Raw genomic sequence first — 144,179 nt, forward strand, 5'->3', positions numbered from 1 at the left:
GGCTCCTGAGTCCACCACCACTACAATTATATAACAGAAATTGTTTTTAGCGGAGGAAAACACAACTGGTGTGGTGTTGTCATAGAGACCCATATGTGCTGTAAATCAGTCTGGTCCTGCTTGACCTGATTGGGAAGCTAGAAAGCAGGCTTTGGAAATAACCTGTAACCTGTAATATTGGTGTTGATAACCTCATTTTAAAGTGTGGATTACAATCAGGCAGATACCAAGAGGAGAGACATTTTCAAGACCATTTAGAAACTCCCCACAGCTCCTTTAATGTATTGTGTTTCAACCACAGTTTTTCATTTCTGGTAACAAGAAATAATCAGACTTTACATTGAAGTAACAATCAAACCAGAACAAGTTAAATCTTTGCTTTCAAAGACAAACGTCACTGTGGATGCTCCATTTTTTAAAAGTACTTCTACGCAGACTCTCACATCAGCTAAAGTGGGCCCCCTGAGATAGAGACGAAGATCTAACGCTGTGTGTTTGTGGAAAAACAAACATCTCCACGCATGGCAGGGTGTTTAAAAATGCTCAGCAGATCCCAGCAAGCTTCGCGTCTTCTGTCCACATTGCTGACGGCAAGAACACGAGTAAATCTTCCTCTGTCTCAGTGTCTTTCCTGTTCAGCATGATGGATGCATCCACCATCATCGCATGTCACAACAGAGGCAAATCACAACAGCAGGGGGGACGTTTATGAATGCTGAAAATGTTGAACGACTCCAAATACAGTGGAAGTTATTGCTTTTACCACTATCAGGATTCAAGCTGAAACATGGAGGATTATTTCTGACATGAAGAGGATCTCTGAAAAAGTCTAATAATCACCATCACAATGAGCTTTGCTCTCAAACCTCACAGGGGGTCTCTCCCTGTCAGTCCGTCTTCATTATGCTGCCTGTGACATACGATTACCAAATCTCTCAGGTCTTCATTAAAGTTTTTATTCATAACTTTCCTGATAGGAGGAGGAAGAAAAGGGAAGGAGAACAAAGATGGAGGAAATGGACTCCAGAGTGACAAAGGTGGAGGAAATGCGAAGATGGTGGAGATGAGACTTATATGAAATGAGAGTGGATTTGCACTTCAGACGCAGGTCTGTCCTTCTTACGGCTACAGTTGTTAACATACAGAATGAGAGTATAGTCAGAGGTGAGGGTGTTTAAGTGTTAGAAACCATATATGAGGTAAAAAAGGAGCTATAATGCACTGAAGTGTGAAGCCTACATATGCACCAGACCAACAGCGTATAATTAAAGCAGCAGCCGAGCTGATGAGAGATGGAGGAAGGGTTTTCATGCATTAAGGTGTCGATACAGTACATACACAAAAGAAATACTATTTTTGCCTCAAAAGGGTCAAAACCCCTTTCTCCCTCAGATTTTTCCAGGAACAAGCGGAACAGCCTGTTCTGGGGTCTTACTCTTTTCACCGTGATCAGTGGGACAAGGATCACAGAAACAACACAGCATTGTTAACCTTGTGCAATTTTAATGTACACGGCCTCAATATTTGATAAGCCAAGAGGCTTCACAGATATTGTGTCGTTAGCTGACAGATGTTGGCTCTACAAGTCTGAGGGAAACTGTGCAGCGACAAAGAGAAAGTCTTAATTCTGTTATGTGCTGTGTCTTCTCACTGAGAGAAAACAGGAGCACAGGAGAAAGAGGTAATGAGAAGTGATAAAACAATTTTCTCCATTTTTATTGACTTTCCTTCCTCATGACGACCATGTTCATTAAACATGAACAAAACAGGCATATTTGGTTTAACCAGGGGCAAAATAAGAAACATTAGCACAAATGAAGTTTAATATTCACTTTCCTTTTAATTGGTGCACTGTTTCTGCTGTGTTCAACAGGTTGTACTAACTTTGTCAACAGTTTTGTGCTTCACGTGTGAGGAAAACAAAAACTTGTTTTATTATCATTTTATTCAGGTAAACAGCTTCATGCCGGGATAAAAGTGATAGTTTTTGTTTTATTTCTGAGGACAGGCTACCTACTGCAGCAGATGGGGGTCATTGACGAGAAATAGCTAGTTAGGTGTTTAGATTTTTGGGACCCTTCCGTGTGGGTGCCAGACTGAACAGATCCGCTCTCAAAAGGTGGAGCTACAACACTGAAGACCATTGATTGGTCAAAGGAATCTTCACTTACCCCGACAGCGGCTACTTTTCTCCTGGCAGCACACAGACTTCTCTAAAACAAAGCTTCATTGCACTTTGTATCAAAGAGCTACATGCCAATCACAGAGAGGATGAAATGCTGCATGTCTTCCTTCTATGCTCTTTGTTTGCTGAGTCACATTTTTCTTCTTCGTTGGATTTATTACCAGGGTAAAATGTGTCGTGCTGCTACAGAGTCACATTATTGTTTAACAGCTGCAGCTTTCGGCCTCCGGCTTACACACCGCCTACCATGAGAGGGCACAGCTTGCAGAGGAAACACAAACGGGATCAGGCTTAACTGTACCAAACCATGCCAAACCGTACTGAACCAAACTGGACCGCTTGGCGGCTTTAAGAAATAGATCGTCACTGGTTGCAGAATCTCATCCAGGTATCTCTTTAGCCCTGTATCCACCAAGCGGTTCAGTTCAGTTCACCTTGGTACTGAATACATTTTGTTTTCGTTGACTTATCCAAAAACACGACCCCAAATTATCGCCCCGAACAGTCCCACTTTTGGGTAGCCTTCTCTTGGGGTGCCAGACAAACTGATCTGACCCCAGAAGGTGAAACTAGAAACACTACAGACCATTGATTGGTTGAAAAAATCTTCACTCACTGCGCGACAGCAGCTGCTGTTTCTCTCCTCGTGGCACACAGTTGTCACTGAATCAAAGCTTGACTGCACTTTTTAGCAAAGAGCCACATGGAAATCACAAAGAAGACGAATTGTTGAATTGCTCCATTGTTGCTCTTTGTTTACAGTGTCGCATTTTTCTTCTTTGTTCTGTTTTGTTTTTCTACACATGCTCTGACAGATTAAACTATAAATGTGCAAAAACATTGCACGTTTTTTTTCATCCTACACCCTGTGTTATTAGATTTGCCTTTTTAATTGTTTTGATTTTTTCTGTTTAAACACATCGTACATCTTAGTAATCTCTGTACTGTTGTTTTTTTAGATCTTAGATTCAATAGAAACATCAGATTAAACTGTTTGGCATCTGCTGCTCATCCCACAATGCATATTCCTTACGAATGTTTTACTTTTTGAAGGTGAAAGAAACAGGGTTTCCTATAGTAACAGATTTAAAGCCAAGAAGCATTGTTTCAACAAAGAAACAATCTACTAAACACACACTGCCTTTCTTTATGCAAAGTTTATTTAAATTTGTATTGACCTTCTTAATTCTCTTAAAGGAGGGGAATAAAATTACAATTCATCAAACCTGCTGGTGATATTCCCCAGTTTCTCCTTAGTTTGCTTTTTTTAACATCCTGTTGGATAACAAAAAATTCAGAATAGTCCTGAACATAGAGAGAAAAAACACTCACTGGCTTGGAGCAACCACACAGTACACACAGGGTCCAGCTCTGTGGCATCAGGTGGAGTTCACGCTGTGAACTTTGACCTCTGCTCCTTCTGGTAACTCTCACTCTCCCACATCCTCGCCTACAAGGAGCCGAGATACTGCGGTGAAGGCTGCTGCCCTCACTGAAGCTCTCTAACCCTTGGGCAGAAAATGCTGCATCCTATTGTGTTGCTGAGGATTCGACTTAAGACCTTTCTTTGTCAACGTACGTCCATGAGATTTGAGGGTAGAGCTCTCACATCAAAAATACTTTCAGAACACAATGCAGCAGAAGTAAAACCAAAATGTTTTATTCAATCTAAACACCAAAGCCTGTCCATCTATGGATGAGCATCCATCAGTTAATACTTAATGATGGAGCCATTTGATTCTGAATGAGTCACCAGTAATGTGCCCCTCCATCGATCACTGATCTGTTGTGCCAATAGAGCTGTGTTTGTTGTCCTCAATTGATATTGACTGAATCATTATCCCAGCAGAAGCAACAGGGCCGTTAAAGCTTCTTATCACACTATCAGATGACTTTTAAATGTTGTGCACACACCACACATCATACAGCTCGATGTGCTGCTTGGAGGAGACTTTAGGCTGACCCATGTGTTCCCTGTAGATTATTGACACCAACGCTCTATGACAACAGTTCAGGAGCACGTTGGGATTAATCAACTGGGAGGAAAGAGACAGAAACAGAAGAACAATTTCTTACACATACTTAAATCCCCTGTTTAAAGGATTACATTACAGACTGAAACGGTTTTATTCAGATCTGGTTTTATTTTAGCTCCAGTTTGAATGTCAAGCAGGCAAACATAACACTTGAACAGGAAACTGACTTCTCTGATTGAGTCCTGTGTGTGTGTGTGTGTGTGTGTGTGTGTGTGTGTGTGTGTGTGTGTGTGTGTGTGTGTGTGTGTGTGTGTGTGTGTGTGTCTCTCTCTCTCTCTCTCACACACACACACACATGCACACACATCGATGTCACAGCCTTAAGAAGCCATTTCTAATTCAGCACAAGAAGCAAACAGCAAAATTAAAACAATGTGGAAGTGCCAAGAAAACAAAAACCTGCAGAGTTTGTTTCCACTAATGATCACCTGAGGCGCTTTCCTTGAGGGATTTAGACCCTCATGTCAACACCCCAAACTTTAAAGTAAAGAAAACAAAGTTTGGACTGATGCACGCTGAACGAACTGTTCTGGTCTAAAATTTTTTGGGAAGAAAACACTCAAACCACCTCATGTCACACTATCTCACGTTCACACCACACACACACACACACAAAGGGAATATAAGTATTGAACAAGTCAACTTTTTTCTCATCACATTTATTTCCAAAGCTGCAACTCAAACTAAATTTCTACCAGACATTGATATTAACTCAAATAATCCACACATGAAAAGATATCACAACGTTCAGGTCCATAAATAATAATTATGTGGAATTAAGTACGATAACACAGGAAAAAAGTATTGAACCTGAAGGAGCTCCTTCAAGATTTCTGACCAGGAAGTCAGAAAGATAGTCAGAAGAGTACTCAACAAGCCAAGGACCACCCCGAAAGTGCTCCAGAAAGACTTGGAGGCAGCAGGTACAATTGTTACAGAGAAAACAATAGGCAATGCACTCCTCGGCCATGGCCTCAATGGACGCTCAGCCTGCAAGACTTCATTCCTCAAGAAAAGGCATGTTGAAGCTGGTTTAAAGTTTGCTAAACAGCATCTTGACAAGCCTGTAGAATAATGGGAGAATGTTGTCTGGTCAGATGAGACCAAAATTGAACTTTTCGGCTGTCATACTACGGACCATGTTTGGAGGAGAAATGGCACATCACCCAAAAAACACTATACTAACAATGAAGTTTGGAGGTGGAAGCATCATGGCATGGGGTTGTTTCTCATCTCATGGTATTGGCAAACTTCATATAATTGAAAGAGCAATGAATGGAGCCATGTATGGGGAAATTCTTGATATGAATCTGCTGCCATCCACCAGGATGATGAAGATGAGACGTGGCTGGACCTTCCAGCAGGACAACGATCCAAAGCACACGGCAAAGTTGACTCTCAAATGGTTTCAAAAAAAGAAAATTGATCTGTTAGAATGGCGTAGTCAATCACCTGACTTAAATCCAATTGAACATTAGTGGAAAGAACTAAGTATTCGATGAGTCTCAGTTAGCATGTTCAATACTTTTTTCCTGTGCTATCGTACTTAATTCCACATAACCGTTATTTATGGACCTGAATGTTGTGATTTCTTTTCATGTGTGGATTTTTTGACTTAATAACAATGTCTGGTAGAAATTTTGTTTGAACTGCATCTTTGGAAATAAATGTAATGAGAAAAAAGTTGGCGTGTTCAATATTTATTTTCCCCACTGTATATAATGGCAGAAGCTACGACAGCAGGTGAGCACCAGAACTAAACTCCATTCATACACATTCACACACTTCACCAGGAACACTTTAGGATTCAATCGCCCAAGGACACGTCCACACGTGGACTGTGAGCTGGGATTGAACCCACTTCCTGATCCAGAGACGTCAGACCACCACCGAGCCACAGCTGTCCCTTTAGATTGTAAATTCATGCAAAATTATTGAGGTTGTAGTTTTGAGTGACAGGTGGGACTGCTTACTGTCAGCTACACGTCAGCTCCGCTCTGACTCACTGAAAACAAACTCTGTGAGGGGTTTCTGCCCGTATACGGCTCACTGCTGATTCCACCGCACTCACAGTATCCAAGAAGTAGATACAAAGGTAATGACGCCTTTTACCTGATGTTATCTCTTAAACTATCCCTAACTAAAGATTACTTGTATTATAAAAAGAAATATGGAAGTGAGGATCATATTTTGAGTGAATTGGGTGAAGTATTGAGCATTTTAAGGTCTTAAGTGAGTGATATTTAATAAAGACCTGAAAACATCATTTTCAGGACGTAGAACAAAAATTAACTCTTTATTTTCAAGAGTATTTAAACTAAGTGTCAACACAAACTCATAGCCTGAATGCTGGACACTGAGAGCTGAGTAACAACAAAAGAAACCACAGCTATTCTCAAAATAAAGTGAGTAAGGTAACAAGAATGACAGTATCTAAGTGCTTGAGAGATCGATGAGATGGAACACAAATGAAACTGAACATCTGTGGAGTGACCTGGAAATGGCTGTGTACCTACGCTCCTTATCCAACCTGGTGGAGTTTAAGGCCATGTCCACACGTAGACAGGTAACTAGGCCTCGCACATATATCAATACGTTTATGCCTGCCTTTCACACAAAACCACAGTTTTACGCCACTGCAAACAATGTTTTCTGAAAACTCCAGACAAAGTGAAGATTTTGGAACACTCCAGTTTCCTGGTTTCATGTATACGCCAGGTTTCACGTCAGGAAAACGCTGCCAAATATGGGTGTGACACTCTTCAAGCCACACTTATCTGCAGATGTAGACAAAAGTATTTTTAAAAAAAGACTGAGGAGGGATATTCATTTTTAAAAATACCCAGCTACGTGTGTACAAAGCCTAAGAGGTGCTGCCAAGCGGCAACATCCAGTTAGTAAAAATGAAGCCTATTTGGGAGTGCTAAAAGTTGGTGTTTGTCAAGAATCTGCTTGAGGCTGGCTGAGAAAGACCGAAAGTCACGAACACACCCAGCAATAAAAACAGACTTTTACAGCATTAAAAACATATTTACAGCCTGGTTCAGAAAACAGCTTGGGTCTTAAACACTGATTTCAATGTTGTCACACACTGTACGGTGAGTGAATTTTTTCTATCTCTGCGGATAAGAAGTTTTTAGGATCATAGTGAATGTGGCAGGGTCCGTGGACTGGCTTCATTTCACGGTTTCAGGAACACACAGGTGACATCGCGGAGGCTACGTCCATGTTCTATACAGTCTATGGGTGCAGCAAAGAGGAATGAGCCAAACTGTCCAAAGGCAGGTGTGCCAAGCCTGATTGAAGCTGCCAAAGGTGCAACAACAAAGTATGGAGCAAAGACTGAGAGCACGTATGTGCATGTGATGTCTAAGCTTTTTTTTTTTTCAACTTTAATTAATTTGCAAAAATAAAAAAAAACAAAAATCTTTTTCACATTTTAATGATGGGGTGTTTTGTGTTAAATTTTGAGGAAAAAAATAATCTATTCCTTTTGGAATGAGGCTGAAACATAAAGTGTTGAAAGCGTGAAGCGCTGTGAAGACTTTTGTGGTTTGAGGTTGATTCTGCTGCCAGCCTCAAGTGGACACTTTAAGTACTGCAACACTTTTTGCATTCGCTTCTTATTTCAAGGCCAGAAGTTGAAAGAATTAACAACAGAATGAAGAGTGGTGATATGGACAAGAGTGGTAACATTCTAACATTGCTGAAGACATTATTTTTATTCATTCACCTTCCAATTAACCAACCAACCAATTATTTGTTTTCTTTTTATCAGTGATTGTATTTTCAGCTTCATTCTACAGTAAAACACAAACAAAGTCTGAAAACTTTTGAGTTTAATTTCTTCGGTCAACTTGAGCTCATTGGAAATGACTAAAAAGGATGGCTTTGTCTGAACTGTTAGCTTCCATTTAAGGGCCTCTCAGCTCTCTGATGACTGGTGTCTGTGCGCTCGTTAATTGAGACGTCAGTGACTAAGACGCTAGCTGATCTCTGTCTCTGAAGCCAGTCAGAGCTTTAAGGATAAAAAACCAGCCTCTGCACTGAAACATGAAACAAACTTTGATGCACATCACCGCTGGGTCTTCTGCTGCCGTCAGAGAGGAAGAAATCCTCGTGTTCAAACAGAAAACTCAATGAGAGGGTGAGTGATGAATGGAGATAGAGGGAAAAAAACAAGAAAACAGAGAAAAATGAGGCTGTTGTGGGAGGAGACAATGAAAGTGTGTGAACTCAGCCCATGTAATGAATGCGCGCTAACCTTTCACACTGTTGCAACATGGGAAATCTCCTCCTGGCTGCTCCCATTTCTGACTAAGTTATGAGACACAGGAAGAGGAGAGGAGTAGAAAAGCTGAATGAATAAATAATTAGATTATCATAGTGACAGCAGCTTACCTATTTACGCTTGAGCGGCCAGTGGGAGGTTTATGTAACGAACAGGATGACAAATTGGCCTGTTGAAGAATAAAAACATAAAAACACAAGAGAAAAAGGACTGAGCTTTTATTCAAACAAGACTGAATCAATAGATGAACATCTGGGCTTTATATAAGAGGAGAGCGGTATCTTCAGAGCTTTGATTGAACAGAGGTTTGGTTTCTTTTTCAGAGTTTTTCCACCTTTCTTGGTGGTGTGGCATTTTGTTGTGAAATCAGTGAAACAAATTGTGTAACAGTTGTTAAAGCAGTGTAGTAGACAAGTTAAGAGCAACAAAGAATGAAATACATATGTACATTTTATATTGTCTGTTTAGTAACCAGAGTTTTGATATGGAGCCAAAAAGATAAATAAAAAATGCAACAAAGAAAATCTGAGGATTACTTCCATGCCATAAAGAAACATTTTGTTGGTTGAATTTAGTTCAAGAACTTTGAACTTTCTAAGTTTGCCAACAATCATTTCTGTTAAAAGTGACAGCGGATACTTCATACTTCTTTAAAAAGAAAGTATAGTTTAGAGCTTAAAATGTAGAGCTATTGAGCCAAAAAAATAAAAAAAAATCTCAAAGTTTAACCGGAGGAACTTTTACAAGATCCTAGAAAACTTTTGTCAGACTCTGAATTTACATTCAGGTGAACTCCTGGTGAGAGGCACAGAGGAACGTGGAGTTTAACAGTGACAGGGCCCACACACAGGAAGGAGACTTTCTCTGAATTTCATTTAAAGATGAGCCTCAAATAAAAAGATGTTGTACCAGTGCTTCCAGTTTTCCACTCAAAACAGAAACATTTGAAGTAAAACTTTTTGTTTAATGCCAAAAACTAACTGACTTCAATGATTTAAGTAGAGCAAAGCTTTGATGAACTTACACCTTTTTCTAGCCGTGGTAACAAAAGAGGAATCCAAAAATCCAAGACCTCTGGCCTCTGTAAATATTTAGAAGGGATGTTTGGGGGGTCAGAACACCAAAGCAGTCGGTCTTGTCTTCTTTAAGATCTTTTTTTTGTTCTGATCTCACTCTGTCAGCAGTGCTGATCATTCAGAGTTTCTTTATAAGGTGTGTTAATGTGTGTATGTGTGGTCTGAAACACAGAAAAAGTACACAATCAACACAGTAACACTATTAACCATTGCTAAAAACTTATCAATCACACTGCAGCATTACCAGTAATCCCAACATCACTCAGATGCTTATAGAACAAGGAAAAGCAAACAGAGACATCAGCAGTGAGCAAAAAAGGTTCAGATAACAGATAAAAAGTCCACAAACAGAACAAGACCTAACATGCTTATCGTTAGTGCTAATCGCTAACCGCTAACGCTAACATGCTAATACCGAGCGCTAATCGCTAATCCCTGGCGCTAATAGCTGACCACTAGCGCTATAACTACTAAATGACCAATTGAAACGTACCAGAACCTTCTAAACCACGTAGGGCACACACAAATATACATACATTTAACTTTCAGTACGGTATGTACTCACTTAATTCTCATGGACGCACACTGAATGAAACAGTCCACTGAACAGTCCAGTTAACACACACTTCTGACCAAACTCAGGAAGAAGAGAAGAACATGAGCCAATGGCATTGGGAGGGCGGAATTATGACATTGTCACCGAGTGAGAGCCTATGAGAGCCTACAGTCTATGGTGAGAGCCTTTCGTACAGTCACTTTTAACCTTTCTCTGTACAGAGCTGAGTAGCAGCCCCTGCTCTTAAAATATGAAGCTAAAGTAAAGGTGTAAAAAACACAGAGGCTGCAGCTTGAAGTGTCTCAAAGAAAAAGGACAGAAAAGCAGAAAAAGCTAAACAGGAGCGAGAAGCATGCAGCAGTTATTCTGCAGTGGTTTGTTCAAACTTAAGAGTCTATCAATAAAATGAAGACTGAGGTTACATTAGCTCTGCTTGGTGAAGTTAGAGTTGGTAGATGAGCATGAGACATAACCAGGATTCACTGACTTTACAGACACTTTTCAGAGCACCGGGCTTTAAGTCGTGCTAAATATAGCTAGCTGCTATGCTACAAATTGAGTACACAAAGCTTGACTGTGGTTGCATTATAAAATTAGTGCTATGTAACTATTAATAAGTACAATACCCTTATCCTTTTGCATCTGGTAAAAAGAAATCTTGAAAAAAAAAGTATCTGCTTCAGAACAAGCGAACACCTCATCAAGACTCACGTGTTTACAACAGTAGGGGACATTGAACTACTCCAGCTTTTATTTATTGTAAACTTTTGAGAGAAAAACGTGATTTGAGGCACTTTGTTAGACAGGGTGACCATCTGCTGAAAACCCAAAAAGAGGATTAACTGATTGGCTGGAATGGGTTTTACGCTGAAAAACTGCCAAATATGGGTCTGACATGCCACAAGCCACACTTACCAACAAATTTTCCTGCTGCTTGTGGACGAAAGTATTTTTATGAATAAATGAGGAAGGGATAATCGTTTTTGAAATGCCTGGCTACATGTGTACAAGGCCTCACTCTCACCTGCACACCTGTGGTTCATCATGCTAATTAGGAGGCTGCATTTAAGCTCTGCTAAGACAGGAGTCTAAAGCCAGAGTATTTCCACTGCTACCATGGTACATCAGCCGACTTTCCAGCACTTAAATATTAGCAAGTTTCTAGTTTTCGTGTGACTTATCCCGCCATTGTGTCCTCTCTGTCTTTTCCAGTGCATCCTTGAGCCTTTTGTACCTCTGCCCAACCACACTAACTGCCCTCAACACCAGATTTCACTCCTCCACTGGATACAGAATATGCACTTTCCTCCATCACTTGTTTCAATAAAAACCCTTTAACTATTTGCCAGCGTCTGTCTGCTTTTGGGTTCCAGCTTAACTACTGGTCACCAGACCCTAACAGCAACTTTATAGACCAAACCTTTGCTTTAAACAGTCTTCCCTGTTTGAGGTTAATGCTAGTGAAAAAAAAAGTGCTTAAAGGTGGTGATGTGGTTTTTCAGGTCTCCAAAAAACTTTATTTGCAACTGAGACAATAGTGCCAGCTTTAAAGTATGCAGTGCTTCCCACAATGAAAGATCAGTTTGCCTGTTAAAGTGAATTTATGCTTTTACGTCATGCAGCATGCAGCATGCAGCTTGCAGCTTGCATGCTCAAAATCTTAACAGCACTTTATCATAACCATTGATGGTTTGTAGAACAAGCTGAGCAAACCCTGGGTATTTTAGGGAATTCTTTATACGTTGACGTGTCTTTCCTAAAGTGAGATTCACTCCTGGTCCTCCTGATCTGACTGCGTAATAACTTTGTGGACTACTTTCCTAATACTGGAATGAAGAAGAGATGGAGTTCAATGAAGAAGAGGAGATCCAATGGCAGCTTCAGTACAACATCTTTATTTGAAGTTGACACAATGATGGCACACGGTCAAAAACCCTCCTCTCCTTTTTGAAACCTGATGTCCTAGCCTTCTTTTATACTACTGAGGCGTTCCTAAATGCATGCATGCTGTCCTTGTATGGCCAACAGACTTTCTATCTCTAGGTTTTTTTAGCTCTAGCCTGCAGTCACTGAGCAGATCTTGGTCAGGACAGCTGAGGGCACTAAATCTATCAATCCTGGTGAAATGAAGTCGTCATCTCAAGTTCACAGTTTGGCTAAAGTTGTCCAAGGGTCAAAGGTTAGCTCCTGCAGGCTCCTCAGACCGCTGCAGGCTGCTCAGCAGTTCACTAAATTAATCCACTCTAAATGAATCAACAACGTCACCAGGCATGATTTTACACCCAAAAAGGAGGACATGTCATGTCAGGGCAAAAGAGGAAACATGGTCACCCTACTTTAGGGAACTTTGCAGGAACATTAATCAATCTTGATAAAACACAAGTCTTACTCCTTTTCAAAGTTCTAGGTTTGCAAGGTTCCTGTCCAGAGTGAGTTTCAAATTCTGAAAGTCAGGTCTTGAGTTTGATTCAGTTTTCAGTACTGGATTCAGGTACTTTAACACAGATGTAACAAAACATTCAGCTGAAGAATTTTCTATTCCTGTCCCTGAAAGGATTGTAAGCAACAAATGTTTCTGATAATCAAATGAAACAAATTCCCTCACTTTTTATTTTTTACTATTTTACAAGAAGAATTTATAGGAGAACTTTTTGTCTCCGTCACATCCTCTGAGGTTATTCCTCTCTCTGTCATAGTCATGCATGAAAGGACTCTAATTTGTGGACAGGAGCGGGCTCTGGCTGAGCAGGAGGTGCAGTGATCCACACTCACTCCTGTTCCTCAGAGACGACACATGGGATGGATAGATGGGTAATTTGCGGCGGTGAACACAGCGCCCGGGACAGTGCAGAGGTCAATGAGCTCCTACATGGCTCCATGCTGCATCTGTCGCTTTGTGTGGTTGTCAGTCCGCTGGCTGCAGTAATGGATTGGTCAGGAAAGTGCGTGTGTGTGTGCGCAAGCACAAGTGTGTTTGTGAGTGTGTCTCATACACGTCCCTGATGCATGATGACGAGGGAGAGTGGTGGTCAGCCTAGACAAAACTTGAGGTTACAGGGCCACGCTGAGTCTATAATCCTATTATTAGTGGATGTTCCCACCACATCATTCACGTTCAATCATTTTCTGCCTGACAACGCTGCTATAGTGGGGTTGCCGTGACTCACCAGCTGGAGGAAAGGAGGATGAAGATGTCACGATCACATTCGTCTGTGGAGGAAATTAATGTGAGGACATCAGGTGAAACTCTGGCTATAAGTAAACTCATGTCCTGCTGCTGATACGTCATCCAAACTCATCTGTCTCCATCCCATCCTCAGAGTGACAATCAAGCCTCTGTGGAAAAGTTGGACTCATCTCCTCATTTCAATCATTTATCTTATTAAGAGAAGGATCTCTTCTGCAGATACAGAGTACAGTCATATTTATATAAGTGCATCATAGATATAACCTGAAACTGTGTGTAAATGTGTGTGTGGGCGTGACAAGTGATACATTCAGAAAGTGGGAGCAATTTCCAACCTGATTTTGAATTCCATCATAGTTTTATTGTTTCTGAGGTTTGCTGGAGACGTGAAAATAATCAGAGGGAAAAAACAGTCAAACACAAACTTGTGTGTATGTTGGTTAAGAAACAGGATTCCTCGTCTTACAGCCCCGCAGCAGAAACAGTGACAAACAACGCTGCCTGACATAAGGATGATTTTAACACTTTATTTTTAGCAGAGCTGAATCTGTATTGTCTGTTCACAGCACTGATTGGTGAAGCAACAAGTCGGAAGCAACAAAAAATGTGATCAACACATATTACTTGACATGACACACTCATGTGAAGAGAAATGTATCTATTAGAGACTGATGAAAGTAAAATAGTGAGCTGTGAGGATGTTTTTCTCTACTTCATGAGATTATAAAGAAAGAAGCTGTTCTCATGTTTCCTCTGTGTGCCTTGATTTTCTGTCATGTGTAGAGCCTCATTATCTCACGAGCAGAGCTGCTGTTGTGTTTTCAGGAAAAAGGAGAGGTCAAATACAGTGAGGGAAATAAGTACTGAACGTGTCAACTTTTTTCTCATCCCATTTATTTCCAAAGATGCAATTCAAAAACAAAATTTCTACCAGACATTGGTATCAACTCAAATAATCCACACATGGCAATTAACTTATCACCCACACTGCTCAGGTGTGATTTTAGTCCATTCCTCTGCACACATTGTCTTTAAATCTGGAATATTCTTTGGTGCCCTCTGGTGAAGCCTTTTCTTTAGTTCTTTCCACAAATGTTCAATTAGATTTAAGTCAGGTGACTGACTAGGCCATTCTAACAGATTGATTTTCTTTTTTTGAAACCATTGGAGAGTTAACTTTGCTGTGTGCTTTGGATCGTTGTCCTGCTGGAAGGTCCAGCCACGTCTCATCTTCATCATCCTGGTGGATGGCAGCAGATTCATATCAAGAATTTCCCCATACATGGCTCCATTCATTGCTCCGTCAATTATATGAAGTTTGCCAACACCATGAGATGAGAAACAACCCCATGCCATGATGCTTCCGCCTCCAAACTTCACTGTTGGTGTAGTGTTTTTTGGGTGGTGTGCAGTGCCATTTCTCCTCCAAACATGGTATTTAGTATAACAGCCTAAAAGTTCAGTTTTGGTCTCATCTGACCAGACAACATTCTCCCAGTATTCTACAGGCTTGTCAAGATGCTGTTTAGCAAACTTTAAACCAGCTTCAACATGCCTTTCCTTGAGGAATGGAGTCTTACGGGCTGAGCGTCCACAGAGGCCATGGCGGTGGAGTGCATTGCCTATTGTTTTCTCTGTAACAATTGTACCTGCTGCCTCCAAGTCTTTCTGGAGCACTTTCAGGGAGGTCCTTGGCTCGTTGAGTAATCTTCTGACTATCTTTCTGACTTCCTGGTCATAAATCTTGCAAGGAGCTCTTGTGCGTGGCCTGTTGATGGTAAGGTGGTGCTTCTTCCACTTGTGAATAATGGCCCCAACGGTGCTGACTGGAATATTCAGGTGCTTTGATTTAAGTCTGTAACCAGCTCCATTCTGATGCTGAGCAACAATCAGGTTGTGAATATCTTCAGAGAGCTCTTTGCCTTTACCCATCATGAGGTGTGTGGTATTTAACTGCTTGGTGAAAAAACAACCTTTTTTATAGGACCATCAATTTTCTCTAGCCCAGCTGATGTTGGTTTGCACTAATTGGAAGTTTAAGTAATAATTACTGACAGATTTCAGGTGGTATGGTGCATTTCCTCGCCAAAGTATACAGCCTTTCCATGGTGTGTTCAATACTTTTTTCCTGTGTTATCGTACTTAATTCCACATAATCATTATTTATGATGAACGTTGTGATTTCTTTTCATGTGTGGATTATCTGAGTTAACACCAATGTCTGGTAGAAATTTGTTTGAATTGCAGCTTTGGAAATAAATGTAATGAGAAAATTTTGACACATACAATTCTAATTTCCCCCACTGTATTACTTGACATGACACACTCATGTGAAGAGAAATGTATCTACTAGAGACTGATGGAAGTAAAATAGTGAGCTGTGAGGATGTTTTTCTCTACTTCATGAGATTATAAAGAAAGAAGCTGTTCTCATGTTTCCTCTGTGTGCCTTGTTTTTCTGTCATGTGTAGAGCCTCATTATCTCACAAGCAGAGCTGCTGTTGTGTTGTTTTCAGGAAAAAGGAGAGGTCAAATATGTCTTGACTAAGAGTTGAGGGCAGTTTGCTTGAAAAGTCTTTGAAGAGAAGAGCCTGTTTCTTCTCCTCCTGCTTTTTTTCTTCTGACGAACGACTCTCCTCTGGATCAGGGTTGAATTGGTTAAAAAGCCATCACGAGGGGTCATGTTCTTCTTACGTCACTGCCTCCGTCACCTCAACGTCAAGACGTTGACGGCAGCTGCAACACTCGGCTGTGCATCAGAGGGGTTGGTCGAAGCGCACGGCCCCGTATGTCAGGTCTGGTTCAGAGATAAGAAGCATCAGAGGTGTGTTGTACAATCTGACCTGCTCAAACACAGCAGTGATCGATGAAGAATGAAGCCTGGAGATGGCTCGATGAAATGCAGAGTTACTCTAACAACAAAAAGAAATGAGGCAATCATGAAATGTTTGATTAAAAAACTCCAAAATAAAGCATAAAGTTGCTCTTCTTCAGTAAGTTCAAGTAGAATCTGTTTGCAATTAACTTTAATACAAACAAAACCAGTTGGCCGCCCAAAAAAGGGCCATGAAATATCAACTCCTGAATTTTATTGAGACTTCGCTCTAAGCTAACTAAAGAGCCTCCTGGCTTTACTGATGACAGCAGCAGTTAGTGGGCTCCCTAAAAAGGACCTCAGCATTGCTTTGTTTTCAAAGATGCTGACAGAGAGTGCATTTATAAACCCATCTGGCACATTACACCACTCTGAAGATGCAGTGGGTTGTAATTAGTGGCATTAGCAGAACAGATTTGGTGGAAATGGAACATTAAATTCATAACTGTTTGATAATTAGTGTATAATCACCTGATAATAAAGATCTGAATGCTTCTGACAACTCGGAATGAGCCTTTTATATCGTCACATGAGCAGGTCTCCTTTGTAGAGGCTGTCATCTCGCAACACCAGGTTTCTACAGTAACACAGAATGGACAAACTAGTAACAGCTGCATTTGTTGGTTAGTGAGTGGGTGCTGCAAATGCCATGGTAAACAGTCAGAGAGGAAGTATTCTTATTTATGGATTTTTTTGATAGAAAAGTTTGACAAATGATGGATCTTACTTATCACATCAGGAGCTTCTTGTCCCAAGGCCACCGTCACTTCTCTGACTGGAGAACAAGAGAGCATTTGGATCTAGATCTTGAAAGCTGGATGTGGCTAAATAATCTCATGTTTACCCCGTTTACTGTGTGGGATGTTGTGACAGACACTTTATATAAAGTATAATTCAAACCACCTTTCATTTACCAGCCAGCTGACAGGTTAGAAAAAATAATAGACACATTTTTCACAAGGCTACTCACTGGCTGTTGGCTAATATAGACAAAGAGTAATACATCAGGTTTAACTGTTGTGGTGTCTCTTCATCACTGTGTTTCATTTCAGCATCCTGTGTTGTGAATACCTTGAACTCCTGAGGTGTGATCGAGTTAGAGAAGAACGACAGCTAAAGTCTACTGTGCCTGGTAGATGTCAGGTGATTTGCAAATGTCACAACACAACCAAAGTACAGCCATGACAGAAAGTTTAAAGAGGTCGACTTTAGTGGTTTTCTATTGGACCCCAACAGACACAAAAAATTTGTGAAAGTAGGTAAAACTTTTTTTTTAACATCAGCTATGATAAATATAGCTTTAATGCTGACGTAATGGCATGACTGAGCCTTAAAGCTAAATATAAGGTAACAGGTAAGAAATATAAGTACCATAAGGAAGACCTGGAGGTGAAACCCCTACAAAGCTGTATTTATGGGATCAACCTCTTTGTTCCCAGGTTAAAAACATGGTCAGCTGGTTTAACTAGCCATCGTAGAAGTTCGCTTGTTTACCTCATCCTAACTTAATGGAATGGAAGCTAGGTTGAGTTCAACATTGGCAATTTGGTACCTGATGACAACAGGCTTCAAAACTCATTTTCAGAAACAGATGAGTGACATCATAAGCCGTGTTTCCACCAAGCAGACTGGTTCGGCGTGCATTTTGTGGCGTTTCCACTGACTTATCCCTTATCCTGGGACAGATCCCTAAATAACCGAGACGAACCGCCATACTTTTTGGGACCCTTTCATATGGTTGCCAGACTGAATGGATCCGCACTTGGCAAGTGGAGCAACAACACTGCAGACCGTTGAATGGTCAAAAGAATCGTCACTTCCCCTGACAGCAGCTGCATTTCTCCTGGCGGCAGACTTCTCTGAAACAAAGCTTGATTACATTTTGTATCAAAGAGCTACATGTCAATCACAGAGAGGATGAAATGCTTCATATCTTCTATCTAGACTCTTTGTTTACTGTGTCACGTTTTTCTTCTTTGTTGGATGTATTAGCTGGGTAAACTGTGTCGCATTGCTAGAGCGCCATGCTATTGTTCAACAGCTGCCGCTTTCAGCATCCAGCTTACACGCCGCCCACCACAAGAGGGCAAAGTTTTGCTGTGGAAACACGAACCGGATCAGGCTTAACTGTACCAAACTGTGCCAAACCATACTGAACTGAACCGGACTGCTTGGTGGAAACACAGCTATAGAGACCATGCCCATCTCTCTCAGTCCCTGTCTCTGAACCTGACACGGTCCCAGCAGATGTCTGTCTAACATGGGTCTGGTCCTGCTCCAGATGTTGTCTGTTAAAGACAGTTTGTCCTTGTCAAAATACTGCAAAGTTGGGTTCAGATCAGATCAGACCTAATCTTGTGTTGATGTTGGATCCCTGTTAATAATTTAACATATCCAGCTCCAAACCTGACAATGTAATTCTATTAACATGATTTGGTGCTTTTTAGATAAAGATTGATTAAGGACTGTTATAAAGGTTGGAACAAAGAGTCACTTTGTTGATCAGACAAATGAATCAGCTCATTACCACATCAGGACTTCCATGAAACTTTTTACAAGCTCTCAGTTTTTTAGCGCTCTGCAGAATGAGTGCTCAGATACGCTTATGACGTAACACTATTATCCCTATTATAAGGAGTTAGAAGGGCTAGGACCATTTACTTTTCTTACGATTCGATTCTTTTACAGTTTTTGGGTTAATTAATAATGACTATGTCTACAGACTTTGTCAGGAGCCACACTTTCTGAAAATAATGCACATCAGTCAGTTTTTAGGGTTTATTCAGGGATATCTGACACCTCATCTTTTTTTCAACCCAACTTATTAACAAAGACTAAAATGAAGAATTTAAATTTGAAAAAATAAGTTATGGTTTAAAAAAAATAAACAAAAAAAATCCTTCGATACATCAATTAATTTCTCCCACCCCTAGGAATTAAAAAAAAAAAAAAAAAAACTTGCAACGCTATTTCACATTTTGTTTAAAAAAAACCCCACTGAATTTACAAAAGTAAATTATATGTTAATTTTTTCTTATGAAATATCAGTACATTTTAATGAGAAATAATGCGATGTAATAAATTATACATTGGTTTGTCACACAATCTGTTGAATGTCAAACATTTGGTTCATACTGACTCTCCAGACTCTGGGAGAAATATAGTTTTGGGGTTGTCGAGCCTTTCCTGAACAGCTCCTGCAAACAAATAAGAGTTGAAGTCCACGCATGAAACCCAGCTCTGTGGAGACTGATTCATGCTGCTGATTCTGGCGGAGCACTTGGGTTTGTGCCGCCACCAAAATGAAACAATCTGGATGTCTGTGCTCTGCGGCCCCTTCTCAGTCTGCTACAGTTAATTGGCTCCTCTGAGAGCCGTGTACATCCACTCGTACACTTACACCAGATGCAGACACCAATGCAAACACACAACAAGCAAGGACCTCCCAGCCATCTGCTGAGGCCTCACACGTACAGGTGCTTCTCTCCTCCTGCTGTCCCCACTGGCTGCTCCAGAGATGTTTGAGGTGCAGCAGGCTGCTGTGTTTGATCACCAACACCGTGTCGTGTCTTGTGGCTGTCATTTAAAAAAAATCTGCAATTCATGAATCTTTTCCGCTCAAACTGCCTTAGCTATCCTCAAACCCTGCTCCATCACTGAGTCTGCACTGCTCTGGTGTGTAGATAGAGATGCCTTTTAGAGAGTAGTCATGTTATAATCCAGTTCACCCTCTGCACTGACAGTATGCATACATGACCAAAGTGTCACATCAACCTATTGCTTTTCATTAGCTGAGGGTGGATCTGAAATGTAGAGCTGCTGACATCAAGCTGTGAAGGCAGGGAACTACAGCAGGCTCTGACTGCTGCACATCATTGCCTCCCTGTGGGGAACCAGGCTTGTTGACAGTATTACAGTATCGTCACATAACGTATTTAAATACTTAAGTTGTTTTTTTTTCACTAAAATCTGTATTATAATTATTTAAATGTGAATAACTTTTGGTTTAATTTTCCTTTTCACTTCTCTGTTTAATTGTTTCCGTCTTTTTTTTTCCAGCTCTATTTGATCACAGACGTTCATCCAATCACTGTCTCTTCATGTTAACAGATTTACCCTGAATGTCTAACGTTTGTGACACCATTTATTTATTGTTAACAGTCAGCTAACACACACATGCAGACGTGTGTCTCCTGTCAGGTTTACTCTGGGATTAGCTCAGGTCATATGTCTCTGTCTGGATACATAAAGGGTGATTGGGTGTAACCTTTGAGCCACTCGTACAGGCCTTTGTAGTTTGTTGTTGCGCAGGTGCCCAAGAAACTGACTGTATGCTTGTCATTCGGATTAGTATTTCTTGTTAAATAAATGACTTTAAGCAAGTTGATGTATGAAACTGGACAAACTCATCATCAGAGGGACAGCAGACTCCAAGAACCAGTCGCCTACTATTATTTTTTTTTTAATTATGATTTTTCAGGCTTTTTTGGCATTGTTCACAGAGGAAAGGTCAGTGGATGGAACAGGAAACAGAGGAAGATTTGGGACCCTATAGGATGAGTGACCTGACCACGGAGCAGTACCAGCAGCTCTAAACTTAACATCTTTTTTTCTTTCATCAATAAGTCTTTTGATCTCTGTTTATATACATATACAAGTTTTTAATCAACACAAAATTCAAATATGTTTTGCAGCTAGACAGACATAAATTCATTTTTCAGAAATAAGGAAAAACAGTAAGACAAGTATAACATGTTATTTTTAGACCATTGCTAGTGGTAGTAATAAAACATAAATAAATAAAAATAAATTTTTGAAAGCAATTTAAAATAGAATAAAATTTAAAAAAATGAAAAAACAACTTTTGTATCAAAGATTAGAATGTCAGGGGTAGTAACAAAATGAGAAATTTGCATTTACGTTTACATGCATGTCTATGCCCCTTTCCCACACAAAAAGAAAAATCTTCTTAAATACATACCCTTAATCTCAATCAGGATAACTGGCTGACAGTGAAAGAGTGCAAACAAGTCCAAACCAAATATATTTCTGTGTAGACATATATCCAGGTAGTTCTCATCAAGTATATTGAAAACTGATGAATTAAAGTATAATATTGGTGTGGGAAAATAAAAAGTAGAACAAGAATCAATCAATAACTAAGTAAAATAAAACAAAACAAAACAAAACAAAATAAAACAAAATAAAACAAAACAAAACAAAACAAAACAAAATAAAACAAAATTAGTTCTGTTTTTTTTTTAATGGCTCTAAGCAGCCTGTGACATTTATGAGAGTATACATACATTTAGAAAACCAGGAGCCGTGCTCTCCTCCTTCTGTGTGAAACCAGTCAAAAGCTCATTTGGATTCTTGCTCAACCTTGCAAGAGACTGTTTACCTTATCAATGTACAAATTTAATCAGCCAATAAAAACTCCCTTCATAGTAAAGAAAAAGAACCTTTCACAGATCCTAATAGTCACATTTGAATTCAAAATGTGGAGTAATGTCCTGACAGGAGTGCACATAAGATCAGCAAGTATTCGTGTTTTTTTCTGTACCAATAGTAATTGAAGGAATCAGTGTGAACTAAATTAGACGATTCATGTAGATCTGAAACAGTATGAAACATGGCAGTAGTCTCTGTAGGGATGAGTATTAATAAGAGTTTTTTGTTAACAATGCCCTTATCTGTTCTGCTTATCAAGTTAATCCTTGATCAATTTCCTTATCGATACCTCCTGTGAATTTTCTGAGAATTAAAAATAGGCTTTACAGTTTTTCTGTGTCAGTAACTTGAGTTAATTGATAAACAAATATTGCATGACACTTCCAAAGCTTTTAATTGCTTCAATCTCTCCGTCATTGCCTTGGAAATTCTGCTGCTGACAAGTGTGATTGACATGTGACACATCATGTGATGTCATCATAACATAAAGCACGAACAAGGGATTGTTAAGCTTTAAGGAAAACAGTGTCTATAGACTGAACTGTTTCAAGTGGACTCTCAACAGGAACTGGCTATAGACAATACCCCATACCCATCCCTAAAAGTCTTTAGAGTTGTGACAGAGTTGTCAGTGTCTCATTGTGCTGACCCTGGTGAGGTAGCGCTTGATGGAAACAGGTGCTTCACGATGACGTAGGCGGGCCATGTGTGTGTGTGATACCTGCTAAAGTCTGGTTCATATTGGAGTCGTGTGACCGCTGGCCGTACTTTCCAGCTGGGGAACAGCTCTGCAGGGGGCAATCATGCTTGAGCACAGCTTGAATGGCCATTGTGACCACGTCCTTAGTCTCTGTGACATCACCCATTTGTTTGACATACAGACTTCTAAATCCTATTGTCAGCTAAAGGTACAATGGAAATGCTAAACTCAACCTAGGTTTGTTTGAGTTTGAATGAGGCAATGACGCAGGCCTTTAGCCCCATAGCAGCACCTAAAGGAGGCTCACCTGACAACCAGGTCATGCCCTTCTTGTAAAATATTAGCTTTATTTTATTGCTGTAAAAATTCACCCTGTACACTGTGTGCTGATAGAGAAATAAGCTACTCAGAGCAAATCTGTTTTCTAAACAGGACAGTCAACATGTTCATTTTGTCTTATTTGTCTCTGCGTGTCTGTGGTGTTTCTGCAGCCAGCCTCAAGGGGATGCTGAAAGATCTGCAGTTTTCAGCACTGCAACATGGGCTTTATAATTTTAGACCACGGCTTGCTGCTCGGTGCAGACAGGTACCTGTTGTAATAACCTGAGAGAATAAAGCACAAATAAAGAGTCACAGGTTTTGAAGTCAAAGAAATACAACTTTATTTAAGTGTAAACAAAAAAAGCAAACAAAACTGCATAGGAAATGTTTAAAGTCCACAGAGTACAGAGAGAGCATCAGGTGACCAAAATATTATAGTCTCCTGTGCCTTATTTAGACTGAAGACCTGACATCTGCACTTCACTCAGCACCATGTGCGTGTGTGTAAAGAGGGAGGGAAAGTGTGCTGGCAAACACACATACAAACAAGGTTTGACTGATGAACACACACGCAGCCGGCTGAGGAAGCACCAGCAGCACCCATCTAAACTCAGCTGGCCACACTGGCTCTCCCTGCCTCTTGGACTGTTAGGAGGATACATTCAGTGGATTTCTGCTTAGACAACACAGATGAAGCGCACAAACACTCTACACACTCCACACACAATCAGCTGCTGGGAGAACGAGACAACAGAAACCAGAGTTTGGAAAAGATGAGCTGGTTGTTATCACCTCGGGCTAAACAACCCCCATCTGAGAGGCTGAAATCAAAGCTGGTTTATGAATTAACGTTGTGCTGCACGTTCCACTACATACAATTTGATTCCACCTAATACTCTAAGTATTGCTGGTGATGAACATTTAGCACAAACATTACAAGAGCAGATTTCGTCTCTTGTGCCAGCAGCAGGTTGTAGCAAGTGTGTATCAACAAGATCCCGTTGAACCCTTTTCTTCACAAAAATACATTCTAAAAGGGCCGACGAGCATCAAGTGGTGAGACTTATTTGTACTTTTTGTGAAAGAAAACTAAATTGGCAAAAAGAAAAGAAAACAATCAGGGGGAAACTAATTAAAAGCATTATTAATTCTGATTTAGAATTTCTTTTTAATATATGTAAATGGACACACAAAAGAATCAGACTAGAAATGAGAGCTCATAACAGGGAATAGGAAGGTCACTACATCATCATCACTACGGGACATGTTTCAAAGAGACACCTGCAGAGCAGGGCTGCTGAGAACTACCTGAGTTTTTATTTTTTTCCTTTCTAAATTTTTAAACCTTTCTTTCTTTCTTTCTTTAGAGTATACAATCATTTAAAGGAGGTCTACGACCTTGCACACGCCACCTGGTGCAGCTTTGCTTTTTCTTATCTTAAAGCCATGAGAAGGCCAGTAATAAAAGGGTGGACAACAACTATAGGGGCCCTTTAAAATATGCTGAGTAGGAGTGCAGTCAACCAATCACAAGCTCAGCAGCCATAACAACACTTCCTGGATTGAAATAAAGACAAGGAAGAGGGCTGATTGCTGTGCTGGAGAAATCTAGCTGCCCCTCACTAAATGAGCAGCTCCATCACCAAGTCAAACAAAACGGACACCCCATGGATTCATCTATGACTCTACGCCCGGCAGGAGCTTTTACCGCCTCAACGCGCTCCAGGGCTGTGAGTGTAAAAAGAGAATATGTAAATATGTGGACACATATTATGCATACTTGAGGGGGAAACTAAGCACTAATGGGTCCAGGGGCACGCCAGCCTTCAGCACTCATCTGAAAACTCTGCCTCTGATGTTTTTCAGGAAAAGAGGCATGACTGGCCAAACAGGTTGTACTCTGCAGAGCCCCTTCAAGACAGGAAATACAATCGCAAAGGTCAAAGGTTAATTCCATCCGACATAATCCTAACACACACATACAAATCTTTGGGTATATATTTTGGTAAAACCATCCCAATAGTCAGCTACACACCCCGTCTGAGTTTTGCAACACCTATCTGAGAGACATCGGTATAATACAAGGACTTTTAAAGCATGCAACAAAATGAAAAAAAAAAAAAGTCTAAAATATATTTCTCCTCTTAAAGAGTGAAGACCTAAGGATCTTAAAGATAGAATTCTGCAATATCAATAAAAAAACTGATGCAACATGAATGAACATTTCACAGAGTAATACTGAAAAACAAAAAACCATCATATGTTGGGTTCTAAGCATCCATGGAATCAAACTGGCTCGCCATCAATGTGCTAATTGCTCAACTTAAATATAAACTTAGCCTGCAGTCACCTGTGAGGTGTAATCCTTTGATGTGTTTGTTTTAACCACACAGTGATGATGGATGGGTTTACACTGGTCTCAAGGTCCTTTACAACCTACATCAAGTATCTTTAAACCCTCACTGAGATGTTGGTGAATTGTGCTGAGTTCGAGGTATTTCTTGAGTGTTCCAAAGCGGATTTGTGAAGTTATTAACTCTGTAAAGAGGTCACATCCTCTTCCTGTCCCCCTTGTACACAGTAACAAAGTACAAGTGGAATATGAATGTTAACATCATAATCATGAGGTAAAGATAAGCAGGGCCCAGCCCTCTTAAGTGCATCCAATCAGAGAGCAAGATTTATTCTCAGGTGCTCTGATTTTACATTTGCATCTATGATATAATGGTCCAGTGACATTTGTCGTCTACAACAGCGTGGTCCAAATGCCAACCCTGTTTGGCACAGACCTCTCACAGATTTTTTGGCACATTGCTTTCATCTGAAATATTTGGTTTCTTGTTGATAAAAGGCAAAGTTTACCAGGCATTTACAGTAGAATGAACAACCCAGGAGCTGTTCAGGGCTGGAGGATGGAGAGATGAAGAGATGACCATAATACAAATTTCATTCCAACTCAAATAGTACCATGATCTTTGGTCCAAGAGCTATGGGATGTGTACTGCACTGTACTGTAACACAGGATGATGAGGTATATCTGTTATGCATAAATACATGATGAGGTATATTTAAATACAAAAAATGAAAACGAGGTATTTAGAATGAGTAAGAAGTCGAGGTATTTGAATGTGCAAATGCACAGTAGCCATGAGTGACATGTTTGAGGTATTAATGAGGTATAAGAGGAGGGAGGTACAACAGGATATCTGAGATATGATGATGTGAATCCTGATCATGTGCAGACGGGCAATCTCCTCAGAGGTGAGAGCCAGTCAGTAAATCTTCTCATAAGTCCCAAGATTCTTTGCTAGGCTAAGAAAGTGGCTAAAAGAACCTTAATTGTCTAGTGCTTTCCATGGGACACAGATTGAAACAAGGGCAGTGGGATTCAAAACCCCACAATGCTTAAACCACAAAGAGTTAGTATCTATTACTTTCTATGGTGATTATACCGAGACACAAAGGTTAGTCTGAGATGCAAAACTGAGCCTTTGGGCTGTCTAATATTTATATAGACAGGGTTTGTTTGTTGGGCTGGGGCAATGATTGCAGGACGAGGGGTTCTCTTTGGTGTGGGTGTCTCCTGCTTTCTACTCAGACACGTCGGTCGGGAGACAAAAAGGATCTCATTTCAAAACCTGCCACAGCAAGGTCTTGGTTTTTGAGGAAGAGAAAGTACTTATGCTCAGCAAACTGTGATCTATGCACACGTTATGCTTCTGAGTCTAAAAATGACAAGGCTATGGACTAAACTGCATGAGGTGTATGAATTTTCATTGACAGGCAACTATGATTATTTAAGAAAACGTATTAAAGGGGGTTTAGTTTATTTAGTTGCCGTATCTACAGTTGGACGTTGTGCAGAAATTCTAACTTTAGTTGACTCCAATAGTTGGTCTTTAGACTTACATCTCTAGAGGAATCAGTATCGACCTGGGGAGGTTTCTCAATGTTCAAATATCAATAATTAGGGCAGGGCTTTGCGATCCCGCCCTCTCATTGAATAAATCCGAGGCCCCAGGAGCCGAAGCAGGCGGCTTTCAACCACCAGCTGAACTTAAAGAATTCTTCTTTTAGGTGTCTTTCATGTGAGGTCATTAACGTCCTCTGGACAGCCAGATTTTAGTTGTCTTCTGATGAGGCTTTTGTCATACAGCATGCCTCTTCAAAGAGGTGTAATTAGATTAAATGATTAAATTTCTACATTAAGATCACAAATAGAGTTAGATCTTGGAAAATCCATCTCCAAAATCCTTTGGTGGGTCCTCCAATTCTAAGGAGTTGGTGCTCTCCTTGTTTCTTTTTTTTTCATGTTGACTGGAGATGAAGAACACAGGTTGTCTTCTCTAATCAAAAGGGTCAGTTCATCCAGTCAAACGAGACAATAAGGAAGGCAGGGGAGTATGGAAGAGCAAACACTTTGGATAATTTCATAAGAGGGATCATTTCATTTGAGGGCTTTTGTCTAATTAATATTTTTAATAGATCGTTTTTTCGTAAAGCTAGAGGAAGAGTCTGAAAGCATGGACCTCCTAATAAGTCCTACCATGACCTGAGCTCATTTTAATTCTATCAAGTTTGGCATAGCTTCTGTTCCTCTCCTTAGGCTATCATAACACTATGATCTTCAAAGAGACAAGGGGTTGCTGCAGAAGCAAAAAAAACTAAGTCGCCTAAAGAAAAACTTGTGGAAAGGACACTCTTGTACCCTTGTTTCCTCTCTGAGCAAAGCCCACTAATGAGAATAAATCATGCAGCCTCTACAGCGGTCTGAGTATTGTCTCAGCAACAACATTCAGGAGGTTCACCTTAACTCATAATTCAAAATGCACAGCAAGAATTCCATTAAATCCTGTGCAAATATCAACTCAACAGTCAATTCTTTTTTGTCTCTCTTAAATAACAAAGTATAGAGGTAGACTTCTTCTTTGTAAAACTTCACGGACTAAAACCTCTGCTCAGTTACTATGAGTACATTCATAAAGAGCTAAATGAGGTAGGTTTGGAGCAGAGGGTACAAGATTTCAAGAAAAGTGAGAAAATCCCTGAGATGGATGCTTGAGGAGAGCTGCAGAGGAGATTCAGAGCAGTGGAGTCTGAGGGAGGGAAATATGGCTCTTCATTCTACTGATTATCAATTTGTAGAGGTCCCCGTTGTAATACATACCACAGTTAATTGATTGGGAGAAGATCAACGTTAAAGTAAAAATGATCATCTTCTTTTTTAATTTGCCTTCACTTCAACCTGCTCTCAATCCTCTCTGAGCTCTCCTCCAGCTGTGTTTGTTGATTCATTCTCTCTCCTCTGTTTCCTTCATCAAAAATAAAACTGCAAAAGAGCAAACAGAGGGAGAGAATGAACTTTTTTTTAGAACTTGAGGATGCGATTATTTCCAAAGTCAACGACCACAATGACGCCATCAGGTGTCACAGCCACGCCGGAGGGGCGATCCATCTGTCCAAAGCCACTCCCTTGTGTGCCAAATTTGCATAAGAAGTTTCCGTTGGGCTCGAACACTTGAACTCGATGGTTGCGGGAGTCGGCCACGATGATGCGATTCTCCTGGTCCACAGCAACGCCCTGAGGCCGTAGAAACTGCCCATTTCCGGTGCCCTCAGAGCCCAAAAAGCGGGCTGACTGGCAGTCCGGCCGGATGACGAGCAGCCGATGGTTGTTGAAGTCGGTCACCAACAGGTGGTCTTCATGGTTAAAAGCCACTCCTCTTGGAGAGTCAAAGTGTTTCCACAGGGCCCCCTCGAAGCCGTACTTGTTGAGGAAGGAGCCATCTGGGGCAAAGAGCTGCACACGATGGTTCCTGGTATCGGAGACCAGGATCTTACCCTCAGAGTTGACAGCCACATCCCAGGGATAGTTGAACTGCCCATTCTTGGTACCCTTTTCCCCAAACTTCAGCAGGAACTGGCCCTCAAACGTAAACACCTGGAGGACAAAACAGATGTGTTAACATTGGCTGTACAGAGGAAGTGAGCATGAGGAGCTGTGCAGTTCAAGAAGTTTACAAGCCTTCCACTTTTTGATTGATCTTCCTCTGACTTTAGGATTGTCGAGGTCATGAGTGAATACAACAAAACTCAGACAACTCGCACAGAATTAAGCAGTAGCGTCGTTTTTGACTGTCTTCGATGGTGTTCATACCTGCACACGGTGATTGTCCTTATCAGCCACAATGATTCGCCTCTGACTGTCACATGCAACCCCTGCTGGACGATCGAACTGACCAGGTCGTGAACCCAGAGAGCCAAACTTATGGTGGAAGGCACCACAAGGTTTAAAGATCTGGGGGAACAGAAACATATCCCATGAGTTTCATGACCTTGATATGTCTCTCTAGCTGCTCAGGTTAAGTGCTGATTTATGATCATGCTCTACCTGTATGCGGTTGTTGCTGCGATCAGCCACCACCACGTATCCCTCTTTGTCCACGCTGATGCCCCAGGGACGACACAACTGACCATCTCCTTCTCCTTCACACCCAAAGGACGCCACCTGGGAGCCAAGGGAGCCATAGCTCCGCCCTGACTTGACGAGCACCTTGAAGGGGCTGCCCTGAATGTGTTGGTTACACACCAGCACTGACACAAGGTGCTCCCCCTCACACTTGGGCAGGTAGCTGACGGAGTAAGAGCCATTCTGGTGGTCTGTCACCTCTGCTGCAGACAGGTTCCCATCTGTGACTGACATTACGATGGCAGACACTGTGTCCCCACCGGACAGGCGTGGCTCACCGTCATGGTCATAGCCAATCACAGTGAAGGAGGCGGGCTTTCCACGGAGTGCAGTTTTTAGACCCTCTCCATGAGCTTTGGTGACCGGGGCAAACGCTCCACTGCTGATGAGGCCCATCGACTGGATGGCTATGTACAGAGCCTGTGGAGTAAATGATGGGTATCAAAATTATTTAAGGATAGCAGCATAATTGTCGTAATGTTTGACTGACTCTCATCATGTGTTATGATACAGGATCAACAGAGTCCCAGTGCTTACCTGGTCTGGAGGAGTAAACATGAAGCGGTCATCCTCTTGTGGCTGCAGCAGGCCCCTCAAAGCTTTCAGCTCATGGATCTGGGTGAGCATTCGCTCCCTGGCCAGCAGCACGTCAAGATGGCGGCCCTCATCCAACACCTGACTCACAGCAGCGATGGTGCTGTCCAGCTTGGTCAGGCTCTGGTGCAGTTTCTCCACCTGCAAGTACAGAGACTTGGCCTTCACCTGACGGATCTTTTCCACCTGTGAGGAGACAGAAGAGAAATGTTAGATAACATTATGTTAACCTACAGTTAAAGAAATTCAGAGACAATCCAAGAAAAGTATGGTATGCGTTACTCGTCAGTTACCGTAAAACATAATAATTACCTGCCTAATAATGAACAAACTACAAAAACTGAGCTTGAAGTGAGGTCTAATGTATTTTATCTTTGTAGAAATTGTTTTATTAGACTATATATTTCCCTGACAAGTCCAGAAAAATGTCTAATTTCTTGATATAAAAAGCAAAAAAAATTAAAACACCTAAACTGTGAAGAGTGAAAAAATCTGGAAATGAACCTAAAAACACAACATCAGCCAGATGATAGTTTGGGGAAATATCAAAGTATCACTGATGAAAGCAGAGATTAGACCATTACTCTATTCTGTAACTGGTACAAACAGGTTTGCCCACAGGGTGGCAGCACTGTGCTGACATGAGGTGGCAGAGAGAGTTACAGGACACATGAGATATAATGTATTTTTTAAATAATTTAGAGGAAATAATGTTCTTATAAAATCTATAGTCAAAAACAAACAAAGAGGCAGTGGTGTGCAAAAGTTTTAAGATTGTTTTTTAACAGAGATGATACAAGGGTCGGCAAAACTGGAGAAAAAACAGACCTGGAGACAAATCTTGGGCTAATTTTGATATTCAGTACATGAATCGGTTAGCTTCTACAACTACCCATTTCTTTCAAGCTTTTTTCAGCTGGATAAAGTTACAGCACAGGCAGTGAGAAAAAGGCATAAAAGGTGGTGATAGAACCTGAGAAGCAAGGATCAGGCTCTTACTTCCAGTTACTGAACAAAAGGAGTAAAACACAATAGCCTGACTGCTTCTATAGTTTTGAAGGACTTCTGATAGCAGGGAAGAACACCGCAAGAAACAAAAGAGTCCAAAAGAGAGAGGTCTTTTGTTAATCCTTGGCATACGTGGCGCTACAATTTGCATCTGAGAGAGTAGAGTTACACTTTATAGTCAGTGAGGACAAAGACTGAAGTTAGGCCCTCTGATGGGCAGACGACTAGTTTAAGTTCCCCATTGAAGAAACCTCAAAGGCAGAGCTGGTATGTGTAGTGTCTTTCACACGCACACTTTCACACACACACCCTGACTGACAGAAAGCGCGGGGGACTTACTCTTATCCGACTCAACAATAACTTATAAAGTAACAACCCTACATTCATACAATAATATACTATTAACAAACTCAAAGTTTTTCAGTCATGCTTTGTGAACAACCATTAACATTCTGTAGCATTTATCTTGTAGCAATGAGTCATTCCACTTCAGTGTGGAGGCACAGGAAGTTCTGGCGAAGCGCCGCCTTAAAGGAGATTCAACTAAACTTTCAAGTTGTATGGATCTGGGCTGAGGAGAGCGGAGGTGCAGGAGTGAGCAGAGGATGTTGGGTAAATAAAGCACAACAATAAAGTGTATCCAAGAGGCATGAGGGAAGTACTTTTGTTATCTATTTTACTAAATTATAGCCAGATAACAACAGTCATGATAGTTTTAATTCTTAATTTTTAGGGATGAACGATATTGGATTTTTGCTGATATCTGATATGCTGACATATCAAAACCCCTTTTGGCCGATACTGATACCAATAATCATAAGTTTGTTTGTTTTTTTCACTGTAAAGAAAGCTAAGTCTATCCTGTACTGGAATTTATATGTTACTCTAATTGTGACGGTTTCTTATTTGTTTAAGAAACACATAAAACAAGACAAAAAACATTTGATTTTACCATAAATAAGAAATGTATTATTTTTTCAAACTCAAGACATTCAGTATTGAAATACAGAAAAATAATTTCTTTAGATCACATGAACTTTAAATGTACAATGCATTTTTAAACATAACCAAGTTGCATTTGATTATTTTAGAGCTACTGTAACAACCTGGTGACAGACACAGAGCTCTGCAGTGCAAATAAATGAAGTGCTACATTTTATTTAAGGAGCTTATTTTTCAGATGGAAAATAATAATAATCCTAACTGAATAGCACCTTATCGGCTGTGCATATAGGCAGAAATTTTCATATCTGCCGATACCGATAAACGTGTTTTTAAGCTTTTATCAGCCGATACCGATATTGTGCCGATAATATTGTGCATCCGTATTAATTTTCTTCGATAACTTTACCCAACCTGACCAAAAATTACAAACTGCAGCATTCAAGGACCAAACAATCATCTTGTACAACTCCACACCACTTCACTTCAGTTTTTTTATTATAAGGTAGATGAAGACTACTGAATGAAAAGAGCATTGCAGGAAGCTCACAGCTTGGCTCATGGAGGCTAATCATTTATATTCAGGAAACATCCACATATTGTGTGTGGGTGTGCTGTGGTTGCCTGTAATGACTTTATCAGGTCGGGGATAAAGAGTGAGTCCTGTAGCAGTGTAAAGGGGATTATAGGGGGAACATGAGTAAGTGAAAACCATCTTGTGACCCTTTGACCTGCACACACACATACACACTCAAAAGCCAAAAGATCTGAGGCAGCAGGACACAGCTCAGTTTTTACGATGTCACTGAGCCCTCTCTTAGGAAAAATTGGAGAAATGAAAGTGAGGGTACCCGATGTTGGGGTTTTCTTTCTTTACTGGCTGAGACAATAAATCTGCACATGTACATAAATGAACAACTGAAAGTACAAATTTAACTATCCCACTTTAGTTGTTATTGACTTAACACAGACTCTGTGTGCTTGTACTTAAGAGGCTTGACAGGTACAATGACATGTACTGTACGTTGTACTTCCTTTTTTATGTGTTTTATTCATTAAAGGGTTCAGGATTTGGCAGCCAGGGGTTGGGGGCCTCTGGGATGAAGGTTTACTCAGTGAGAACCCTCCTCATTCTCTGGGTAACCTTAAACTTGGGAGGCCCTTACAGGGTTTTTGAAGCTCAACAAATGACTCCTTGGTTTACACAAGATTAATCAACCAACACTGAAGTGAGGTTAAGTCTCTAGAAGTACAGTATAGCTCCTCATGCAGGCTGTACAGAAGTGAGAAGTGCAGGTACAGCTAGGGATGGGTACCTTTCACATATGAAACGATACGGTACCAATGCCCGGAACCTGGCAATGGGTACCGATACTCAATGGTACCCATTTTCGGTACTTTTTTGTGCTTATTTGGTAAAAAAATATAAGTTTGTTAAATAATATATTTTTTTATTTGTCAATTAGACATATTTATACTTTAATATATAACCTTTTAATGCTGTGCTCATGTCCAACATGGAAAATCACCTACTCTTCCACTCCCTCATACTCACAAAGATACATTTAGGTACCTAAATATGGTACCTTTTGATTTTTCGTGAATTGATACCCGGTACTTTTGACAGATTTGGGTCGGTACCTCTAAAAGTACCTAATTCAGTACCCGTCCCTAGGTACAGCTGTGAGTGTGTGGGTGTAGCTGTGAGTAAGCATGAGGATGTAAGGTCTTATTGGATGGTTTGTTGCTTACCTTCCACAGTAGCTCACACTCTCTTTCCTCCAGTGCTTTCTTGTGTCGGAGGACAAGGGCCTTCACTTCTGTCTGCACCACCTTCGCTTTGATCTCCACCTGTTCTGCCATGGCCTGGACCTTCTCCATGCTTAGCTGAGGAAACAACAAATTTTAAAATTAAAAGGACTTTTTTTTATTGAAATGCTCTAAGATTAAGTTACAGATACATGAAGAGATGAAACAACAAACAACCAGAAAATGATAAATCATCCTCCCTGAATCCATAGAGTGACTGACACAGGACCAGGTGGATTGTCAAACAGCTGAATGCATCACAATGCCTGGTCTGTTTTATGACTCAGATGGGATTCTATGGTCCCCTGAAACAGGATGCAGAGGATGAGGAAACGTAAAAAGAAAGGACACTGTGTGTGTGCCATCTTCCTGGCATATGAATGCTACAACACCTGCTCTCCCTTTTTCACATTGGGTGGCTGCTTTGGAGAGGAAAAGGAAAAACAGGTCAGGAATAGGAAGCCATTTACACGGCACAACGTGATGCATATCCTGTAAGCCTGAACATCCACTAACTGTCAACATTCAAAGGCACAGCAAAGTTTTCGACTGATTTTGACAATGTATCACTCTCACATTGACACCACTGCTCCAACTCCGTTGGTTAAGTTTGTCAGTGAGAGGTAAGTTAGCAAGAGGAGTAATATTTTGTTCCTCAAGCTGATACCCGAGCAGGAATACTGCTCTTTGGGGACACACGTTTGTGCTATTTTGACATTGTTGTGGGCATACTACAAAAGAAGAACACTATCAGGAGGATCTGGTTTACATTCATTTGCTTCCACAGAAAATCACATTTTGGTAAGAGCAAAATCTTTGTGTGAATGATGGTTCTAATGGGAAATGCATTATTCATCCTACAAAAAAACTTCTAATCTCATCCAAAAGGTTTCACCAAAATCGATGCTACTAACAAGTCAGATTGTGTTTCCTGTGATATCATTTAACACTTAAAAGTATCACAAGTTTCATTATTCATTTGCTTCTTTTTTTTGAGTAAAATTCTTTAAATTGTCTTTTACAGGGTATATGCTAAAATCCTGAGGTTGATTTCAATACCTTTTTAAGACTTTTTCAAAAACCTTTAAAAAAGTTTCAAGACTTTATCCCAACTTTCAGTTGTTGTTGGCATCCACTTTTAACAGTTGTACTTTACATTTTTACAGAAGTGATGTAAGCTAAGGAGGAATAAAGCTTGAAAGAACAAATGAAACCAAAGGCAGGTTTATAAACACTCCCACAACAAGAAACAGCAGTTATTTGAGGCCAACTTGCTGAAGAAAATGAGAAATTATTTAATCATTTTTAAAATTTAGGACATGTGCCGGAGATTGTGTGATTTGCTTTAATGTTGTATTTAATTTCTCTTTAAGAAACTAGATATGACGTTAATTTATAGCTGGTGTTTATACTACTGACAATCCTTATTGTTGTATTTTATTGTAACTAGAGTCTCTGTGTTTTTTTTGTTTTATTCTTTTTTATTTTTGTATTTTTCTACTGACTCCATCGATTTCTGCCGTTAGCACAACAATTTTACAGTTTGGGATCAATAAAGTAACTCTATTCTTTTCTATTCTATTCTATTTTAGAACTTTATTGGCTGAATGTTTAACGTCCCAATCAGGGGACAGTTGCAAGGAGGAAAATAAATATTCATGGATATTTTTTGGGGTCAAAGCTTGAATACCTATGAAACTTAATACCTCATAAAACCACAATTAGGACTTTTTAATACTTTTTAAGGGCCTTAATTTTCCCAAAATTGATTTATCAACTTTCAATTCTTTTTAAGACCCCGCGGACACCGTTTTATTCTCATTTTGATTTCTTGATATTGGATTAACGCCAACTCATTTGAGTTAAACTGAATAGTTAGCTTTTTTTATTGCGTGAATCACCTAAACTAATACATTGTAAAGTTGTACTCCTCTAGAAAAGCCATCTTGTCCTTAGAAATGTTTAAAACACCATAAAACGGTTTCTTCTTCTACTGTACATAACCAGTTACACACCAAAGGAGGATAAAATGAGCACACTTACTGTCATAGTCACCTTTACCAGCTGTTACCAACTAACAAATTTGACTCATAAATGGATCCCTGTTTTACATCTCAACATTTGGACTGTCACCCACTTTCCTGTTTCTTTATCTGGTCCTTCCTCTGGCGTTTTCTGGGGGGGTCACAAGTGGACCAGACCTCACAGGCACGAAGGGGAGGTGGGATAAAGCTTCCTTTGTGATATCGACCAGAGAGAGCAGAGGTCACCTAAACCTCTACAGGTCGTGATCTGCAACCCCTGTCTTAAGACACATACTGCCCACCCCCACTGGACCCCTGCAAGAACAAAGCCTGGCAGCAGGGCCCTTTTCTCTGTTGACTGGCCATTTGAGATGGGCAACTAAAGAGTCAGCTCAATCAGGCCCCCAGAGAGGGAACGGCAGGCTGGAAGAAATCAGGAAAGACCCTCATCAATAGTGAGGAGGGAGACAGGAGGAGCTACCTAGGCTCCTCCTTCCAGTTGTCTCTGTGTGCCTCTATAATTTCAAAATCTACGTATCTTATCTCCTTTTACGGGCTTTCTACTCTTTCAATATTTCCTGTTTGTTCGTTCCTCCTTTCCAGCCATGCTGCAGGAGAGAGGGCACATTTCTTTTCTTTATCAAGCTTTCTAACCAGGAATATTTTTTTAACCTTTCCCATTCCAATCAACGATTTACTTAAATCCATTCTTGCTTTTGACATCTTTTCCTGAAAATTCCTCAAAGAGCACAACCAGGGACACAAAGAGGGTCAAAACTGATCAATCACAGCACAGAGTTACAGAGCACCAACCAACCAGGAGGTCACAAGTCCAGGGTCAGAGGGCAGGGGTGATAATGGGTGTGGAGTGGGCGGAAATTTCCTACCTCAGGGGACAGGGGTGTGTGTGTGTGTGTGTGTGTGTGTGTGTGTGTGTGTGTGTGTGTGTGTGTGTGTGTGTGTGTGTGTGTGTGTGTGTGTGTGTGTGTGTGTGTTTATATGTTATCTGGCGTCAGCATTTGCTCCCATGGTGACCTGGGACCAAATGGACAAACACATACCAACCACAATGTCTTGCCAGATGGAAGCCGTTGTTTCTTTGACTCAGCACTCTGGCTGAGAGCATGTGAATGACGTGGCTCCAGGTTTGAGTATAAATTCTGTTTTGTGAAGCCATGCCATGTTGGGATTTTGTGGAATTTGAAAACATCTGGGTTAACATGAGAATCGCTCTTTTTAGATCCGAAGTGTGGACCTGGAGATGGCGAATGCCAACAAGTCACATCACTTTCATGGAATTGCTGAGAGTGTCTTTACAAAGGTCACAACTCTACATCAACTATCCCAGTGTGATAGGCTAAATTATACCTCCAGTGCAGATTATACTCAGGGTCAAAACAGCCCAGGTTAGATTAAACCCTGGGCATATTTTGGCCTGGGCCACTTTATACTCCCCAGGCCAGATTATACCCCCCATTATATCAGCAGTGGTGAGTGATTTACACAATAAAAAGTGGTTTTCATTTTATTGGGAGCATAAAACATAAAAATGTACAAAAATAAAAAATCATTGATGGCAAAATGATACACTAGCCACGTTTACATGGACCCAAATATTCTGCTTGCATTCGGTTTGTTTGCTCAAACAGAAAGAATTTAACTTTTGTATACACCTCATTCTGAAAGAAAAGTGCCAATCTGAATGGACATTTAATCAGTTTCACAGGGGTGGAATAATCCTTTCCCCAAACCGATTGAGGTATCATGTATCCACTCAAATGGAAATTTGTCAGGGTACGTTCTTTCAGCACATGCTCAGATATGACGTAAGACGCAACCAGAGACGTTCCTCAACTTTAAAAATGGCGGTGAGCCGTCAGCACTGGACTGCTGCAGAAAGTTTGTTTTTGATCCAAACTTAACATAATTTCAAGACTGGACAGACGACAAACTTGCTATATGGAGTATTGCAACACCGTGATAAAAAAACTGTCGTCCTCCAGCTTTGATAAATCACGTGATGTTTACGTTTTTCTGCACATGCCCCATTGACTATTCTGTTTGATTATAGTGGCGCATGTAGACCAGAGATTGAACTATTCCTTTCCATGTATAATATTGTTTTTGGAAAAGTCATTCAGAAAGATTCCATACGGAAAGACGAAAAACTCCTCATGTAACCGTGGCTACTGGTGACAGCTGGGGTGTCAGTCCTTAGCATAACCAATGATTTTTTTTTTTTCATTTCAGGATTTAAATCCATCTAAGAATCCCTTTTAAATGGGTTACCATCTGAGATAACTGCATATAACAGACTGTAATGTGCTTAGAGTCTTGGATGTGTTTTTTTTATATTTGTTTAATATTTGTCGTCTTTCATCAGATGCACAACAACAACATGGTACTGGCATTGTACATCAGCCATCAGCTCTCTGAGCATCAGAGAACAACATGGTTTTTGAAAACGCAAGATGCATGCTAAAGATTTCAAAGGTGCCCTGACTCTTAAACACCATCATGAGAAATATTTCAGTGTTGAGTGAGATATAATGGCCATCATTTTAACTGACTTTCATGAAATTTGGTGCTGGGGACTGTACCTCCAGGATTTGTTAAACCTTGTGTTCACTAAACTGTCAATCCAAACCCTTCATAAGCTTGGCTTTTTAACATTTCTATAGAAAAAGCAAATTATAGCATTAGCTTTATACTCAGCAGCAATTTTGCTAGAATGATAGCTAGCTTACGTCTTTCATTAAATACTGAATTTTGTTTCTTTCCTTTTTAAAATATGTTTTTCCATTTATAAATTATTGTCAGTTGACTTTTCAATAAGTATCACAACAATCTGTTTTCAATTCTGTCCTTCCAAATCAGTTAAAGGAAAAACAATGTGTAAGTTAGTTTAGAAAATCCCTGAACAGATTTCTTTTCTTTTTTTCTCTTGTTTCAAAAGCGTCTATAAAACCTTTCATCTTATCCTCATGTTTCAAGGTATGAGCTGAGCTCAAAGGGGGAAGCTACAAATCTACGATTACGTAAATGAAAAGAGGCAGTATGTGTGGGTTTGAGAGGAGGGGAGAGTGGGAGGAGGTGGGGAGAGTGGGAGTGACCGAGTAGGGGGAGGGCAAAGTGTTTCATATTGTTAAAAGAGGAGGGGAGTTCAGCTTTCTCTGGAATCCTTTAAATATCTGATCCACCCTCCCCCAGCCTCTTCTCCACTCCTCCCCTTTGACCTTCAGCCCTGCCCCCCAACCAGAGCTCACCCCATGTGACCCAGCCTCTTTCAGGGCCAGCTGGACACCTCTAACCTCAGGCTTCCCAGCAGGCCAGGATTGGTCAGTCTCGAACATATTCAAGCTGATCAACTTTAACAGTCAGATGCTGTGTGCTGAGGGATGACAGGGTGACACAGCTGCTCTCCTCAGCTTCTCCTCTGTCCCTTGTGGAGATGGATGAGTGTGGATTTATGTGGATTGACCTTCATACGGTGTCAGACCTTAGGGGATTGTGCAGGAGATTTCTACGTCTTGTTTGCTAGTAAAATCACTTTGACCCATATGTGTACCAGGAAGTGATAAAGGTCTTCTTTCTTCGTTACCAGAACATCTGTCCAACAGCTCACGTTAACACAACTAAAGGTAGACCTCCTTTTTGTTGAAACCAGTGTCCAACAAAACAAATACCTTTGGTGTAGGTTTGAGAGTATTTGTTAGTGTCTCACCTGCACTGCCTGTCGCCCCTGCTGTGCATCTGCCAGCAGCTGGATGGTGATGGCCCTGCAGTCCTGGACAGCGTCCTGCAGATAAACAAAGGTGTGGCCCATGTGGCGGCCGACGCTGCATTCCCTGCATATGGGCACAGTGCAGGTTTCACAGAAGAAGAGGAAAACCTGAGGAAAAAAGAGGTGGGGAGATCAGTTTTGTGCTCAAAGAAGTGAAAACTTCATCTGCTGCTGTGTGAGAAATGAGCACGGAGGATGGATTTCAATGAATCCATACTAACAAATCAAGAAGTCGACCAAGTCTTTAATTTAAACCCAAAGTCCCATGAGTTTCATGTGTTGCTATCTGATTGTTTGGTGAAAAATCAACAGCAGATATAGATGGAGAAATTTTTCGTAAAGGTCAAATAACAGATTTCTTTCTTTAATGACCTGTGGCGAGGTGATTTGTTTTACCTTAGCAAGTCACCGAAGACTCTCATCAAATGAGACTAACGAGGTGAATGTGTTAATCACACAGCTGAGTGTCAGTCTCTCCTCTCTCTCTCACACACACACACACACACACACACACACACACACACACACACACACACACACACACACACACACACACACACACACACACACACACACACACACACACACACACACACACACACACACACACACACACACACACACACACACACAAATCTAATTAATGGGAAAAGACCATGAATGACAAACAAGTCATTCATATGCATGTGCTACAAGGCAGGCCAGAAATGGGCTCGTCACCCCTGAGAGCCTCTCTCCTACAAAAGACAGAGTCCAGAAGGACCATAAGACCTAATCAATACTCATTCTGACCGTTCAACTACAGATACAGGCTCCTCATTGGGCTTTTACCTTTCTGAAACATTTGTGTTAGTCATTAGCTATGCTGTTAAGAATCAGGGGTATCGTATCTGTTGATGTTTCTGCTGAGAGTTCTTAATCCTACCTGTAAAACATGAAATCACCAATCACCAATAAAAGGTAAACACTTCACTACTTTTTCCATATTCTTGTCACTTTCATTCTCAGAGTGAATGTCAGATATGATGCTGTATGAGGTAAAGTGGAATGTGCTGTTGGTAAACAAAGAAGGAAAAGTGTCATTTAACTATTGTGGCTGAGACCCCAGCTTTGCTCCAAAGCCCTAGTTTGAATACCGGTTATTTTTAATTGACGGCTAATTAAATATGCACTGACCATCATATCCCAAAGAGACACCAGATCAATGGCCTCCAATAGCAGGAGACCTGAGTGGATAGGGAGGGGCCTGCAATCAATCTATCAATAATGACTGCTCCCCAGGGGGGCAGCATAATCTAATGAGACCCAGCACACCTCCCCTTTCTCTGACTTCCTCCTCCTTTCTAACCCTCACTAAGCTTCTTTTAGGGTCTTTCTTTTGGACTCTCTCCTGCTGAGCCCTCTTCTTTCTTTTTTTTGTACCACACTCACTGCACCCTCTGTCACTCACTGTCCTCCTCTTCCCCCCCTCAGCTTGTCCAGTCCTCACCCCCACTTACATCTGCTGAATTCCAAGGGGACAGGACAGCACAAAGGATTGGAATGCAGCCGAGCAGGGCTGCAGGAGGAAGGTGGAGATGGAGGATGATGGACACAGAGCTGGGGCAGTTGGGGGTGAGGGACAGGCAGATTGATGGAGACTGACCCAGTGAAGTTACAGGATTCAGATCAGCAGCGCTCAGATCATCACTCTGAGCTGCTCCAATATTGACCATAACATGACAAAGACTTGAATGAACTGCAAATATTTACAACGATGAGGAAGAGGATCCTTACATGAAAGCACTGAGTTGCTTTGAGGACACTTTTAGGATTAGCACCTTTTGATGGAGACAGGATGCAGACACAGTCCTACATTACAAATATTTAAGCTCAACACGACTGTCTCACAGAGAGGATGTCATGATGAACAGAGTGTGAAGTCTCTGAGAGCTGATGTTGCCTTCAATGCCGTTGTTATAAAGACAGGCTTCATTTGTGCCTTGCTAATTTAGAAATGCCATCTTGCCTTCATAAAATATGGCAGCTGAAGGGAGATGAAACATGGGGGGTAGAAGTAGAAGGTTTAAGACTTAAGGTGTGGGACAACAAATTAGGGCTGAACAATTAATCAAATTTAAACCGACATCGCAATGTAACAGAGTGCAATTTTCAAATCACCAAGTCTGCAATTTATAAATTTTATAATTTTTTTAGTAAATAATGTAAAAGATACCCCCCCAAAAAATAAATAAATAAATAAATAAATAAATACAATAAAATAAAATAAAAACAAATAAAATAAATTAAATAAATAAATAAAATTGCACGCTAAATCGCGATCGCAATATTGGTCCAAAAAAATTGCAATTAAATTATTTTCCAAAATCGTTCAGCCCTACAACATATCACTGTTCCAATATTTTTCCATCCTGGCCTGTAAGCTATGTTAAATAATACTGCAACTCAAACAGATTTTCCTGCCACTTTGTGTGACTGTGTCACAATTTTGTGACCCCACACACTGACATAAATGAGGAGGACAATGGCTGTAGTTAACTGCTCTGAAATTGTCCACTGCAAAGGAAAACGAAAGAGAATAGGATGTCTGATGGCAAAGGAAAAAAGCTAGAAAGTGGGAAAGCCACAAAAACAGAGGAAGAAAACTGTTCTAGCTGTTTATGCCAAGACAGGAGTGTCTGGACTCTTTTCAAAGACGACCACACCAGATGTTGTGAAAATGACCATGGGCCAGAAGTCCTTAAAACAGATTTTTTAACTGTGGGAGTAAAAAAAAAAAAAAGGAGTACTCTATGTATCAACTATTTCTCTGAGTCATTTCTGTAATGAGTCTGTCACTACATGTTGTCAAAGATATTTGTGCCATCATTACAGACTGATTACATCAAACCTCACCTGTCCCTCAGTTGTTTCTTGATACCAGATGATAAGTGAACAGTTTTCTGCAGGGTCAGTGTAAACAACATCAAACTCTGCTTTTTATCAAGGAAAAATGATCTCCATAATGGGAAGATATAGAGAATAGTGAGAGAGTAGAGAAGTTTTTCAAAATATTTTCAAGATCTTTTTTGACCTTCAAAAACATTTCTAGCACCATAAATTTCTTATCTTGCATTCTCAACTATTTTTATACACTTCAATCTTATCTTGTTTCCTCTCATGTGTTTTGTTGACCTCTGGTTGTTCATGGAACACATTTTCACATCATGACAAATACATTCTTCTAAAGACAGTTGTCAGAGTTCTTGAGTTTCAGAGCTTAAGCGCTGTACAACTATCGTGGGCACCAACCAAATGTAATTTAGTTAGATGTTACCAGATAAAAGCTGAAGGCAACTGGACACACTTGCGCTGAGTCTTTTATGTACCCACGAAAGGTTGACATTATCAATGCTTCTATAAGATTTATTTTCTAATTGTTTTACAGAGCAAATTTATTTTACTAAGAAAAAACCTGAACACATTTTTACCTCTGGGAAACCAATCAGGTGAATTCCTTGACTGGTTTTTATCATACTATGAATGTTTTGTAGCGTGTTAATAACAGCAGTATTGTAGAACTTCAGTATTACAGTTATGACACAAAGTAGCTCTGGTTTATACTCCATCTTTACTGTAGACTGACACTCCTCGCTATCAAAAAAATCTCATTTTGGGCTCTGTATTGGATTTAAACAGCATGAAGAGCTTCTCCTCGTCCTTGTTGCTGAAGCCTGGACCTCAGGCCTGTATCAGATCTTTATTTCATTTTGTCATAAATTAAATGTAACATGATAATGAGTGCTTCATACTGAAAACTAGCCGGACGTTTTAATTTTGTTTTGGTGATTAACTTCCTGTCTGATCTACTCTCTGCTAATTGATGCTGTGAAACACAGGTCTTGTGTATCAGCAGCGGAGGGCTTCAGATTATCAGAGGTAAGATTAAAAAGAAACACAAGAGACTGGAGCCAGTGGAAGCAAACACATTAACAAGAAAGGAAACCTCACAGCTCCACTGTAGCGGAGCAGACAGACACCAAACACGGATCTGGTGGAGACTCCTGTAATGTTGATCTTTTGAGCAAACTTAGCTTTCATTATCTGGAGTTGGTGAAAAGAACTTCAGCCATAATGACAAGTAGACAAACAATTAACTCATCTTCAACATCAGCCACAGTGCTCAGATCAGCCTGATGTGAGCACTGTGCCATCTTATCCTGACGCACATTAATAAAATAAGCATGACAAAATGAAGGGCGAGAAGAACAGAAGCCTCTGACTGAAAACACTGGCGTCACATTTCCCAGATCCGATGACAAACACCTGCACGAGGCATCAGATATCTTTAATGCAATCTGCTGCTGATGTGTTGTCAACAGCCTCACAGTCCTCCAGGTGAAACACACTCACTTGTGCACATGAGATTGCAGATTACATAACACATCAGCCTCCTGGAACTTCAGTCAATATTATTGACCCACACAGGATCCTGGCTCTTCCCAGAGGTCTTAATGGCAAGGTCCAGTTCCCTTTCTATTGTTTCTGACTCGACATGCCTCGTACTCAGATATGCTTTGAAAAAATGACCAAATACTTATGAACAACCCATGACTTACAAAACTTTATCTCACATAACCAACACTTCTTGTCCATCTAGCTGCTCTGGTAAAGCTGGAGATAGAAGAGACAAAGTCATTCCACAGACTGGACATGCAATATATCCTCATTATTGTGCAAGGACAAACCTGAAACCTCCAGTATTTTCACGTGACACTGTGTGTAGAGTAACAACTGACAGAGATGTGGAAAAAGGCGTGGCAACACGCTAACAGAGTTGTAAATTCCACGGAGAACACACTAGAGGGAAGCCTTTGAGCAGCAGTGACGCACGGTCAGAACTCAGTTGATTCACAAACACACACACACACACACACACACACACACACACACACACACACACACACACACACACACACACACACACACACACACACACACACACACACACACACACACACACACACGCAGGTAGAGGCTCAAAGTGAAATATAACCTTTCTGTGTGTTTGTGCTGTTGAAGGGGCGGGACCAAAGATGCCATCAGCAGTGCTATAAGCTCAGGGCGAGGGGGCTCGGCTACGCTGGGGGAAGTGAGTTATTGTATTTCATTAGTGCACCGGATGTTTCTCATTCTCTCTCCCAGCCCATTACGTTCCTCCATTAAGAATTTACACTGAGACACACCCCCATATGCTTACTTGTGTGTATCCGGCATGTTTGTGTGTGGGTTTGAAAGAGTCTTCTAGCAGAGATGCCTCTAGCAGAATAAAGCTAGGCTATCTATAATGATCTCGTGATTCAGTTTCTTGGATGAATCAGAGAAATGACATCAACGGCTATCTTTGAAACTCTTGAATCTATTTGATAATCTTTGATTGGTACAGGTCAAAAGCAATTCAATGTTTCATTCTTTCCTGAAAATGAAAAGTACCAAACTCATCCAGAAATAAAGGAGAAAATGCATTTAAAAAAAAAATTCAGTTGTGATCTGATTGTGGACAAGCATTTTTTATATTCAGTGAATTCTTCTCAGATTTATTGGTAATAAATGATGCAGTACGAATGTCCTATCAGTGATAAACTCAAATGTCTTACTCCTGCTTTAAATTCAGGGGCATTCTGATTTTTCAGTAAGTTGCAGATGATATTCTTGCTCAACTTTAGTTAACTGGTTAAATCTTTGATGAATGATTGGAATATGCATGATGAGTATGAGTCTGGCCTTGTGCTCGCACAGGCAGCAGCAGGATCAGCCCCCTTCCTCCCTCCCCTCAGAGGTACTGGGAACTGGGGGAGAGGGCACGAGCTCAGCTAGCCAGTAAAATCTCTCCGTGAAGCACTCGCTGCCTGCATGCACAGCAGAGTGGGGGGAAGGGATGAGAGACATGTAATGTCACACTGTGGTGCTAGAAAATCTGAGGCTGCTCTGGGAACTCTGAAAGCAGGTTCTCTGAAAGAACTTCTCCACTTTTTACTGACAGAAGAGATGCTGCAAGAGCTGAGTACAAATGTTAGATTTCATAACATCATCCATCTTGTCCGGTTACTTCACTGTTACACGCAAGGACAGCCTACTTCTTATGTCCTTGGGTTAAGTTAAGGAAATTTACTCAAATTAAAGCTTATGCAACTGACATCTCACTTAAGCTAAATGTATCAAAAAATTCCAATCAAAGAGTTTTTCAGGTCCAAAAACCTGCTAAAAGGAGCTAAGAAAAGCTAAAAGTGTAGCTTGAACGCTGAGTCTTGAAGGCGTTTTCTGGAGCATGTCTTTTTAACAAAAGGAGATTAACGAACTGCCTCGTCGTCGGCTTGTTTTTCATAAAGTGTGTCAGTGCCTCGAGGCTGTGTGCTCTTTCTTTAAATACGTGTCAACAGACAGGAACAAGAAAGGTCAGAAACGTATGGACACAAACAAACATGCACCCAAGGGACATTCCAAGAAGTTGACGTCAGATGTCGGTGTGTTTGGCAACTTGTGACAAAAATACTCAAGGAAGGTTTTGAGGAAATGTACAAATCCTGTGTAAAAGAGTCAATGCTTCAATTCTAAATTCTTGTCTGTTTTGTCTGTATACATGGTTTCCTTTTTAAATCTATTCTGAGTGGGTTCACTGCGCCTGAATGCAGGTTTCACAATGACCTTACTGCATATGCTCACTTTACAGCCCACACTTTCACCTGGAAATGAAAGCCTGCACTAGCTGCTCACTGAGAAATTGAACTACCAGCTAAAGCTAGCATAAAAACCAGGTCAACAGCCTCAGTTATTATTTCTTTCCTATTGTCTATCTCAGTGGTTGTGAAATGAGGGCACATGTACCCCTGGGGTACGCGAGGGCACTCCAAGGGGTACGCAAGATTTAAAAATGTACATTTAAAAAATGGCAACCAAGCAATGTTTGAATCTGAAATTTAAGTTCATAAACTGGGTATTATGTCCTATAGACATTAATAGTTCAGCGCTGTGTTGTTGATTTTTTAGGGGGCATTTCACTTAAAAAAAAGCAAATGTTGCTTGTTTTCCCTAAGAGGTCACATGATTCGCGCCAAAAAAATCAGGCGCATGACCGAGTAGAACACAGGTGTGTCTGTCATTGTTGCGGGTTTTATGTTTAAGTCCTGACACTCAGACTTAATTTTTCATATTATGCAGAAACATGTGTAAGGCTCAGCTTTACCACACACAAGCAAAACACTTAGTGTTTTCAAAGATAACTGACTTTATTTAAGCTGTGTTTTATGAATCTTTATGAAGATTAAAGTCTGGAAAATGCATCACACAGAGTTGACAAACCTGGACTCTGAATAAGGGAAACTTGACTTCAATCCAGCTCTGGTGATGGTTCAGAGTAAGGGGACAAGAAACAGATTAGGGGAGTTACCTCACTTACGAAAAGCGCAGATAGACAGCGCATACTATAAGCCAGTCTGGTATGTTGGCGGGATAATCTGTGGAATACCCAATCCCAACATTCCCAGCAATCCCAGTAATACCATCTGCCAGACAAAGCTCCTTTTATGGAACTCAGACACCGTCTGTCATCTTCTCCAGACAGCCTCTCTCGTACTGTTCACATATTGTTTTTTCCTCCCTTCCTCTGCTGTTCACTACATCCCTCCTTCCCTACACTCACATTGCTATTTTACAGTCCTTCGACGCCGCCCCGCCCTCTCGCGGCAACCCCTTTTGGCTTGTTGCCACGGACACAACACGCACATGCCTGCCGATGTTTTGAAACTCTGCCAGATACAACAGGGGGGGCGGTGGCCGTAAGCCGATGAGCTGATTGGACGAGCCCACAGCGGAGAAGGAAAACAAACCTCAGTCAGCTGGCCTCCTTACCCAGCGAGCATGTGACTGACTGTCCTGTGCTTAATACTTGAGCAGGAAAAAAAGGAGCAAAGGAAGTGAAAGGGTGGGCGGGGGGTGGCGGCTGGGGAGAAACAAATCAAGTGAAATGAAAGGGAACTGAAAAAACATTTAGAGGACGAGGAAAACAAGGAAAGAGAAACATGAGAGGGTGGCATCTTTTTACCAAGCAGGGGAAAAGAAAACGTGTGCTTGAACTGAAAAGAAACCAATGTGTGCACATGTAAACACGTTTGTGACAGTAAACATCACGTTAAGCCACGCAGCATTTCACTGAAACCTAAAACAACAACCTGAACAATACTCTTCTCCTGGTTAATGTCTGTCACTATGACTGCTCTGCTCCTTTAAAAAAGCATCCCAGGACATGAGTCTGAGCTCCTTCCCAAGTCCCTCATTCACAACATGCCTGCTTTTTGCACACATGCACACATGTGCATGGCAGGCATACCAACGTGGCAGCCTAAAGAGCGTGGCCTTTACTGGGACATGTCCTGAATACACATGTGGGCGGGGACATCAATATGAGCAAATGCCTGTCACCTCTAACCCTACCCTTAGTTCAAAGCAGTCCAACAAGAAAACAGAGCATAAACCACCAAACACTTCTTTAACAACTTTAAGAGAGGTAAGGCACTGAAGAGTAGGGATGGATGGGTACAGAAATAGGTACTTTTATAGGTACTAACCAAATTCTGTCTGTAGTACTGAGTACCAATTCACATACAATCAAACAGTACCATGTTTAGGTACCTAAACGCATCCTTGTGACTGTGAGAGAGTGTAAAAGTTAGGGATGGTTACCTTTCACATTTGAAACGATACGGTACCGATTCCCGGTACCTGGCAATCGGTACTCGACAGGGCCAATTTTCTGTACTTTTGTGTGTTGATGTGGTAAAAAATATCAGTGTGTTTAATAATAAAATGTAAATTCTTTTCCATTTAACATATTTAGTCTTCAATATATAACCTTTTATTGTTGAGTTCATGTCCAGCACAAAAAATCACCTGCTCTTCCACTGCCTCACAGTCACAAGGATGCATTTAGGTACCTCAACATGGTACCTCTTGATTTAACGTGAATCGGTACCCGGTACTTTTTACAGAATTTGGTCGGTAGGTACCAATAAAAGTACCTAATTCACTACCCATCCCTAGTAAAAGTAGGAAATTTTCCATACTGGACATGAACACAGCATTGCAAATGTATGTATTAAAGAATAAAAATGTAACATTGACAAATTTTGAGATTTAATTATTAAAGAAAATGATATATATTACCACATATACATATGGGTGTCCATCCCTGGTGAAGAAGTTTATAAACCTACTGTGACATGTAAAACCTTGATATGTATCCGTGAAAAAATGTTAAATGATCCTTCACTGGTTTGAGATACTCTGAAAAAACAATCCAGGAGAACACTTTAATAATACCTCATGAATTTTAAGGTATATCTAACCACAAACAGGAACAGTGGGTTGAAGCTACGGCAAAGAACTTGACGATTTTGGGATTGTGTTGTGAAAAAAATGGTTTAGTACTCCATCAGGCTAATAAGGAGGTAAACAGTCAAGCACACATCCAAATGTCCAGTTGCAAAGAAAAGAAAACTTTTAATTTGAGCTAACTCAGTCCATGTACACTAATTCTGCTAGTTCATAGATTCACTTTTGAGTCATTCAATGGGTTTCTGACCTTTGCTGTATTTCCAACCATCGTCCAGCAACAATCATGAAGTTATGTTCCCCCCAGTGGTGCCAGAGCATGGCAGCTCTGCAGTGGTTCAGAGGCTTTTTGGGTTGGCTTGTTCTATTCCCGCAAAAATGCAAAAAGGATGCTTGGACTTGCTTAAGGGGACAACAGAGGCTGGAAGCTGTGCTTTTTCCCCCCAAATAAGAGTTAGGGCTTAATGTCCGATGTGTTAACAGCCCAATCCTGTTGAGTGAGGTCAAATAACGGCTAATTAAAACCCTATTTGTGCCCAGTCCCTGAGTAAGAAGTAGCAGGTTCCAGCCCCAGAATGGGTTTTAAATCCCGTTGTCAAAGAGAATGTGATAAATGCCTTCCTCTCTATCCATTAAATTTATATGACCCAAAGTCCTCAAGTGGACATCAAAGCGAGGACACACACACACACACATACACACTTTCTTTAGTCTACATGAAACACATTCACAACACACAGGAAACAGGGAATACTCTCTAATTACTGGGCACATGTTGTGCATTAAAACCCTGGAAGTCCAACTTCATATAATCCAACTGTGCTGGCTGTGTGGAAACACACACACACACACATGCACACACTTATACACACTACAGTCCTCTTCAGAGGGTAACTACCTACAGATGGGAGATGCTCTAAGAAAGGAAAACGCTGCCACACACTCACACGGACACTTACAGGAGTGATGGAATATAATCACTTGCCCCTCAACAGCAACAGCTGCTAAATCATCTTGAGGAGACTTTCTGCATCCATAATATCCATTGTCTCATGGAGAGAAACAGAGGGAGAGCTGATGAGAAAGGCAGGAGCCAGAGGAGGAAATACCCAGTGGGTGTGAGTGAGAGGGAGAGAGCAAAGGGGAAAAGAGAAGCCAGGAGGTATAAACTCAAGTTACAGGAATTCCTCTGGCCTTGTATTGGCGTCAGTGCTGGGTTAGGTTTCCTTACAAACATTCTCTGACAAACTCTTTTCCAAAGAGAGGAGCAAACCTGCTGATCACACAACCAACCCAGCACGTGTTTTGAGTGACGCTCTTCTCCTGCATCACTGCATCAAAGAGCAGTGAAATTTTTACAATGAGGAGCAGGATGGTGGAAATCTGCCACACACTACAATAAAACCAGCGGACCTCCCACTGCAACTGAACATCCCACTGTCTTCCTCCACACAAATGGCCCCGAGGAGATACTGGGCATTGGAGGGCCGTCAAACTGATTAGTTCAACTTCACCTCATCCTAACACGATGCATTGTGGGTGCTCATTGCCCGGCAACCACTTTCTGTGCGCTCTCAGTAACACCCCCCACCCTTTCTACATAAAGACTATTTGTTTGTGTGTGTCCATGTGAGTGTTACTGGGACACAATGCACGTGCACAGCCAGGGTGTTGTCATAGTGACAACTATTTAATCTGAAGCAGAGAGTGACACTGGGTTGGATTATCGTGTCATTACGCGTCTGTCGGATGGAGCTGCGTATGTATTTGTATGTCTGAGGGTGACATCACAGCGAGCAGAGGGCAGCTCTTTGATGTAATCCAATTTTCCATTTCCACTTTACACACACATGCACACACACACACAGCATACTCTGTGGCAACAAGATGAGCAACATATGACATTCATATTTGCTCATGCTATCATCATGAGTCTGACTTCCTTTCTGCCCCAGGGGTTGTGTCTCTGAAGTGACGTTCAGGATCCATCTTTTCATGTCTGCCATTTAGTAATAATTAAAGTTGGACAGGAATTATTTTAAATGTCCTTTACACATTCTTTTTCTAGCTGAGGTTTGTGGGTAAGTAAAGGGTTAAACATACTCTACATCTGAGCACAGAGAGTTGGGAGAATGCTCCATCCAAAGCAAACAAACGTGATATTCACTGTGCAGCTTCAATGAAGACAAAACACATACCCTGTCTCTCTGGTACAGTTCATACAGTTAAAAATGAAGCATGAGACTTTGTTTAGTCCATCCTGTCAGAGAATCACTCTTTCTGTTTTTCTAATAATGTGAAATTAAATTAACTTCCTGATAGGGCTGCAGCCATCGAATATTTTAGTATTCGAGTATTCTACTGAAAATCCCATCGATTAATCGAGTAATCGCTTAAAATACATTTTTGTTTAGTTAAAGAGCAATTATTTTTCAAATCAAAATTTTCCCCTTTAAGAAATAGAATTTTCTGATACAGCATGTCAATAAGAGCACTTGCTTTGGTAGCTCCAAAATTTGTAAACACACTTTGACACATTTTTTGTGCCTTGTACATCTCATCAAATGTTGTGGGCCCAAATGGCAGCCGTTTCATAGAATGACCCATTAGTCTCCAAACCCCAGAAAAGAAGCTAGATTTGTTGCTAGTTGCTATTTTGTATAAGAGGTAGCTTGAGGGGTCTGAAAACTCTCTTAATATGGCATCAGCTCTATTTGAAATACCACTCTTTGATGTTTTTTAAACATAAATGATTCCTCGAGGTGGAGAAAATTACTCGAGTATTTTTTTTTGTAATCGAGTACCTCGAATCATTCGAGGAATCGTTTCAGCTCTACTTCCTGAGTTTGACGTCTAGTTTCCATTATTCAAATGGAGGACTTTCTGGTGCTTCGTACTGATTACCAGAGATGTGCAGTGATGCTAATCACTTTCACAGGTGTGATTATACTTAAAAAAACTGGTTGTAGAAAAATCTTGAACCCTAGCCTTCATACTGTCCAGGTGCAGGGTTGAGCGTTCTTAACTTTTCAGGGCGGCAGGATGCTTTACCATCCGGTAGTTTTGAATTCAGTGTTTTAAACTTCAGTACAGGAGAAGACTGATCTGTGGGTTACTCGCTTCATTTCTTGTGCAACCTTTACAGAAGAAGACAACATGAAAATATGAAAAGCAAACTCTTTCTGTAGTTTGGTCGTTGAAGCAGAGAGCTGTGCACATTAACAATCGTCACAGTCTCCTGGGAGAGGAGAAATTCCTCAGCAGGCTTACGTAACACTACAGAGGGGACAGACCCCAGCTCCTGGAAAAAACTCTCATTAACTAGCACTGCACAGTGCTCTCATACTTATAAGAGGGCCCAGCACACTACACTAACCTAAAGTAGAAGCAAAGACAGAAGAGTGTATAGCCCTGTGTGTTTTCTGTAAAGTTTAATATGAATGCTCCAGATGACAACAAGCTGACTGCAGAGATTGGGAATGCTCTGGCTTTCAAAAGGAAAGTATAACTACAATTAAATCTAAAGACAAAAAACATACCTGATAAAACAATTTCTTTAATTTGCAAAATTGTAAATGAGGAAAATTGGTGAACAAGTCAACTATTTTGATCTGAGCTCGAACGATGTTCAGCAAATGTCCTACTGCAACTGCCGCTGTCGGCCAGTTCAGGAACCAGCTCCAACAGCCCATAAAACCAGGAGACCAAATCTCCTGGTTGAAGCTTGATTGCACAGCAGATAAAAAAAATGAACCTGCTCTTTCCTCGCTGCCCAGTGAGGCCCTCAGTGAAATGATTGTGTGTCTGGCAGATCTAAATGTGCTGTATTTTGGTTAAAACAGACCGATCATGTGGTTGTTTCAGGAGCTCTACATGGGGAAGGTTTTTGAAAGAGCTGTAAGAGATTACATCACTGCCTCAGGCTCTGATTATAAAAGACCTAAATAGAGCTGAAACGATTCCTCGAATGATTTGAGGTACTCGATTATAAAAAATACTCAAGTAATTATCTCCGCCTCGAGGATTCGTTTAATTTTTAAAAAGATCAAAGAGTGGTATTTCAAAAAGAGCTGAGGCCATATTAAGAGAGTTTTCAGACCCCTCAAGCTACCTCTTATACAAAATAGCAACTAGCAACAAATCTAGCTTCTTTTCTGGGGTTTGGAGACCAATGGGTCATTCTACGAAACGGCTGCCATTTGGGTCTGCAACATTTAATGAGATGTACAAGGCACAAAAAAATGTGTCAAAGTGTGTTTACAAATTTTGGAGCTACCAATGCAAGTGCTCTTATTGACATGCTGTATCAGAAAATGCTATTTCTTAAAGAGAAAAAATTCGATTTGAAAAAAAAAACTGCTCTTTAACTAAAAAAAAATGTATTTTAACCGATTACTGGATTAATCGATGGGATTTTCAGTAGAATACTCGAATACTAAAACATTCAATAGCTGCAGACCTAGACCTAAATAATCCTCTACAAAAAAGGCTTTGATATGAAAACATCTGAAACAACACTTGAGTTTGCATGCCAGGCCAGCAGTTGGCAGGATTACTTTGTAATGAAGCACCACAGAAGAACACACACTGGCACATAGAGCCGTTCAACAACAGAGCATTGACCAACCAACAATAAAACTGTGGCAAACACAGACCAAAATATATTTTGATTTGTCCACAATAAAGTCAGAACAGTCAGAAGCTTGAAAGCAGCTCATTAGTTTGTTTTGAATGTGCTCACTACTGTTTGAAGAAACAAACAAACAAAAAAGAAACAGGGAATTTTGTTTTTCCTTTACACATGTCCTATGAAAAGTCCTTTGAAGACAACAAACTGGTTCTTTCAGATTCAGCTGATGAGAACTCCTTTGAGCACATGATGGATGCAGAGCTGACTGATGGACAATGACTCGGCGTGCTCGGTGCTCGCTGGCAAAGAAAGACTCGCCTTCTCTTGTGTCATTCCCTCCCCCAGGGCTGAAGCACAGAGTGAGTGAGGCATTACTGGGAAATGAAGCCCTTACTGGAAAACTGAACCCACCTAGTTACTGGCAGAGGACAGGGGGTGAAGATGGGGGGTTGGGGCCAGAGATGATAATTAATTTGGAATCTAATCTGGCTTTTTATGATTGGCAAACTTAAGTGATGCTTTAGTACTGCAGGATGCTAATGGATGGATTAGTTTGCCTGAAATTTCCGTTATATCCATCTCACTTTAATGCACGCTGAAGGACTTTAGCATAAAGCCAACTCTGTGAAGTGTAACACATTGTTGTTTGATGATGATGATGTGAAAGACTTCGGATACTGGATGCACATTAAATACTGGAATGTTGGTTTTCAACACATGCAGATGTCCCTGCCCACATGCACATATTCCCCAGATTTTATGGAAATCTTATGTGGGAAGATATTGTGAAATCACGCAATGTTGTTTAGAAGTGTGCTCTGTGGCAGTTGAAGAAAGTGTTCCTTTGTCCAACTCTTTAACCAAAACCAGAAGTGGTACCAAAATGATATTCAAAAACCCTTTCAAATGCTATTTGTTATTCTTCTACTGACCCAAGAAGCTGGATCCTGTTTTACAGCCCTTTGTAGTTTGCTTTGCCCACATCACATGGTTAAAAAAATGCAGAACTTTGGGCCTTGAGTTTCAACTTGTCTCTCCCATTTTGAGAAAAAGCAAGATCTCCACAATGTGTCCATGGATAGAACTTCTAACAGTCATAGAAACATGTGTGCAGTTACTTCAGGGGCCTCTCTCTGCTCCGAATGGATGGTGTGGTACAGATTAACCAGACTCTGCATGTGTCTATGCTTATGTGTATGTGTGTGCACGCAGCATCTGTGTGTGTGTGCATAAACCCAGCTCTGCACACGTGCCTTTTCGTCTCCAGGGAACTAGGTGAAGAGCCACTCAGCTCCCTTTGAACCTAGGGCCATATGGCCCCTAATATGGTTCTATGCTACACACATAATGCTATTACACCATAAGACTATGTGAACAACACCAAGACCTGTAGGCTAGCTTTCAAAGCTAAGACATCCTGAGATTTATTATAAATCCCAGCTTGTGTGTTGTGTTTACTCCCTTTTCAGAAATGTGAAATTAGCCACTCTTCCTTCAAAAACTCATGGATCAATATTTATTTTGACTCACCTCACTGTCATGGTGCTGGCAGAAGCTCATGCGGTCCTGGAATAGAGACAACAGGGCAAAGTTGTTCTGCAGGGACTGAGCGAGGGAAACCGACACCCCTGGTTGACCTTGGTTGCTGTTGGCGTTGATTCGGCTGAGGTGCAGGTTGTCACCCAGGCGCTCAATGAAGTGGTCTTTGGTCAGCCTCACCCTTTGGTGTGCCCGCACACAGTTGTCACACAGGTACTCCTGGCAGTCGATACAGTGGGATGTGGCTGGGTTCTCCTCGTCACAGGAGCTGCACTGAGGCTCTCCGAGGTGGTGAGGGTGCAGCAGGCTTCCATGGGGGAGATGGAAGCTGGAGGAGCCTCCACCCAAACCTCCCCGGTGGTGGTGACCATTCTTGTTCTGGATCTCCTCAGAGCTCACCACCACATCCAACAGGTTGCTGAAGAGGAAATTTGAGGAGGGCAGGGAGTCCACACCGGCCTCAGAGATGGACACCTTCTGGTCACAAGTGGGGCACCGGAGCTTCAGAGGGTCCCCAGGACTCCGCTGGCCCTCCAGGCACTGCCTGCAGAATGCATGGAGGCAGGGAAGGACATGGAGCCTCCTGGTGGTCTGGCTTGAGGAGCACGAGGTATGTGAGGAAGATGAGGAGGTAGAAGAGCTTGAGGAAATAGGAGCAGAGGAGCCGCACAGCTCTTTGCAGAGCGGGCACGTCTGCAGGTCCGAGTCTGGAAACGAAGCCATCTGCAGACTGAGTTCACAACATGCGCAGCAAAGAGGCTGAGGTATTTATTTGCTGACACATTGGCCTGTTACGTTGTGTAGAAAATAAAGTTGCTCTGAGGTAGATTCATGAGGTAATAAAGTCAGTTTAACAGTAAAAACGGTGCTCATCGACCAACAGATTCTTTCCCGTTATATAACTCTGGCCTGACGGTATACAAGGAGGTAGTCAGTCATTCATAACAGCTATTTAAAGACTGTTTCTGAGGTAAAACAAAAAGAAAATACTCAAACTGCTAAGATCATATCAGTCCAGTTCAGTTGTGTAAGGCGTGTAGCAGGGAAAGCATCAGGGTCATTATTTCAACAAGACTAACCAACCAGAAACCAATGGACGATGTTGGCGCTTCTGTGGAGCAGATGAGTCTCCGTGGAGGTTCATAAAACAGACCCGGACCTGGAATGACACTGGGTCGGCGTCGAAATGCTGGAGGCTCCGTCTCTCCTCCCCCACCGCTTCGGCAACATGACTACTGTGCTGTGCGCTACAAAACTGCAGCCACTAAAGCTATATCCCAACAAAAAGACCGTTTCTAGTTTATGCTCTCCAAACTATCTCTTTGTTGTTAATTAGTTTCTCTTTAGTCCACCATCGAGGCCCGTTCACACGGCGTCGGGAGCAGCCAACGGTCGGTTTGTTGTAGCTGCGCGAGCCGCGGAGAGTGAGACTGTAAATTATTCATCAAAGCACCGATCTCATAGTCAGCCTAGGGTCCATGGGGCATCAAAAATAACCAAGAAGAGTCTCCGACAGACCTTTAAAACAACACCGGACGTCTACCAGAAGCGTTTGTGGGTGAACGCACCAGTCCACCTTGTGAAGAGGCCGCTTCCAGCGCTCCTTCCCCGTTGAGTCTGTCGGTTGGTTTCCCTCTGTGGCTCTCTGCGTGGAGGAATGCGCAGGAATTTTCTCCAGCAGCGTGTAAAACGAAGCCCTACGACCGCGAAAAACTCGGTCTAGCGACCGTGCAGATCTTGATTACTTCCCTTACTTCGTTGTGGTTGCTGCTGTTTACTTTCGGTCGAATTAACATTACCATAAACATTAGGTGTGCGCTCTCGCGGGCGCGTGTCGCTCCGGCTGCAGCTCCTCGAGCCGCTCTTATCCACTGAAAAAAATGGACTCACTTCCGCTGTAGGGAGGAGAGAGGGGCGTGCGCTCTCGATAGAGGAGTGTGGTCGTGAACGCGTGCATCCCCGCAGAGCTCATTTGCGTCGGTGAGGCGTTGAGTCACAAATCAGGCGGCAAAGGTTGTCCCTGTGACTAAAGATAACTATAAACTAAATATCTAAATTCGAATACAGTTTTCCCTCCCGGGTCTGTTACAGTATATATTTATTTGTTTAGAGTAAATATATAATCGGAGGCAGGCAGTATCGTTTACTACTTTAGGCTCCTACTTATTCTTGCATTGTAAAGCGTTACATGTCAACGGTAGACGCATAATGAATCAACAACCTATTATTTTCCCATGTCTTATAAATTATTTTCAATTTGCATTACTAACTTCTCCTGCACACGATTGTTCATCTTGCCACAGTCTTCCCCCTGGTGGACCACGAGCTCTGTTTCACTGCAATACACAAAGATAAAGTCTCAACAATGGCTGGAGGAGTGAGTTAACCACAGCTCTATAATTTTTGAGATATGGAAATGTGACATGACAAACATTTATTGTGAAAGCTCTCAGTGTGCTTTCAGCAACAGCATTGTTCAGTTTCATAGCACTACCCCTAATAACAGAGTGGCGAGGCACCCCACAGTGGCACCACAGGGTGCAACAGCTTTGAATTTAGAGACACTTCATCCAAGTATTTTACTTTAATCATAGTAATTATGCAGTTAGAACCAGGATCACAATTTTAAAAAGAGAAACTAAAGCCAATCTTGATGTAGCAGAACTTTTTATTATAAAAAACCTTTATACAAAGGAAATCAAGGTGGCAACTCTGGAACAACATAGTAACACGATACTGATGAAGCCTTAACACCATTTACCTACTCACCTCTATACACACAGATGACATTTACATTTGTATTTTAAACCAAATTTCTTAAACCCCACAAAACTGTCCCGTTCTGTTTCCCTGACAAAATTATAAACTTTAAATAACAAATAAAAAAACTGATTAATATTCATGAATGACAAATCACTCCAGAAAACAAGGGATTATATTTAAAAGCAAACCTTAAACACATAAAAACAAACAAGAACAAAAATATGTTACCTTTGTGTAAAGCTATAGTGTAAGTTTCTAGAATACAAACATACAGCCAACAAAAATACACACACTTTTTTTTCCTGATTTCATGTGTTAGTTTCTTTTATTGTCTCCCAGTAGAAAGAAAAGTGGGAGACTAGAGGTCTGACAGTGCCTGGTTCAATAAGCCCACACCTCATTGGCCCACAAATGATTGTGGCGGAGCCAGAGTCGGGCTGAGGAAATGTCCATGGAGAAAACTTGCTCCTGTGATGAGTTCACAGCTGTGTAGTGAAGGATTAGTTTTGGCTGGGGGATACAAGCAGCTGACAAGAGGCGACTGCCAGCAGAAAGGTACTCACTCTCACAGCTTTGAGTCCTGGAAAAGGAAATAGCATCGTCACACACCACAACTTTACATACAGTAACCAAGGTGCACACACACAAACACACACACGTGTTACCTCTTAAGAATAATACTGAGAAAAGAGGTGGTGTTCTCTTGCAGTTGAAGGAGAACTGTTGCATTGACAGTGATGAACATCTCTAAAGTAAGAGCAAGTTCCACCTCTCCCAGGTGGGGCGGGATGATCAGTGACATGAAACCAGGAGGAGCAGAAACACCAGGGTAGTACCCAGCATTTAAAGCATCTGAGAAAAGGTAAGAAGAAGAAATGTATTGTCATTTCAAGCAATCATTTCATTCTGTCTGTTCACATCAGACGAGTAAAAATGTTACTCACGTCTGAAGACTTCCCGTGCACGGAGCCAGAGGTTCTGCTTGCCAAGTTTGTGCAAAAGCATGTGCAGCATAGCGTGATCAACAGCCAGGTTTTTAGACAGCATGAAGTCCACTGTGTCTGACGCAACAGGAAGGGTCTGTCTATCCAAGCAGACTCGCAGGTGGGAGTGAAACAGAGGGGTGTACATGGAGGGATCAACAAAGTCTGATAAAAACAAAGCAACACATGGTTACCTTTTGATTTAAGAGAGGGCTGCAGTCAGGAGCAAAGAGCAAGAACTTTTCTTTAAATTTGTTTCTTCTCCCCACATTTCATTTAGTGTCCTTTTTGTTCTAAACAAACAGTGTGGGACAAATCACCTGGACTTGTCTGAATCACAGTCTGATGTCACTGCTGTCAAACAAGCTTACACCGAGTTACTAAACAAAACACTTCACTTAGATTTAGAAAAACTAGAAACTCAATCGTCTTACTGCTTGGCTCTTTGAGTCCAGGGAGATTGCTGAGGACATCAAATGAGTCTCTGTGGGATGATTTTTCAGCCAGACGTATTAACACACGAGTCCTGCTCTCCAGATCAGCAGGCTCACATGGCCACGAGGTCGAACTCACAAACCACTTGTTTTCTGAAATTAGAGAGAAATGCTTCAATTAACAGGAAACTGCTGAATTTACAAAAGTACAACAGGCTGTAAAATGTCTCGAGTGTCATCTACAAGATAACCAGTCCCTTTCCATTTTATTCCCAAGAGCAAAATGACGTTAAAGGACCAAGTTTCAACTGTTAGATGATTCACAGGCCTCCTGAAAACAGATACACATTAAATACATTTTCTCTAAGGCTCAATAAGTGGAGATAAAAACTGAAGGTCAGGCAAGCCGAACAAAGCTACCTATTGAAGGATTATTTGTTTATCAACAACGGCGGATGTGCGCGCAACTTAGGTGCAGAAGCACTACAGAGTATAATGGTTTGTCAACTGATGTGGAGGAGTTAACCACCAAGAAACACATTTTTTAACTTAATGTCATCACTTTGACAAACAGCAACACGCTCCCAGGTTTGTGAAACAGCAGTGAGTGGACAGAAGAGGTCAGCAAGTGGACAGATATTAGGTGGACAGAGGTTTTTAACAGAGAAGCCTAGGGTGTACCCAGAGAGGAAACACAACTCTCACTTGATGCTCATGACTGCATTATCCGTAGACACTTATCAGACTGTGACAGACCAGGATGTAAACATCGTTTCATGATATTCCCTAATTTTACTTTGGTCAAAAAATCTGTTTCTGTTAACCATAATTCATGGGCTCACTCATTATTTACTGTCCATATTGAGTCCATGTTTGGTCAGAACCTCAGCCCCAAACCAACTTTTTCATTAAATAAACAAAGTCTAATCTGTATCAGTAGTTGTTATTGCTTGTTTGCAGTCAAACCTGGTTAACTGAGGTTGGATAAAAAATACACATTTAATTACACACATGCAGACGTCGCTGGTGTATCAGTGTAAAGTGTGACTCTGTTAACTGGTGACTCTCGGCAGTTCATCAAGGCTGCCGCCGGCTGAATGTCACCAGTTAGCATGGTCGCTATTTACTCCGAAACACAGGTTGCGCTGTAACTGACGAAACTTGACAGAAGTTGCCTCTGTTGTGTAGTATTGTCTTTGACAGATGTCCACAGAAAAAACGTACGTTTTGATGCTTCTAACAGGTTGAATTTAGTGTTTAAAAAACGCTAACTCGTCTGAATGAATGGAGCTAAATGCTGCTTCTGGGGTCGAGATGCATGGCAGCTTTACAATGATGTAGACTGATAATCCCTCTATAGGACGCAGGGTCCCAGCTGTTACCTCTGAGTGTGTTTAAAGCCCCCTCCACACTTCCACTCAGCAGGAAGAGCTCTGTCGCCACCGTGACCAGGTAGCAGCGAGAAGCTCCGTCCTCATTCCCAAACAACCCCTTCAGCGTCGGGTAGTTGACTCTGGAACTGGATAGCACTTCCACCACCTTCCGACCCTAAATGAGTGCACAAGAATACAAGGAAATGGTCTCCTTCTAACACTATCATAACACTGACCTCCTCATTGCAAAGATAATCATCTTTACGTTTAGTATCAACATTCACCAAAGAAATAAGGGACGAGAAAAGCACTGTTGCTCTGCAAGAAAAGAGAAATCAGGTCTTTTCCTAAAATACCAGATCATCTTATTTCATTAAATTAGTGAACATAAATCTAAGTCAGCCTTATAAGCTCCACTGACTCAGGACAAACCCAGGAACTCAACATGCATCGTTAAGCAAGGACTGTTCAGACTGGATGTGGCTCAGGTTAAAATAAATCAAATAAATAACAACAAAAACAGATTAGCTGTAAATGTAAAGAGGAGTGTTATTAACAGAGAGAAGTTGTTCCTTTACCTTTGACCATTGGTGTGTTTTGTGGTATCTTAACATTAGGGAGACTCCAATTCTTCCCAAAAAGCTCTTGTGCAGACTGTCCCCCTCTTCATTCTGACAAACTAGACAGAGAGGAAAGGCTCTAGTTAACAGATTCATTCGTGTTTTTTACTACTGAAAAGTTACTGACTGAAAATAACTTTTCATATAAAAGACAAAAAAAAAATTTGACCGCAGTGTTTTTGTACCCGTCTCTGCAAATGCAGCGAAGGGCAGTGACAGCTTGTCTTTGCTCTCAGACAGCAGTGCTATGGCTATGCGACCACAGATCCGCTCCACTTGGTTGGTGCGCTGGCTGGATTGGCAGATTGACCTAAAAACCTCACCCATCCGCCTCCAGTCTTCCTGCTTGGAACAGAGCTGACAGAAAAAAACACAAAGAGAGGCATGGATCCAATGTCAGATTCAAAACAAAAAACATTTCTTCATTACATAAGTTGTTCCAAAAGTGCACCCATCTTGAGTTGTGCCTTCAAAGATGTGCTACTTCTTCTCTGTTGGGGTAGTCAGGATCAGACGTGAGGTAAAGCAAAGGAAGGACTCACACACACAAAACTAGAGTTGAACAGACAGGAGTTCGGGTTGCAAAGAATCTTACTGAACTACACCCCCACCACTAGGACTCAAGACCTAATGAGGGGGATATTTTGCTCCTCTTCCCTTTCTGTGAGGAAGAAAATATTCAGGGCACACTTGTGCGTTCTGACACACAAACCCTCTATCCCCCTGGGATGTCTGCACACAAAGGTTTCTCCAATTGTCAGATTTATGTCACATTTTCTAACTGTAAAAAGGTCAACACCTTCATCAGCTTTTTGACCAAATAAAACAACATTTTAAGATAAAACAACTATGTGTAAGTCCTTCCTTTGCTACACCTCACACAAAGTTACATCATTTCAAAGAAAAAAAAACTTTCAACAAACCTCTATTTCAACAATGGAATGAGCCAAATTCAGGTACTCTGGAAATGGTCCACTGGTGGGGAGGCTGCAAATAATTAAAAAAGGTAGAATAATTAAATTAGAAGATGTTTACAGACATAAGATTGATGAACAGTATGAATAACTAGAAAAGCAATTTCTGAAGAAATTGCGCTGTGAATGCAGAATGCTGAAGCAGCTTGCGCTGAACTGCTAATGCAGAATGCTGAACATGATTGACTGAAGGTATGTCTGAAAATGGCTGAATGAAGTGTATAAAAGCTTGCACTGAACTGCTTATGCTGATACTGAACATGAATGACTGAAGGTATGTCTGAAAATGGTTGAATGAAGTCATGAAAGGCTTGTGCTCAACTGCTGATGCAGAATGCTGATCATGAATGACTGAGAATATGTCTGAAAATTGTTTAAAGAAGTCCTGTTAAAGCTTGCGCTCAACTGCTAATGCAGAATGCTAAATTAACCTGCCATGAACTCTTGGATGAAAGGAAATAAATGGACAATAAATTGAATGGATGAATGAATTTAAAGTTGAAATGGTTGCGTCTTTTGAAAAATTAAAGGAATGAATCAAATTTTAAAAAACATTGATGGAAATAATGACCTGACTGAGGGTAAATGTAAGTTGGCTATCTATTAAACCCTGTTAAAATGTAATCCTGTGTGTCCTGTGTGTTAGTTTTTTAACCATGTAAGCCTGTAGGCTCAGGCCCATCTGAAGCCAGATGTTGCCATGGTGATCATTGTTTACCAACTGCCATCAGAGAGCTGGTGGAGTCTGTTGATTCCCAACACATTCCCTTTGAAATCAGGGTGTAAAGGTGCTTGCAATTCTGACAAAAAGAATGATCATGAAGCATGAATCAGTGTAATCTAAAATTGGATTTAAAAGTTTGACTGGCTGAATCAATTCAGGAATTAAAGGAAGGAATTTAAATTAAAAAAAAAAATCTAGGAAAATAAGGAGCTGACTCAGGGAAATAGAAGTCAAATGCTGTTAAAGTGTGATACTTTCTGCCCTGTGTGTGTGTGTGTGTGTGTGTGTGTGTGTGTGTGTGTGTGTGTGTGTGTGTGTGTGTGTGTGTGTGTGTGTGTGTGTGTGTGTGTGTGTGTGTGTGTGAGTGAGTGAGTGAGTGTGTGTGTGTGTGTGTGTGTGTGTGTGTGTGTGTGTGTGTGTGTGTGTGTGTGTGTGTGTGTGTGTGTGTTCAATCATGTAAACCTGTCTGCTGAGGCTTTTCTGAAGCCAGATTTTGCATTGGTGATCAATGATGAATTAACACACACATACATACATACATACATTGTTCCTGAATGTTTTGATGAGTTACTCTAAACAGCTGCATGAGATCAAAGGTTACCACGGTGACCTGCTCCCTGCTCGTTAAAGGCAGCAGGTGCAGGTGCACAACTTTGCCCTTGTTACTGTAATCTTCTGAGGATTTTGTGGCAAAGCAAGAGTCCGAATCTCCTGTCACCTTGCCAAAACCGTGAGGGCTAGAACAAAAATGAACACACCGTAGGAATCCTGAGACCCAGAGGAAGCTGTCAATCTAAATTTCATGCATGAAGGTCAAGAAATGAACTCACGAGAGCGATAGATAGATGAGGGAAATTTTACTGATCTCTGAGAAAACCCCTCAGGAATTAACATGGAGGTATATGGGGATTTTTTTGAACTTCTCATGACAGTTGGCCATTTTTTGAAAAAGTGCTCCATCCTTTTGCTTTAAAAACCACTTTGTCAGAAGCAGGACAAGCCCTCCTCCATTTTGACATATAATTTGCCTATGTGGAGGGAAAATTGTGACAAAAAGAGCAGTTTACCCAGAATTTTGTTTCCCCCTCTCCCTGCTCTGTCGTTTGAATCTCCCACTCTGAGCCAAAACATTCCGTCCAATACACACCAATGTTAAAACGGCTCGAAGAGCTGAAATGCATCATGACCTTTGAAGGGTCATTGTGAAGAAACTATGAATGCTAGGAAACATTTGAAACCCACTGAATGAAGCCAAAAGATAGCTGAATATTTTGAAGTTTGAATGGAGTTTGTAGCTGAATGTATGACTGAATGAGGAGGGTTTGAAGCAGGCTGAAAAAATGTCCTGAAGGGAGGAAATTTTGAAAATTTCGCATTCATCTCTATGGGACCGAGATTTTCGTAAATCGTTGAATATCTCGGAAAGTATTTGTGAAAAGTTTCTGAAGAGTCATAGCCCCCTTGTCCCCACTGAAACACACGTTTTGAAGTTTGAACGGTGAAAATCGGTTGAAGTTTGTCGGAGTTTTAGCGGTCCAAAAAAGCGGGCGGAAGAATGAAGAAGAAGAAGTATAAATTTTTTTGTCACAGAAGAACATATACTGTGAATGCATTGCTGCATTCACAGCAATAATCATTTATCATCCAAATGTCCAACTCACTTCTGGTTTCCCAACACAGAAACATGTGAGTTCATCTTCTGGAACTCAGGGGTATTTTTCACACAATCCAAACAGTCCAAATTCAACACCAGGCCCGCATTCGCCATCTGTACACACAAAACATTATAAATAATCCCACCTACACATGAAAAGCAGCAGAATGTTCTTCACAAGGACAGGTTACAGTTGAAGGAATCAAGATTACCTTGAATGTGAGCTGCATGAGTTCAGGCACCAGACCCATGAGACCCTTTTCTCTCACAAAGTTGAAGAGAGCCAACACAAATTCATGGCCGGGCTGGTGAGAGAGGAAATTGGAAGTGATAAGAAGAATAATTTGAAAGCTACCTCAAAGTGTTTACATTTTCATGCCTCGCCCTCTACATGACAACAAGGTGTCCTGTCACTGGATTATGACATTAAAGTTAAAAGATGAACCAGAACAACACTGACCACTATCTTATGGGCCAAGCTGACACTGAGGACCGAGAAGACATCGGACACCATGCTGGCTCTGAGCAGAGCCCAGAGGAGACAGAGGAGAACCGGCATGGAGAAATACACTCCTGGAGGGTTGTTCTGATAGTAGCCTGTAAAAACGGCCACTGCAGAAAAATAGAAAGACAAAATCAAACCACAAACCAGTAGCACATAGTGTGTAGCTTCAAAATGTTGAAGAACCCTGAGATATACCTGCTTTTTGAAGACACATTGGATTTTTGGTGAACCGTACCACAGTTTCAATGCAAAACTGAGAAAGAAAAAAAGTGGAGTCCATTATTCTTGAAGTGTGTAATTACAGCTTTAGCCCAGCAGAGGGGGGTGTTGCTTCTGTCTTCAACAGCCATGCTGTGAAAACTGAAGCATGAATCACACTGGATCTCTGATGAACTAACAAAACACACAGCACATCTTTACACTACTCTGGTATTTTCATAGACTGACAGCAGCTGATACCTTCTCATCTCCATCCATAGGCACATGAAGGGACCAACACGTCTTGAACCCACAGGACAGCGACTCACTGAAGTACTGCCTGCAGTACTGAAGGGGTAGAGGGGAAAACTTCAGTAGTATCAAACTGTTATGTTTTGTTGTAAAATTGTACCCATGGTGTCACCTGGTGTGATGTACGTTATTAGTTGCAGATGTATCTGGTAGCTGTGCACAATGACTCACGGTTAACTCTGGCATGTTAAAGATTAGTATTCTCTGTATTTTACTCTGTGAATAAAGTGTAGCCTACTCACAGCACTGGATGATGTAAGCTATCAAAATAAAAGCTCATTATGCACTTTATTAACTGACCATCACATGGTAGACAAGTTAGATGATCTGGTTGCCCTAAAAAGCCCCAGAAATGAAACACTATAAGTAGGGATGGGTAACTTTCACATTTGGAACGATACAGTACTGATGCCCAGTACCTGGCAATCGGTACCAGTACTCTATGGTATCAATTTTTGGTACTTTTTTGTGATTATGTCTTAGAACATATTAATTTGGTTAATGATAAAACGTATATATTTTTTCAATTTAACACATTTAGTCTTTAAAATATAACGCTGAAATGCTGTGTTTATGTCCAGCATTGAAAACCACCTACTCTCCCACTCCCTCACAGTCACAAAGATGTGTTTAGGTACCTAAACATGGTACCTTTTGGTTTTACGTGAACCGGTACCCAGTACTTTTGACAGAATTCGGTCGGTACCTATAAAAGTACCTGATTCGGTACCCATCCCTAACTACAAGTTAGTGAAGTAAAAAGAGCACTAGTGATGTCACAATCAGGTATTTTTGTCCCCAAGTCCAAGTCATTTGATTTGAAGCATCTGCCATTACCAAGTCTCAATCCGATACTTCTACTCTGATACATCCTGCTCCCAGCTAGAGCTCCTGCCGTGTCATGCTATACTTCACGGCATCCAACCAATAGTGTCACTGTTGTGATGTCATGTCCTGTGTTGTTTCTGTATGGGGTTGAGACAGTCTGACTCACTCTGTACCACCACACGACAGTAGTAAATACTTAGATGTTATTTTCCCAATTTGTTTAAAAACATTATAGATTTAATACAAAACAATGAGAATATATATAGATCGCCCCTGATTTCCAATCACATGATCTGATCTGGACATCCCTAAAGAGCTCCCAATTTATGTCCCCAATGCATTTTATTTCTCTGTTAGATTTACAAAGTTCACAATCATACAAAGTCTATCCAATCGAATACTCACAGAATTTGGTTGTTTGTGCCTCAGCTCTGCCATATTTGTCAAGTTGTTCCATGGCCCTGTGCAGAGAGCAAAGTAGAACAATAACGGTCAAACAGTATCTCTTACTTGAAACATGAAATATTTTCTTACTCAAGTAAATAATATGAGAAAATGTCCACACAGACACTGTGTGGACAACTTTACACACTGTTTCTTTGCTACTGGTACTGATCCTCACCATTTTTTTTCAGTGTCAGTGCAGGGACACGGTTGTGCTGGGAGATCACAGTCTGGATTGGCTGGCTCCTGTAGGAAGCCATGAAAACCTATCAAGTCTAAAACCACCAAAAATTTATTAACAAAATGTTTCAAGAAAACTGAAAGCTACCTTTCCAGGCCTCCGTTTATATGGTTGTTGTTGGCATCAGGCTGTGCCTGTCAGAACAAACGCAAATGTCCCAATGGGCAGTTAACACCATTTAACATTAACATAGCACTAATTAGTTCAACAGGGTGCACCTCTACAGTGCGTAAAATGTTGGATTTGGAAAAAGGGAGAACTCTTGTCTTTTGCTAAATACTTTCAACTATTTGCACTGCACACCACGTTTTTTTCTTTGAGGAAAACTGTGCAGATACAAAAAGCACTCATGCAACTTCAAAGTTACACTGTGAAAATGACGAGAGTGACATGCGTGGTCCTGGTCCACAACATGCCAGCACATTAAACAGACAAAGTTACCGAAGTTTTGCTAAGCTTTTCTCTGGCAGTCCATGTGCAGCTCTGCCTTGTGGCAGAGTTACTGCTACTCTGTGGTCTCCATGACCTGCTGTTGCTCTCATCTGTAAAACAAGTGTGTGAAATAAAGACGTTTGGGTTTTTAGAAACAGGCAAGACCACACAGTCTGAGATGCATGGAGAAAATAGATTATGAAAGGCCATACCTTTGCCATCAGGGCTGTCACACTTGAAAACTATCTTAACAGGGTTTAATCTGAAACACAAGCAGCATTATTAAACCATACATATCAGACTAAACACTTTTTTGACTGCAGATAAGAGACAACACTACTTGCAAGACTTTACCTTTGTAATAAATCAACTGATGCCTTGTCCTTCCTGGTTTTGAGGGTCTCAGTAATCCTGTTAGGGCCCAGTTTCAATAGACTTTTCTGGGGAAGGTTTTCAAACAGCTCTTTGTCGTCCTGAATCACATCAACAAGCAGGATGTCCTGTTCAAAAGCTGTGAGCTCATCCAGAACACCGCGACGAGGGTCACCGGCTGCCTTAACTTTACTTTGATCAGATGCTTCACATGGACCCATAAGCTCTTCTCTGGGTGAACTCAGCTGGTCCTCATCGCCGAAGCTTCCAACATCATCATCACCGCTACAGGAAGAGGAGGAAGATGTTGCCTGAGAGCTCGAGTCAGGGGTTGCTGTTATGTTAGGGTCATCGTGGTCTGAATCTTCATCTGTGCTGGGAGAAGATTTTTGTCCACTCAGAGATTTTGAATTCCCTGAGACGCTTTCAGAATTACTGCCACTGTTTTCAACATCATTCTCAGAGTCTTCAGCGCTGCTGTAAACAATCTGTGGAATGACAGATCCAGGGGATGAGTGGAGCTGGCTGGGTTCTTGGTGTAGTTCCTCCTCTTCGTCATCTGAACAGTCAGGACTTTGGAGCTGGATGCTGGAGTGAGGTGTTGGTGAAGTGACAGGAGAGAGCGCTGGTGGAAGCACAAAATCAGAGTATGTTTCCTGTGAGAGAGCACTGTGCAACGATCTCGCCTTGAGAAGTGCACGTTCATAGTTGATGGGGCTTGTTTTGTAATACGGCTCCAGTTTCGGAGGAGAGCTGTCACTGATGAGTTCTTCATTACTCTCTTGTTCCTCTTGAGTGTGCACTGGTGATGTATAGGCTGACTGATTTGCTGCCATTTCATCACTTTTGACTGGGCTCAGTAAGGAGACTGAAGGCGTCAGAGAGGGCGGCGTGTTCGAGAGTCTGCTTGACCAACTGTTTGTAAGTAGAGTTGACACGGGGGAAAAACTGGGCGCAGTTTTCCAGTCACTCAGACCAAGCGGCCTGGGTGAAAGGGTGGATAAGAAGCTGTCAGTGTTTTGGTAATTGACTGGTGGAGATGAAGGTGAGACTGGTTCATACTGGCTTGGATGGGAAAGGTAAGTGGTATCTGAGGAGAAACTGGCCTGGGATTCCTCAGCAAACTCCATGTCTTTCCTTACTGAGGAGTGTGGAGACAGATCATCCTGTGCTGTCCCATTTCTCTCTGTGAAAATATTTCTTCCATGAAAAGAAATGAGCTGGGTCGTGACATCACCAAAAAAGGCTATAGGCAAATCTGGGATTGCATCATTGCTACTACTGCTGGATAAATTAGACTGCTTTTGATTTTCTGAAGAGTCACAGTTATCTCTGGCTACAGGATCAACATGCTCTGCAGACTGGGCTGTCCCAGCATTGGCCGTCAGGGTCTGGCTACATTTAGGGAAGGGCCAAGGCATGTGTGTGCGTGCACAGGAAAAAGGTATTCTTCTTTTAAAGACCCTCACTCTTTGGCAGGTGAATGACTCTGGCTCATCTGTGGTCACCTCATCGCTTTGATTGAAAAGCTCTGGGAGCATTCGCACTGCATCATCTCGGGGGCTTCTTTTCCTCACACAAAGTTTCTGTTTCTCGTTTTCTGTCATGTCAGGGCCAACTGTGGTACTGCTGCCAGCATATTGGGCATACTCTGAACCTAGTCGGCTGTCATAAGATACCCAAAAGTGTGCTTTCCCTTCACCATTTTCAGTTGTCAGTTTGCCGTTGTTGATGCTGTCTGAAGAAGAGGGCAAACTGCCATCTTCAGTGCAACCTGACAGCTTTTTCCTCTTGCCTCTGCACAGAGTCACTCTTGTGAGGGCACATCCTGGCCCAGAATCCTGCTCAGTGTTTCTGTCCTTCATGTCAGTCATGCATTCACCATTTGTTGCACTTTTATCTAATGTGAGAGAAGCAGAACAGTTTGCAGAGGCTCGTTTAGTAAAGGCTGTGCACTCAGTTGTGTTGCTTAGATGCTTTGGCTGACACACCTTCTTCTCTCCATTACTGGTGTGAGCATCTTTCTCATTTTCTTTTTTATCACTGTCAGAACAACCAGAACCAAACCGCAAACTAGCTCTCATCTCCTGCTTGAAGCAGCGCAGCGCCTTGGTCTTGAGAACATCTGGTAACACAGAGCTACAATTGTGACCTGAAGCATCACAATTTTTGAGTATGTCACAAAGTGTCACTTTCAGGCTCCGGTTCAGAACACTCTTCTGAGTGGTTTTGTTTTTCTCCTCTGGACTAAAATCAACTGTAGGCTTCCCTGGCCCTGGGCCACTGCTTTTGTGCCCTGTCTTACCCGGTGCCTTCCACTGAGGCTCGGTGTACGTGCAGTCCCCACAGAGACCACAGCCGGAGGCTCTGACGGCTCTTCTCAAAGGCTCCTCAGAGTCAGTCGGACCAGTGGGGGTTGAATGTGTGCTTCTATCAGTGTCTGCAAGTGGAAACAAAAGCCTGTTAAATAGGGCAAACACCAAAACACAAGCCACCACAAGAAATTATCAAGAACATGGAGAATCAATCCCACTGCCGTGGTTAACAGTATGATCCCCACAAAATTCAGCCAATCCTTGACACTGCTCTATTTTCAAACTTAAACAGGCGTCTTCTCTAAACCTTGAATCACTCTTTTGCGTAGCTTGTATTAAAGTACTCAGGTATGATGTGCATTGTGTGCTCCTGGATTCTAGTCTTCTGTGCTGTAATGAGTTTACAGATGGGAGCTTTACTTGTGAAGACAACCTTTTCACCAACAAACACATCCTGGTGTCTACACGCGAAGCCATGCAGAATTAATTCATTACTGTAAAGTGTTTTCAAACCTCAAAAGAAGGGTCTGTCATGGAAATAATGAAGTAGACTATGATCTCCATGACAAATATCTGAGACTGTAAGCCTATGTATTACTCTACATACATCATGAGACTGTCTGAATCCACTAAACCACATGGTGAGACTGCCAGTAACATAACTCTACCTGATGGACATATTACTATTTTGATACCAAATTCTACAACCTTACTCCAACGACATGTAATTTTACAAATCTGACAAACATCAAACTCAGCCTAACTTGAGTTACCAAATAAGTGTTTTTGCATGTGGTTTCTCCAAAAAGGTTTTCCATGAAATTAGCAAGAGCCCTGACACTGATGAGCTGGTCACAGCAGAGCAGTTCACTGAAGTTGTTCTCATTAACTAATGATTTTATTAAGTAAAAAAAAAAAAAAAAAAAGTGACGAGTCTTGTCCCAGAGTTGCATTTCAGTAAATGATTACCTGCTCTTTGTGAGGAAGCGAGAAAGCATGGTGAGAAGTCACATATCGGAAGTTAGCATTTAGCTACGCGGCTAGCGTGACTCAAACACACAAACAGACGTACTTACGGAACTGAAGCGTCTTTCTACCCAAAAACAACTTTCAAACCTAAAAGTTAGAGTGCAAAAACTGTAGCACTGAAAGCTAATTCTCACTGGCTAAACTTAGGCAGACAACACAGCTAAAGTGCACCTTACTTGACAGTCCGTTGGGTACGGAACGTGTTCCTGTTAGCATGGGTCCTGTGTTTACTGCGGCAGGCTGATGGTCCCACCCCGAGGACTTGGCCTTCACTGAGTCCCCACACTCCTGCTGTCTGCCCCTGTCTCTTTTGGCACCTTGTGTAAAACACACTTTCACATTCTCTTGTGTCCCAGATTAACCTTCATTAGAAAAACTGCCATCCCTATGGCTTACCGACGTTTGGCTTTTGACTATGACACCACTTTGAAGCTCAATGTTTTTGGTCATTATGGTACCTCTGCTCCTTTTAGTCAACACAATATTTGCGTCTGAGCATAAGCACAAAGTACACCTCAACTTGAGGTGCAGCTGCCTGGAGCTGCTCAGCCTGCCCCGGCTTCTAGTGATTGGTTTCCTCGGCTTATATTTTCCTCTTGTGCTTGAACCATCTTCAGTAAACAGCACTCTGTGATTTTCTGTATGCAGTTGGAGCATTTCTCTCCTCTTTTCCATGGTCGTACCTATGCAGTTCTCCTCTGGCACCGTTTCGTCGGCCTTGGGGGTCACGTTTTCTGGGCACATTTGGTCTGATAAAATTATTGGAGCGGGTTCATTGCAGCTTTTGGACGTGGAGGTCTCAGTTCCTTGGTCTGTTTCAGAAACCTCTTTCCCCTCTTCTCTTTTTGAGACAGCTGACTTCAGGACTCTCCTCCGTCGCGGAACCAATGTGGGGCCAATAACTTGGGATAAAGTTACGCGATTTAGTTTAACCCTACCAGAGGACGGCTGCATGTTAGCTGACGAAAAGCAACTAAAAATACCCTAAGTGGTTTCTTGCAAAGCGTGCTATGGGGCTGAAACTGCACTTTCGATATCACGTCTGCGAAAATGGCCTAACACACTCAAGAAGACGTGACTGCTTGCTCAGATTGAGTTTAGCTCACGAGGGAACCAAGGTGTGCGCACGACACAGCGCATGTGCAATACTGTAATTGGCTCGTCTTAATTTAGCAAATATTCCTATCCATGCATACAAAGGTCATGACGCATTAATGTCGTACAGGTGATTAAATACAGATGTTGAATTTTTATTTCATAAAGACTCAAGTGACCACATTGACACATTTTAATCCCCCTAAAACATGGTTATGTTTACCTCCAGCTTGCTGTATTTTTTTAACACCCCAATCACATTTACTCATCTTGACAAATTAAAATGTTTCTATATACACAAATTTATCATTTTCATTCAAAAAACTGGAAAGGATACACATTTGATATTTTGTTCAGAAACTAGGGGGCCTAAAAAATGTGCACACAAAAGATAGGTTATTATGCTAGCTTTTGCTCACCACAGAATACAGAAATGCTGTTATTTTATTCTGAAGAGACAAAGAGGAGGTCAAAGACAGTAGCTGGCTTATGACACACTGTTGATACAGATGATGGAAAGAAGGAATTCAAGACTAAACCACTCTACCGCCACAGTGTTGTTCTATATCAAAATACAGCACATTTAGTATAAGGCTGCCATTTTCTCACAGAAATCCATTTTTCTCACAGGCTCAGAGTTTGGACTTCATCTTTAAAACTATTTTCTTAAATGGGATTGAAATTAGTGAAAAAAAACAAAACATTTTTTAAAATGCTCCTTACACTTCTCATCAAACCTCTGTTAACTAAACACAAGAGCCCGTCCGTTGAGGAGTCAGCTCTACTGTATAAACTTATATTACATTTTCTGTTTTATTACTGTTAAAAAAACATCTACTTGTGCGAATAAAGATCCATTTAATAGTTTTGTTGAATGTCGTTGTCGAGTAGTTGTGCAAAGCTATTGTTCTCTATTCGTAAACTCATATGGTGTCAACTGTGGGGTCTTAAAGTTTTTCATGACTCATCTGGAATAAAAGATTCAGGCTGTAACTGTTGGATTGAGTAGTTTAACAAAATTTTACAAATGTAGGGATATTTTCAAACATTAATGATCAGTTTCTTGAAATGTTCTGAATCATAATAACAAAGACACCACAAACATTTGTCCAAAATATTCATTTTGTTTTATTTTGGGGGGAAATGTTTTATTTAAATTTCAAATAGAGTCATAATAATTTTTTGCAAGAATTGATTGAGGTTTTACAAATATACTTATAAGAAGTTTTTTATGAAGATGTTCCCATGTAAAATATGCTTTGATTGGGTTCTTCAGAAGAGGTAAAGTCAGGTAAGACGTGCAGGGTGAAGGTGAGACCCTGGTGTTGGGAAGTAGCCGGTCCCTGGACTGTGGCGGCCTGATTCACAACACCAGCTGTCCCGCCCTACCAGGCCAGCAGATGGGGCTCTGATGGAGGCGGTGGTTTTCCATCTGAAGGCAGGAAAGTGTCTGCATCTCACTGCGTCCTCTTGAGGGTCAGTCAGCTCTCCCTCATCCTCTGTCCCAATCTTCATTACATCTGTGACAGCTGTGAAAAGAGAACATGCAAATAAGATTCAGAGGAAACCATTCAATAGGGGAGAGAGGCACGGAGGAACTTTCTCTGGGTTTCTCTTGTTGAGCTCTCTTCATAATCCAAATATGAGGGATTCTGGGAATCTCTGCCCCACCTCTATACACCTGACAGGCTTTAGACCACCCACCACCCCCTGCTACAGCTCTCTGCAGCTCCCACAGCATCCTCTATGCTAATTTTATAATCACAGCACAGGATGAGGGATGTGTGTGTACGTACAGTGAAGAGGGATATAAGCTTTTACTTAGCATATGAAATGAGTTGGGATTAGAATGAGATAAAGAGCAGAGTGAAGAGCAGAGGGAGTGTTACCAGAGAGGTCACTCATAATTTTGCTTCTATGAAGCACTTTAAATCTTCCTGACTGCTCTCACAGGCGATGGAACAGCACGCTGGGCAAGCCGAGTGATGAAAGAGCACCTGTAGTTTTACTAAAAACTGTGCACTTTATATTTAAATGTTGTAGAATATCAGTGTGATAAAAGAACAAAAAATCTGGGTCAGTCAAGTTGAAGAATCACTGATCAGTCAGAGTGAACCAAGGGCAGAGAGGCTGTTGGAGAATCAGGCGCAAGTTTGATTTTGAGCGTTTTGCTAAAGTTCGTTTGTGGAAAGCTGATCGTTTAGTGTCTTGTGCTGCAATTAACAAATATGTAGAGCTCTGTTCATGGCTGGGGGTACTAATATTTATATTATAGGTTTCACTTCTAATTATTTCCAAAGCTCATAGAATAAAGAAGATGAAGAAAAATCTTCTCATCATAAAGTTAAAGAAGCCAGAGTGAAATGTTTGGCTATTGAACCTTAAAATGACTCACAGTATAAAATGATTATCCAAATGGTTGCTAAGGAATCTTCTGTCTGATTCTCTTTAGACAAAAAAATAAAAAATACACTGTGATCTTTGATAAACTAATATCACTGCCTTGTCTGCTAAATGCTTTCTTTTCTGATTTCACAGGAATCTCAGAAACAATATCTATTAAAGGGACCTTGCAAATGTTTGATTAATTTGTTAATTAGCTGACTGGGGAAAGCCTCCATCTTTAATCTGCACACTATGTTCCAGGCAGCTCTTTTGGTGGTTGTGATTTGGTGAAAAGCAAAAAGAGTGAAGTAAAAGAGGCTCGGATGTCGACTGAAAGCAGCAGAACAGACAGGAAGCACTGCCTATTATTAGTTCAATGTTGGCAGAGACACACGGGAGGTTAACTTAAAATACTGTAATACTCTGAGTGGAAGATGGGAAATAAATGTCATTTTCTTTCAGGTGTAAATCCTCTTAAACCAGCTATACTGACAGATATGACTGTAGAAAGTATGTTTCGTGAAGCACGCGCTCCTTTGTTTGCGCTCCCTCTCCCTCTGTCTGGCATGTGAAGTATTCTAGGAAAACAGCAGTTGTTCTTCCTCTCAAAACCGTCTCCTCATGTGCTACTGTCCATCGAGGGAAACCTCTTACAGGGATATTTATTTTAACACACATAAAAGACAATTTTTTAAAGTGGTCCTTATAATTCAAAGATTCACTCCCCAAATAAGAGTGCACTGGTTTGAAATTCAGCTTTGGTGATGCTGAACGATTCCCTTTTTCTGTCATACTTACCGATATGCATCCATGAGATACCTGTGTGTGCAACTGAATGGGTTTAGAATAAGCACAGCATGTCCCCACCAAACGATGGGGCAGGAATATAAATGTTTGGCTGTTTTGTTAAGTGAAAATGCTGCAATTAAATCTGATTTATTCAATATGCACCAAGGGGAGAGAGAGCTGCTGGGAGACGAAATACTGAGGACAAAAAAGACGAATGTGATTCTCATGGGTGGCGGATTCCAAATAAGGAGTTAAAGCAAGTGAAAAATGTTGAAACTCCTTGCGGAGGATGTAAAACTGAATGTATGAGCGCTGTTTTAGATTCAGATGATTTAAAAATCAGTACATTATCCTCGTGTTTGATTCCTGATTTTCCAAAGATTTAATTTTGGTTTGGAACTGTGGCGACGCACATTTTCTAGCATTCATATCTTTTTCTTTGTCTCTCACTGGACCGGTGTGAAGCTGACGGGAACGCGAGCAGCAGCTGAATTCCTTTAAATAGCCCTGCCTGCCTCATCATATGGTTGCTATGGCAGCCAGCCCCTCGTTTCAAGATACCATCCACATGCTTCGAGAGACCTCCTCCACCTGAATGCTATAGATCCACGCCGCTGCTCGGCAGAAAAGGAGATTTGCCGGAGAGATTCAGCCACTTAATCGCACATATGAATGATGAACAATGTTTTGTGTGTCTATTCGTCCTCAGCGTGAGGAACAATCAATATCCAGGCTATGCATTTGCAGGAGTGATCAATCTGCTGCGGTCAGAACCTCCCTTAGTAGGTGATTCAGAAAAGGAGCTCACTGAAAAAAGGGGAGGTTGTAAAGGTGTAAGGATGGTGCAGATGAGAAAAAGGTGTTAGATAAAAAAATCAGATGTTGAAAGAAAAGGAAAGATCAAAAGTGAAACAGATGAGTGAACAGCTGCTACAAGACACAGGGTGGTATAGAGAGAAATGAAGGGTGAAGAGGATGATGTTTTGTGATATTTTTGAGAGAAATTGAAAGATGGCACTGTTTAATAAATGATATCACTGTTTTATATTTTTCATCACTCCTTCTTCCTGCTCCTTCTTTCTTTCCCTCTTCTCTTTTCATTTCTATCATTCACAGCTCGCAATCCATTGTCTAGCATCCTGCTTCTCTCCTTTCATTTCAACACGAGCCTTTAGTAAGGCAGATGTTTAGCAGAGGGTTAGACGGGACATTAGCGGTGCAGGACTGGGGGCAGAGCGTGTGTGTGTGTGTGTGTGTGTGTGTGTGTGTGTGTGTGTGTGTGTGTGTGTGTGTGTGTGTGTGAGATAGATGATATCTACATGAATGTAACTCTGACGCTGACTTTGTCCCGAATCTCTCCCTTAAGTGCACTCAGAAAACTGTTGTGATGCTCAAAGGTGTAAAATCAATTACATGGAGGGAGAGATAGAGGCAGACTTTCAGGGTGTCAGCAGGTTTCACAAAGCCAAATTCAAAGAGCTTTTTAATGCTATTGTGAAGTCAGTTTAACAACTGAAATATTGAACAGAACCCTACAAAACCAGGCTGTTTCTGAGAGCGAAAACCTGCATTAAATGCAAAAAGGAAGCACTGCATCTCTTCAGTGGCTACTAAACATTTACACTGTCATCACTTCAAAATATATCTAACCGAAGAAAGAAAGTCTGAAGAAATACAACCTATAAAATTGTGCAAAAAGTGGCATTAGTTCAAATGATTTCCATGATAAATTAAACTGTTATTTTCTTTCCCAAATTACGTTGTGAAGAACAGTCTGTACACTCTGCAGCTGCAGGTGCTTCAACGTCTCATATTATTAAAGATCTCAGTGAATCAAGCTATGCTTTGAAATTTAACGCACACTGACTTAAAGACGGCATGCTTTGTCTAATTTTCTGTCACATTCCTTTGTCCTCGGCAGCAGACAACTTAATCGTGCAAATACGAGATGGACAAATATCCAGAGGACACAAATAAAAGGAGATTAAAGGATCAAGACAAACTATTTTTCTTTTTATTCTTCACTTACCTCAGGAAATCTGACTTTATTTAAATCAGTATGAGATGAGTTTAAACAGTCGTCTCAAACATCCTCTTTGCCTTTTTTCCCATGTAGCCTAAAAGGGAGACAGATCAGTAAAAGGTGGTCATGAAAAAAATCCATATGCAGCTGTTTATGATTTGAAATTATTTTGGTGGGAAAATGAGTCTACTAAAGAGGAGAAGTCAAAAAGTAGTCGATAAAGATTGCACCCTCAATTTCCTCTTAAAACACACAGGCAGACTGATTGCATTTGAGAGAGTTGGGCGCGCCTCAGCATCTCCTAATGCGTCTGTAAATTGAGTTGGAAAATGACGACGTCTGTTGTCTGCACTTGGGATGAAAGCCAGGGAGGCAGAAAGCTTTGCTGTGGAGAACATCCTCCCCATCTCTGCCTTTTAGACCCACACTATTAAACAGCAGACTTCCACTTGTGTCAAACACAATTTCCCCTTTATTCCATTGAGCTCATCCAAGAAAGAAAAAAGATTCAAATACAGATTTCTTTAGTTTTCTTTCAGGAATCCCTCTCTTTAAATCAGACGATGATTGACAAAGCATGGACGTGAACAGTCCGCGGGATGAGGACACGTCATGTTATGTATACATGATATCTGGAGAGACACACAGAGAGGCTAAGAGGTGTTGGTGAGTGCATAAATAGAAATGAGCCTGTGTTATTAAGAAGCTGTGGTGGTCAGCTCTTAGAGCGGCAGCGATAAGGATGCTGCCTGTGCATTTGCCAAGCATCCATTTCCTTCTTACTCCACTCTAAAAGGCCTTTCGGAGAACACACACACCAATATACACAAATGGAAACAGACACACACACTGCTGTCCTCATGTTCCCTTTACTCAAAGGTGAACATCAATATCTTTCCAATTAAATAGGTTACTGAAACAAGATTACGTCTTCAACCTGGCCTTTCTAACCTCATCTCTTTTATGGACACATGTCTAAATTGTTGTTGGCATAGCAGAAGTTACCAGGAGCTCTTTTAAAGCTTTGTAGTAATACTAAATAGGCCTTTGGTTGCTTTTCTCTCTGGAGCTTTTCTTACCTTTTACCATGATCGGCTCAGACAACCACCACAATATTCTTAAATGTAAAAATTCTCATGTGGAGAAACATTGATTTGGTCGATGTTACACACCTTTACACACACATCCACATCCACACCGTGCTCGGGTGTTGCGTGTGAACAAGCAGCTATGTGTTCCCTCATCCGCTCTGCTGTATCTCTACTGTAAGACTGAACGCTGTGACCACGTTACCGCGCGACGAATGCATCAGGAGCCGCAGCAGAGCTTTCAGTGTGTAAGCCCGACCCTCGGCTGTCACATTTATGTCTCGCTGCACGCACATCCACATACACTTCTTTTCTCTCCCTCTCTCCTCTCACTCTATTACATGAGCACACAAGCCGCACACCCACACAGTTGCGATAAGGCCTGAGCGCTGGTAGTCATTTAGTTCAGCTTTGTCTTTACAGCGTCTCCCTGATGAACTGTAGAAAATGCTAGCACTTGCAGTATTTGAATTATTAGCAAAACGGCACAGCTTTAACTTAATCCAGTGTTGCTTATAATCTGTGCTTTATGTGTGTGTGTGAGTGTGTGTGTGTGCCTAATATGAAATAAAGAAGTGGGTATGTAAATGAGAGTATGCTGCTTATCTCTGTACCAAAGCGTGTTTTAAGAAGGTAAGAAGGTGCACATCTCTTCAGCTGCTCTTACTCACAGATTTTATATTTGACTGGTGTCATTCCAGACGTGTTTTGGTAAAATTGATTTGAGGATTTTGGGAGACATCGCTCCCTTTTTGCTAAAGAAATGTGTATGTAAAAACATAGAATTGAGTCACCATCACTTTAAAATCCAAGTTAAAATGAACCTGATCTTTGTGCTGCAGAGAGGCTGCTGTATGTGTCCTGACTTGTTCCCTCGGTCGGTATAAATCAGAAACCCTTTCAGTGTTTTATTGATGGCTCAACATCGGCCCTTTCCCTCTCTCTTTCTTTCAACTAAGTATATTTTTTGATCGTCTGGCCTTTGGTTTGAGTGCAGATCTATAAATTTACCACTTTGTTCCTGATGCTTACAGATGGTTTTGGCACAGAGGCCTGCCAAAGGTGCACTAACCCTGATGACTCCTGCAGGTTGCCAGTTCTGGGCAGGGCAGGCCTGGCTGGGTGGTTGGATGGTTGGATGGATGGATGGATGGATGAGGGGGTAGCTGGATAGCCGGCTGGACGACTGGCTTGTAAGGCAGAGAGCTGTAAAGAAACGACAAGGTCAGCTATATAGCAGAACACAATCAGCGCCTTCATGCTGTTCTTGAAAAATGCAGTCGCTCTGAAGATGGTGGACGAGAACCTGGAGGAAAATCTAGTGACTGTCGCTCTACCTTTACTTTCCTCTTAAATGTTGCATATTTTAACAGGTGCAGAATCAAAACTCAAACAGAAGGTGGATTGAGTGAACGGCTCCTATAGTTAAGATTAGAAATGAAGGATTAGCAGACTCCTGGTCAACGAAGACTTCCCGTGACACAAAGCTGTCGGTAAAAACCAGAAGCAGGGTTATTCTCAGAAATACACAGAAAGCACATGTATACGAACAACAAGCGCGCAGCTACATCCACGCACACACTTCAGACCTATTCACTCTTGTCGGCCATCACAGACAGTGTGCTGGCTCGGCAGCCATTTTGCAAAGCTGCTCTGGAATACTCAATTAGTGTAATTGTGGCTTAGGCAATCTTCTCTCAGGGTCACAGGACGTATGTGAAACATAGCTCTCACCTCGTAGTACTCAGATTCTACTAAAGGAATCTTCAGTCTGTGTCTCACGTCCTTTCTAAGCACCGCGGCCCACAGTGCAAACCAGGACATATATGACAGCCAGCATGTCGGCGATTGTTTAACCATGTGTGAACTGCACTTGGTGTAAATGTATGTATGCTGCAGAGCTCGGCGTAACGTATGTAGCGAGGGGGGGGCACGCCCTACAGACTGTCAGGGCTCACATATGGAGGAGGGGGATGAGTGTGTGCATGTGGGCTCAGAGAAAAGAGAGAGGAAATGGGAAGGGTGAGAAATGGAATAAAATGGCAGAGGAGGAGGGCAGAGAGAAAGAAATGGAGGGAGAGAAAGTAGAGAAGGGCACTGAAAGAGAAATGTACAGCCTGTTCTCGCCACCACCATCTCTGCACACAGACTGTGCAGGTTGGTTACTGGTAATTTGGTTTTCAAGAAGCTGTGGGTCAAAAATGTAGATTTGCTCGCTCTGGCTGATGTATACAACAGCCAAGAGACGCACCTCACGATTTTATCAATAACCTTCTATTATACGACGAGGGACATTTGGTGTTGAGATATGTTAAAGTGACGGCACAAAGAATGGCTTGATGTCATTGCAGGTGAACACATCACCTTTGCACTTGCTCGTCCTGAACAGAAGGTCAGCTGTTTAACCATGCAGACCCTCTGTAATCTCATTTGTTTCGCCTACACGACACTAACCCAAATTGATCTGAAAAAGATGAAATTGTCACTTCTTACATAAGAGATATTTCGGTTCCTCTTGATGGACAAAATTTGTCTTCTTTGGATGCAGCACTGTTACTTATGAGTTTAACCACCTGATTCAGCAGTTTAGAAACAAACTGTTCCACCTAGTCATGAAACACTCGTCTACATTTCTACAAACTACACAAGACTGCACCCTTGCTACAAAGATCTGCAATCACATGAGTAGCAGTGAATAAAGGCCACATAAGGATAAGAGCTCATCTGTGGTAATAGTTGAGAGAGGATTGATAATCTGGCTCTACACGGACGGGGTTAGAACAGTCGACAGCTTTCAGAGATGTCGTAGACCACGCTCTGCTGGTGCCGAACGATGGTGGAGTGTCGGGGTGGGATGATGACCGGCTGTCAGATGGGACAGTTTGAATCAGGGCGTCAGGCATCGAGAGGAAGAGGAGACCGAGAACCGGGAAGCGCAATGCGCACATGTGATCTTCTGGAGACAAATGCCACCTTACAGGACGGGCTCAGACATGAAGATCAGACATACTGTACGCACACGCTGACAGAGGTGCCCTGCTTATACGTGACCATTCAGCATAAGAGCCCTCCCCCACCTCCCCACCCACACACACACACACGTACACACACACACACTTACTTACCAGTGTAAGACATGAGACTACACATATGATCCGCCGCCCTTTGTCTGAGTTTATCGGTCAGTAATGGCCGACAGTTTGGCACATTTCGCTCCTGTTCCCACACTTTCCCATTCACAAGAACACACAATCTCTTTCTTCACACAAACACACACACACACACACACACACACACACACACACACACACACACACACACACACACACACACACACACACACACACACACACACACACACACACACACACACACACACAGGCAGTCATGTGCATGGCAGATGACCCCTCCTTGGACACATGTGTCTAAACCTTATTCTCTCTGGTATGTCTATCACACATTACAGTAGTGTCATGACCACCACCCCCACCATCCCCCTCCCCCTCATCTCTGCCTCCATGTCCTCAGAACACACCACCACCCCCACCACAACCCCAACCCCCACCCACCGGGTGATCATCTGCTGTGACCATGTCCTCCTATCACCGTGAGTCAGGAGTATTCGACAGCGATGGGTGGGGGGGGCAGGGAGGTGGGGGGGTGATGCACCCTATTTGACTTCTCCTCTTTTTCCGATCAGACGCGATTGCTGACGGAGCTAACTTTCCCACCCATCAGCAGCAGTGTGAGCGCTGCTACAGCGCCAGACAGAGGGGACCCTTTGTCTCTCACAACCACTGGGGGAGGTATGGCGTATGTACACACACACACACACACACACATATATACTGTACACTTTGGCATGGCTACAAACGCACGCACACATACACACACACACATGTACACACACGTTGACTGCAGCTACGCACACGCTTACACAATACACTGCTTCACTTTTAGCAGGGAGTTGAAAGGGTTGCAAAAAGTGACAATCCCCCCATCCTGGAGCACCTCAGCCACTGCACACCTGTGTGTGTGAACCTGTTTCATTTAACACATCTCCATGTAAAAAACAGTGTGGAAGCACTTCATTGTGCACATGTGAAGCATGTGTCAAAGTGCATCTGTGTAAGTGTATGTGTGCGTGTCCTCAGACTCACCTGGCAGCACCCCTGGAGCTGGTTGTCGTGGTAATGCAGCCTCAACTGGGGTTGCAGAGCTGTGACACCTGATGTCCCTCCTCCCTCTCACTCTCACTCTTTCTGCTGTAGTATAGGATCAGTAGCTACACCCTAGCACTGACAGAAGAGGGGGAGACAGAGAGGAGGGGTTCTTATCCAGCCTGGCGGAGCGTACCACCTGATGCCCGCAGACGAGGGGACGCCACAGGAAAGAGCTGGTTAGGTCGTCTCTGATGAGTCTCTGTCCAAACGCCTCTGAACATCCCTGCTGTCTGCGCTGACATGGTCTCTCCCTGCTTCCTGGGCTCTGATTGGACAATGTGCTTCCTCCTTCATCAAAATGTAAAATTCCAAGACAGAGAGAGTAGTGCAGCGTTTGTGTGTGTGTGTGTGTGTGTGTGTGTGTGTGTGTGTGTGTGTGTGGGAAAAAGAGAGAGTGTGTCTGACAAAAAGACAGACAATGCAAAGGGAAAAAATGTGTGTATCCTCTGTGTGTATTTGAGACATATTTGTCATGCAGACCGGTATGACTGTACGCATGAACATTAGCGTGTGTGTGTGTGTGTGTGTGTGTGTGTGTGTGTGGGTCAGGGTTTGCAAATGTGTTTAGCCGAGTGTTCATGTAAATGTCTGTGTTTGCGCCTTTGTGTCAGGCAGACGATACACAGGATGCCATTGTCTGTGTGGGCGTGTGATAGAGGAAGAGGTAGTCAAGGGAGAGACGCAAGACAAAGAGAATGAGAGATAGGAAGACATGGTGAGCGTGTGTGTGTGTGTGTGTGTGCACGTGTGTGAGAGAGATAGAGAGAAAAAGAGAGCAGTGTGTACAGCCTGAGAGCTGTCATCATTAGTCTCTCTGCAGTGGCTGGTGTTGGGTAGCAAAAGGGCTTGTCAGTCAGTTTCTGTCACAACATGTCAATCTGACTGGACACACATTAACACACACACCCTCAAACACACGCAGACACACTTTCCCAGAGGATATCATGTCAAGATGTGGGCCAGTTTGCTCTGACAAGCCGATTCAACCTCCCACAACCTTTCACCTCACTCCTCTGGCTCCTCTGTGACGGTCTCACGCCCAGGATCCGTCTCTGATTCATCGTTTTTACTATAAACAGAAAACGTTTGACGAAAGGTCGGATAAGGCGAGACTGGAAAGGAGCATGGCACACTGAAAGGCAGCAAAAAGGGCGAGAGAGCTAAAAGGCAGATGGCAGCAGGCGCACACACACACACAGCCAAGTCTCTTGAGAACTAACCGGTGAAATACTGCTGACTCACTGTACACTGGCAGGCCCTAAAACACACACAGATTAGCCTCTACATTCAGAGGATTAATATAGACCATTTGATTTACAAAAAACAACTGCTGATAACATCCATGTAGAGCTGAGTTTAAAAGATCACACCACTAACAGGGTTTTGTTCCCGTTCATCCATACCCCGTAGTTAGCTACGGAGAAGAGTTTCATCCTCACACACCGAGCAGACCTTCTCTTTTTCCTGGCTTTTCTCTGTCTCTCTCCTGCTGCCGATTTAATTACCTTCTATATTTATCGGAGCTCAAGATGCTATTTTGGTTTCAAGACTCTTGTCACTGATATCGGGAGGCTACATTATTCAGAGAGAGAGCACCAGGGGCCGTCACACACAGAACAAGAGCGCCGTTGTTAACCCTGTAGGGAAGGATGCAGGATATGTCACACTTGCAATATAGCTGGCCATGTCCGTGTGTGTCGTCGGACATCCTCACTCTGCTCAAAGTGAATCTGGGCTGCTCTGATAAGATGCTCTGAGGTGCGGTCCGTCTTTCACGTGTCTCCATTTTTTGACTGCATCATACCAGAATCTCAGCTTCGGTGAGGTGGAAGAAGATTTCACACACACAAACACACACAAATTGGAAATCTAGAAGAAAGCCACAAATACACAAAAACTGAAAGCTGCATGTACGGACGTGCACACACACACACACACAGACGAAGCGACACAAACAGCTGCTATAGATTGGTGTCCTCCATATTTGGTTGTGATTTATGATTGCTCTTCAGTAGAGGCCACAGTCATCTGAGAGATGATGGCCATATTGATCTGATAAACAGTTTCATTTACTGCCAAAGCCTGCCATTCATACTCACACACACACTCTGGCATGGGCGCACTCACTCACACACACACACTTACACACAAAGCTCAGACCCATAGATTCACAGCAGGAATAACCCAGCTTTCTGCTTCATCAATTCCCCACCTCCTCCACGTCTGCTTTTCTGTTTCTCTGCTCTTTCTCTTCTCCTCCCCCCAGGCCACCTCACCCTCTCCTCTGCTCTCAATGCGCTTTAACCCGTTCCTCTGCCCTCGTTCTCGTTCTGTCTCCCAGCATCCTCTGCCAGTCACCTGGTTCTCTACCAGTACTCTCCAACGCACTTCATGGCCTCATTGTTCCAAAGGTCTGGTGGTATTTACCCAACAGCATAAAGAATAACATTAAAACATCAAATAAGCTTAGTGCGTTGGGTTTCAATTGCTTTTTTCTCTAAAGACATATCAAGGCACGACTTTCAATTTCTGACCTATCTCATAACCACCCCTACAAATTAAAGGTGTGGCCTGCTCTGCATTAAAACCATCAAGTAATACATAAAAAGTGACAAAGAAATACATTTGCACCGTGTAACAATAAAACCATATGCTGCACGGCACATATCTTTCCATGGAAACACAAAGAAGGAGTTACCGTCAAAGCGATGCAGGAAGATGACCACCTGATGTACAAACGCAGCCTCCTGAAGCCTCTTCAAAGATGCAGTGAGTTTACATTTTCCACTGAGTGGACTGTGGATTTTTACCCCAAATTTTATATTTTCACACCGGTGGGCGTCACACACTCCCACTAAGACAACTGTCAGATGGTTGAGCAGCATCTGAAACCAAAAAGACATATGACATACAAACTGAGTTGGCTGTGCTACTTTTTCTGTAACTTTCTGAAACAGCCTGAGAGTCATGTGCAGAAACAGATGAGCAAAAGTAAACATTATTCACATTTGTATAAACATGAAATATCAAAAACATCCAAAATGTATCTCACATTTTGTAGCAATACTTTAATTTAAGATAAAAATTCATACATTTGGTATAGAAAACTTTATTTCAACTCTAAAATATTATGTGAGAGAAAAACTAATTTAGAAAGGTTAAAAGAAAATTCTAAAAAGGAAACATTTTTTCCTGAAATGATCAAAGCCAGGGGTGGCCAACCTGCGGCTCGCGAGCTGCATGTGGCTCTTTGCCTTTCGGTATGCGGCTCTTCAATCCATCCATAAAAATAAATATGTAATTGTTGTTAGGAGTAGTGAAATGATAATGATAATGAAATTGATACTTAAGTTTCAGTTTCTTTTCTCTACATGTGCTCCTCTCAATTCCTCATGTTCTTATAGCTTTCTAGATAGATAGATAGATAGATAGATAGATAGATAGATAGATAGATAGATAGATAGATAGATAGATAGATAGATAGATAGATAGATAGATAGATAGATAGATAGATAGACAGATGATAGATAGATAGATAGATAGATAGATAGATAGATAGATAGATAGATAGATAGATAGATAGATAGATAGATAGATAGCTAGATAGATAGATAGATAGATAGATAGATAGATGAAACTTTGTCTCGTCTGCAGTAAAACAGAAATTTCTCAATGATGTGGCTCCAAATACAAATTTAACCACACAAACACAATAAATCTTTCTTTCAAATCTGGAAATGGATTGATTTTCATTTTATGTCATTTCGTGTGTTTGTAAGACCATGTGTGCGTGATGTGGCTCTTTGCAGTACCATGGTCATTTTTGTAGCTTTTGGTCTCTGACTGGTTGGCCACCGCTGATCAAAGCTGTGGGATACAGAGATTTTTATGGTATCTCTTAGTTGTTGTTATGTTGTATCTTCAGCAATTATTAATTGTCTGAAGAGACTCAAAGCTCATTAGAAAGCTCCTTCAGTTGATTATTTTTTTATTTTAATCATATGAATGAAATTTACATTAAGATATTGTTATTAAATAGGTTTGCATACAGGGCTTTACAAATTATTAGACTACCTCCCAGTGGTGTTTGCTTATCAATGCTTATAGTATCTTGCTGATTAGAAAAACCTTTTCTTTCTTTAATGGTTAATGTTAAATTCCAGTTATGTATTCTCTTTCCTGGAAAAAAAAAAAATGCTTTCGTATTTCTCCATTGATTCTGGGAATAAGAGACATGAAGTCAGCATGAAAATTTTCACTCCTGATGGTGACCTGAGGAGAGCTCACTAAGAAAGAAAGAATTTGAATTAAAAATTGGTTGATGCTGATGGTTTTATTCATTTTACGACCTGTGGGCTAATAAATATATGAGTCTCTTTTGTGTCTGTGTACTATTGTTTCTAACAAAACTAAAATGAATATATCAGTCTCATGTTGTCAGCAATTGTAGCTCAAGTGTTTGAACAAAGTAATGTAGAGATGCTGAAGGACTTTGGTTAAAGAAAATTGTAGTCAGTTACCACTGTGTGAAGTTTCTAGAAGCAAAAACAAGCTTTGCAGTTTATTACTTTGGGATGTAGTCTAAATAACATCATATATTGATTTCTGCACCAGGGTTTTAAAAGCCATGATGGCAGTAGCCATATTGCTAATACTGACTCATCCTGGCTTTCAGATGACAGAGCAAAGAGGCAAAGAGGTGGAGGAGAGGCAGGCCATCAGCCTCAAGGAAACGGCTACAGTGTGTCCGCCTGTCAGTCAAAGCAGCCACACCCATAATTAGACCTCAGTATGCAAAACCTGCAACCTTCATATCTTCTAAACCAATAAGTGGAATAGATAAATGGATTATTCAGAACAGAACCATTTTCTGTACCTGGCTGTTAATGAGTCTACTCCCTCCTTGAGGAGAAGCACTTTAACAGACCTGTGTTAATGAGGCTTCATGAGCTGACAACCATCTCAAGGTTTTTCCACTGGATTTATAGATTCATGTTTTCAGAGAGACATACGTAAAAATGTACTCATTATTGTTTTTAATGCTCGAAAGAGATTAAACTACCTTCATTGCTCTGTGTGCGAGTGTGTGTGTGTGTGTGTGTGTGTGGTATCATTTAGAAATAAACAGATAATACTAGGCGTGTGGAACAGGGAAAAACACACACTGATGACTGCACAGCATATTCATACACACACAAACACACAGACACACACTAGAAGGCTTTCAGTTTCTAAATCAATCCCACATCCGTAGCTAATGCAGTGCTGGGCCCTCTTCAGGAAGCATTAGGCCTATTAGTCAAAGTGTGTACGCATTCCTGTGTGTGTGTGTGTGTGTGTTTGTGTGTGTGTGTGGTTGCGTGAGTTTGAGTGTGTAGAAGCCGCACACTCAGCAGTAGCCGATCTCAGTGGATCCTGTGGGGTCAGCAGGTGCAACAGGGAACGAGGGACCATCTTATTGGTGGTGGTTGTGGTTGTGTGTGTGTGTGTGTGTGTGTGTGTGTGTGTGTGTGTGTGTGTGTGTGTGTGTGTGTGTGTGTGTGTGTTCCTTCCCCTAGATATCCTCTGGGCTCTTTATGGCTCTAAAATTATCCTCCGTTTACTGGAAGACACTGGACAGACTGCGAGGGAAAGAGAAATATGGACACTCCAGGTTGAATGTTTTCCTGGATCACTCCTGGATGCAGAGAGGATGAGAGACAAGCAGACATCTTGCTTTGTCAAATAAATGATTACAGTAAGTGAAGACAAGCTAAAAAGTCTGATAATAGAGCCGATGACACCAAAGCCAGCCCAATGAGGCGTGTTAGCTTCAGAGTAAGACAAAAACATCAACATGGAGATGACAAGAGCTGTGATTGGTCGACACTGGATGCATGATTTTTCTGCAACGAGTTTCTAACACCAGGGGTGTGGCTTACAGCGATTACAGAAATAAGAGAGAGGATTATGTTGTGATGTTTAGCCTTGGACTGGGTTCAACTCCTTTACTCCGACCACTGTGCACTCTAAATAAGGTGTCAGCAATTGATAAAAAACAAACTTCAAAAGACACCTACACGGGTCAACTAGAGGTTAGTGATAAAGCCTCTCAATCAGAGCATCCAGGGTTTGATCCCATCCTTAGGGATGGGTGCCTTTCACATTTGAAACAATGCATTACTGATGCCCCATACCTGGCGATTGGTATCAGTATTCAACAGTACCACTTTTCGGTTCTTTTATAGGTTTATGTAGTTGTAAATATTAATGTGTGTGATAATAAAATCTCTACATTTTTTTTTTCAATTTAACATATTTATTCTCAATAATATAAACTTGCAATGCTATGTTCATGTACAACATGGAAAATCCCCTACTCTTCCACTCCCTCACAGTCACAAGGATGCATTTAGGTACCTAAACATGGTACCTTTTGATTTTATGTGAATCAGTACTCAGTACTACAGACAGAATCCAGTCAGTACCTATAAAAGTGCCTAATTCGGTACCCATCCTTAAGTGTCCTTGGGTAAAACTCTCAACATTTAACCATCAGGCTGCCTCTGCTGGATGTTTTATCTGTGTGAATGGATGATCTCAAAAGATCAGTTGATACTGATGTATGTTATACAAAGCAGCCTCTGTCATCAGTGAATAAATATAGGCTGAATGTGTGAATGCGACTCTCTATGTAAAAGTGCTTTGATCTGTCAGAAGACGAGAGAAAGAGATATAAAACATCTTTCTTTTAACATTTATACCATATGATCTGGTTCAGGATATTTTCACAGAATAATGTTTCTCCTTTTTATCTAAGGTATTTTTTTGTCTTTCAGCATTTAATCAAACAAGATGGTCGTTAAAGTGGGGAAGAAGGCAAAAGTAGGGAAACTTGTGCAGGAAAGAGACCATAGACTGAGTTTAAATCCAGGCCGCCTGCCAAATGGCAAACCTGGATGTGACCTAATCCACTAGGCCATATCTGTGCCCTATATTTTGATTGTTTCAAAAAGAACTGAAATATGTGAGATGCTGGTGAGATAAACTAGATGTTGCAACTTGAGATTTTTTGGTTGTTCAAAAAAAATCCAAAGACTTATAAAAGAGTACAATTTATGTAAACAGTTTTAACATGGGTTTACAGAACCTGAGTTAGTTTGTTTGGTGTGTTTGCCTGTTCTGGTTGTGTGCTGGCCCCCTTGAGTGATAGTACACCAGTTTTATCAGACTACTTACAACTTTACTTCATTTACTAAATATACAAACATACCCCTAAAACACAGCATCTGTCACCTGTGCTGGTTTAAATCTAGATTGGCAAACATCACAATAGTCTGTAATAAGAGCTGCAGGTCAGTGGCTACTTGAGGCGTTGCACACATCAATCCAGCCTTTAAAGTTACCGTACCTGGTATCGTCTAGGAAGTACTGGTGTGATCCAATACTAGTATCAATTTAACATTCTCTATTCCAAAATCTGAGGATGAGGCTGAAAGTTACATTTTGGCTACTCCAGGTTTTTCTAAATTTGTAGCCCGAAAAAAAAATCAAAATCAAACTGACTGTATAATCGTTTTATAAATGTGTGGAAGGATGTGAGGTGAGTGGGTCTTCTAGGGGTGTAATGATCCATTGATATAGATCGATACATCGATTGGTTAAGCAATGATCCAATCACATCGATGGAAAGTCGAAACATTAATCAACATCGTAGTCTTAATGTACGCCTTTATTTTGAAATCCCGACCGGACATGCAAAATTGTTTTGTATTTCTTTCTTGCCTCAGGTGAAACGTTGCTGATTGTGTTCAGTGAGGACATTATATCGTCTTAAATCGATCGAAGGCCCCTGAATCGTATCGTATCGTATCGTATCGTATCGTATCGTATCGTATCGTATCGTATCGTATCGTATCGTGACAGACTTTGTGATATCAGCAAATATCATATCGTTGTCCAAAGAATCGGTATCATATCGTATCTTCATGAAACTGGTGATTTACATTTATCAGGTTACTGTCAGAGCTGTTGATTTAACAAGTGAAAAAACCTCCAAAATGCACTTAACTACTGATGTGGATAATGTAGCACCACTTATGGTTGTAAACACAGAAGCGCATAAAAATGAGTTGAATAGATCTGCCCTATGCATCAGCCCTTTGTCACCATTATTCAGTCTAGCTTCTTGAATCAGTTTGGGACCAACACCTGATACCAGGATTGGACTGGTGCATCACTAGCTTTGTTGTAGCTTAAACAGATCATGTAATGAGCATTAGGGCTTACACGTTGAGGATGTTTAATTGTCTAGTTTAGCACATCCTTCATAAAATCTATTTAAAGCTGTTTTTTCATTTTCTGTACAGAATTTCAAAAAAGAAAATGCACATTGCAACCTCGGTAAATATAAACATCCACGTTTTGAGTATGGACTGTGCTTTCTCAGACACCAAACATTACTCCAAAATTGGTGCCCCCGTTGATTTTCTTCAACAGCAGAACTTAACACAAGAGGATTTCTAGAGCTTTGGCTTCAAACTGAGATTCCTTTAACTAGACTTAACAGAGTGACCCTGAGCAAGAATGGCTTTAGAAAACGTGGCTGAATTTCTGGAATTCAAAAAGAAAAATCGAGACAGAATTACATTGAAAGGCCTCTTGAAATGGCGGTATTTAAAAGCAAAATTCCAGCCTGGGATTCATTTCACTTTCAGTCATTTGCTCTTCACTTCAACAGCAACTGTAACACAACCTGTGCTGTACTACAACCTCTGCAACACAGCATTAAAAAAGAGCCAACAGAGAGTTGCTCCATTTTTAGCAGAGGGTTTGAGCCTCACTGTGTGAATACTTTTCTGAGATAAAAACTCCATCCAAAGATAAAAAAAAGATTCTCAGTAAAAAATATCCTCACTGTTTTACCGCTGTTACTGAACTTCAGGCCCGAGAGCCATCTTTATCTAACGCCACAGTGTGCATCACTAAATTATTTCATGACATCCTTTCATCTTTTATGTGGTCCTTCATTTCCTCCTTGGTCTCTTCTCCTAACACAGTTTCATACCCCTCCCTCCTCACAATGGATTTGTCCCTGAGGATTTCCACATCCCGAGGTGGATCAAGTCACTGCAAATCAATATCATCCATTCATGTGTCTGCAGCTCTACGGTCATGTGAAATGCTCGCTCCTAAAAAACACAAACCAGTTGCAGCCCCCCATGAATAGACTCTCTATGTATGCACCCGGGACAACACAGGGATGGACTTAAGAGCGAGGTTTGTAGTTATGACCAAATAAAAGAATAGGACTTTGGAGATGTCTAAGCATGCTCACGATGTACACAGGAAGGACTATCAGGAACAACAGAATAAATAGTCTTAACTTTTACTGGCAGTAAGTACTGGGATCAGTAAGACAGAGCCAGTTAATAGATCCATAGAGATGCTGAGGGCAGAATGAGGATAGAGGATGGAGAGAGTCAGTGGAAAAGTGAGAGGGAGGAGAGGAAGGAGGAAACTAGCAGAGAAAGCGAGACAGTGAGACTGGCCATTATAAATCATATCCGCTGTTGGCGCCGGCAATGTATCCTAGCAACCAGACAGACCCTCCGCCTCTCGTCCATCCCCGTTCTATCTTCAGCTAACGGCTTAGTCGCTCTTAATACCCATACTGCACTGGGCCATGCCCCAAAAACTCGTGTCAGAGTGCAGTATGTGTGCCTACAGCCAGCTAACTGATCTACAGAAAGATGAATATTAATGCTGCACTGAAACGATAAATTACTGGAACTGCTGGGTTTAGAGGTGGAAATAATGATCAAATAAATAACAACACGAACATCATACTATTTCTGTCACATCTGTTGTTGAACAACCAAATCATATTGTGACTAACTTTTGACAGCTTCAGAGAGGTGAGACATCTGTGCAGCACTCATAAATGACTATTGTACATACTGAAGATGAAAACCAATGAGCTACAGAGTTGTTATTTCAGTTTATCTATCTATCTTTATTAAATTATTATTTAATTTTATGATTATTTTTTTCTTCTCCTTCTTATGCCTTTTTATTTTTTATTTTTTTAATTCACTCTGCTTTATTATTTCTCCACTTGTCAATACCTTCTGACATTTCATTGTCTTGACTCGTCCATTATGTCTCTTGTGGTATAAAAGTGTGATTGATTGAGTTGTTTGGGTAGGAAAGAGCTACTTGTCCTCTAATGCACTGTGGTTTTTCAGGACAGATTATTTTCAGCTGTGACAAAGTTTAAAACATTTAAGAGAAGGCCGCTGTTGTGCATCTGTAATGTTCTTGTTAATTAAAGGGGACATATCATGCTGATCCCTGATTTAATACTTACATATAATATAATAAATTTGAAAACAAGACCTTACACTCTCTGAATTTTCAAAAAATGAGATATTGTATTTTTTCTGATATCCTAGAACGAGATTTGATGCCTCTGAAAATAGGTCATTGACATTTGGCCGCGAGATTTCGACCTTGGTGACGACACGAGGATCCTTTCTTTTTATTGGAGTAATCTGATAAAGCAGCTCCTCCTCTGTGATGTCAGTTAGTCACACAACCGCCAACGAGGGATACACCCACCAAGAGCTGACTGACTGAATGCTGGATGCAGGGACTCTGCTCTGCTGAGCAGCTCGGCTTTACATGGGGAATTAGCAGTTAAAACACTGTAGTTTTAGCAGACGTCGTAATACTTGTGAGACTGTGATATTTGCATGCTTGTTCTGACATGCACTGTGAACCTGGACCACAATAATGCTGCGGTAATAACATAGTGACGAACTGACAGTAGAGGCGATCTTTAGACTACACTTTCAGCATGATGGATAAAACAGACAGAGAAAAGTGAAGGAGCAGGATGGAGCCCTGTTATAGAAATAGTTTATTGGTGAAGTCTGCCTATATTTCCACGTATAAACTATACAGGTTACAGTACCGGTTTGACTCACCACACTGAAGCATCCTCAGATGATCTGTGTCGAGGTGGATTTTCTTCCATTGAGCTGCAGAACCGTCCGGGTCTGTCTCAGGGTCCAATACAAAAAGACGTATCCTACACTCTGTCATTTTATTAGTGCTATCAATGCCTTATGGTGAAGTTTTGGCAAACAGCAAACTCGCTCGGTCTGCTCCATTCAATGTGGCGATTTTGTAAATACTGCCATGCTGCAAAAACCACCCGCTGGCTCTACCCTCTCCGCCCCTCTGATAGAACTGACCAATCAGAGCACAAAGGGCTGTGACGTTGCGAGGTTACTGGAGGTCATTCTCCAAACGGAGCGTTTCAACGAGATCTTCAGAATGGCCTAAAATGAGGATATTGAGAACACTATTGTGGGGCAATGAAGGAACTAAATGACTTGTACTGAGGGGAGAAATGCTTTACAGGCATCCTAGTCTGACATAGTGAAAAGGAGAAACAAGCATGATATGTCCCCTTTAAATGTTTATTCAGACAAAAATAAACTGTTTCTTTAGTTTTCCACTGTTTCTTGTATTTTAGATGTATGTTCTAAATAAAAACAGGTTAATTCACAGATTGAAAAAAATAAAAGCCTGGGTTTGTGTCTAGAGTTTTTGCTTTATAACTTCTGCGCGTTTTTGAGATAGCAGCACTTTTTGTTAAAATACCAGGAAGCTTCTCTAGCTCCTCTTTTATAAAACTTGTGCTTTTCTCTTTTTGACAACTCAAAGTGTCAGCCGTGAAAAAAGGCCCGCAGGCTGTAGTCAATGCTTTATGCTAACAGAAAATAATGCAATATCCACACAGACTTTCACCTGCAGGGTATTATGAGGGGTTCGCCCTTTCCTTTTTTCTTCCTGAGATTTTTGCTCAGCCCCCTTAATAAAATCCACGTTTCCATCTTTATATGTTTTGATATAGTGAGCATGATGTTCCTTTGTAAAGTCAATTTAAAGCTAGACCACAGTGATTCTGGGTATCTGATGAAGCATAATAAAGTGTACTGTTTAACTCCCCTCAGCACAGGCTCTCTCCTTACAAGACACTTCACCCAGTCACTGCTCCCTGGACAGCTATAGTCTTAAACTACCACTGCTCATCCACAGGCTTGACTTGTGCCTCATTGTCTACTGGTTCACCAAATTTGTGTGCTCAGCAGAGTGAACGGACAATAACACACAAAGAGGAAGAGTGTTTGCATCTATGAGAGCAAAGGAAATGAATCACTCATAAACCTCTCAGCCAGCCAATAGTCCAAGAGCCACCAAAAGTGGATGTTACGAGAGGAAAATTGTGATTGAGTAATGAAGGACAAAGCAGCCAGAGACTGTATTAAAAGTCTGTGTGTGTTTTTTTTTGTGTGTGTGTGTGTGTGTGTGTGTGTGTGTGTGTGTGTGTGTGTGTGTGTGTGTGTACTTTTAGAAAACAAGTATGCCACCTTGTGGATCAGGACTGCCAAGGCTCTCCTCAAATCGCCCTTGACCTGCGTGAGAGAAAAGCAGAAAACGTGAAGAGAGGCTGTTTTCAACTCATCAGTGTATAAAGTGCATCTATAAAAGGTCCAAACATCACGCTGCAGCATGAATACCTAAGTGGAGCTTGTCAAAAGTCTCCTCTTTTCTTTCTCAAACAGTGCATGTAATTTGTATCATGTATGTTATTTGTAGACCTTTAAAGCGTATCATTCTGGGTTCTGTAAGCAGAGTCCTTAAACAAGTGAAATAACCCCTCAAACTCAAGAGAGCCAACTCTGAGTGTAGAAATTCATTTTTAAAGGATACTGACCTTTCAAGGATAATCCCTCTACAAATCTATATAACAACCCCGCTTTAACATTTGATGAGATTCACAGAAAGTTTAAATGTTAAAAAAGGGAAAACCAAGATAGAAAAAGTGGATCATAGCGTGCACTCAAATCCTTCAGGATAATGAATTAAATTAACTTTTTCTTTAATCTCTGCCCTTATCTTAAATTATAGCGAGAAATGTATTCAGATAAGTCAAGGTTTAATCTCTATAACAGACTGTTTGCTCTGACTTGGCCTATTAATTTGAGGACAAGGTCATCTGTTTTGGTTTGTCATTGCAGAGGCCTTACCTGACACAAGCTGATGCAGCCTTGGCAGCGTGACAGTTTTGCTCCTGAACTTATTCAGCTCCTTGAACCTGATGAGACCCAGTATTGAAAATCAAATAAATGGTCATGTAAGTTTCTTTTTCGATATTTGTTTTTTTTAATATGACACAAACAGCATAAAAAGCTTATCTTCTTTGCTTTTGATAACTATATCAAATTCGGTTTGAGACTCAGCCTCTGCTTGGCTGGGTAACTGGATCTTAAGGTGGTTAATCAGTATGCAAATGCCATAGCCTAGCCTAGCATAAACTTAAGCTACAGCTCTGTAATTCAACTAAGTGCTTGAATCGATAACTTTTGACAATTTAATTTTAAAGTTAAGGTCAAAGCATTAAGTTTTACCTGTGATGAATTAAGTTACAGGACACCTGTCTTTGACATTTTACGTGCTAAAGAAAACGCCACACTAATAATACACAAAAATATAACTTATTGGTATTATTACAATATTGTATCGACAAGAATGTGTCGAAGAATTACAAAATGGATAAAGGGTGTCGAAATGTTGTCAAACCCACCTGGGAAGCTAACGTTTAGCTCAACTGAAATTAGCAACACTTCGGTGCGTTCATGTGCAGTTGGATTTTTGACTACAGTGAAGCTCCTCAGCTCCCCAGAGCATTTAACATCAGGCTAACCTTTCAAAAAAATTAGATTCTTACCACTAATTGAATTTATAGTCTATAATAAGCCTACTATAAAAACGATATTGGTGAAATTGTGTTTGTTAATTAGTTCGGAGTTCGGAGCAAGAGACGAAATAGAGTTCTTGACGGGATGTAATTGAACGTCTCTTTCCACTCTTTCTGCCCACTTTCTCTGATGGTCGCGAGACCATCACAACACCATGCGGAGGATGGCGGAGGAGATCCAACCTATCAAGGAGGACAGGTAGATTTCCTTCTGTTTTTATTTTATAAAATCTGACTTGCCTTCAAACCTTGGACAGTAACCTTAGATTCATACTTTCGGGATGGTCAGTTATGACATCACCCATTTAAATTGTTGTCTTGAACTAGTATCAGCTCCATTAAAAGTACAAACTAAAGGCTATTAAATGTTTTTAAGAATCCAATGCAAACTTTCTGTTACACGTCGTCACTTCTTGCAAAGTGTTTATCTGTCTGTCAAAACCCTATAATTTACCGGTTAAGATTTAACAGCAATTTCATGGCCATTTAGGGAACAAGGTGTTTCTACTGATGGGTTGTTGTTCCACTAATAAAACACAAATATCATGGTTTCAGAAACCATCAATCTGCATTTATCTTATAGACATTGATTTTTTCGGTTTGTAAAAGATACAGATTAAGATTAAACGTCAAATGTATCTGGGCTTCTTCACATTTAACGTTTGATTATACACTCAAGTTCTCCTGGACGGGAGGCTCAGGGAAGTAGAGGTATAGATTGCATACCAGCAGCACTGATAGCAGAAACGACAGATGGTCAAAGTTCATGTTTTGTATGTGTTTGCATGTTCTTTATGTGTTCTATGTGCTGGGATGTATGACTCTGAAACACAGCTCATGGATATCAAGTTGGCTTCCCTCCTGGTGCCCCACATCTCCATCTCAGCTGAAAAATGCAGAAGAAAAGATGCTCAAAAGTAAGATTGTCTTAAAGAAAAGTCAAATAACTTATCAGAGGTAAACTTGGTGTAAATCAGGGCTATGAGACCTGTTTATCTTGAGTTAATTCCTCTACTTGGTATTTCTTCTGTTCTCTCAGACGTGACTCGGCCTTTCTCCAGGCAATTTGTCCGGATATCAGACAACAACTACCTGTGGACCTTAGCTTTTTCAACCCAGCCACAGTCCCCCCCTCAACTACCTACATCAACGAGACCTCCTCTAGTTCTGCTGCATGGATTTGGAGGTGGTGTTGCTCTTTGGGCCCAGAACTTGGACTGGCTGTCCAGCAGTGGGCCGGTGTACGCACTGGACCTGCTGGGCTTTGGCAGAAGCAGCCGTCCCCAGTTCAGCACTGACTCTGAGAGGGCTGAGGAGCAGTTCCTGGCAGCCCTGGAAGAGTGGAGGGAGAAGGTGGGACTGGAGGAAATGGTGCTGCTGGGACACAATCTTGGAGGATACCTGTCAGCTGCCTACGCACTCAAATACCCACACAGGTGCTTTAGTATGTGTTCAACAGCTTGGCCACGCAAGCATTTAGTTAATGCTAAAAATACTTAACAGCTTTTGTGAAATAAATCTTCTACAATCAGAAATTGTATTTTTTAATTTATAGAACTTAATACATGTTTTTTGTCCCCTCTGACTTTGTTGCCATTTTTTCTGCTATATTCGCTGTAACCACAGTAACGAGAAGATTTGAGGATTTGAAACTGGATTGCTACATTGAGTTCATACCCTAACCCACTCACTGTGTTTGTTTGCAGGGTGAAACATCTGCTCCTGGTGGAGCCATGGGGGTTCCCGTCTCGTCCAGAGAACCCCAACCACAACTCTATCCCAGTGTGGATCAGAGCCATGGGGGCTGTCATGAGCCCCTTCAACCCCCTTGCTGGACTCAGGCTGGCTGGACCTTTAGGTTAGAAATAATTAATCTGGACTTAAAGTTGTTGTTTTTTTTTTAATTGATGGAAAAACATCAAAGTGTAATACAGCTCACTGAAAAAGCATTATGTAATTGAAGTGAGAGTGTGATTGTAATGATTCTAAAACATATTGAAGTAATTTTTCTCTCTCAGGTCCAATGCTGGTCCAGACCATCAGGTCAGACTTCAAGCAAAAGTACTCCTCTGTGTTTGATGATAACACAGTATCTGACTACATCTACCATCTCAATGCCCAGTCACCAAGGTGAGTGACATTTGAAGCAGATGTAAAGTGATATCACACTCGTAATTTGGCTGTGTGGCTGACACTCTCTGACATTGTTTTTTTTTTATGTTTCAGTGGGGAAACGGCTTTCAGGAATATGACCATTCCCTATGGCTGGGCTAAGAGACCAATGCTCCATAGGATCGGCCAGATCCAGACTGACATCCCCATTTCCTTCATTTATGGATCCCGCTCCAGCATCGACAGTGACTCTGGTTACGCATTCAAGAAGAACAGACCGGACGTGGAAATCATTGTAGGTTCCTCAACATTTTCTCTTCATGGTTAAAAACATACATATGGCAAGGCATGTGTTTTAGTAGATGTGAAAGAGATTGTACATCCCCAATTCCAAAAATGTTTGAGCACCATTCATAAAAATGTTGACAGAATTTAAATTTGATTGTTTGCAAATCATTCAAAGCTACTCAAAACAAAATATCAAATGTTGAAAGTGAAGTGTGCTAATTTTGTGCTAAATTTGATGCTAACAACACACTCAAAAAAGGTAAGGCATAGACTTGTATACCTCTCTGATCCATCACCTCTTTGGTAAATAACACCCTGCAAACATTTGTGAACCCAGGAGGTCAGTTAATACCCCCTTGGTGACTTATATATGATTCCAAATGCTCTGAATGTTTGACTCGTAGGGTCTACAGGCCAGTTTAGCACCAGGACTCCTCTCCTTTGAAGCCATGCTGTTGTAATACCTTCAGGTTGTGCTTTGTCATTGTCTTGCTAAAATATGTAAGGTCTTTCTTGAAAAAGGCATTGTGCTATGTTGCTTCCAAAATTGTTAATAATATTCAGCAGTGGTGGTGCCTTCCCAGAGTTAAGGCTTGTCTTGCCTTGGGCACTTATTCATCCCTGCACCTAAAGATGAAGGCTTTAATGATAATGATTTGACAGTTTCTTCTCAACTTGAGTTTATGTTGAATGAGCTAAATAGAGGAGTTCCTGGTGTTTCTGAATGTAGTTTAAAAAGGGATTCTCTTTTTCATGGTTCTGGTTAAACAACATTTGTGAGTGCAGTGTAGAAATATGTCAACTGACATTGGTTATTTCAGGGTCTTAGAGTCCATGCAGTGGTCTCCACTACAGAGTCGTGGCTGTTTTTTAAAGCAGTGCTGTTTGTGGGACCAAAGATTAGCACCATCCAGATATGATTTTTAGTCTTTTCCCTTTTGTACAGATTTCTCCAGATTCTCTGAATCTTTCAAAGATATTTTGTACTTAAGATGATGAAATCCCAAGGTTCTTTGAAATTTGACATGGGGGGCATCTAAACTCTTGAACTATTTTCTTTTACTGTCTGAACCTTTTCCTATTTCTTTCATCTTAGAGATTCAGCCTGCAGGAAGTGCCCTTTTATACCCAGTCATGTCACTAATCTGGTGCAGAGGTGTTCCTTTGGGTATTTCTTAGGTATTGCAAAACTTTTTTCAGTATTTTTGTTATTCTCAAGAAAGGTAAAATGCTGACATCAAATTAAATGATGGTTAAATCATCTGCAAAACATCATCGTTTGTCTCTATTAACATTTTTCAATATTCAAACTAATGTGGAATTGGGGTTGTGCTTTCAAAGGTTTAAAATCCGTGATTGAACTGTTGCATAAGATGACTTTCTTCTTGTTGCCATCTGTAACTCTGTTTATCAGGTGATCAGAGGAGCAGGACATTACGTTTTTGCTGACCAGCCCGATGACTTCAATCAAACAGTTCTTCAGATCCTCACCAGAACAGAGAAGAAAAGTGAGGATGAGGGAACAGAGCATCAGGAGCACTGAGGAAAAAAACAAATCAAACTAGCCCAAAGGAAAGCCACAGTAGTTCAACTGTAAGCCTCTGAGATACGCACTTTATGGTTAAAGGCACCCATAACACAAAATATGAACAGTTAACTCAACTTTTGAGAGCTGATCACTCTCCAAGACTTTGGGTCAAAGGTCAGATGATGGTAATTTTCTTTATCCAGTTTATTGTAAAGAAGTTTTGTAAATAAATTCCAGATTCAGTCTGTTTTGCTCATAAAGTGTAATCTTTGTCCTTACATTGCTGAAGCAATGAGTATAAACAAGTTTCCATTTCAAAATATGAATTCTCAGTACTTGTTGTGTAACTCTTCTCTGTAACATGTGAAATCCTCTTTCTGGGGAATAAATAGTTAGGGTGGAGGTCTAGGAAAAGTGGACAGGATGTTCTTTTTTTGAGAGAGATATGAGGGGGGAAGAAATAGGGCAAAGGGCTGCTGTGTTTTTCTGGTGGGAAGTTTGTCCTGAGAAGCTGTGACAGAGAGCGACCAGCAGGTGGCAGCACAGTAACAACATGTGCACTTCACCCTCTGTAGCCCTCTCTCAGAGGGGTAACAGTGAATCCCATACCGAGCTCCCTCACATGCATATTGAGTTGAGTGACCTACTCAGGAGACCTGGACAGTGATGCTTTAAGAGCAGTACAACTCTCTGCGCTGCTAAGTCACAACTGCTGTGACAGAATAAGGTCAGAGATGTGTGTTAGACTAAAAATAGACCTTCTGTTTCAAGGGGCATTGGCGCTAGTTGAAACAACATGGTCCTTTACTGGGAGACGTCAAGTTGTGAAGCCTTGAATCTATGAAAATAGCTTTGCGCAAAGACATAATTTTAACAGGCTGATAAGTTTGTTTTGTGACAATTTGTAGAGCTGTTAGTTGCACTGATAAGCTTCATACAGATCATCCATGTTTGGATTTCACTCATTTTTAACAGTAACAGAATATATTGATTTGTCTGGAAAACAATACGTTAGGCTCAGTCATGATGAAGTTAAAAGTAAACATGAAGCTTTGTTAAAAAATGAACAGCACTTGCTATGTTGAGATGGACAACACAGCTCTTCCTTTTATGGTCAGTTTGGCCTCATTTTTACAGACCAGCCCTCCAGTTTGGCACCGTACACATATACTAACCATGAAAAGCTAAAACAAGATTCAAAACCAAACCAGACTCTTAATTTTCTTTGCATCCTGTCTCCTGTTGAAATCCTGGTGCTCATTTTCTAAAAACTAGTTGTACTTACAGGATTGAGATGCTCATACTGACAAACAGTCCACTTTTTTCACACTGCATCAAAGAAGCACAGAGGAATAAAACTGCAAGAAAATACAGATGTAAACATCACTTAATTCAGAAAACCAAAAAGTCTGAAGAGACACATTAAGAGGATTAGTTTTCAAAAACTGCAGAGGATACCTTTTTTTTTTTTTTTTTTTGCTTAGAAGTGGTGAATAATGACATCCAAATGTTTCTCGCCTCTGTTTGCAGGAACAGTTAACATGTCACCTCATTACTGTGACTGCTTTTTATACCTCTCAGTCAGCATGCAGAAGATGAAAGATGGCGATGGAGGCAGGAGTTTAGTAAATCAACAGAGCACATGTGAGACTCTGGAGGTGGATCATTTTTGAGCACCTTGGCCTTTTCCGTCTCAACCTCTCTGCTACCTCGGCCCATTTCTGTCATTTCTTAGACATCTACCCAGCCCACCAGAACTGTCTCCCGGCAACAGGGTAGCCAGGGAGACAGAGTCTTTTAGATTGCTGAACTGCAGGAAGTGATGCTGCGGTTGAACAGGGTAATTATGGGTTGTTTGTTTTCTTGAAGACGATGCTGGCTGGCTACTTGTCAAGGCAGCGAGGAACATTCAGCAGGAGCTCCATGTGCACAGTCTCCTGGGGTTGGAAACGTGCACTCTCAATGTGCACACACAACGTGCACACTCAACGTGCCAGGCCCTCTGCCCATAATATTCACTTATTAAGCTTGTAAGCTTATTCACTCTGTCTCTCTGTCAGCCTCTCTGTCATATAAGCACAGTTTATTTTTTTCAAGAGCAAAAGGAAATTTCATTCAGGGTTTGGACAGAGATGTTTTTTGAAGGCCTAGAATAACAGCACATACATGAAGGGCATGTTTAACACATAAAACACACTCTCTCCCAATTTTCATGTTGTATGCACATTTCCTGACCCTGATGAAGCCACGCGCTGAAAGGGGTTTGAGAATAAAGTTGTCCACTGCACTACAACCATTGCTGGAGTTTTGACCCTTTTTGACCTCAGTCCCTCTCTGTGCAGCTTGAGAGCAGGTGAACTTGTAGGTGAAGCAGGACCAAAGACAGATGCAGCCATGCTATCAGTTAATCAAATTTAACTCCGTATTTAAAATAATTTTGGATCAGAAGGCAGAAGAATTAGGGGAATTTCAAATGTGCTAAACCTCAGACTATGACATTAACAAACAGACTGAGTCCTGAGGAGGACTAGATATGTCCCTTCAGCCTAGAAGCATTCATCACCATCGAGGTCTTGTAAACTGTTTTTGTTTTTATGTGACAGTCCGCTGGTATAATGACATTCAAACATGATGCATGGGCAGCTCCACTCCTTCCCGTCTGAACCAAAACAACAAAAGTCTGCAGAAGAGTGACTGATGATATTTACAGTCCATGGATTTATTTTTACCACTGCTGGCAGCTAGAGTGACATTTTCACAATCAAACTGACAGAACCAAATGAAGTCTGTGCTATGATGTAAAATAAGAGCAACAGCTGTCAAGAAAGTACATTTTGTATCACATCATTGATCTGAAATGTGAATTTCCCACAGCATTAAAAACAGACACAGAATCCTCCGGCTCCTACATCACATCCAGAGCCGAGCAGAACCTGAGGTGGAGTTTGCCAGCTGGTTGGTTATTCTCCACAAACACAGCACAGGAAAGCTGTCGACTAAATGACTTCTCTTCCTTTTGCAGAGGGAATGAAATGGATCCAAAGAGGCATTCAGACTCTAAGACTGAATCAGTGACATCAGTGGAGCTCTTACTGAAGTGCAGCTCGTTTAGAAGATCCTTAAAGCTTTTAATGTCAGAGAGACATTCAGTTTGTTGAACTAAATGTGGTCTTAAGAAACAGTCTGTGGTTGCCTTCACAATACAGAGGAGCTCTACTCATCCTTATATTGATACATATTATTTGATATTTTTAAATCCAGGTCCTTGGATCAGGATGCAGGTTGTCAATTCTTTCTATGTTTATGTGCTTAAGACTGTATTACTAGCGAAATAAATAACCAGCTAAAAGCTATTTGATGTAGATAGCTTACAGGCTAGACTTAGTCTACGGGGTAACACAACTTAAGGGGACCTCAAATGATGTAATAATAAGATACATGTCAAATTGTTAGAGAAAAGGATGTATTTCGAAATAATGGCTGAATCTGCCCCCAAAGAAAATGACCCAGCTGGCTAGCTTCCCTTTCCTCTATGGATCATTTTAGCATTTTTAGGTTATTTGTTTTGGTTTAGTGGACATTTATCAGTTACAATTCACCCTTCCCCTACAGTAAGTTATTTCTCTTGGCAGAAAGAAACTGTCTCACGTAGAAAAGTCCCATACAAGCCAAACGCCTCACAATTAACGCTAACCAAACAAAAGTGTTAGCATGGAGCTTAGCTGAAACATGTCTCCCTTGGAGGATGCAGCAAACAAATACAGAATACAAATCCATACAGTGTATTTTTGAGAAAATAATTATGTTTCTAGAAACATTATAATCAATACATGACACTGTAGCCTGTTATCACATTGACTTTCTCCTGGTTTTATTGGCACCTAGCGGTAATAAGCTAACCCAGCACGTGCTCTCTCTTGTTAACTCCATGTAGGCTATTATGTGCAGAATAATCTCCATTTCCTTTAAGTGAAATTTTAATCTTTTAACTTAAATCACTGCATCAATTAGTTAGAAAGACATGCTCCTCAAAGGGTTTTTTTTTAGATAAAATAAAAACAACTTAGTGTATTCAGCAAGCTCGAGGGAGTGTCTCATACTTCACACATCTCTATCCGAAACGACTGAAGAAACCAAGATGTGTTTTAACAGACTAAGTTATGTCCTACATGTCTAATTAATTTACTCAGGCAGTTTAAACCAACTAAATGCTCATTTCACACCAAATAAAAATCCTATTTTGAGTCCTCCAGCCTGTTTTGCCTTATTGGGATAAAAGACTCCGGGCTACAGTTTTTAATTACTCTGAAAAAAAAAAAACGCTTTCTTGCCAGATTTACATCCTCAGGGTGGATGAGCCTCTGTGGGTTTTCCATCAAAACAAGTTTGAGTAACATCCAAAAGGCCTCTCTCGTATTAAAGATCATTAAAGCAGGTGTCTGTTAGAACCAACAGGATGTGGCTGGGAATGAAGCCTGCAGTGATTCCTTTGTAAACGCTCCCACTTCTTTATTTTCGTTCCAGCGTTATCTGTGTTACAGTTGGTATCAATATGGGTGCAAGTAAAATCCCCCAAATTGTTTGATTTGATCTCTATCTCTGTTTTCATTAGCCAGAGATTTTTCACATTACTGAAGCAGAGACACTGAAGGTATAACCCGCTGTCATCTCTGCTTGTGCGCCGCTTTAATTATCTCTGCTGTGGCTGCGTGTTTGAGGTTTGATTCCCAACTCTTTCCAGCTGTGTCCTGCCATTCCCATTCCCTTGCTTTTAATTTGATTTCTATGGGGTCATTTGTTGTTTGAAATGCTTGGCCTCTGATGTTATGTAACAGTTTAATAACTGCTCTTTTTTATTTCCTGTCTCTCACTCTTTCTTTCTCTTTCTGTCAATCTCTCTCGCCCACTTTCTCTGCTCGTCTCTGCTTCCACATTGTGTGGCTTGAGTAAACACACTGTTTTAGTAACACTTTAAACAAGCCAGTGTAATCAAATGTACACACACAAAGACTGAGCATCACCACACACACACACACACACACACACACACACACACACACACACACACACACACACACACACACACACACACACACACACACACACACACACACACACACACACACACACACACACACACACACACACACACACACAGTTATATAAAAAAGCCCCATCAGATGGCCAAACACTGTCTGTGTACTTAGCAACCAAGTGTGTGTGTGTGTGTGTGTGTGTGTGTGTGTGTGTGTGTGTGTGTGTGTGTGTGTGTGTGTGTGTGTGTGCATTGCTTTTGGGCTTAGTCACAAAGAAAAAAACTTGAAATTACAGAGGAATGCAGTGTCTCAACGGGCTGTGTTTGTTCTAAAAGATGTGGGATCCATCTGTATCCTGCGAGTGTGTGTTTGTGTGTGTGTGTGTGTGTGTGTGTGTGTGTTGTGTGTGTGTGTGTGTGTGTGTGTGTGTGTGTGTGTGTGTGTGTGTGTGTGTGTGTGTGTGTGTGTGTGTGTGTGTGTGTGTGTGTGTGTGTGTGTCTTAAGCTTTGTTCCTTAAAGTGGAGTTATCAGCAGTTCCACTGACAGCCTGATGGCAGGAGTTCAGCTTCAGCATTCAGCTGCACTGACGGATCAGATGCTCCATTGACAGATACGCTCTCAATTCCTCGAATCAAGGGAAGGAAAAAGTGACACATGGTATGGTATTTTAAACATTTTGTGATAATTATAATCAAACGACAACTGATACCTTAACACATGTATTTATGATGAGTACACACATTAGTAAACAGTATTTTCAGTAAATTTTAGAGTATGAATGAACAAATCCGTTTTAGATACTCAGACCTTAGCCGTTTTTTGAATCAGGCTGTAAATACATAAACATCATAAGTTGTCTTTTTTGGCTTGGTGTGTTTGTAATTTCCAGTCTTTCTGTAGCTAACCTCATAGTAGCTTGATGCTTGGTGAGAGGAAGGACCAGTTTAGGAATCAGTACTTTGAACACTTGGGCCCTTTTGCAACACTGTTCACCAGTAAAGAATCTTGAATCTTTTGCGAAGTTTCTTAAATTTTTTCTGAAAATGTGACTCAGTTGTGACGATTAAAAAAAAAGTCTTTATGACACCTTATTTATTGTTAAAGTGGAAATCAAGGAAGAAATTTACGTTATTGATTTGCAAATGTTTACGCACACATACATGATCCCACCGCTGTAAAAGCTAATTATCCACCCAGAAGGCCACAGCTGTAAATAGATATATATAGCAGTGAAACTTATTTATACTGTTATGCCCCAACCAGATTTAAAGCTTTTATACCAACAGATGGATAAAATATTATGTTTTTCATCAGGACCAGCGTCAGGGAAAGATTAACAGTCTGCTGTTAATGCACACACTGACTTGCCAGAAGCGGATAATCTGTCCACAGATGTGAGCGTTCTGTCTGACAATAGTGTTTCTCTGCCAGATTTATCTGCTGCAACCAACACAGCATCTTCTGTAAACACCATAGAAACTCATCAGACTCACAAAGGAGCGTGCTTCCAGCTTTGTGCTTTTTGCTCTGCATTTTTGGTTTTAATACTATGAAACAGCTTGAACCATTGAACGAATGAATGAGTAAAGAAAGGTTTATGCAGTGATGTCTCTGAAAGATTAGGGGAAAGGATCTGATTCCAGCACGTGCCTCGTGTGACCCATGACATCCTCTCATCACTGGTCCATTCATTTTTGAAGCCCACATGACCACCTGATTATTAGTGTGTGTGTATGTGTGTATGTGTGTGTGTGATCCCTTATGGCTTATGTGCCCTGGCTTGTCTGTGTGTAGTTGTTGGTGCACTAGCATGGTGTGTCTGTGTGAGTACTTGTGTGGATCTAAGCTTGTGGGGTCACGCGGGTTTATACGCCGACCCCGGAGCTCATCTAGTCTGATCTGATTTCCTCCCGGCGGACTGATGTGGAACAGTAGCCCAGATGCTGCAGAGATTAGAAGTCCTTGCAGTGTTTTGGGGAACATTCAGATCATTGAGGAAAACAAACACAATGGGGGAAATTGTTCAACGAGTGTGTCATACTGCATACTCCAGTATCTGGCATTTCTGTTACATAAAGCAATTATCTCTGAAGCTAAATTTAAAGCCTGTGTGATGCCTGGTGAGTCAGGCAGTTTTGAAGGCTAAACTCAGAACACATGAAAAGAAGAATCCAGATTTTTCCATGAGGAACTACTTTCCCTATGTGCTGTCAAAGCAATACTCCTAGACATTAAACAAACACACAACAGACAGTGTGGGCGCAGATGTGACTGTAGTAATGTGCAGTTGCATGGTAGGAGGACTAACAAGAGGCAGATCTTAGAAAACAATGGTGAGTTGAAGCAACAGATGCATAAATAAACTGACCTTTGGAAAGTTTTGATCATAATCTAACTTATCCTCATGGGGATAAGTCTGTGTTTATATATTATGTGACTTTAAGTTATCTCATAGAGTCAGATGCTTTTAGTGTCAGTGCTGCAAACAACTGAAACATTTTGCAGTACGACCTGAATTTGAGCATCCATCTGTCACCAGAATGTAGCTTTTTTTAAAAAATTTTTTTTTAAGTGTTTAATAATCATGCTAGTTATTTAGGTGTTTTTTATTATTTTAAGTTTATATATTCAATTCTTCTTACTGTTTTTACTCACTTCATTTCCATAGTAGCCTGAACTAATTCTGTTAGCTTCTGCTGTTGTCAATTTTGTATCTACTCTCAGCATCATTGTAAATGAGGATCGGTTTTAATGATCTGTTCGAGAACTTTAGAAAAAGGTTGATGGAGAATCTCTTAACTTAGTTTCATTCGCAGACTTAAATCCCCCTTCTCCTAAAATCTGTTATTAAGAGATAAACAAAAGAGAGGAAACGTGTCTTTAGTTTCCGCTTAGTTGTATCTACACAACATGGAAAGTGGGCATCATTTAGTCTTAAACTTTAGCCCATGGCTTTGAAAAAACTCCAATTACTTTCTGAGAAAATTTAACCAACTGACATCACACATGGTCAAAAACAACATTTTCAGACATGAAATATAGTTTTTATGCACCAATTTTTTTCCTTCAGTAGTTTCTAGTTCCTTACATCAGTAAGTCCATTTTTTAGTCAGAAAACAGATATTTTCACTATCAATGTCAGAATCCTTTTAACAAAAACAATAAAATGTCTGACAGGAATAATCCAGTTTAATCCTCTCCTACAGGCCTCTATACATGTGTGTCAGTGGCTGTGTCTGCCTCAACCCCCTCCTTTGCCTTTGTTTGTTGATGTTTTAGTTGTTTTGGGACGTTTTCTGAGCAGAGAGAATCACAGCCAAGTAGTAGCGAGATGTAGAAGCTATCCTGAGCAGCTACGATAATGGACGTAGAACGGTGAAAGAAAAGCACAACCAAAGTGAAACGAAAACGCCAAACAGTTAAAAGCTTTTAACTAGACAAGGGTGACGCTTGGCTCAACTTTCTGTCACAGGATGAAGAGCAACGTGAGCTGTCAAATACCTGTGACTCTCACGTAGAAACACAATGCCGCAGGTGGTTGCTGGGATAGTGGGTGTGTTCGCATAGCTTCAGTCGGAGGCTGTGGGTGTGCGCTGCTGCTGGCACTGAGCCAAGGAGGAAGCGACCAGTTTGAAAGTTGCGCTTACTAACGAGTAACAACAATTAGCATACTTGATTTACAGTCAAGAAACCGACTCCTGACATCATTCACATCGTTTCCTTTTAATAGAGCTCTATCATATACATACAGTACAATATGCTCAAGACAGATTTTATGGCACATCCATTTTTGTTGTACATTTTGCAGTCGCTGGTATTGCTGTGAGGCTACAGTAAAGTGACCATTAGAATCTGTTACTTAGGTAGATACAGCAGGTGGATTGACCTCAGTGGGTAAGAATAAGGTTGCTACAGCAAAAACACATGCACTGTCAGGTTATATAGTCCACTAAGGGTGGGTCACACATCCAGTTACACAGACCGATACTCGAAGGGGCGATGTTATTATGTTCTATTGAAACCCCTTTGTTGTTGTTTTGTTTTTGGAATACGCTACAACAGTGGCTACCGTGATCCTGGAGGGCTGCTGGATGTACAAGGTTCAGGCTCCTCCCACACAGCCTTTGTTTGATGATGTAAAGCACTGCATGTATACCTTTCAATGACGACTGAATGTGTTTGCAGGCATCATTTGAAATAGAAACACATTTCAAGCTTTGAGTTCAACCAGAACCTTGGACATCCAGCAGGAGTGAACGATAACGGTGAATAAGGATCTAGTATTCAGGTTTCTACTGCAATACAACTTTACCGCCAATACTACAGGTACAGAGTACTGCTAAGAGGTTATTCACATATGTACAGACTGCTGTGTAACAGCGCAGAGAGTTGACAAGTGAGTGTGCGTTTTGTTTCCAAGTCTTGAGAGCATGTTTGAGATAGAAAAATAAAACAGTGATAGACTACCATCCACTGTGTGCCACCATCATACATAAGTGCTGCTGTCCATCTTCACCCTGTTATTAATGCTCATTAGAACGAAAGCAGTCGTCACTCGTTCAGTCAGATTTTAAAAAAGAAACGCATAAAATGATTGTCTCAAAAAATAATTTAAAAATAAAAATAATAAAAAAATGGCATAAAGTTAAACAAAAAGACAACATGTAACTTACCCGCTCATCACCTTTCCCTTTTATCAGCTTAAAGTGATAAAGGTGTGTGTGTGAAGTGCACAAAGTCTGTACATACAGTATACATAAGTGTTTAAGAGCAGGACTGTGAGCACCTCCTTTGTATTACTTGTTTCCAAACTTAATGTCTCTTATTTAAAACACACCTGAAGGTTAAAACGTCCCCTTAGTGTCCCGTTTAATCTGCTGAAAGTGCTTCACATACTTGGCATGGCACCCAGCCTCCTCTGAGGAGACTTTTTGCGTCCCTAAATGTGCAAGGGTGGCAGTTTGACAGTTATCCACCTTCAGGGTTGAACAATAGGAAACAGCAAACAATGCAAAAATAAGACGAGCTCATGAGCCGGTGGCTGAAGCAGGAGGATCAGGAATGTTTGGATGAGGATGGAGGAGTGTGGAGGTGTTAGCAGCTGATGGAGCAGCTGTCTGCGCTCTAAATGACCTGGCAGCAGCTGTGCGGGGTAGGTGTGCAGAGCAGACCCTCCTTTGGGCTCCGGTGGATGTTGACAGACAGAGTCTTGTCGCTCAGAGGCATCTGCAGCACCCTGTTCTTCATGTTCCTGTGGTTCTCCCTGGCCAGGTCCAGCTCTCCCAGCCTCAGGGTGCCCGTGCAGGGTCCCTCCAGCAGCGGGTCTCCGAGCGCATCTCCCAGTGGAGGCTGTGGGTGGTACAGGTTCCCCCTGGGTGAAGGGCCTCCCAGGAGTGAGACTTTATCAAGGCTTCCAGTGGAGCCGCCCATGCACATCCTCCACATTGGACGGTCCTGAGTGTCCCCCCCAACAACGTTAGCACTGCCCCCACTACCTCCCCCTCCTCCCCCCTTTAGGTTATGGAACTGAGAGCTCAGACATAGGCTCATCAGCTTCAGGCTTTCCACCAGACCACTGGCTGCTTTGGGAGTGCCTTTGGCTTGGCCTGAACCTGATCCAGGACTAGCACAGTTGGAGGGGCTTCCTTGCCCTGACCCCCTTTTCTCTCTACCGTCTTTCCTGCCTTCTCCCTCTGCCCTTGGTCCAGCCACAGCTGCAGAGTCCGGTTTATGGCTTTCTGTGTCCTCATCACTAGTCTCTGGACTGGGGGTGAAAGCAGCGACTGGTGCTTTAATTCCAGCAGTTTTAGGTGATGACGAAAGTGTCAAAGGAGAGGGTATTCTCGTGTTCAGGTTCAGACTGAGACTGGGTTTGGGTGGACTGAGTCCATTCAGCTCCCTCTGCTCCTCCTCTTCCTCCTCCTCTTTATCCTCCTCGTGGATCTGGTTGAGAACTGGAGCACTCATACGCGATGTGAGTCGGTTACCAGAAGAAGACGTAGATGATGATGATGATGAGGAAGTGGAGGCTTTGCAGCGAAGCACCACCTGAGCTGGTAGTGTCGAGGGGGATAATTTGTCTTCGCCACCTTCTTCCTCCTCATCCTCCTCCACGCTGAAAAGACTGGGACTTCTAGGTTTGCAGGGGCCCACTGAGGTCAGAGAGCCTAGTCTGAGAGGGTTGGAGTGGGGCTTGGGCAGAGGCCTGAGCCCCCTCTCCTGGTTCTGTCGAGCAGGCTGCTGCTGGCTGGGTGCCGGGGTGTTGTTCTCCGGTCGCTGGCTGACGTCCAGCAGAGCTGTTTTGGGCCTGGGGCCTTTGTGGAGGCTCTCAGCACTGCGGGCTGGGGACTGTGGCCCTCCAGGGTGGGAGATAGCTGGACCTCCCAAGCCATCACTGACATCCTGGTGAACGTCCACTCTGGTGGGCCAGGACTGCCTGTGAGAGTGAAACACCACATACAAAGGGTCATCGTCAGGCTGTAGCTGGCACAAAAACATCGCTCTCCTTCCTGATAAAGGCAGGTACAGGTGTGTGAGACATTTCCAGAACGATTATAAATATCTGAACTAATCAGCTCAGCAAATACACCTGTCAGAAGCTCCGCCCTGCAGATGCATGAATGACAATGTCAGGGAAAATATTCCAATCATGAAGCGTGATGCTTTCACAAGCTGTGTGTTGGAATCCAGAGCATCTCTGCCCAGGGCAACGTACGACTGCACAGAGGAGGAAACTCTCATTGCTAACATGCTTGTGATGCCTTTTGTAGTAAGCCTGGAGAATAAGCAGTTATAAAGAGGGTAGCCTGAAGATACACGTGCAATGCACAAATAATACCTGTTGCTAATTGCCTGGGGTTGTGTTGTATTGTGTTGTGTTGAATGCTTAAGGGAGGCTAACATAGCTTAGCATACCCACAGAGCAGTAAGCCTTGGTCTCTACAGCAGTGGTAAAAAAAAAACACACTTCTAAAGATGATGATTTATCTACACACAAGTTAATACGTTTCGTAAAGAAATATTTACACAATCCGACAGCTCTGCAACCACAGTAACTGTTTCGTCTAAAACTTATCGCTTCTGACTCAAGATCTTCACTTGAATTTTAAGCCATACTTTTCTTTTTAATCTTTGGTTCAATTTTCTAAATGAGCCAAAATATATACCATTATTTGTCTAAAAAGATTTTCAGTTGTATATTGTGATAATGTTGCTGACCTGCATCCTCGACTCTCTGTCTGTTTCTCAGCCTCTGCTGAAAAAAATGACCTAACTGTCCGTTTGCTGTCAAGATTTCCTCTGTTAAGTGACAGTACAATGCCCTGCAGAGGCAGCATTCTGTCTTTCCCCAGACGCTCATGTGTTTGTGTGTGTGTGTGTGTGTGTGTGTGTGTGTGTGTGTGTGTACCTGAACTGTGCCTTGCTGGGGCTGGGTGATCTTGTCTGGCTGTGCTGCTCCTTCTCTTGCCTCTCCCTCAGCATCCTCTCAGCCAGCAGGAAGTACGTAGCTGTAATGTGGTTGTACTGATTTGACTCCAGAGCCCTGTGAGGACAGAGAGTGAATCAACTTGAGTTCCAAAATACACACAGGTACATCAGGACACACACATACACACACACATGTATAAGCACACATCAACACACAGATCAGGACAAAGCCTGTGTGCGAGTCAAAAAGGAAGTGACGGGGGTGAAGATTTAATTTGACATGGCAACAGCTCAGAACTGACTGCCAGCTGGCAGTTAATGGCAATTACACTGTTGAGGACACTCGACTACTCTGAAGCTGGACTGGTGGAGCATGGCGACATTTCTGAGGTTACACAGGAAAGAAGAGCTGTGTGATGATGATCAATGTGTAGAAGTACACATACTCAGTGATGGTGTCTCTGTCTGCAATGCCCCCCAGCACCATGCGCTGGATTATGGAGCCGTGCTCCTCCTCAGACAGGCTGCGGTGGGACACCAGAGGGGTGGACAGCTTGGTGGCAGGGGAGGGGTCGACACCTTGAAGCCATTTGTGGCCCCCTATTTCTTCTAAGGTGGCTCGTTTCTTGGGGTCCCTCTGCAGCATGTGAGCTATTAGACTGGAGAAGGTCACAAAGAAGATCAGAGTTATGGAGGACATACAGAAACATCTGAGAAATACTTATATAAAAAACATCAACAAAGTTCTAAAATAGATCTCTCCATTAAACTAACAACATGAGCTGGCATCAGAAGCATCACAATGTCTATTTATCTTAAAGGTCCCATATTATGCAAAATTCCCTTTATTAAGTCGTTTAGTGAAATTTGTGGGTCTTTGGCTTTCCTCCCAGCCCACAAAATGTGACATTTAATGACAAAACCTGTACTTAGTAGTGCTTGTGAATGTAAAATCCTGACCTAAAACAAGCTGTTTGGATTTGGGGGATTTGCTGACGTCAGCGATTCCCTTTTTTGACCAATCAGGAGCAAGTCTGACTTGATTGGTCTACAGGAGCAGATACCCCTGAACCCCCTCCCCGCCCACTCCTCTCCCCGCTGCTGGAGAGTTGAAAAGCCATCACTGCTCTGTTTTTGGATGTAAACGGCCACATAGTTCCATGCACAAGCTTCCCATCTCAGAAGAAGACAAGACTAAGTGGCTAGAGTTCATTTATGAGGGAAATGTGCCAGCTGCACTCAGTAAAACTGTGCATGTGTGTGCTAGTCACTTCACGGCCGACTGCTTTTCCAGTTTTGGACAGTACAACAGAGAGCTAGTGAATAGACTGGTCCTGAATCCAGGCACATTACCAACCATCCACCAACAAACCTCAGACCCTGGAAATGTGAGTATTTTAAATGCTGTGTGCTGTGGAGCAGATGTAAGAGCTTTTCCTCAGTGTCCCCCCTGTCTCTGTGTTAGCTTCAGGATGCTAACTTCAGCTGCGGTTAGCCTGTTGTTTTAGCCTGTAATGTTACGGTAAACAAGCTTTGCTGTTTTCTAAACATTTTGCACTCGGAGCTTGTGGTGCTGCTCTCAGTGACGCTGAAGAGCAGGGCGGTAACAGCGGTGGCTCATTTACATATGAAGGCCACGCCCACTAAATCAGAGCATTCTGAACAGAGGGGCGATGAGAGCCTGGAAACAATGCTGCTGTGCTTGATTTATTGGCTTTTTGGACCAAAACATGTTACTACCATTTCATGAAGACATCAATGATCCATATTAAACTGCAGAAAAGGAGCAGAATATGGGACCTTTAACCTTCATTAGTATTATTACTGAAACAGAGAGAGGCAGCAAGTGAAACTGAGCAGAAACAAGACCAGTCAGAAAGAAAACCAAGGCAAAGGGTAATTATTACCTAAATTATCTATTGTAAAATTTCACTTTAGTTTATTGACTGTCTTGGACTTGAACATTGACCTACTGTGCTTGTACTGTACTGTAAGTTAGGGGTGGGAGAAAAGTGGATGTATTGAAGTGTCGGGACATCTTGTTTCCCAATTTTAAATCTTTATTTTTTCCAAAAAACTATATATTTTTTTTGTTTCAAATTTAAATCCTTTATTTGAGTCTTTGTTTTTAAGCTGGGTTGGAAAAAGTTGAGATGTCAGATTCTCTAAATAAAACCTAAAAATTGATTCACAGTGGGAGCAATTCAAGAACCATTTTTTTCCTGAAAGTATGGCTCCTGATCAAGCCTGCACACATCATCAGTATCATTCAACTCTTCACATGGTCTGGTGTTAAAAAAATAAAAATCATAAAAATGGGAAATATCAAAGAGTTGTAGTTTGAATCGAATCGGCATCCAAAAATCATAAAAGAATCAAATCAGGAGAAAAGCATATGGTCCCATCCCTCCTGTATGTGTTAGCTTCAATGCTCTAACTTTCAGTTTGAGTTGCTAATGCTACCGCTAGTTGCAGTTTGATTTTAGCTGGCCAGAAGTGATAACAATGGCTGTTCTGTTCACATTTATTTACATTAGTGGATGTTTTACGAGAGCTGGTATCTAAACAGTTGATACTGAGTCTGGGATTGTGACCACAGCATTTACAAAAGCACCATTGACACCATCACTGAATGACTCTCTTCTCTTCAAGTGTAGGCATATGTTAGCAAAAAACAAAAAAACAAAAAAACGAAAGATACATGAAAGAGCTATTCTTTCAAAATCTTGTCCAACAAAAAGAAAAGAGTCATACTTTTAATTGTGTGATAACTCTACAAACAAGCCAGATAGTGTCATAAAGATATACAAATGATATATAAGCCTATCACTACCTTGAACACAAATATCAAGCACATTGTCAATCTAAACACCATTACATTTCTTTTTGCAACCCAGCTGTGATAACCTCTCTGGACAAAAAGTTTGCTTAAAGAAGAGCAGTATACCCGAGGCTGCAGGGGCGTGTCAGCTGTTATCAGAGCCAGTATCTAAAGTACCGTGTGCAAGCCAACATAAAAAAATGAAATCATTTTCAGAAACAATGTGTCTTCAAATCCAAAGCCATCCAAAATGTGCTCAGTACCCATTCTGCCCCGCTCTGCTTTGATGCATCGTTAAAGCCTCACAATGTTAAAAATAGAGGGCTGATTTTAAAGGGTGCATTAGATACACTTAACGCTGCACTGCATCTCTGGCGGAGCAGCTGACTGCAGCAGCAAGTGAAAGCAGGACAACGAGGAGGAGCAGAAGAGAGGCTGCTCCTCTCTCCCTCTCTTGTCTTCACACATCTATAAACATGAAATATGCAGTATCTGCAGAGTACTCCGTCCATCTGTGTGGGTACGTGCACTTGTGTGCTACTCACTCTCGGCATTCATGGGAGATGTGTGGAGGCACTGTGTATTTGCAGTCCATGATCATGGTCAGTGTCTCGCTGTCGTTAGCCTCCTGGAAGGGGGGCTGACCGCACACCAGCATGAAGAGGATCACCCCCAGACTCCAGATATCTGCAGAGTTGTGAGAGAAAGCAGGCTATTAACACCAGAAATCCTTGAGAGCTCACAAAATGAACAAGTTTAATGTTTTCATCTTGAGTGTGGTGTCTACAGGAATATAAGATAACTACACAGACCAACTGTGCACACGTGTGTTGCTTCTGCTTTGTGACCTAGATATAAAAAAACAAGAGCAGTGTGCCCCTGGTTTAAATGAAGCATGAATAACACTCGATCAGAGTCATTTCTGTAAATATGCACATCTGTCAGACCAAAGATGAGGCTTAGCACTGCAGCCCGCCGCCAGCGTCACACTCGCATACGCATGCATGCACTCCCACATACACACTCCGTCCCAGGAAAGTGGGTTAACGTGTTCATCCCTCAAAGCTTCATACAAACGCTAATTTCATGCAACACTTCTCCTGCTCCGATTAGTCCTTTTAAAAGAGCAACTTTTTGCTCCTGGCATTCTGCGGCGCTTTGGTCAGCAGGATGGTCCACTGACACACATTCAGCTGTCTGGCTAAGAGGAGAGGGACAGTGACATTACAGCTCTGAAAGTCTGCTGACCCTTTTTTTCTCATCAACAAGGAGGCGATACATGTAGTGAAAACTCAAACAAATGCTTTGGCTTAAACAATCAGGATTGCACTTGTATATTTCTTACTGAACTTAACCCTGTCCTCGTCCTCTAACCGCACAAACCATCTTTACACCACATCACATTCACCCATTAGATTTTCATATAAGGATGGAAAAAGATGCCATTCTATGCGCTCATGGGTACTTATCTCTGTCACACAGATTCACACGCCTCAGGCATTGCCAGTGGGAGCAATTCATGAACCGGTTAAATGCTATCATTTTCCTTCTTAGCGACATGTAAGTCAGAAAAACTGACATAATCATCCTTCATGCCAAAGATGAAGACACAACAATGCTTTTTCGCTCCATAAGTTCAACAAAAAAGTTGATCTTTACAGCAAGATAAATGTGTTTATCAGCCAGGTACAAACTATTTTAATCTGTAGAGCTCATTTATCTGACAACACAGTGTACAGGGGTTACATTTTATAATGACTCAGCTGTTTAGAAGATATGAAGATAAAGAGTTTTACATAATCAGAGGCACAGCTGACCTGGCTGATAAATGGGCACACTGTAGCCGTAAGCGAAGAGGTTACAGGCTTTCCTTAAGGGCCCCGTGAGGAGTTTCTAAGTGATCTTAAAAAAATCTAACCTCTAGATATATGCCTAACTGTAATACACAATTCAAAATTAGATTATCAGCGCCAAACTTGGTGATTTCTAAACGCTACTTCTCAGCTTTGGGATTGGGTCGGACAGGACTGGATGGGTTTATGGCACATCAAAGTCCCGCTGACAACGCCAAAGTTTATCAGTGAGAAGACAAATCTGTGTTTTTCTCCACCGAAAACCATTTCTTGGATTAGTTTTGCAGTAGTAGTGGTAGGGATGGGTACCAAATTAGGTACTTTTATAGGTACCGACCGAATTCTGTCAAAAGTACCAGGTATCGATTCATGTAAAACCAAAAGGTACCATGTTTAGGTACCTAAATGCATCCTTGTGACCGTGAGGGAGTGGAAGAGTAGGGGATTTTCCATGATGGACATGAACACAGCATTGCAAGGTTATATACTGAAGAATAAATTTGTTACATTGAAATTTTTTTATATTTCATTATTGAATAAATTGATATTTTTTACCACATAAACACAAAAAAGTACAGAAACTTGGTACCGTTGAGTACCGGTACCGATTGCCAGGTACCGGGCATCAGTACGGTATCGTTTCAAATGTGAAAGGTTCCCATCCCTAAGTAGTGGCCACTGAAGTTGAACTGTCAGACAGAAAAAGGACAGAAGAGCAGAAGAAAGCTAAACAGGAGAGTAATAGAGCACGAGCTAAAGGCTAACACAGGGGCTAAACTGTGATAATGTTCATTCCAACCCACATGCAGCAGGTATTCTGCAGTGGTCTGTTCAAACTTGAGAGTCTGTCAATAAAATGAAGAGTGATGTTATGTTAGGCTTGCTTGGTAAGGTTGGAGATGAGCTCTAGTAAGACATAACCAGGTTTTTCTCATGCTACACCTTTCGTACTCGTCTCAGAACTAAGGGCTGTAACAAAGCAGGTTGCTAAACTACAGCACAAACTGAGTTTACAAAGTTTGCTTGTTGTCACGTTTCAAACAATATCACTACATAACTGCAAATAAATTGATTACTTTGTCTCTTTGTATCCTTCAAAAGGTTGTCTTGAACAAAGTTGCGTTAAAACAAAGATCTGATCTCCATTAATTTCTTTCAAAACAAACGCATACCTTAGTAAAAGTCAAGTCTTCAAGACAATGGGTGCAAGTGCTCATGGGAAACAGAGTCTTTTTTTTTCTGGCTTTTCCAGATAGTCTTCACAGTCGCTGTAACTCCACGTCTTCTCCTCATAAGACCTCAACTGAAGCTAATCTAAGTTCAGCATTATGGCTTCTGATGAAGAAAGGCTAATGCTTGAAACGTACAGTCATCAGCTGCCTGCTGAGCATGGGCGGTAAAAGAAAGCAGTCAGAGTACACCAGAACAAAAAACTACTGAGTCACTAAAAAGCTGCGGGAAAGTGAGGAAGGAGGAATCAATGAACAGCTACTCTGCTGCTGCTATCATCAAAGGCTTTATAAAAACATAGTTTGAGGAGCAATTATTTACATAACTAAAGCGATAAGTGCAGCTCTGAGTGGCTGATATTTGAGTATTTATTTTGGAGGGAGACAAAGCTTTTTGTCCGTGGCTGCTCAGGCCAAACATCAGCTCTAATTCTACAATGTAAAACTCAGTTAAAATGTGATATAATGAACATCCTGTGCAGCTCATGACTCTCCTCAGAGGACCCAGCAGCAGACATATTAATTACAACCAGAACAAACCCTCTGCTTGTGTAACTTGCATCTGTTTCACATATTACAGATTCCCTCTGTAAAGAAATGGTGAGTCAAAGTGGGTTAATCCTCTGAAAGGCCTCAGGATACGTCTCCACATTTCTTCATACGAGTGCAGTTAGTGGGTTTATGTGCTGGAGATCTCTATCTGTTAAAGTGAATATGTCAGTTTGCTGTGGGTGGTGAGTATTTATTGCTCTGAGGCTGTGAAGGAGCGTCTCATGCTGCTGATGGAGGGAGCAAACTCTGCTGCAGTCCCCACCACCATCTTACCCCCCAGCCAATGTATCCTAGCAACCATGACCCTACTCCCTCATTACTTGCGTCAGCCGGCCGCTGAACTTCCTTCCTCAATAACTTTATTTATAACCCAGATGGTTGACACATCTCTGGATTACAGGGGTCAACGTCACTGCACATAAGTATCCCCTGAGCTAACCACGCTGGCTATTTATCGGCGACAGCTGGGAGTGTAAACATCCTTTTCCTCAGTTCTGCATTTCAACAGCCATTGTTTCCCTGAGATAACCAACAACCACTCCCATGTGTCTCTACTCTGTGAACCTCAGGGCTGATCCGCCAAGATCAGCATCCTGTCCTGCTGATTGTTATGCAACATGTTTTTAAAGAGATCTTCCACTCGGTCAGGTTCATTATGTACAGATAGGCTCTGAATTATTCATGTGCCCAGGATATGTTCTTTGTAATTGCTATTAAGTATTTTTTTGAAGTGCAGCTTGTGCTTTTGAAGAGGAAGAAGAAATCTATATTTAACTTTGCGTTTACTGGAGACAAAAAGGAGCGAGCCCACACGCTGCATTACATCAAAAAGTACAAAAAAAGAGGAAGGCATCTTTTCACAGCTCTTATTAAGCAATCATCTGAGCTGAAATTTTTACACACATGCCTGCACCGTGTCATGTGTGAGATTGAAATTTCACACTTCTGCTCATATTTTCTCCTAACATTCGTCTGATTTACCTCCTGTTTTCTGTCAGCGTTGATTTAGTCTATGAGAGGCGTTTTCTAAGAAAAAGACGGGATTTGAAGATGTCATAGGAAGAACTGTGTTTGTGACATATTATGGACATATAAATGATAAAAGTCATCCTCCTTTGTAAGATAAAATCGTGTTATTCCACCATGAGAGAGGATGATGAAGACGTTCAGTGATGCCGCTTGAAAAACACACGTGACTCTTCACATTAATAATAAAACTGAGCGTTTTCTTCGCCTCTTGTAGTTAGGCGACTGTAACTCCTGTCAGCGGCAGGACTGAGCCAGATGCAGCTTTGCCTTCTCTATTTTTGATCACTTTTCTTCTTAAATTATTTCCAGCGCTTCCTAAAAAGAGCAAAGAACTCCAACTAGGCCCGACTGCTTGAGAAGGCCGAGTGTGGACAGCCTCTTTATCTCTGCAACAAACTGGGCCCGCAGCCACCTGGCATGTCCCCAGCAAACCTCAGCACCCTTCAGACCGTCAGCAGGTAGCTTGGCAACAATAAGATCCCAGGCCACGTTACCTCAAAGGCCCAACACGTCAAGACTGCTGGCCTCCGTTCATCCCGCTCCACATCAACCTACTCCGCTGATAGAATCACACATTACATCCCGGCTGGGTGGATAATCTGCGCAATCAAAACATCATCATCTCAGCTGAATGAACAATAGCTGTCAGGCAGTACCAACACTCCAGAGGACAGAACACACAAGCACACACACTGAAAATGTCCACAAACGTCTGATTCGTCATCTGGGTCAGGCGCTCAGACAGGCTTTACGGGACAGCCGACCTCACATGTGCAGCCACTCACTACAACCCATGCTGTCAAATTAAAGAGGCTACCATCAACCTTTCCCAGGATCTGCGTGCAGCTCACCTGCCTCACACAGGAGAGACAGGGCGAAGGCAAGCAGAAGAAAATAGCCACTGCAAATCCACTCAGTCAGAAAAATAGAAAATGCTCTGACGCAGTGCCCTCTGGGTAAACAGACGAGACTCCTGATGCTGCTCCCTCTCCCTCCCTCTCCTCTCTTCTCTTGTCATTTTTTACGCTTCTTTACCTCTTTCAACCTCACATCTGCATGCCACCTTTATTTCTTTTCCATCGCAATCTAATCTGCAACATAAACAGTGGCTTAGCAGGCTCTGGTCCACTTCTGATGTGGGGCACAGAGGGACAATGGTGAGACTGCTTCAAGGAAGGAAACACTGACTGGGCTGTGGGAACACAATCTTCCCTGATTGGACACCAGATACTTTATTTCACTCACAGAGCGGGTAATCACTGATGGATTTAGCTGCAGTAAAATGCATTTGATCTAAATTTAAAATCTTAGTCTTGTTTCCAAACCGTTGGGAACTCAAACTGAGCTCTGAGCGGCTCCTCCTCTTCAAGCTGTTGTCTGATAAAGCTGCATGTGTGTCATTCCGTCTGCAGGGTCCATCCAAAGTCCAGTAGGTCATATAACATAACTGACATGTATCCAGAGCTATCAGTGAGTCATATCAGCAGATAGTGTGTGTGTGAATGTCACAGCATCCCTATCAGGACCTGCTGCTGGGACCATACACAAAAACAGGTCCCGTTACAGTAAAAGCTTTACTAACCACCTGTCAGAGATATCTACCTTCTGAGTAACCCAGAAATGTTGGTTAGCTTTTCTTTACACTTACCCACAGCAGGAGCGTCATACTCGTCCCCCAGCAGTATTTCAGGAGCCGAGTACGCCAGCGAGCCACATGAAGTGTTAAGAGTCTTCCCTGGCTGAAACCGGTTACTGAAGCCAAAGTCAGTTAGCTTTACGACCCCTTGCTTCTCAAAAAACACCACATTCTCTGGCTTCAGGTCCCTGTGCACCACATGCAGCCGGTGGCAGTAGGAGATGGCGTGGACAATTTGAGCGAAGTAACATTTGGCCACCTAAAAGACAAAGAACGGTGACTCTTTAATAGATCTGGAAACATAGTAATCAGCTGATTTAACAATCAAATGTAACCCCATTGATCTAATCTCTCATGTCTCACCTCACTGGAAACACTCTTAGATTAACTTCTAACCAAGCAGATAAAAGTCTGAATCCCCACCCCCTCATGATCTCTCCTTTCTCACCTCTTCACTGAGACCTCCGTCGTGCCTCATGATGCAGTCGTACATGTCTCCTCCGTCTCCCAGCTCCAGGATGAGGTAGAGCTTGGTGGCTGTGTCAATGACTTCATACAGGCGCACCACATTGGGGTGCTGCACCATCTTCATGCACCGCACCTCCTGGAAAAGGTGCCCCCGGGCCACTGGATCCAGCTTAGTCTTATCTATCACCTTCACGGCAACCTAGAGGAGCAGCATAATGAGGGCGAGTGATGATTAACATCTGTTTCAATGTACAACCATCAGCAACAAGCTTTGTGAAACAGCTGATGGGAAGTGCACTTAGACTTAAAATATCATCATGACTAATAAAGAATAACTTGACAGGTAATCACATCAAGGTGACAACACTATGCCCGTCGTGTTTGACTAAATCAACCACAAAGTCAAAGATTGACAGGATGTGCTGACATGAATCCACAGGTCACTACACGAGTTAGTCGTCACCCGTCTCTGGAATGTCTGCCTGTTAGGGTGAGGCTGACTTCCATCAAAACTATTCAGATGTGAGGAAATCCAATCACTTGCATCAGAGCATTCCACTGCGTGCACAGACACGAACAGGCGTACCTTCTCCCCTGTGAAGACATGCCGCGCCAGTTTGACCACAGCGAAGTGTCCACGGCCCAGCGTCTTGTCCAGATCGTAGAGCCCGGCGATCTTCCCGTCATGATGACGTTTGAGCCCCGCCATCTTCCTTTTGGTGCCTGCTGGACTCTGATCAGTTCTCCATGTCTTCTGAAGAATGACGGGCAGTTCTGTTCCTCCTAGACCAGCTGTCGGTCTTTTTATGTCACAGATCCACCTCTGGATGGTTAAAGTGAATATTCACAAGATCTTTTCTTCTTTTCTTCTGTGATGCTAATGCTTTTCTCAATTCAGTCCTCTCCTCTGGTGACCTGAGAATGAAAAAAGCAGATGAGAGAAGGAATCAATCATCAGCTCTTCCCATCGACCTTATGACACATCAATAAACTGATAATACACTATAGAGGGAATCCTGCCAAACCCCAAACCCTAGGTGTGAACCAGTCTGTTTAGTGACTGTTATCATATGGCATTCTCAGCACGTGAGTTCACGTCAGTTATGACCTGATTCTTTACTACTGCTAACACACTCACTGAGGCAAAACTGTTCTGAGTTTAGGCAGGTGTAACGTAAAGACTGCAAAAAGCTCGGGTCTTACTGCATGTTTGATGACTTATCCTGGGCCACACTGTCCTGACAACTCATCACCAGCCAAAAATAAAGACTTTAAAGATTGTAACGTGTAAAAATGGCTGCTAGTGCAATATGTAAAATTTCCACGATTGTTTTTTTTAAGGAGTCAGTTTCTGTACAGAGCTTTGAAGTCTGTCCTCAGCCCAGCTCATATCGGAAACACTGAACTCAACATGACTTTGTTGAAGAGGGTGTCTGTCTCTGCAGACAGCTACAGGGTGCCCTCCTGTCAGTCAAATCAATCATGTTTTTACATGTATAAAATTTCTTCATTCTGTAACTTTGAATATAACGAAAAATAGCTTTTCAGACTAAAAACATTTTCCAGCAGGCGGTAAACATGTTTATTTTTGCTGCATAGTTTTGTTTGGTGTTTGTCAGGTTTCAAGTTCTTTTGCAGCCTGCCTCAAGTAGAATCACTAAAAATTACACTTCCATATAAGCTTCATAGTTTGAAAACAGGAGGTTGCTTCTTGGTTTTCACTCATTAAAATCCATTGAGGTCCTTTTTCCTGGCTTGTAATCTATAAAAAAAATCGTATTTATATCTGGGCTCATTGAGTATCAAAGACACTTTGTATCCTATTGGTGCCACCCTGTTGGCTATGGCTCCCTTTTGCAGCAGCTCTCTCTTCTTTGTGCGTTTCTTGTAATTTTTTCATCTCTTTTTCGTAATCTTTGTATTTGGAGTGGATCATTACTTTGTGTGGTTCATTTGTTGGTCATGGACACCAAACTTTTTGTGGCTTCAGCAATAGTTTTACTACTTATTCTCCTGTGTTTGTCTGAAGATCCCAGATGTAACTATGGCCACATTGTTTACATGTGAACTCAGCCGTTAGCAGCCTGTAGCATGTCAATGCTAACTGGTGTAAGGCCGGATGTTTACCCACAAGGTGAGGAGAAGGAGGTGAGGACGACGTGCTGGTTCTCAGGTGTGAGCTAAGAAGTGACGACATGGACCTGTCCTTCCATCCATCTTTATTGGGAACGTAAGATCTATCTCCAATAAGATGGATGAGCTAGCTGTGCTAACCCAGTAACAGAGGGAATAACAGAGGGCAGAGTAGCATCATGCTATTCACAGACATGGCTAACGGAGATAACATCAGACACCAATACCACATTGGAAGAACTTCACCTGCTGTGAGCAGACAGGATCTAGGAGACAGAGATGGAGCATGACTGAAGAAGCTCAGTCCTAGACCCTGTGGAGGTGGAGACTGGCTGAACTGAAGAATGATGGACAAGCTGTCATCATCTATTTTCTTGTTGACCTTTTTGCACTTTCTTTACACTTTCTTACTTTTGTTTTCTTGATTGCTGCTGTGACTTCAATTTTGTTGGTTACAATGACAATAAAGTTCTATTCTATTCTATTCTATTCTATTCTATTCTATTCTATTCTATTCTATTCTATTCTATAAATACACTTAGTAAGATTCAGGTTTGTGGGGCCTACTACAGTCAACATTTCAGTTTCCTACATTGGCGAGCTCACATTGTTTTTTTCCAACTTAAAGGTCCCCAGCAGGCTACTGGACTTTGCAGGGCACTTGGTAATGAACTGTTCATGTTTAAAATTCCCTCCATTTATGAAGTCAAACAAATCAGGAATCATCAGTCTCTGCTTATAAATGTAGTGTTAACAAAGTAATATGACACTTTGGCTGATGGTCTCATAATTGGCAGATCAATTGATAAGCTTTCCATTTGAACCAAAGTGGCACTGGTCAGTGTCACCGTTAAGAAGTTGAGGTAAATGTTTGATTATCAAATAAATCTTACAACAAAACAAAGTGATATCTGCTGTTTGCCTATTTTATCACCGTGCCCATCATATAAATGAGCTGCACTCAGCTTTTGTTGACACTGTTTAGTTTTTTTGAACGTTGTGTGGCCTCTTTGAGAGTTTTTTTCATAATCAAAGTTGTTTCATCTGATAATCTCTCTCCCCCCTGGAGATGAAAAACTATACTCAAGTAATTCATCCTGAATGTCACTGCGTTCACATGTCTGACCCTCTGCTCCTTTCACCAGACGCTGCTGTCGTCACGGCGAACGTTGCCTCTCAGTCCTGATTATGAAACAGCGCCTCCAGGGAAGGCATGGCATTCCTCTCCCAAGAATCTACCTGTGTGCCAACAACACGGAGAAGCGGCACAAAACACACAATCCACAGGTACAGAACATTCCAACTGGGCGATCCTCGCCTTGGGTGTGACCCGCTCACCTGGAATCAGTGAGACAACAGGAAACCAAATAACTGTTGCTAAGGAGCACACCTAACAACGCAACTAGACACAACAAGACACAGATGGATGAAAAAAAGAGAAGCCCACCATTTTCTGTGCTTCTCAAATCAAAGTATGAAATCCTAAAAAGCTCTGTGGGCTTTTTATGTGATCTTCAGATGGAGGATTGTACCTGTGAGAAAAGAGTGAGTCATTTTTCTTATAATAGGAGGCTGACATCTCAATCTGACTCTGCTCTGTCTCTCGCTAGCTCTCTCCCTCTCACACACACATTCAAAGACACAAAAGGAGTCTGAATTTGACTCTTTGACTTACACCTTGGTGATATTTCCAGATAAACTATGAGCTGTGAAACACACAGACATGCACACACACACACACACACACACACACACACACACACACACACACACACACACACACACACACACACACACACACACACACACACACACACACACAAAGTGCATTCTTGAGACTGCTCTGGCACCCAGGTCAGCTGGCCAGGGCAGGTCAGGCGAGACTAAAGTGGGCTGTAGTTCAGTGAGGAGCTGGGTCAAACCAGGATCGGCTAGCTTTAATCTAGACTTCCTTTTTAACTCCAGGGTTTAATCACTTGATTAGTTTAAGAGTGCGGCTAAACTTAACGGGTTAAAAACTACTGTTAGTGTGACGCTTTGGTATTTTCACAACATTGCCAGTGAGCCCTTGGACATGTCACACTGGAGTCATGAACGCTCTGAGGATAGTTGCGTAACTGTTCAAGGTGCTGTGGGTGTATTGATTTACCAGAAAGTAGAGTGTGTGTGTATGTGTGCACACATAATAGGTCAAGGACCAGTTATGATAACTGCTACACCCTGATAGCCATGCAGAACTGTAAGATATGAGCTCTAGTTAATGTTAAAATCCCTGACCAAGTTCACTTGATAACGCTCCAAAGACACCAAAGTTATCTCATAAGCAAACACGCTGACACACTGTAGATTCATTAAAAGTGTTGTACCTCTAACACAAATATTTGGAAGCCCCTGTTTCAAAGAGAAGGTGACCACTGAAACCAGCAGGATATATCAAGTAGCTCTCATCAATCCAGCCAAACAGTCACAGATAACATTACATAAGCCTTGCATTTCAGCTTAAAGAGTAAAGACTGGAGGGAAACCTGGAACAAAAGCATTATATTGGGGTGGCATTGGTATTTTTTTCTGTAACTGTACTGAATCTCAGGGCTCCTCAGATTTTACAGGTAATCCCCTGAAGAGGCCTCAAAATTGAATTGAAGCACCATAAATAGATTTTTTTCCTTTCTTTAAGCATATGATAGAAATGAAAAACATCACATGACAAGCCCTACAGACTTGTACACAGTAGTTGTTGGATTATAATAAAGAGCCCGTCACCCTGACCTCACAGTAAAAACACATTGAAGGACCCTCATGTAGCAGGGCTGTTAAAGTCTGTCCTGATCATGCTGACTATAGTTGTATTTCCTCTGCATAGGCTCTGCTGCACATATGGATACCCCTTCTTCTGTCAACATGCCTGCTGGCCGCATCCACAATAACACTCAGTGCAGAGCAGCCTGCACTAACAGTGCTCATGTAAAGCTCCACAGACGTGGACAGGACGTTAAAACGCACCTCAGGGATGCGCATAAGAGTGCAGTCCCCAGCTGAGACCTACCTGAGCCCGGTTAAGTTGACACATTTACTTCGCGGGCCCACACCATCAGCTTGAATACGCTACACCACCAGTCCTACTTACCACAGAGGAATCTGAAGCAGCGCCAGTCGTCCTGTGTGTTCCCTTTAAAGCTGCGGGACTGTGCGGGGCTCTGCTCGGTGAGCTGCGGGAACAACCGGGGCTGAAATCTTCCAGGGTTCAGTCCCACACCCGGTACCGATTGACAGCTTACCTACCGATGATTATTCCAACGAATCCCCGTGTCACACTGTCAACCCAGCCTCCCTCTTTCTATCTCTGGTGCCTCTGACTGCGTCAAACACACAGCAGTAACAGCGGGACAGGAAGTCCACCTTTCAACATAAAAGCACCAAGGGTTTTAATATAACTGTTTTTGTAAATTTTAAAACATATTGGTCAACATGAACCATTTTTTGTCGTGGTTTTAAAATTTTTCCTGCTCAAGTTTTGTTAAACTGCTATTCACTTTAGTAATTTGATACAGAATGTATCGCGACAGAAGACTTTTGCCTTGCATTAACATACCCTTTCTCTTTATGTGAGAAAATACCAAGCCACTGGGCTACCATGTGACTCATTTCATATTAAACATTTTATGTATAACAGTATCCTCTTCTTAAAAGAGCTCTGAAAAGCTCTGATAATTGGCACGTACAGGCACAGAAATATATACATCACAAGTCCAGGAGTAGTTACATTTAAAAAACATTTAAATGATCAAAAAATTACTTTAACAAACTAGATGTCTGCTTTCTGTGACCAGTTTAGTAAAAGGAGTTCATCAATCGCTAGATGCCTAAAAGTTATTTTTATTTGTTGAAATTTTCATTTCAATTGGTAAATCTGTAAAATGTTCCCAGGAAAATTTGTTCTGCATAATCTGTAGTTTTGTTATGGAATTAACATTTTTTCAGGGATATACCTTGTTTAGGTTGTTATTCTTTACACAGGTTGACTAAAAACTGGAAATTATACTTAAATTATAAAAATAATGAGGAATATACAACTACTGCATCCACCTTTAAGACTGGTACCCAGAGAGATACTGACATTAATAAAGGGTGAATGCTGCCATCAATATTTGTGTTTTTAACCCAGTGTTTTCCTTTATATTTTTTAATTTCTAATTAAAAGGCAGATCCTGCCATGCTGAAATATCTAGAAGAAAAATGTTCATATGAAAATAAAATTTAGGAAAAAAAATGTCTGTTTCTGTCAGTTTTTATGCTACCATTCATATTTAATATATAGGCAGACTGTCCCATCCAGCTCATGTAAGGCTTGTGCGTGATAGGGTCCAGCAGAATGGTTAAGTTTAGAATTCAGTTATATATCAAATACATTAAAAACTTTCATTAAAAAGCATTTAAAAATTTTTCAACTTTCCTCACCCAAGATAAAATAGTTCTTGTTTTCATCCAAAGCTTAAAAAATGCTGGGATGGGGAGATTATGTAATTCTTGCAGTTCAAAATTCCCTACACATGCCTTAATATTCAGATTGATAAATAAAAAAATGTCCAACATTTTTCCATTGAGCATGTGCATGTTTGAGTGGCTTCAAGTGCTTTGCTTTTATTTTGAGGGGAATTCACCTGACTTCCGGAGTTGTGACCGCTTCATGACAGCTCTATTATCACTGCGCATCGGCACCATTCATCTCTGACGTCAGAGCTACGCTAATAGAGGAGCGTGTTTATCAGACCCCATGACAATAAAACAAAATGTTCCTTATCTCACCCGTCTTTACCCAACCTCTGTTGATCTTTGGACTTTATTTTATATCTTTAAACACATCTGAGATGTGAGGGATATAAAATATCCGTTTATTTTGTGGCTCTGGCTACCAAAGAACAATGGGTCATTATCAGCTTTTACAGCCGAGGCCCACATATTATGAAAGTCAATCGAACTGTCATTCACAACACCAAACGCGTTGGCTCTCTGCCCTCCTATAACCATCCTGCGCCACATTTCTGGTGCTGTCAGAGAAGTTCCTGGTGCGCTGGTGGAGGGGCATGGGGCTGTTTTGGGCATTGCCCGTGTGTTCCTGTTCTCTGCAGCCAACCAACCGGGCAATGTTCAAATGTGGTGTTATGTAATATTAACAAGCTCCTCACTGATACGTGTGACAGAACCGGTTTGGCTGTACGCCCTTCCATGGTGGTTCACATCAGACACAACTTGTCTGCAGGCACCTTGGTCTCCGTTTAAAAGATTTTTATGCTTATGTTTCAAACAAAGGCCGCAGAGGACACATTTTGGCGCTGCGTCGCAGACACCAGTGTTTAATTGGAAAATAAAAACGACGAAGGAAATATGGCAGTAAACAGCTAATGGTAGTAATTCACAGAGGGCTCAGTCTCGGTTTAAGGTGATTTAAATCCGTCCCATACACCTGGACAAGGGTCTGTGCTTTATGCGCACATAAACAGGACGACTTAACGTTATCACACTGCCACCTAGTGGATTGAAGGTTTTTTGTTTTTTTTTAGAAACTACTGTAGATATTTTCCCCCCAGTTTACAGGGATTCAGTGCCAACACAAGCGTTAATACAATCAAGGCACAGCTACATTATGATATCAAATTAGGTTAAAATGGTTTTGAAGGTATGTTAGGAAGTATCAGCAAGGTATCAAGTTACAGGACTTAACTTCAATTCCCAAGTACTTGAAATTTTAAGAAAAAAAATTTACCTTCACAATAATTGTAGAAGAAAATGTCATGGCCTTCCGTACCTATGTTTTCCTTTCAACATTATCTCACCACCTGGCTTCATGATTATGAAACTGAAACCAAAAACCTGTCACAGGTATAGAGTAAAATCCTGTTTACGATAATACATTTAGATCTTTCCTCACACTTACATTCAGCTCTCTTCACTCTACTGAATAATGTTCAATACTTTCTTGCATTCTTAAAGTAGGAGTTTTAATTGAACTAACCAATCATTGTAAGTCACTGTGTATGTCTGTAAGTGGGCAAAAAAAGAGGAGACCGAATAACAACTGGACAAGGGATTTATTGTGAAACTTTTCACTTCTTTGCTGCCTCCTTCTGCAGTTTCTTCACCTCATGCTTGATGATCTTGTTCCTCTGCAGAAACACAAATAAATGCATTAATTAAAACGTTAAACAAAAAAAAATTAACTGAAGCATCATCAGATAATAAATCCAGCAACAGCTTGGTTAGTTTAAAAGTCTGTTTTAATCTGCCTCTTGAAGAGAAACATTTGAAAACCACATTATCTTTTGTCTTTATTAATGTTTGCTCACAGCTTCAATTAAATCAAAGTGACCCATCATTACTTTCATTAGCTGGAGTTATTTAAACATCCTCCCACTGAAGGCTCAAACAGCTCTTCCCAACACCTAGGGTGTGACAGAACATAGAGCAGGCACAGCACATCTATGGATGGATCTTCTGATCCATATTTTTTAAAGAATTGTTGCATTCAACATAAACAGCTAATACAACGGAATTATTAAATAGCAGTATAATATGTCAATAGACAGGGAAAAAGCTGTTTATCTCTTATAAAACTTTAATTATGCCGACGACAGAGGAAATATACTGGCTGATATTCATCTGCTACAGATATATCTATAGTTGTTAATGACAGGTGCTCAATGAAGAGATTTACTTACCATCCTCTTGGCCTTCATCACCTTGTAGCGGTCAAAGTCAGACATTTTGGCCCTCTGCAAAGATGATAAAATCACAACAGTTAGAACAACCGGAGCAGATACTTAGTCCCGTAATAATCAGGGTTGGAGTTGAGTGTGAGGAAGCTGGGTGCCATATGGCTTTACTTGATTGCAGCATTGACACACATCTTCAATAGTGGGAAAAACAGTACAAGTGCATTCAGCATTTCAAAATTCATTAAACTGATGTGTGATTAATGTTCTTTAAAACAAGGATTACTCAAGGACGATTCTGATTTGTTCTACACAGACTTGACAAAGTCTGGTGAGCAGAGAATGAGTGACTGTCAACTAGTTTCTTTACTTATTTCACTTACTGGATTCAAGTGTTTTAAACCATAGAGTGAAATTTACTACTGCAGCGGTCAGGAAATTGTTCACTGAAGTTTTCTATCTTACTTGATCAGAAAACGAACAGTTATCTTTCACATTCAGCCGAGATCAGGTCCTTACCTACATCTAGACATTGCAGCTTTGCTATCACCACTAACAACTTAGATGATAATAGTCTTCAATGAGAAACTTAAATGATAACTCTAGTTTAGTCCTCATACATACACCACATCTCCAGAGCGAAATTTTACATACTGGTGGCAAAGCATCTTATATACAGCCAAAATAGCTGAGAAATTCAATGACAACACTTGCAATGCAGACCCAACACTTCTAATCTGAACAGGCACATCACATCAAATTATCTTAAAACACCTAATTTGAAAGGGTCCACTTGTGTTAAAAAAATCTAATCTCCATCAGGAGGGGGGATGCTTTTTTAATATTCCACCCAGTATCCATGTGAACACTTAATCCCACCTTTTCAACATGGGGAGGCTGCCTAGCCTTGCTGGTCACTTGTCACCTTGAATTGAGTGTCTTGAAATAACAATTTATTCTATACTTGTTGCATAAAAGTTAAAAAAGTTTTTTTCTACAGAGTGTGGAGAAAGCCCATTCTGACAACATTAAAACTCCAAAAATAAAGAGGGTAGAAAGGAGGATTTAACATCAACAACAGTGGTATTTGGTTAAAACACTGGCAGACTCAACAGTTTACAAACCATGAACTTGGAACAATTTAGTTGGACTGAATCATGTGAATGTACGCAATATCAGTTTCACATGAAAGGGTGTGTCTTAACTAAACTCAGTTGACTATTATACCTTAAAAACAAAAACATGTACAAGCTGAAAGAAGCACAGCTTTTTACCTTCTGTTTAGCCTCGATCTTCTTGGCCCAGCTGCTTTGTGCCCACTTCTCATTGACTCCAGCCTTCTCCCAGGCTCTCCTCACAAACTTCTGGCGAGCGCTGCAAACCATAGGCAGTCAGTATAGATGGAATGGGAATCATCAACGTTTCATCATACACTCTGTAAACACTTTGGAGAAACTTTTTGTCATCTTTTTCTTCAAATGTAGCCATATAAATGTTTGCACTAAAAATCCATATGAAACGGATAAGATCTCAGTAAAAAAAAAAAAAAAAAAAAAAAAAAGAAAGAAGAAAAGAATTCAGGTGGTCTGAGTCCTTGCTCTTACAGTTTCAAAGGCCCAGCTCAGACAAGTTTGATAAGATTGCAACAACTGTACACCCATGTTAATGCTTCTCTCTATTAAAGATAGAATGCTTTTTATGACAAAAATACAAAGGGATCTTAACATTACATAAATGGCATCTTTTTACTAAATGCTAAACCATATGAAGCAAACAAGGAGTTCATTCCAGTAATAGAACAACAAAATATGTCTAAGTTTGGGGGAAACCCCAAATATGTACTCAGGTACACCACATGAATGAGACTTTGTACTTTCATTAAGTTATGTGACACTTCTGGAATCCTGCTGGTTTATAAAAGATGGGATCTGATCATTCTTACACCCTACCTGTGGGGTACTTTGATGACATAGTCTGTGAGCTGCATGCATTTGAAGGGCATGGCTTGCCTCTTCACGCCAGTGCAGGGGCCATCAACAAGAGCCTGAGAAGCACAGGACACATGTAAAAATCAACAAATCACAAGTTGTGCTCAACACTTCCAGCCCCTCCACACCACTCACCCTGTTTTGGTCAATAACATCTACGATGGCCACCAGCTTGCCAGAATGGGGTCCGAAGGAGACGTAGGCAACACGCCCGATCTCAACGAAGCGTTTGAACACCTGAAACACATGATAAGAAGGAAAGAAATATCTTTAAAAGAGAAATTAACTGGACTGGGGAAGTCTAGTGACAACCTCAACTCTGGATTATAAGGAATACAGAAGCATGCTTAGCTCGTAGCCTTCCGCTCTATTGCTTTAGCTCAGAGTAGAGCGATAGCTGATACATTCAAGCTACGAGCTAGCATTAGCTAGCTGCCGCCGGTGGCTTCGCTGCGTACCGTAGAGCAAGAAGGCGTCTGATAATACCATACATATCGTTCACGAAATGACTTTTGATTTAAAATCCTCTCTAGCGCATTATTCGTTCATGGTTCTTGGGACGCTACAGCTTACATGGGCTCCCTTAATGTGACACGAATCGGGCCTCTTCACCTGATGGACCACGTTGTATTTCGAGAATTAGCCGACATCTTATCGAGCAGTATTAACACGTAATATACATCAACAATCACTTTTAAAATACATTGAAAACTTGCATAAAAATGTATCAACAATGCAGAGTGTCATATATCCTGAAAGGGGTTGATTATGTTGTGAGAAAATCGACTTCAAAATGCTATAACTCTCAAGGCGAACTCACCATGATGGCAGTCTGGGAGCAGAAAGGACGTTAGAATTTCCGCCTGACGCACATACATCTTCCGTTTCAGATCTACGCATGCGCAGCGCATTGTACAGTAGACCTCAATAAAGCAGCCCAGTGCTATGACTGAAACCTTGATTATACAGTCTGTAAATGGAACATTTACAAAACGTGTGTGTGGAAATTTTAATATACAGTATTTCAATGTAAAATGTACATACAATGGTTATACAACCACTTGAGGGTCTTAAATAGGCCCAACGTCAAAAAGTAATTGAGACTGAATTACACTTGATTCCTGAACTGTGATACAGTTCATGGATTAAAAAATGAGCAAAATGTGTCAAATAAGACTCCATAAATTTTATAATTTTTCAAGGGTTTTATTTATTGGAAGACAGCTGTTTTAAAATGTAAGATTAAGTACTTGAAAAGAACACTAGATGGCACTAAAGAAGATGAAATCCAGCAGATGGACTGAAAGCAAAAGCAGGGAGTAATGGGTGGAGTTTTTAAAAACAACACAAAACTTTCGAGTGTCGGTCTGCACTTATAGGCTACAGTCTATGGGCTGCACTTGTGTCTCATCGCGGTGGAAAGGAGTGACTGGTCCTCTTCAGCCGAGGTAACGACAGTTTTTTAAGTAAAAGTTAAGGAGATGTAAAGAATGACAGACTTTTACATTTTTGCGTTTCCAATTATACTTGTTCTAGTTTTGAGGTCTGTCTGCGCAGTTCGAAGGATCAATGGTGATTAACGGATTAATGGGATTGAAGTAGCTATACATGGATTTGTGTGTTGGATATTGGTGTATGATAACTTGCTTGTGAGTAAAAAGTGTGACAATTTCCAATAAAACAAGAAGGAGGGGCCCGTTCCTTGTAGGCGGTTCAGATAAAAAGTAAGGATTATGTATATTTGCGCAATATCGTATAAGGCTAAAGTTGAGGCTATTAATTTAAATGCGAGTTTTTGCCGCAATGATGTGGATTAATTACTTTCTGTCATGAATGAACTATTTTGCTCCATTGCAGATTGGTTTCAGGAAGCCAGAGCTAACCTGATACCCAGACGATTTAGGAGAAATAATAATCTGTGTCTCATATGTATGATTTTATATTTGAGTAGTTCTATATAGCTGAACAGGTTTGTTTCCATTTAGTAGCTGCGTGACAATTGTTTTCTACCAAATAATTTAAAAACAACGTCATTTATTTGCATCTAGTGTCTCTTGTTGTTCCAGATCAAAGATCTGCATGGAGAGAAAATGTGTTTGTTTATCATTAACCAAGATATTAGAGCTTGTCTGTGGAAATGAGACAAATTGACAGGAATCTTGTTTACATCAAAGATACATTGCAACAAAAATTCAATACCACCTACCGTCTTTGACACAGGTTCTGGGATAAGAAAACAACACAGTTTGTCTTTTTCTTTTACATATCACTTAAACCGATTTATTTTATTGACTGTGTTGGCTGTAGCAAAATCTAATAAATTTTGACCCCCTTTAGAATAAGAATTACATGATATATTCCTATTCGAGTTATGGGGAAATGAGCTTCACCTGCTTCAAGGAGCGGAACACACCTGACTGACGTCAGGTCAGTCTTGAAACTATTTAGTTAACCAGGTTAGCAAGGTAGGAGAAATGGGGATCAGGTCTGCTAGCACGCCAGAAAATAAATAGATAAATAAAATAAAAAAGGGGGACTTAAAGGTTGGATCTGCAGGTTTTTCCGAAAAAAATGTAATGTCAACTTTTCAGGGAATAATAATCATCTCCTACGGGCCTCTGTAGATAAGTGTCAGTGTATGTGTCTGCCTCAAACCCCTTCTCAGCCTGTTGATGTTTTGGCTGTAATAGGGCGCTTCTGGGCAGAGAGTAGACGTAGGTGCGCTCAGCCAATCACAGTGCGCACATCTATTAGCTTATTAATGAGCTAACCTGTGAGGCTGCAGAAAGACCAGAATCCACGTACAAACCAAGTAAAAACTCCCCCAGACTTCTACACTATAAAGCCTATTCACAGCCTGGTTTTAACGTCACAGAAACTGCACCCATATTTTGCACATTCGGTAAACTGTATTAAACATAGAAGTAGTCTCTGTGACGTCACCCATCTGTTTCTGAAACAGTGAAATGAAGCAAATCCAGGGACGAAGCCACATTGGATCAGACGTGGACTTTGAGTTTCCTTTCTAAAAGCTATGGGCGCCCGTCAGTCACGTGAGCTGTTGCTCTGATCAGACGATTCAGATATCTGCTAAACAGCCAATTTAGAATTTATTAAATGTCATATATGGTTTGATTTTTCTTACATTTTTCTTAAATGTCATGATATAACTTGTCAGTCACTTTGGAATTAAAAGGATGTTGTATGTATTGTGACAACATTTCTAGATTTTGTAAATTTAACTATGAACATGTCTTACTTTACAGATCACAAAGAGGCTTTTACAATGGAGAAACCGTAAGAACTTCTTTTTTCTTGAATTCAGGTGTGCTTTTCACGAATACCAAAGCACAGGTTTGACATCTAAAGTGTAAACTTCAGTCCACAAACATTGACTGAAGTCAGAGAAGTAGTGTGATATAAGATGATTAGAAAGAATCACTATATTCCCCTTGTTATGTATCGTCACAGTGTAACTTTTATAAATGTCTTTGTGAACGCTGCTGTGAATTTAAGTTTTGGTTCCTTCTCAACCTCACAGGACTGAAGACATAGTTGAGTGGCTCAACAAGCACAAAACTGGAGGTGAACTACACACATCATTGCCTCACACATTGTTAAACCTCACTTCTTTTTTCATATCCTGTGAAACACATTCTGTGTGATCTGTTTCAGATGGAGATCACATGAAATGTATGAAAGATCTTGTGTGCACATTTGAAGACAAATCTGTGCGCCTTCAACATCCAGTTGATGCAAAATGGGTGATATGTGACCTCCATGGCACAATTTATGAAAACGATGAGGATGTGGTGAACGGATGGGAGAAATTCTACCTTCCTGATGAAGTCAAGATGCAGGTAATGGGTAAAGTCACAGGGACGTCATACCCCTGTGAGCAACTTGTTCTGATGACCTGCAGCGATGGAAAGATTTATGGATATGATGGAGAGGAGCTGCATGTGGTAGCTTCCAGTCCAGAGCAGCTCTGTGCAAAGGGATTACAGGATCCAGCATCCCTGAGCTATTACAACGGGCAGGCCTTCAAAGATCTGGTGAGAAGTTTCACTTTCAATTTCTAAGAACAAACAAATGATAAGCTCTGGTTTCTTTTTTTTCTTTCTTTTTAATTATAATGAGAGCCTTGCTAACTTTTCTTTTTCTGCCGTCTGCTGTGAATAGACTGATGAGGACTGGAACAAAGTGAGGCAGAGTGAAGTAGGGAAGAGTTTGGACAGAGCACATGACGCTCTGGTGAACGAACATAAATCGAGATTTCTGGAAAGTTTAAAAAATGGAGGTGAGTGTGAGGCATTTTGGTTCAAGCCAGATTTTTATAAAGCAGATCTTTGGAATAGTTTCCAAAATAAGGAGCTGACATCACAGGACACCTATTGTCTTTGATACATTTTTAACAACCAACAAATTAAAGAAGGATTGAAATAACATCCCTTCTGTCAGAGTAATAGATCATAACAAGTGAAGACTGGTCAGACTTCAAAATCTGATCTGCTAGTGTTCAGCTGACTTACAAGAGACAAACATCAAGTGGAAATCAACTGAGCTTCACCTCAGAGCTTTTTTGATCCAATGAACATATTTTGATAAGAAGCAAGGAAATAAGAAAGTTGAGTTTATTCATTGTTCCATCCAAGAGCAGAGGTCACACAGCAAAGTAGAGCAAACAGTTTAGAGAAATAATTCTGTTTGAAAAAAAGCAAGGTTAAATGTCATCTGTGTAGACCCCACAGGGAGCAGACAGGAAATCAACAGTAGGCCCGGGACAGAACCATGAGGGACACCTCCAGACAGGTCTTCTGCTGATAAGAAATATTTAGCAGCTTTATACAACATTTTCTAGTAGAAAGATAAAGCCACAACCCATCAGTGTACAACACTTTCTGAATCATTTTAACCCTAAGAAGAGAAAATTTATGTCAAATGCTGAGTGCTCCTGACAGAAAAATGAACACAGAGCAGATGTAAACTGGTCAGAAACAATGATAGTGTTGAAGGAGAGAGGTGTAGAGATTTAGCATCGACAAACATGGCAGAAGAGCAAAATGTTCAAAACAGGAAGTGGTGAGACCAGGTGTTGGAGAGTGATGGATTGTAGAAATCAATGATGAACCTGTTGACTTAGTGACAGAGAATCCTCATTCTTAGCAGGGTTAGTTTTATCCATTGATCAGAGGTATAAATACACATTAAAGATTATTGACCTTGATCTTATTTTTTACTCTATCAGCAGGTGAAGAAAACCTGAAAATCCCTGAAAGCGAGACAGAGAAAAGTGCCAGCGCAGAAAAGAAGGAGCTCAAGCCTATGAGACCATCATCAGGAGACTCATCATCAGGTAATGTAATGTGTCATGTAGGTTACTGAGAGGCAGAGACTGACCAGGGGGTAGAGGCTGACCAGATAATGGATAATGTGGCGTTTACGACACTGGATATCTACACTGCTCAAAAAATAAAGGGAACACTAAAATAACACATCCTAGATCTGAATGAATGAAATATTCTTATTAAATACTTTGTTCTTTACATAGCTGAATGTGCTGGCAACAAAATCACACAAAAATTATTAGGAAATCAAATGTGCTAACCCATGGAGGTCTGGATTTGGAGTCACTCTCAAAGTCTCAGTGGAAAAACACACTATAGGCTTTTCCAACTTTGATGTCATGTCCTTAAAACAAGTCAAAATAAGGCTTAGTAGTGTGTGTGGCCTCCTCGTGCCTGTATGACCTCCCTACAATGCCTGGGCGTGCTCCTGATGAGGTGGTGGATGGTCTTCTGGGGGATCTCCTCCCAGACATAGACTAAGGCCCCGTTTACACAACGCCGAAAACGGTCGATTCCGCAAACATTTCGTTGCGTTTTGGCCTTCCGTTTAGACGAGACCACGTTGCGTTTTCAGTGAAAACGCAAACTTTTGAAAACGCTCCCCAGAGTGGAAAGATCTGAATCCGCTCCTCCATCCAGCTTCGTGTAAACACAGAGCGGAGCGTCTCAGGGTGAAACGCTGACGTCACCGCATGCGCACTCGCAGTTTCAGGTTGAAGGCTCCGCGCTCAGCCACATTTCCAGTTGAGCCAGTAGTTGGCGGTAATGCGCGTCATGGTTGGATTGCCGACCGTCTCACACAACAAAACGCCAGAAAAAGAAAGAACAGAAGAGGAGACTTCTCCTCCTGGAGTCGTATGAACGCGGATCGTTTTCACGCCGTCCTCATGTAAACGCGGGCGGCTTTTGAAAACGCAAAGGAAGAATCGTTGCGGGAGTCTCTGTGTAAACGGGGCCTAAAGCATCCACCAACTCCTAGACAGTCTGTGGTGCAATGTGGCGTTGGTGGATGGAGCGAGGCTTGATGTCACAGATGTGCTCAATTGGATTCAGGTCTGGGGAAAGGCCGAGCCAGTCCATAGTGTCAATGCCTTCATCTTACAGGAACTGCTGACACACTCCAGCCACATGAACTCTAGCTTTGTCTTACATTAGGAGGAACCCAGGGCCAACCCCACCAGCATTTGGTCTCACAAGGGGTCTGAGGATCTCATCTCGGTACCTAATGGCAGTCAGGCTACCTCTGGAGAGCACATGGAGGGCTGTGCGCCCCCCAAAGAAATGCCACTCCACACCATTACTGACCTCCAAAGTGGTCATGCTTGAGGATGTTGCTGGCAGCAGAACGTTCTCCACGGCGTCTCCAGACTCTGTCACATCTGTCACATGTGCTCAGTGTAAACCTGCTTTCATCTGTGAAGAGCACAGAGCGCAGGTGGCCAACGTCCTGCACGGTGCTGGACTGTAAGCACAACCCCCACCTGTGGACATCAGGCCCTCACACCACCCTCATGGAGTCTGTTTCTGACCCTTTGAGCAGACACATGCACATTTGTGGCCTGCTGGAGCTCATTCTGCAGGGCTCTGTCAGTGCTCCTCCTGTTCCTCCTTGCACAAAGGAAGAGGTAGTGGTCCTGCTGCTGGGTCGTTGCCTTCCTACGACCTCCTCTACGTCTCCTGATGTACTGACCTGTCTCCTGGTAGCGCCTCCATGCTCTGGACACTACGCTGACAGACAGAGCAAACCTTCTTGCCACAGCTCACATTGATGTGCCATCTTGGATGGCGATTGTCTTTTCCATTTGCACAACATGTGAACCTGATTGTCAAACAGTGTTGCTTCCTAAAGCCGCGTTTCCACCAAGCAGTCCGGGTCGGTTCGTCTCGGTACGGTGCGCTTTTAGCGGCGTTTCCACACACTCATCCCGGGACGGATCCCTAAAAACCGAGACAAGCCGTCCCAATTTTTTGGGACCCTTTCGTATGGGTGCCAGACTGAACCAATCCGCTCTCGGGAGGTGGAGCAACACACTGCAGACGGTTGATTGGTCAAAAGAATCGTCACTTACCCCGACAGCGGCTGCATTTCTCCTGGCGGCTCACAGACTTCTCTGAAACGAAGCTTGATTGCACTTTGTAACAGAGAGTTACATGAAAATCACAGAGAGGACGAAATGCTGCATGTCTTCCATCCGTGCTTTTTGTTTACTGTGTCGCGTTTTCTTCTTTGTTGGATTTAATAGCGGGGTAAGCTGCTACGGCGTCGCGCTATTGTTTACCAGCTGCGGCTTCCGGCATCCGGCTTACACGCCGCCCACCACAAGAGGGCACAGTTTGCTGTGGAAACGCAAACGGGATCAGACTTAACCATCCCAAACTGTACTGAACCGACCCGTACTGCTTGGTGGAAACGCAGCTTAAGTGGACCGTTTGATTTCACAGAAGTGTGATTGACTTAGAGTTACCCTGTGTTGTTTAAGTGTTCCCTTTAGTGTTTTGAGCAGTGTATGTAGTCCCACCATGTCTAGGTCTTTGCTTGTGTTGTACTTGGTCTCAGACGTAAAATGCCTTTTTAAGTTTTTGAGCTCTCATAGGAGGGCATTTTTCTTTTACTTTGTGAAATGGTTTCTAACCTATCTATGACTTTAGAAATTAAAAGCATGGTGTTTTGTATTGTGGTAAAGTTTTTTTTACTTTTGTAAAGTAAACAATGAAAATGTTTTTCTTTACAGATTACAAAGGAGTTTTTACCATGGACAAAATGTAAGAAATGATTTTCTTTTTTGGTTCATGTGAAGAGAGGTTTTTATTAGGGCTGAACAATTAATCAAATTTAAACCGACATTGCAATGTAACCGAGTGCAATTTTCAAATCGCAGAGTCTGCAATTTATAAAAATAAAATTTTAAAAAGTTTCATGTAACAAATTCGAAGAGGATATGGTAATTTGTGCTCCTTCTTCCTTAAAAACCAGCAAAAGTTAAAATGCTGTTTTTCTGGCAAAAAATGTTACACGTCTACACAGCTTGAAGTTAAATCAATCAGTCAATATTCCTCTGTGATAGTTAAATAAAGATATATTATTTGTATTAATTCATGCTTCAGTCTATTTCATCTCATCATAACATGTAGGCTTGGCCGTCATACTAAAGAATGATATAGACTGATTTTATTAATTGTTTTTAGGAAATAGTGCAAAAGATATCCCCCCCCCCCCCCCCCCCCCCAAAAAAAAATAAAAAATAAAAAATATAAAATAAATAAATAAATAAAATAAAGATAAATAAAAAATAAAAAAATAAAATAATTAATTGATGAATAAATAAATAATTAAAATTGCATGCTAAATCGCAATCACAATATTGGTAAAAAAAAAAAAAAACGCAATTAGATTATTTTCCAAAATCGTATAGCCCTAGTTTTTATGGGCCTGCTGCCCTGTGTCTAACTCTCATACACACACACACACACACACACACACACACACACACACACACACACACACACACACACACACACACACACACACACATACACATACCCACACTGAACACAAGTTGGAGGTATGAATTTTTTTGTGATCTTTTATGCAACGTGGAGTTAAAGGGACTTTGAAGGACATCTGTAACTTATTTGGGATTTTAGGATCAATCAGTTAAACCACCATATTCCTTCTTTTTCTGTAAATAACGTTTATCTCTCATTACATCTTTATCAATAGGGTTCTTTAAGTTACAGTATGATAAAGAGGAAATTGGTAACCAGTGTGTTTTTCTGTTCTGAGTCCTCTCTACAGCCCTGGGCTGTAGAGAGGTGAGTTGAGAACTCATTCGAATGATTTTTTGCCTGCTGTGAAAGCCTGATTGCTGAATAAAAGTGATAATTTTGCTACAACGGGCTCCATCTTTGTGTACACTGTGACAGGTCAAGTGGGGATTTCAAAAAAATTGACACAGCACAGGTTTAAGAACTAAGAGTCCAGAAACATTAAGTGAAGTTAGAGTATCAGTGTTATAATAAGATGATTAGAAAGAATCACTATATTCCCCTTGTTATGTATCTTCACATTGTAACTTTTAAAGATGTCTTTGTGAACACTGCTGTGACATTTAGCTTGGTTCCTTCTCTACTTCACAGGACTCAAGACATAGTTGAGTGGCTCAACAAGCACAAAACTGGAGGTGAACTACACACATCACTGCCACACAAATTGCAAAACCTCACTTCATTTTTTTATATTCTGTGAAAAAGCTTTTGTGTGATCTGTTTCAGGTGGAGATCACATGAAATGTATGAAAGATCTTGTGTGCACATTTGAAGACAAATCTGTGCGCCTTCAACATCCAGTTGGTGCAGAATGGGTGATATGTGACCTCCATGGCACAATTTATGAAAACGATGAGGATGTGGTGAACGGATGGGAGAAATTCTACCTTCCTGATGAAGTCAAGATGCAGGTAATGGGTAAAGTCACAGGGACGTCGTACCCCTGTGAGCAACTTGTTCTGATGACCTGCAGCGATGGAAAGATTTATGGATATGATGGAGAGGAGCTGCATGTGGTAGCTTCCAGTCCAGAGCAGCTCTGTGCAAAGGGATTACAGGATCCAGCATCTCTGAGCTATTACAACGGGCAGGCCTTCAAAGATCTGGTGAGAAGTTTCACTTTCAATTTCTAAGAACAAAGAAACGATAAGCTCTGGTTTCTTTTTTTTCTTTCTTTTTAATTATAATGAGAGCCTTGCTTACTTTTCTTTTTCTGCCGTCTGCTGTGAATAGACTGATGAGGACTGGAACAAAGTGAGGCAGAGTGAAGTAGGGAAGAGTTTGGACAGAGCACATGACGCTCTGGTGAACGAACATAAATCAAGATTTCTGGAAAGTTTAAAAAGTGGAGGTGAGTGTGAGGCATTTTGGTTCAAGCCAGATTTTTATAAAACGGATCTTTGGAATAGTTTCCAAAATAAGGAGCTGACTTCACAGGACACCTATTGTCTTTGATACATTTTTAACAACTGAAATAACATCCCCTCTGACAGAGTAATAGATCATAACAAGTGAAGACTGGTCAGACTTCAAAATCTGATCTGCTAGTGTTGAGCTGACTTACAAGAGACAAACATCAAGTGGAAATCAACCGAGCTTTACCTGAGAGCCTTTTTTTGATCCAATGAACATATTTTGATAAGAAGCAAGGAAATAAGAAAGTTGAGTTTCTTCATTGTTCCATCCAAGAGCAGAGGTCACACAGCAAAGTAGAGCAAACAGTTTAGAGAAATAATTCTGTTTGAAAAAAAGCAAGGTTAAATGTCATCTGTGTAGAAAGGATTGGAAACATCTTTCAAAATCTAAATATAAGACCCCACAGGGAGCAGACAGAAAACAACAGGGGGCCCAGGACAGAACCATGAGGGACACCACTAGAAGAAATATTTATCAACTTTCTTTAATTTGTCAGTTGCTTAAAATGTATCAAAGACCATAGGTGTCCTGTAATTTCAGCTCCTTATTTTGGTTGATAAGGAAGGGGTGTTGAAGAGTGATGAGTTGTAGAAAGCAAAGA

The 144,179-nt window shown here is 41.4% G+C and overlaps 6 protein-coding genes and 1 long non-coding RNA gene across 8 annotated transcripts in view; 2 read left to right on the forward strand and 5 right to left on the reverse strand.

The window, feature by feature from the left end:
• Nucleotides 1–23,039: 23,039 nt before the first annotated feature.
• trim71 (tripartite motif containing 71, E3 ubiquitin protein ligase) lies at nt 23,040–56,703 on the reverse strand. The gene is made up of 7 exons (XM_074686539.1): nt 54,835–56,703; nt 39,249–39,416; nt 33,444–33,578; nt 29,685–29,927; nt 29,070–29,567; nt 28,836–28,976; nt 23,040–28,619 (listed from the first exon to the last, which is right to left on the reverse strand). The coding sequence occupies exons 1-7, from the start codon at nt 55,564–55,566 to the stop codon at nt 28,047–28,049; spliced, it is 2,490 nt and encodes an 829-aa protein (XP_074542640.1). The 5' UTR covers nt 55,567–56,703; the 3' UTR covers nt 23,040–28,046.
• Nucleotides 56,704–57,501: 798 nt separating this feature from the next.
• Nucleotides 57,502–72,189, reverse strand: topaz1 (testis and ovary specific TOPAZ 1). 2 transcript variants are annotated; one of them, XM_074687676.1, is made up of 20 exons: nt 71,728–72,189; nt 67,683–70,140; nt 67,541–67,590; nt 67,338–67,438; nt 66,984–67,030; nt 66,834–66,901; nt 66,617–66,672; nt 65,333–65,419; nt 65,069–65,126; nt 64,829–64,980; nt 64,581–64,673; nt 64,376–64,482; nt 61,940–62,003; nt 61,202–61,373; nt 60,975–61,075; nt 60,406–60,571; nt 59,024–59,176; nt 58,551–58,754; nt 58,272–58,458; nt 57,502–58,186 (listed from the first exon to the last, which is right to left on the reverse strand). In XM_074687676.1, the coding sequence occupies exons 1-20, from the start codon at nt 71,996–71,998 to the stop codon at nt 57,988–57,990; spliced, it is 4,794 nt and encodes a 1,597-aa protein (XP_074543777.1). In that variant the 5' UTR covers nt 71,999–72,189; the 3' UTR covers nt 57,502–57,987. The 2 variants fall into 2 exon arrangements, with proteins under 2 accessions (XP_074543777.1, XP_074543778.1); XM_074687677.1 differs by lacking the exon at nt 71,728–72,189 and adding an exon at nt 71,221–71,603.
• Nucleotides 72,190–72,497: 308 nt separating this feature from the next.
• Nucleotides 72,498–82,714, reverse strand: LOC141803447 (uncharacterized). Its single transcript, XR_012599563.1, has 4 exons — nt 82,585–82,714; nt 79,497–79,630; nt 77,343–77,430; nt 72,498–73,668 (listed from the first exon to the last, which is right to left on the reverse strand). It is a non-coding gene; the product is annotated as an uncharacterized LOC141803447 (long non-coding RNA).
• Nucleotides 82,715–96,569: 13,855 nt separating this feature from the next.
• On the forward strand, nt 96,570–101,210 carry abhd5b (abhydrolase domain containing 5, lysophosphatidic acid acyltransferase b). The gene is made up of 7 exons (XM_074686936.1): nt 96,570–96,656; nt 97,292–97,374; nt 97,497–97,893; nt 98,164–98,315; nt 98,476–98,587; nt 98,684–98,864; nt 100,272–101,210. Exons 1-7 carry the CDS (start codon nt 96,613–96,615, stop codon nt 100,398–100,400), a joined length of 1,098 nt encoding a protein of 365 aa, XP_074543037.1. The 5' UTR covers nt 96,570–96,612; the 3' UTR covers nt 100,401–101,210.
• Nucleotides 101,211–109,106: 7,896 nt separating this feature from the next.
• LOC141803456 (SNF-related serine/threonine-protein kinase-like) lies at nt 109,107–127,938 on the reverse strand. The gene is made up of 8 exons (XM_074687494.1): nt 127,698–127,938; nt 123,024–123,352; nt 122,418–122,636; nt 121,982–122,228; nt 116,216–116,357; nt 113,296–113,508; nt 112,830–112,964; nt 109,107–111,857 (listed from the first exon to the last, which is right to left on the reverse strand). Exons 2-8 carry the CDS (start codon nt 123,144–123,146, stop codon nt 110,546–110,548), a joined length of 2,391 nt encoding a protein of 796 aa, XP_074543595.1. The 5' UTR covers nt 123,147–123,352; nt 127,698–127,938; the 3' UTR covers nt 109,107–110,545.
• Nucleotides 127,939–130,640: 2,702 nt separating this feature from the next.
• rpl14 (ribosomal protein L14) lies at nt 130,641–134,169 on the reverse strand. Its single transcript, XM_074687000.1, has 6 exons — nt 134,089–134,169; nt 133,404–133,505; nt 133,230–133,324; nt 132,555–132,654; nt 131,287–131,340; nt 130,641–130,734 (listed from the first exon to the last, which is right to left on the reverse strand). The coding sequence occupies exons 1-6, from the start codon at nt 134,089–134,091 to the stop codon at nt 130,675–130,677; spliced, it is 414 nt and encodes a 137-aa protein (XP_074543101.1). The 5' UTR covers nt 134,092–134,169; the 3' UTR covers nt 130,641–130,674.
• Nucleotides 134,170–134,679: 510 nt separating this feature from the next.
• The window catches only part of LOC141803346 (uncharacterized), a 15,228-nt gene continuing 5,728 nt past the window's right edge, over nt 134,680–144,179 (forward strand). Inside the window, exons 1-11 of the mRNA XM_074687315.1 lie at nt 134,680–134,716; nt 136,231–136,321; nt 136,535–136,565; nt 136,810–136,853; nt 136,944–137,323; nt 137,451–137,568; nt 138,517–138,624; nt 141,349–141,379; nt 142,754–142,797; nt 142,889–143,268; nt 143,396–143,513. Coding sequence (XP_074543416.1) covers nt 136,303–136,321; nt 136,535–136,565; nt 136,810–136,853; nt 136,944–137,323; nt 137,451–137,568; nt 138,517–138,624; nt 141,349–141,379; nt 142,754–142,797; nt 142,889–143,268; nt 143,396–143,513 — 1,273 coding nt within the window. The 5' untranslated portion in view covers nt 134,680–134,716; nt 136,231–136,302. The remainder of the gene's footprint in view (nt 134,717–136,230; nt 136,322–136,534; nt 136,566–136,809; nt 136,854–136,943; nt 137,324–137,450; nt 137,569–138,516; nt 138,625–141,348; nt 141,380–142,753; nt 142,798–142,888; nt 143,269–143,395; nt 143,514–144,179) is intronic.

The sequence above is a fragment of the Halichoeres trimaculatus genome, unplaced genomic scaffold (genome assembly GCF_033239565.1).
Source record: "Halichoeres trimaculatus isolate MK-OKI-2021-1 unplaced genomic scaffold, fHalTri1.1 fHalTri1_scaffold_14, whole genome shotgun sequence".
NCBI classification, from domain to species: domain Eukaryota; kingdom Metazoa; phylum Chordata; class Actinopteri; order Labriformes; family Labridae; genus Halichoeres; species Halichoeres trimaculatus.

Coding starts and splice junctions, on each gene's coding strand:
- trim71 (XM_074686539.1), bottom strand. CDS start 55,566: ATGGCTTCGTTTCCAGACTCGGACCTGCAGACGTGCCCGCTCTGCAAA. Junction 29,928..33,443: donor AGTGTGAGCTACTGTGGAAG/GTAAGCAACAAA, acceptor GTCTCCTCACAG/GTGGAAAAGATCCGTCAGGT. Junction 29,568..29,684: donor TGTTTACTCCTCCAGACCAG/GTAAGCACTGGG, acceptor TTTACTCCACAG/GCTCTGTACATAGCCATCCA.
- topaz1 (XM_074687676.1), bottom strand. CDS start 71,998: ATGCAGCCGTCCTCTGGTAGGGTTAAACTAAATCGCGTAACTTTATCC. Junction 65,127..65,332: donor CTATGGATGGAGATGAGAAG/GTATCAGCTGCT, acceptor TTTCTTTCTCAG/TTTTGCATTGAAACTGTGGT. Junction 62,004..64,375: donor TCTGTGTTGGGAAACCAGAA/GTGAGTTGGACA, acceptor AATTATTTGCAG/CCTCCCCACCAGTGGACCAT.
- abhd5b (XM_074686936.1), top strand. CDS start 96,613: ATGCGGAGGATGGCGGAGGAGATCCAACCTATCAAGGAGGACAG. Junction 97,894..98,163: donor GCACTCAAATACCCACACAG/GTGCTTTAGTAT, acceptor GTTTGTTTGCAG/GGTGAAACATCTGCTCCTGG. Junction 98,588..98,683: donor CTCAATGCCCAGTCACCAAG/GTGAGTGACATT, acceptor TTTATGTTTCAG/TGGGGAAACGGCTTTCAGGA.
- LOC141803456 (XM_074687494.1), bottom strand. CDS start 123,146: ATGGCGGGGCTCAAACGTCATCATGACGGGAAGATCGCCGGGCTCTAC. Junction 116,358..121,981: donor GTATGACGCTCCTGCTGTGG/GTAAGTGTAAAG, acceptor ACAACTCTGCAG/ATATCTGGAGTCTGGGGGTG. Junction 113,509..116,215: donor ATCTCCCATGAATGCCGAGA/GTGAGTAGCACA, acceptor GACCTTCTCCAG/TCTAATAGCTCACATGCTGC.
- rpl14 (XM_074687000.1), bottom strand. Junction 132,655..133,229: donor GTCATCAAAGTACCCCACAG/GTAGGGTGTAAG, acceptor TATGGTTTGCAG/CGCTCGCCAGAAGTTTGTGA. Junction 130,735..131,286: donor TGATGAAGGCCAAGAGGATG/GTAAGTAAATCT, acceptor GTGTTTCTGCAG/AGGAACAAGATCATCAAGCA.